The sequence below is a fragment of the Enhydra lutris genome, unplaced genomic scaffold (assembly GCF_002288905.1).
Source record: "Enhydra lutris kenyoni isolate GAN:26980312 unplaced genomic scaffold, ASM228890v2 scaffoldscaffold12, whole genome shotgun sequence".
Classification (NCBI taxonomy): domain Eukaryota; kingdom Metazoa; phylum Chordata; class Mammalia; order Carnivora; family Mustelidae; genus Enhydra; species Enhydra lutris.
In genome coordinates this window covers 24854608-24996374 of record NW_019154096.1, presented here as the reverse complement: position 1 = coordinate 24996374, position 141767 = coordinate 24854608, and the positions used below count along the sequence as shown (strand labels likewise).

At 53.1% G+C, this 141767-nt stretch overlaps 3 protein-coding genes across 3 annotated transcripts in view; 1 reads left to right on the top strand and 2 right to left on the bottom strand.

Moving 5' to 3' along the window:
• LOC111145250 (sphingosine-1-phosphate lyase 1) overlaps window positions 1–16331 on the bottom strand; it is a 54991-nt gene extending 38660 nt beyond the window's left edge. Inside the window, exon 1 of the mRNA XM_022500040.1 lies at window positions 15994–16331. Coding sequence (XP_022355748.1) covers window positions 15994–16020 — 27 coding nt within the window. The 5' untranslated portion in view covers window positions 16021–16331. The remainder of the gene's footprint in view (window positions 1–15993) is intronic.
• Window positions 16332–34633: 18302 nt separating this feature from the next.
• On the top strand, window positions 34634–46348 carry LOC111145376 (thymus, brain and testes associated). Its single transcript, XM_022500244.1, has 9 exons — window positions 34634–34680; window positions 35974–36203; window positions 38081–38236; window positions 39089–39168; window positions 40704–40877; window positions 43027–43108; window positions 43884–44028; window positions 45107–45159; window positions 46137–46348. Exons 1-9 carry the CDS (start codon window positions 34634–34636, stop codon window positions 46220–46222), a joined length of 1053 nt encoding a protein of 350 aa, XP_022355952.1. The 3' UTR covers window positions 46223–46348.
• A 15061-nt stretch (window positions 46349–61409) lies between these two features.
• LOC111145385 (ADAM metallopeptidase with thrombospondin type 1 motif 14) lies at window positions 61410–134241 on the bottom strand. Its single transcript, XM_022500254.1, has 22 exons — window positions 133994–134241; window positions 131902–132344; window positions 112295–112451; window positions 106261–106451; window positions 92485–92568; window positions 91615–91762; window positions 90924–91029; window positions 89008–89151; window positions 88432–88564; window positions 86989–87102; window positions 84576–84724; window positions 82452–82627; window positions 81131–81264; window positions 80635–80758; window positions 79589–79669; window positions 73907–74070; window positions 72361–72529; window positions 71760–71892; window positions 69822–70029; window positions 66705–66834; window positions 66474–66584; window positions 61410–64165 (listed from the first exon to the last, which is right to left on the bottom strand). Exons 1-22 carry the CDS (start codon window positions 134073–134075, stop codon window positions 63777–63779), a joined length of 3570 nt encoding a protein of 1189 aa, XP_022355962.1. The 5' UTR covers window positions 134076–134241; the 3' UTR covers window positions 61410–63776.
• Between the last annotated feature and the right edge of the window lie 7526 nt (window positions 134242–141767).

Here is a 141767-nt window from a genome sequence, read left to right as displayed (position 1 = left end):
TTTAAAATACAATATTAAAATAGAAAGATAAACCTCAGTAATATAGATTCAAAAGAGTAACTACTTTAAGGAGCTACTGTCAAAGATGAATAAACTAACTGGCCCTTCTCTTCTTAATTCTTTCCAATTTCCCATCTAATGATTAAGTTTTAGCTGATGCCTACAAGCCATCAAAATAGTACTCAATAATCCTAATCATTATCAGACAAAAGGCGGCAGCTAGGATTTATGGGAACTTAGTGGCCCTCTTAGTCCCAATCATACTGCACTCTTCCAACCCCCAAATCACTTCAAAGGAGCAAGACATTTTCATATAAAAATAACACAACAGTGAAAGTCTACAATTTCTGTAAATTTGGGACATGTGCCTTTTTATTTTTTTTATTTTTATTTTTTTGAGAGAGAAAGGAGGAGATGGGAAGGGACAGAGGGAGAGAGAGAGAGAGAGACTCTTGAGCAGGCTCCACGCCAAGCTTGGAGCCCGACGTGGGCCTCGATCCCATGATCCTGAGATCATGACTTGAGCCAAAATCAAGAGTCAGATGCTTAACCAACTGAACCACGCAGGTGCACCTGCATGTTAATTTTTAGACCACAGGATTTCATACTTTTCCTTTTTTTTTTTTAAGATTTTATTTATTTATTTGGGGGGGGGCACGAGCAGGGGAGGGGCAGAGGGAGAGCAGACTCCCTGCTGAGCAGGGAGCCTGATGTGGGGCTCCATCCTGAGCTAAAGGCAGAGGCTTAGCTGACTGAGCTGCCCAGGCACCACCAGATCCACACTTTTCCACTCCAGACCTGCAAAGTGTATTTTACAACCACCTAGCACACACAGCAACAGAATGGTAGGAAACCAAAACAAAGGTTTCCAAAATAAAACCTAACACCTGTTACTTGTGCTGCAGGTACATTTTTTTCTCTTCTTTCTTCTCTCTCTTTTTAAATGTTCAAACCACTAACTTGATTCTGCATCCCTCTGAATGGATCACAGTCTTCAGGCTTAAAAGCAGGGCCTTACTGTGAGTCTACTCCTGGCTTCTCCGAATAGAGAATACACTTGTGTAACGCAGCTGTGGGTGTTAACGTGGAGGTATGTTACACTCTCCACATTCTCAGTGGTTTTTGGACTTAAGATTTATTCTCTTCACATGTTTGTGAGTCTGGCATTATGACGTCATGAGCTAATGGTCAGTCGAAGAGATGCTGAATCCTTCCATCACAGGTTCCTCCCCTACTGGTCCCAGCCCACAGCTACTCCCAGCGACCGCTAACTCTTTCAGTCCCCACATCCCTCCAGGAGAGAAGACTCCACAGGCAAACTTCCCTCAGTGGCACTACCCACACCCTTTCCCCCAAAAAAACCCTCTTTGAGAACTAGAACTGCACTTGGCCAACTGCCAATTAGGCAGTGATATTTCTTCCCCAGCGATTTTGACCAATGCATACTAGAAGAAACACTCTAAGAATGGATAGGACTGAAAGGAAAATCCATCTGGCAGACGGCGCTTCCTTCCTCGGAACTAATACAAATAACAACAACTCTCTCCCATCGTCTTGCAGGGCGAGCCATCTGTACTCACTTCGTTCAAGAGCTTGGGCATCTCAGCTCAGGCGGCTCCCTGCGCTGCCTCCCACACTTTACGAGCAGATCTCGGGGCTACGCTGCCTGCGCTACACACATGCCTACTGCTCTCCACGGTTTCCGCCACAGGACAATTACTGCCTGAGCACCTACTATCCCCTCAGCATTATCTTATAGGAATCAGAGATCACCAGTTTGTTTTCACTTGTAACTTTCTCTTCCCTTCAAAACTCCAAGACTAGATGACCCCCTGATCACAGAGGGACTAGAATGAAGATGGGGAAGGCCCCAGGGGCCATGATAAACACGCACAGGAAAGGGTGAAGCACTTAAAAGCATTAACTCATTTGTAAAGAATACCCAGTGATATTTATATAACTTAAATTTTTAACCAGGTTTCACGTTATTTTATGTGTACTTTATAGCCTCATGAGGTTCTCAGATTAAGAATGAATGTTTCAGGGCGCCTGGGTGACTCAGTTGGTTAAGGGACTGCCTTCGGCTCAGGTCGTGATCCTGGAGTCCCAGGATCGAATCCCACATCGGGCTCCCTGCTTGGCAGGAAGTCTGCTTCTCCCTCTGACCCTCCCCCTTCTCATACTCTCTCTCTCTCTCTCTCTCTCTCTCTCTCTCAAATAAATAAAGTCTTTAAAAAAAAAAAAAAAGAGTGAATGTTTCACAGGCGCCAGGATGGCCCAGTCAGTTAGGCATCTGCCTTCGGCATGTCATGATCCCGGGGTCCTAGGATCGAGCCCCCCGTCAGGCTCCCTGCTCAGCTGGAAGTCTGCTTCTCCCTCAGCACCCCCTCAACTTGTGCGCTCTTGTACTCTCTCTCTATTAAATAAATAAATAAGAATAAATGATTTGAGGAAAAAAAAGAATGAACGGTTTCACTTCATAGATGGCAAAAAGTGAAATCAAGATAGGGTAAGTTTGCTCTATAGCAAGTAATAAGGAGCAAAGTGAGGACTAAAACACAGGACTTCACACACTTAGAGTTGAATTCCGAGACGTCCTGAACCCTCTCCCAGGGCTTCACGACACCATATGTTACTAAACATTAACTGGAGGAGGACCTGAAAGAGAACTCAAGGAAACCAAAACGCTGTGAGGCTAAGCAGAGGAACCAGCAAGTTATTCCAATGTATGTTCTCCTTCCTGATCCTCCCACATCAGAGAAAATCAGGCTAAACATCAGAGAAAAACATTCCCACTGTCAGAACGATTGACTCTACTAATAATTTCTGACAGAGACATGGATTCCTCGCCAAAAAAATGTAGCAATTTTGGTCAGTTGATTATTACCCAGCACAGAGTCTACGAAGGTTTTTTGGGTCAAAGCTAAAGTGCCCACAAACTAGTTTCCCTAGTTTTCTTCGGTTCCCGTCACAACTTGGACCCCTCCAAATGCTTGCTCGTCCAAATGAGGGCTGCTGGCCATGACGAAGACCCAGGTTCGAGTGTAAGTCTGTCACTTGCAAGAGGGAAAATTCAGAACAGTGATTCCTAGCAGTATCACTGCGGGGTCACTGTGAAACTGGGATTCTGGGAAAGCTGCTTTGCTACAAAGGCTTCACCTCCCTATCCCAGCATGGTGACTGCTCTGCATTTCCGTGTGCCTCAGCTGGGGTTATTTCTCAAGAGTCAATCAGCGCCAAGCGGCATTAGCCAATCGCACTGTGAGTTAATGCGTCCCAAAGGCAGAGCCCTCAGCCCTGGTGGGGGAGAACGACCAAGTAACTGTTTTCAGACCTGACCTCTCTTATGGCACCAAGTGCTGATAAGAATACAAACAACAGAGAAGGCATAATTTTTATATCTCCTATAACACCTTCAACATGGCAGAAACGCAAGATTTATTGGTTCAACTAAAGTGAAATAATTCTAATACTGCATCCACTAGGACTGCTCTGTACGGTCCTAGGAAAGATCCTGTCTCGCCTCTCCCACACCTCTCCTGGCGGCAGGGGTTCAAACCCGAGGAGGACAAGGGCAGGTATCTGTAACCACACACACCAGCACGGTTCAGATGAACTCACAACGCACCTCACGTCATTGGCCGCCGGAGGCAGCAGGGAGTTTCAAGACTAGCACAGGGCCCTTCTCCACCCCTCAGAGATGAACACACTGCGGCCGAAGCTCACATGACTTCCCCATCCCCTGCTGTGGTAAAAGAAAAATGACTGAGACTCAGTCTCCATACTTTGTGGCTATCCGTCTTTCAGATGACTGTTTAACATCGCCAAGTATTCCTGGAAGTGTCAGTGAGGGCCCGGCCACATCGTGCACAAGACCACACACTGCTCCTAGCTTTTATCCTTAAGCCAAATACTAATGGGAATCAAAATCTCCCACCCTGCAATGCTGCAGACAAAAAGCGACTGGTTCTCTTTTTCCTTCCACTTTCTTTATACCCGATACAACTACACACCTCACCACTCTATAGTTTTTCCCGAAGAGCCAGAAATCCGAGCTTTAAAGCAGGAATGGGCTGCTGAGGAAAAGAAGACCTGTCTTACCGAGTTCACCCACCGCCTTAATGTCTCAAAATCAGAGGGTATTTAAAGCCTGGGACTCAGGTCAAGGAGTAGAGCTAAGACACAGAAGACAACAAAGAGTTAATGTAGTCATTCTTACTACACTTCTGCCCTAAAAACACAGAAAACAAAGCAAATTAAATCTGGTTCCCTTTCACATCACATTCCACAGAACTTCAAAGTGCAAAGTAAACAGGTAAGAAAACACTATTGTTTTTGGAACCTTAAAAGACATTAAAGTTTATCAGCAAAACCAGATCACAAGCCCAAAGGAAAAACTCCCTTAGGTCATTAAAGAAGTAAGAACTGAGCAACAAAACCAGTCATCTGACTGCATTACAGAATCATCATTTCTTAGGTGGTAAAGAACCAACCATATACTTCCTCCAAAATTCCACCACGTGTGTGGAGGTCATTGCAACGAGCGTAACGGTCCATGTTTGCCCGGCCAGCCACGCCTCAAGAGTCAGAGGTACAGCTGTACTGCTCCGTAACACTTACCACGTCTAACTGCTCTGCACTTAGCACCAGAGAATTCAGACAAGCTCCTGACCATCACTGAGACATAATCCTGGCCTCAGAAAGGGGACAGACGTGCAGTGCTAGAAGTGTACTCATGGAAGATCAAAGCTTCTGAGCTCATAAACGCTGACGACAGCCCTAAGCCCTAAACGTTGTCAAACGGGTGCGTAAATTCTGCCATTTGTTTACTTGTGTTGGGGCTAAAGACACTGAGTGAAGACTGATGCAAATTCTGTCACTGAAGACTTAGAGCCCTTCTCTTCTGTGATGCATCAGGAAAGGCACCCTGCAAGCTTCAACCAGGAGAAAGCTAACATGCAGGAAACCAAGTTCAGTAAGCCAGGGCACAGGCTGAGGGATGCTGAGGTAAGAGCCTTGCTGAATACATTCTCACCCAAACGCAAGGAGGGAAGATGGTGGGGGTGGGGGGAGGTCTGTTCAAACTTGACAGCTATGAACTCCCAGAGCCTCTTACGGTAGTAGCTAAATGACTGTGCACGTACATATAAGCTACCTTTCAAAGTACAAAGGATAGGAGTTCACTATCCTCTGGCCAATTAATGGGAACTCCTTGGATTACAAAAAAGGAGCAGCAGAAATAATCCCGTATTCTTCACACATTAAGGGGAAGTCTTGACTTCCCTGCACATATCCCAGCTGGGGAAGGAGTCACATGGCCTCTCCCTTACCGTCCTTATTTACTGATAGGATTTCTACCTTTGTCACTGAGCTCAGATGCCTACCCTTTCCATGTTATAGTTCAGAAATCTCCATTTCCATCATCATGCTGCTATGAGAGATAAGAAACACTGAATCTGTGCTGGGAAGCTTAACCTAAGTTAAGCCACAAAGGCTCCTTCTCTGGAGATTCCTAACGTGCAACCTTATTCAAAAGCACAAATCAAAGACCTGTCCCTGAGTCTCTAACCAGCCATCAAGGGAATATAAACACCCACTGGAAAATCTGTTTTCAAAACCTAGTCACAAAGGAGCTACTTTTTAAAAGGGAAGAAAGGTCCAAGTTTAATAGTAACACTGGGAAAAGTTTCTGACTTTTCTGATAACCTGTTGAAAGTGCAGAAGATGTGTGCTTCCAATGGAAAATTATACATTATCTAGGACTTCCCTTAGGTTACCTGATTTTGACTGTAAGGAAGTTATTGTACAACCCTTTAAGTTGTATGTAATTACGGCAATTTAAACTATTCTTTATCTATAAACATGTAAAATCTGCCAGGTCTGGTGATGGTTCATGTGACTTCCCTCTTCACTAGGGAAGACACCAGTTTGGGTGCTGTTTACATATTCATTTTAATATCCGTGACCTATAAATGTGTCTGTTCTTTGGACCTTTCCTCTGAAACGGTTATAACGTCTGCCAGGTTTCCTCATTATAAGCAAAATAAAATTTTTAATGTGTGTTTGTTTTATATTTGTATCAGTGTCATGATTTTACCTTTTTTTGAAAATTATCTTTCAACAAAGGCTAAAACCCATAGGTCCCCAAACACCCCCCCACCAAAAAATATCTGGGAACATGAAACCTGTAAATAATTACAAAGGGTTCAGAACATCCTGAAGGCCAGTCATTGGGGTCTATATTCCCCAGGTTAATAAACCCCTCTTCAAAATGAATCACAGCAATAGCTTTAATATGACAAAGTATCCTATTATATGTAGAGTAAACCCAACTCTCCTATGTTGCCTGGAGGTGAGAACTATTATCCATTACTGAAAATTGGGAAAAGCCTTATGATTATAACAAAATGGAATGAAATTCTGATCCAAGCTACACAATATGGATAAACCTTCAAAACATCATGCTAAGTGAACAAAACTAATCACAAAAGACCAGACACTACAGGATTCCATTTATATGAAGTGTTCTGAATAAGAAAATCTACAGACAAAAAGCAGTTTGGGGGTCACCTAGGGCTGGGGGACTGGGAGGACATAAGGAAGTGACTGCAGAGACAAGGGGTCTCTTCTGAAAATGTTCTGAAATTGTGGTGATAGTTGTACAACTTTGTGAACACAGTGAAAAGCAATGAACTGGATGCTTTAAAAAAAAGAAACAAAAAAAGGCATTATGACCCAGCAGTTCCATTTACACTCACCACTGTTCTCTCAGCTAAGACCAACTACCTAAGATTCACAGGCTTTCTTTAAAAAACAAAACAAAGCAAAAAAAAAAAAGAAAAAAAAGCGCCTAAAGGCCTTTCTGAAAAAAAGTTGTGGTATGAGCCAAAAACAGCAGAAACTCTGCAGTTCCAGAAACAGAGAGCAAAGCTTTGGACTCCAAATGAAAGCAATCCTGAGTATCTGAAGATAACTCAGAAATCTGTAGAGCAATTATGTATAAACTAGACAAAGCAGGTCATTATTGCCTAAAGGGATGTATTTTTTAAGAGTCCATAAACAGAACTACTAACTGCTAAAAGGATGAAAGAAAAAAACAAACAAACAAACACTTTTATGGCAAGCTCATAAACCGGCGCTCCAGCCACTACCGAGGATATGAGGAAAGGACAGCCGGTTCTGGGTGCTGTTCCGAGCCGACACTCATCACCACTCCTGGAGATTCACTGAACGTCTGTGACTCGTGTCCTACAGACAGCTGCGGTGCCCTGGAAAGTCCGCACTGGCGAGCAGAGGCTTCTACTCTAATGTGAGCTCTGTGCGACCTCTGGCGTATGACTGAGCCTCTATGCAGCTGGATTTTGCTGACCTGCAAAAACAGACCCCATTGTTGTCCTTCAACCAAAAGTTCACAAGACAGACACCTCACATAGCTACTCACAGGGTGGCTGTGACTGTTCAGTGCAGTCAGGGGGTAAAAGACTGACTGCAGATAATGAACACTTCCTAAATATTTGATGAACCTGAATCTCTGATGATAAACGTTTTCCTTTCCTGCTCAGTGAGCAGCAAGGCAAAGTGAGCTCTGCCATGTCCCAAGCGAAGTCGCACGGGCAGAGCTGGGAGAGGCTCTAAGTGGTTTGCTTCCCCTGCCTACGTCTACTACCTTAAGTACTATCTTACAGATGCCAAGGTTTAATAAGACAGAGGTAAGTCAACTCTCAGCCTCCAACTATCTAACTCAATCAGAAGGTTGCAAGCGCCCTCTCACCTACACAACAGGATTATATTGGTTACCTACTCCTGTTTACAGATCATAAGCCTGATTTCAGGCATGGGCATAGATTGCTGTTGATTATTATTTTTATGACTCTTGGGAAAGCACTTGAAATCACAAGTTTATCAAAAAGGGCTGGGTAGCTTACTCCCAGGCCTTCATCCACCCTGGCTGCAATGCGGCTAGACAGGGAGCAGGTCCGGGGCGGCATTCTTGTTTTTGGCCTCTAGAGTCCTTCCTACTGGAGTATGAAAACAGAATTTTCTATTTGCCTCAATTGTTTCAGCACCAGTAAGACTAGAACTCACGGTGGTTTTAAAAGAGAATAAATCAGTCCTCTCTGCCAAAATGCATTTCAAAGGAATACATTTAAATGCTTTCAGAAAAGCCTCCAGGAAAAAAAAAAAGGTCTCCCCAGGACTGAGCACAAAGTGTAAATATACTACAACAGCTGCTTCTCAACAGAGAACCCAGGTTGCTCTCTTTCCATCAAATGTTTATTAATAGTTAGAGACGAGATAAATAAGAACACAGTAAGCTTTCACTCTCCGGGGAAATTACAGAAAAGGAAGGACATTTCACACTTTAAAAGTGCCTACCCTACTTCAGGACAGAGTTCTCAATGCTGTCTTCCTACATCTAATGTGCAGGTAACAGAATCTAAGACTCGCTGCCCAAAAGCTAAAAGCACAAGTTACTCATTAAGAAAACCCTGTGGGAGTATAAATTGGTACAACCACTTGGGAAACCCATCTGGCAGCAGGCCTCATGACCTGGCAATGCTATGTTTACCCAAAGACACATTCAAGAATGTAGCAGTGTCACTGAAAACAGCCAACAACTAGGAACACACATGTTCATCAACAATAGAAGGAATAAACTGCGGTATTTTTTTTTAACTGTGGTATTTTATACATGTAAAACCACACAGCTATGATTTTTAAAAAAACTATTGCTACATAAGAGCATGGCTGAATCTCACAGATTCGGCAAAAAGGACACTCGAAATAAAACATACTGTATGTTTCCATGTATATGAGGTTCAAAAATCAGCAAAACAAAGCTCACTTGAGAAGGATAACCCTGGTGGGTCCAAATGGGAGGGAAGGAAGAACTTGCTGGGAGGCTGGGCTGGACATTCTTAGTATCTGGGCAGCGAGCACAGTGTAACCACATGCAAATATTACTGAGCTGTATAATTAAGATTCCTGCCTTTACTGTACGCAAGTTCCTTCTCAAAAAAGAAAACTACCTTTTTTTTTTTTTTTTTTTGAACTCAAAAGTGATTTATCCACTGCCAGCGATAACCGGCCATATAAACAGCAGTATCCCAGAAAAACGAACCAGGATAAAGACTGTTCTGCAGTTCCTGCCTATACAACAGGCACAACACTCATTCAATTTCATCAAACATTTATAGTTTCCCCATTTCACGACAAAAAGCTCATGCAGCTGTATTATATCAAGTCAAAACACACTATTAGGTTAAAAAGTGCAACTTATTAGGTAAGCTGTGATCATTTTAAATCTGCATGCACCTAGTAACAAAATCTCAAAATACATACAACAAAATCTGCCAGAATTACAAGGAGAAATAAATAATTGAGAAAGTGTTTAAGATGGGAAGAGGCACCCCACAAAACACTCCATATACAAAGAGAAGGACACTTACCCTCAGGAGTAATCAGGGAAATGCATATGGGAATCAATTAGATTTTACCCTCCCAGAATGGAAAAAGTATAAAAAGCTTTGTAAGTACCAAGTCTGTGAAACCGCATAGAAACAAGAACTCACACACTGTTGCGAGGAGTATAAACTGCATCCACTTCTGCAGAGTTTGGTGTTATCAAGTGAAGGTACAACGCAGCCATTCTACTCCCAGGAGGAAATCCCAGAAAAACTTTGTCATATACAAGAAAGTTCGCTACGGTAATGTTCAAAAGAGCCCCAAACTGGAAACCACCTAAGTGCCCACCATCATGCACTGGATACACTGTGGTAGTCATACAGTGAGGCACTGGGCAACAATGAAAATGAATGAACTAGAAACTCCAATAACTACATGTAACAACACAGATGAGTCTCACAAATACTGAGCAACATAAGGAAATCACCAAAAAATACATATACACAGATTTACAGCAAGTTAAAAAATGAACAAAACTAAGCTTAGGGACATATATGTAAGTGGTAACCTTTTTCTTTTTTTTTTTTTTTTTTTTTTGGTAACACAGCAAGAGATTAATTCTTACAAAAATCAGGATAGTTACCCCTAGAGGGGAGGAAAGGAGATATAATCAGGGTGAGGCACATGGGACTGGGAGTAAATACTCTTATTTCTTAACCTGGGGATAGCTGTATGACTGTTTTACCTTTATTCTTTAAAATACAGATATGTGCTTTATATAGCTCTCTCTATGTATAACAAATTTCATACGAAAACATTTTTAATTAAAAAGGAGGGCAAGCCCTTCTCCTTGCCTTTGCTGTTCCTACCAAATAAAGCATGAACGGAACAGCTCAAGCTCAGGGCAGCTATCCTGGACCAGGAGGGACACACCGTGTTTGGTAGAACCTCCTCAAAGACCTAGGAACAGCCAGGGCAGCCAAGAAGGGTCTACTCTGGCTTTCTCTTACTTTAGAGAAATTCATTTCTACCTTTAAAAATCTCTATTACTTTAGTTTTTCTTTTATAGGCAGCCAAACCTAACCCTTCCCAGATATGTCAGTGATCTGGACAAAGGGAACACTTTCTACAATTAAAGCTGTCCAACAATGGCAAGAACTCCATGAGAAAGCACTCTGCACGCACCCCTGGCAGGGCACCATGGAAAGGATTTCCACACAGCAAGGGAAGCTGGGCTGCAGGATTTCTCAATGCCCTTCAGGCAATTAAGATTCTAAGGCTACTCCTGGAAAAAAGCAGCTCCCGCCTTGCCAAAGCTGTGGCAACATTTTGCCTCTGAATCTATCCTTCTCTTATCAGTGAGAACATTCCTTTTCTGTAACATTCTGTGTTCTATCCCTTCTTCAAGACTCTGCTAACAAGCTATCTTCTCGCTTGTGCCTCTCAGAATGAGCTTGACCTCAACTTAAGCATGCTGGCTATCCTCCCCTGGCTCCTCCAGATCGTCTACCCAACCTTCTCCACCGCCCTGTGCCTCACAGAACCGCCCTCTATGAATTAAACCTCCCAGGCTCCTTTGCTTATCCTCTGGTTTCCAGCTGGGTTTGGCTGAGGAAAGGCTCCACCGTGAGATTAGAGGGTGGGAAAAGGAAGGGTCTGAGGTATGTATTCCCCGATTCCCTTCCTGCTACGGTACCGGTTGGCAGTAGCAGCATTCCTACAGGTTACCCTCTCCTCCAGCTAAACTTTCAAGGTTCCAGAAGCTACTCTCTCTTTGCCCACTCAGGTCTAAGAATGATGATGACTCTTAACCCTGAGGCGTTTCACCAACCCCTATGGGTCTCCTTAACTCTGCCCGGCTTTGTAAACAGTCCTTTCCTTTCCTCTCATTCACAGTACCGGAGGGTGCCAGGAGATAGCAGATATAGCCAACCCCCTCCTCAGCCTGCATCATTCCATCTTCCCAGACGCCTGTTTCCCCTTACCCCCAGCATGGTTTTCCTCTCAGTAGTTATGTTCTATACGTTTCTACATACGGACTGAGTCACTCTAAATCAATTCCCTATGGAAAACTCTTAATCCCAAAATGATTCCCAGGTTTGCCACCAATGTGTACAAACTGTATGTTGGGGAGGAGCCTAATTAAGAAAGCAAACAGCACTAAAAATTCCTGACACACAGACTGCAAAGCCAAGCCAAATACTGGGATTTGGCATTTATCTATTATTTATCACCCTTCCTTTAGACCAATGGCTGGAGGAATTATCGAACTTGTTATTGTAGTTTTGCTTTACCAGTAAGACTGGAACAGTGCCAAACATGGTGCTCATCTTACAAGGGCCATTCAAATGGTCAACAAAATTTTAAAGGTCCTACCAGCCCTAATGAATTTTCCCTAGACAATCCTACAAACAAGACACCAGATTCAAAGTCAATCTTTTGGCTTATGGCTCAAATCCGACCTGACATTCAGAAAGAAAGCATGCCTGAGAGAGATTCAAGGCTCAAAAGATAAAAGCTCTGGGATCTGGAAAGATTCCATTTTGAACCCAAAAAACAAAACCAAGACAGGCTTACTGTTTCCAAATCAAGAGTGCTTCAGAAACGTTGTGAAGGAAAGCGTTTCTCAAGATTTTACTGTATTACAGAAGACTGTGCTGTATACAGTCCAATACAGACATTCCAAACCAGGACTTGGTCCATAGACAAAATAACCCGAAGGAGCACTTGAACAGACCCACTGAACTCTAAGAAAAGGCCCCATCTCTCACCCACATGAATGCCAGGGCTACACAGACACTATTACCTGTGTTAAGGAACCCTAGACCAGGGTTTCTCAACCCAAGCATTACCGACATTTTAGGCCGCATTGTTCTTGGTGGTGGAGTGCTGTGTGCAAAGTAGGGCCTGTAGCTGCATTCCTGACCTCTAGCACTCAGTAGGAAAAGCAAAAATGCCTCCAGACATTGCCGAATGCCGAGAACCTTGGCCCCAGATAAACTAGCACTCCACCTCCACCCAGCACTGCCCTGGCGTGAATGAGTCACCGGATGAGAAAAAAGCCACCCAAAGGAGCAGACTTACTCTTTTCTTAAAAGCTCTAAGTATTTGACAACTTACAAAGAGACACCATACCCTAGCACCAGGGAGGAGGAGAACATGGGTGAAAAGAATGTGGGCAAAGTGGAGAGAAACTGCTATTAAAAAAAAAAAAGAAAAAAAAAAATCCGGATTTGAAATCCTTCTGAAAACATCGCGAGTCTCAGATGAATACCCTCACCCCTTTCATTCTCTTCGAAACACAGGTGGAAAGTACTACAGTTCATGACATAAATGAGCAAACGGAAAAACTCGGGCAAACCATCCTTATCAAACGAGGGCAAAGTGTAGGCCAGGAAGGCACGGCAGACCGACGGCCACAGCCCTGCAGTATGGAGCAGGACCAGTCTTATCAGCTCCGGACTCTGGTTCATCATCATGCTTTCGTGCCACGGGATACTGTCCACATAAGCAGTTAGCAACACTATCAAACCTGCCGCCCTCTTGTTAGAACAAATATTTCGTATGCCCCTTTTATGGTTCTGAAACGGAATTCAAAGACTACCTGTGCGAGTGTAACTTTTAAAAATCGGCATAATGCCCTAACTGCCAAGGTAGGAGAAGATAAATCAGAAGATCTGTATCACGTAGCATGTATTTTCAGACAGGACCATACTAGAAAACAAAAGCACCCCCACATGGGTTTCCAAAGTGCCCCCCTCAGGGGACAGAGCTATGCTGCCCCCCTACCCCACACGAACCCCTGTCCCATCACTCGAAGAGCTCAGCAACCTCTGTCCCTGTGCGCAGTGTGGTCCGAGGCAGCATCACAAAGCAGAACAGGGGGTGCCTGGGTGGCTCAGTGGTTAGGTGTCTGCCTTTGGCTCAAGTCATGATCCCAGGGTCCTGGGATCAAGCCCTACATCGGGCTCCCTGCTCGGCGGGAAGCCTGCTTCTCCCTCTCCCGCTCCCCCTGCTTGTGTTCCCTCTCTTGCTGTGTCTTCTATCAAATAAATAAATAAAATCTTAAAAAAAAAAAAAAAAGCAGAACAGAAGGAAGGATTTGACGTTAGACTAGCTGGAGTTCAAATGGGGCTCCGCCAGCTCACGGCGGCAGCACCTTCCCTGAGCCTGGTTTTTCACCTACAAGAGGAGGATGCCAGCATATTTTTCAAAGGGTTTTCGTGAAAATTCAACGAACATGGAGAGTATCTGTTTCCGCACCTTATATGTAAGACATGCTCAATAAATGTTAGCTACCAGCCGTACGTTATTATTCCTGGGTCCACCTTGGATTGCGAACCAGCTTATGCCCATCTTATTCCCCCAGCAGAAAGGATGGATGACGGGCTATCCATTCATCAGAGATGCTCTAAAAAGGATTCATATACAATCTAAGTGAGAAGTCGCATCACGCGGCCTCCAAGATTGCTTCTACTTCTGCGGCTCTACAACAGGCTGCCTGGAATGGAGGATATTTTTTCATTTTATTACCTGGGGTCCTTTCTTCCCCGTTAGAGGGCCCAGAACATCTTCCACTTCACACAAAGTAGCTAAAGAATGCAGATAATGACCGTTTACTGCCCTCATCAAGAACCCGGCCCTGGCCACTGGTGCTTTACCATTTGGCCTCAAGAACACAGCACAGGCAAAGAAGGAATGACAGGGACGCCTGGGTGGCTCAGTTGGTTAAGCAGCTGCCTTCGGCTCAGGTCATGATCCCAGCGTCCTGGGATCGAGTCCCACATCGGGCTCCTCGCTCGTCAGGGAGCCTGCTTCTCCCTCTGCCTCTGCCTGCCATTCTGTCTGCCTGTGCTCGCTCTCTCTCCCTCTCTCTCTCTGACAAATAAATAAATAAAATCTTTAAAAAAAAAAAAAAAAAAAAAAAGAAGGAATGACAGCTTTCCCAGAGAAAGCACACAAGAAACATGTGCAGTATCCTCAGAGAGTTAGGATTCTCGAGAGCCAGTCACTGTCCGTGTGAATGCATTCCTTACACCAACAAGCAAATGAACACCCTCGATACTCTAGCTTATCAAATGAGGAAATGGTGGTGGCCAGAGAAAGGCTTCAAAACAAAACGGATGCCCAAGTTAACATCCTGAATAAAAAAGTCCTGACTGGCTACACCTTTCAAGAGAGCGCACGGGCCCAAGAAGTCACAAGCTCATCTCTGGCCACGAAGGTGCAGCCTACTTACACAAGGAAATCTTAATTTCCATCAACATACTGATCTGTCTGTAAGGGGAAAAAACAAACGGCCAATCGTTACAAACCATTCTGCATTAACCCTCTAAGGTGTTTATTTCTGAGTAGTGTCATCATTGGGGGGTTGCTTCCTTTTGCTTATGTAGAGCTCCCAATTTTTCTAATACATGGCTCCTGCGATAAGAATTTAAAATCGCATAATAAATAAGGATTATCTACTGACAATCCATGAAATTTAAAGCAAGAAGCTACTTTAAGCGAACTCTTTATCAGGATCTTTGAATTAGCCAAGTATTTACCTCGGTCTCTAAAACCATCCTTGGTCTCTGCCTCAAACCAGCACTCACCAGCACTTAATTTCCTTCTTTATCCCTCCCACAGACCTTATAGATTTTGCCACTATAGAAAGTCAGCACTGGGTATTTAAAAAACAAAAACAAAAACACCTCACTGCTAGGTTTTTTTTTTTTTTTTTTTTTTTTTTTTTTTTGCCCATTTCCCAGTGACAGCTCTCAGCTCTCTGGGAGAGTGATATAAAGAGAGGGAGATGAATTGTTCTGAAATCAGTGTTTTTGCACAAAGACACATCAGACTCAGAGAAGTAGCTTATTAAAAACAAAATGCTGTTTTTCGAGATAGCTATTAGAAAGCCACGGGCTCCCCACAATACCCCCAAAAAAGAGCCTATGGAATCATAAATGTCCCAAGAATAAAAGCTCATTTTGGGAAAACACTAGTTTTGCAATGCTATTCTCCCTGCTGGGGAGGGGTGGGGGTGGGGTGGGGAGAAAGAGGCACAGAAATCTCTAGAGGAAAAAACAGACTCTACCAAAGCAGGGATATTCCTCAGCCCAACAGAAAAACTTAAAATTCAAATTAGTTTAACTCGACAAGCATGTGTTAAGCACTTACTATAGACAGAGCACTATGACAGCTGTTTATTCATCTTTAAACATGTAAGACATGATTATCTGTTTTCTGAGGAATCTTAAGTCTCCTCTGAGAGACAAGCGCTTATCAACGAGTACACGGCAGACGCCGGCAAAACTGAATACAGGTTTTAAAACCGTTCTGGGAGTATGGAAAGGGAGAGATTAAAATCAACTACAAGAATTCTGTAAAAGAGTCTTCGTATTCATTAAATACAAACATATTCGTATATGTAAATCAGGCATTTATCCATCCCAACCAGCACACCCGAACTAAAAGGGGAGCAGAAATGCTCAGCTACCAAAAGCAAGCATCAAGAGCGAGATCCACACACTCAGATCCTTTCGACTAAAAATAAAACTTAAGGGACAAGTGCCTTATAACAAGGAGGATGTTTGGGAAAAGACTCACCAACATCAGAAGGTCCGTACTCGGCATCTTCCTCCCCCAGCCCTCCTCTGGGCGCCTCCCCTCTGCAAAAGGGAACCAGGTTTGTTTACTTCTCAAGCTTTAAACTGTCGCCTCGGCCCGCCTAGACTCGCAGGAGCAGTCAAGAAATGGTTCTCTCCCTCCTTTGAGAGCTCCGATTTCACTCGCAGCTAGGACACTCCACCCCCCCAGCACCCAAGCCAGCGAATCACAACCCTGCTGGCACTGTGCTTCCCTCCCACAGCTGACCGAACGAATCCAGACCCAGCCTCCCACCCAGCGAGCCCCCCAGGTAGACACCCGGGGAAACGCCCAGCCCGCCCCCGACCCGGCCCGGGGCCCGGGAGCCCAGCCCACCAGCGCAGCAGGGAGGAGGGTCGGACGCCGCCGGCAGCTCAGCTCAGCTCAGCTCAGCTCAGCTCAGCCCAGCCCAGCCCAGCCCAGCTTCCAGCCTCCCGAGCCCCACTGGCCTCGCCGCCGACTCCATCGCTCCCAGCCCGGAGCCCTTCCTCTCTAAGGATCACCAGATCCCGGCGGCCCCGGTCCGCTCCCACCTCCGCGGGACGGGGGCTCCCTCTCGCCCCCCCCAGCTCCCTCAGAACTAGGGCTCGGCACGCCCACACTCAGCCCGCACCCCTCGGTCCGCCAGGCCCTCCTTCCTCCTCTTCACGCCCCTACCCTGCCCACCCTGGAGCGGTCCGCGCCAGCCCGACCCTCCCTTTTCCGGAGCCGCAGCGGCCCCCTGCACTCTCCTGCCCCGAGTCCGCCGCCCCGTTCCTTCCCTCAGCCTCTCCCTCTCGCCGGCCCGGCTCCTCCTCACCACGCGAACGACTTGCCGGCGGTGGAGCGCGGGCTCCCCCTGCAGCCGCCGCCGCCGCCGCCGCCGCCGAGATTGGAGGGCCGACCGCCGGCGGACCCGCCCCTCCCCGCCCGGAAATGGCTCCCCAGTCCCGGCGTGCGCGACCCTGGCATCGGGCACGCGCACGTTCCGGCCTGGAGACCGGGGGTGGGGGGGCGAGGCCCGCCTCTCCTCCGGGCCTGACGGCGCGTGCACGCCGCCTGCTGGCCAGGCAGGGACCGGCATCTTGGCGGGCCCTGAGGGACGGTGGAACCTGGCGACAGACAGTCACAAGCTTCTCCTTCAGGCCGCCTTTTGTAAAAACCAACTCACTGGTCACATTTGGTCACTTGGAGCCCTTGAGAGAGTCAGCTCGCCGAGCACTGCACCAACTAACCCAAAGCAACCACTCAAAATGGGTCCCTAGAAAGACTTTTGGGATTTTAATAGGTGTCTCAGAGGTGTGCACCCTTTCTTTCCAGGAGATTTCCTTGAGGTCAATAATGCCTGAAGAAAAGCTACATGAAAACTCCCTAAAAGGGATGGGGAATTATCCTCCCCATTCTCCCCTCCCCCTACAAACATGAAGAACAGAGACCAGGTACTGGGCAAAAAACGTTACCAATATTACTTTATTTTCATGAGCAATGTCGGGAAGCGTCTAATACTGAAGTGAAAGTGCCCACCGGGACCACAAACGTCAGCCTTCATTTCCAGATGAAGTAGCTCAATCTCAAATATGTTTTTCATGACTTGCCCAGGACACTAACTCGGCAGGAGCAAAGATAGGGTAGTCTCAGGTAACTGACCAGTGATCAGCATGCTGGTCATATTTTTTTCAACAGATTTAAAAATGACACCTAGATAGACTCTTGAAATCTTAACAAAAATGACACGAATGAGGGTACCCAATTCCAACCCCTTGCAAATGTTGTCAGGACACTAACCCAGAGTGTCTTCGCTGCCCCTCGTACCCCTCAACCAGGGCTCTCGGAATGGAATCCCTTGTTAGAACGGCTGCCCTCCTCTGCACACCCCCTCAGCACTTCCCAACCTCGCCGCCAGAGTGGTGAAAACTCTGAAAGGGTCAAGGGGGTTATCTCTCAGCTTCCTCACCGTCAGCCCCACCCCATCGGAAATCCCAGACATCTCTGCCATTCAAAGCTCCTGAATCAGTCACAGACGCTCCCAAACCCTTACCCCCTTGCTGCTATCTCCCAGCAGACATCCATTCTCAGTGTGGAAGGGCCAGGAAATGTTCTGGGCCCTTCAGCCAATGCCAAATCATCAAGAGTCACTTTGAGATTCCAGGCGTGATCTCCCCATTCCCCACTTCCCACTTCCACCCCTCTTCTTTATTTCTTTTTCCATCCTAGGATCTGCTCTCCCTCACCTCCTTCTTAGCTACTACCTCCCATCCTTTCACCTAAAATCTCTATGCCAGCTGACTGAAGGACCAGGGTCCATCTCTGATCCCCCCCAACACTTCTGCAGTACAATTTCGGGGTTCCTTAAAATGCAGCAGGCCACCTGTCATTCTTCCCGGATGAACCAACCAATTCAACGTTATTGACTAATCCTTATTGTGGTGGACTAAAAGTTTGTCTCCGCCCCTTCCGGCCCCTCCCCCCCCCCACCCAGAATTCAGATGTTGAAGCCCTAACCCCCAATGTGGTGGTGGGGTCTCTGGAAAGTCATTGAGTTTTGATGAGATCATGAGGGCAGAGCTCCCATAATAGGATTATTGTCCTCACAAGAAAAGGAAGGGGCCACAGCCCTCTCTGGCTCTCTCCCTCCAGCCACGCACAAAAAGGAAGTCATGTGAGCACGCACAATGAAGTGGCCCTTTGCGAGACAGAAAGAGGATCCTCACCAAAACCCAAACCTGCCAACACCTTTATCTTAGATTTTGTTGTGACAGCCCGAGCTGACTAAGAAACTAACTTTGCCGAGAACTAAACTAGGTACCTTTACAACCAAGACTCTCTTTAGGTCCTAACTTGCCCAGATCAGCTGACTCTCATTACCTCCCAACTTGTAGATCAGGACACCAAGGCCCAGAGAAGGTGAATGATCACTCTGAAGACACACAGAAGAAGGGGATAGAGTTTTTGGATAGAAAGTTAAGGCTTTAGATTTTGGAGGGAGAACCTAAAATACGCTGGTTGATTTATTAAATTCAAAGGTTTGAGGTGGGGGAAACTTCCACTCTTGGCCAGCTCAACCCCATTGCGTATGCTTGAGGAAACCAAGGCCCAGAAAGGAACATGACTCTTGGCTGTTGCTGGCAGAGCCCAGAGGTTGTATGTGTGTGTGTGTATGTGTGTGAGAGAGAGAGAGAGAGAGACAGAGAGATTCAGAGACAGAGACAGAGAGACACTCAAGGCCCCCGGCTCCTCTGCCCCACGCTCCCTCTCCCCCTAACCACAGGATAACATCAGGGATTACACCAGAAGCGTCAAGTAGACAGTGGCCAGGGATAAAAAGAAGCATGGGGATTAAGGGAGATAATTTCAGCCTTCACGGGGGAATCACATTATACTAAAACAGAACAAAATCCCCACAGCCTCTTGGTCTTATGTGTCCTAGCTATATCGGTGGGCCCTTGGGAGAAAGCTAGAGAGAGGAGAACAAAGGAGATAGAAAAGAGAGAATTATAATGCAGTGCAGAGGGAAGAGGGATATGAAAAAGCAAGAAGCATTGGCTAAGGAGAGGACACAAGCAAATCTCCTTTCCCTCTCCCCCCACCAGACTCTCTCACAGTGGGGGCTTCAGAAGGACGGGTTGAGCTGGCTGGTGGGAGGCAGAGGTGGGGTTCCCTGGAGCTTCCGAACCCAGAATGTGGTTTCCCCAGGAGCACCACTGGCATCACTGGGACACTTGCTAGAAATGCAGGTTCTTGGAGCCCCACTCCAGATGATGAATCTGAATCTACATTTCAACAAGCCCCCCAGGTAATAGACATGCACCCTAAAGTCTGACAGGTACTTCCTGGACACCCTGCTTGCAGAGAAAGTACAGTGTTTGTTTGGGATGGTGTAGGGAGATCGATGAATATATGGGGGGCAAGGGGAACTAATGCTCCCAAGTTGGCCTTCGGTGGCATCATGGTGCCTTCCCGGATAACAAAAATACTGGGAGTCATTGGAAATACCCATGGGAACCAGTGAGGGACTGGAATTTGTGCTGATGACAGAGGGCTTGGGGTGGCAGGGGCCACAATGAGAGGAAATATAGTCTGGGATTTTTTTTTTTTCCCTACATGGCGGCGGCGTCTTTTTTATTTTTTTAATTTTTTTTTTAAAGATTTTATTTTTATTTAACAGACAGAGATCACAAGCTGGAAGAGAGGCAGAGAGAGAGAGGAGGAAGCAGGGTCCCTGCTGAGCAGACAGCCGGATGCACGGCTCCATCCCAGGACCCTGGGACCATGACCTGAGCTGAAGGCAGAGGCTTAACCCCCTGAGCCGCCCAGGTGCCCCGGCCCCGCCTACATGGCTTCTTTTGAAACAATTCATGCCAGCAAATCGGGCTCTGCTTAAAATGGCAGCTCTCCATGGCCAAGTTAGTGACACCCCTCCCCCCATCCAGGAGCACACACGCCCCACTCTAAAAAGCAGGAACATACTACCCACACCTCCATTCTTGTCCCTGACACCTCCCCACCCAACTGGGGGCCCTCTGTGGAAGCTCACCTCAAGATAGGGCTATGGGCAGATGTTCTTGCAGCTTCTGAACCCCTCCTGGAAAGGAATGGCCTGCAGGAAAGCCCCCATGCAGGACCTCTGATCATGGAGCCTGAAATGCCCTCCCCACGGAGAGGCGGGAAACCAGCCACCAGCAGCAGGTTGGAATGACACAACAAGACCGGCCTTGAGAAGGTAAGCTAAGGGCTGGCCAGACCCGGGTTGGGGGTGGGGCGGTAGGCAACTGACATGGGGAGCAGGTGCCCAGAGTGTGCCATCCTGGGATAGACAGGAAGGTCCACTGGGTCACTGAGCTCCATGTCCCAGGTGCCAGTTCAGCCAAAAGTCAGAATGGCCAAAACCCCCAAGAAACAAGTCATTTCCCAAGGAAGCCAGCTTTTCCTGAGGAAGCCACCCATTGCTGTCTGGGCTACGGGATCACTTTGAGCAAAGCCTCACACCAGGAGTGAATGCTTATCAGAAGCCAAATAAATACACCCTTCCTTGGGCAGAAGGAAACCAGCTGGGGCCTGTGGTGACAGAACTGCTTTGAAAGCAGGCACATTGGCCTCTCCCCAGAGATTGCTGCATTGGCCTCAGACAAATGGGTCTCGTGGTCTGAGCCTGGGCTTCCTTGGTTGTAGAACAAAGGTTAATAGCCTCTACCCGAGGGCGGTGGCGGCACCTCAGGAGACAGACGCATGTACCCAGCCATGGGCCAGGAACCCTCCAGAGCATTAGTCAGATCCACTCCACGCATGTCTAGGAGTTCAGGTAGGATTCCAGGCTGCGCTCTGGGACCGGCTAAACCAAGCCCCGCCCCCTGACCTTGACCAGACCTCAAGGTCTGGCTTCATTCCCCATCAGGACCTGATCGTGACAGTCGGTCAGTCTTTCTAACCTGACTTTGGCTGCAGAGGGAACCCAAGGCCTTTTCAAGGCTTGTCCAAGAGCCTCCGATCTCTCTATGGTTTTCCTACAGGTTTTGTTTATCGATCGATACATTTCAGACCAACCAGACCCAACACTCCGTTTATGTGAGTTAAAAAATCTGTTATAAACAGAGGGTGTAGCTGCCTCTATGTAGAATTCTTACAGAGCAGCACAGTGTCCTAACTTTAAAAGTGAAAGCCAGGGTAATAAAATCACACATGAAGTTGGCACATGCGTGAACTTATAATAGGTGGACTATGGTTTTTTTTGTTTGTTTGTTTGCTTTTTTAAAGATTTTATTTATTTATTTGACAGAGATCACAAGTAGGCAGAGAGGCAGGCAGAGAGAGAGAGGAGGAAGCAGGCTCCCTGCTCAGCAGAGAGCCCGATGTGGGGCCCGATCCCAGGACCCTGGGATCATGACCTGAGCTGAAGGCGGAGGCTTTAACCCACTGAGCCACCCAGGCACCCTGGGTGGACTATGTTTTTAAGAGAAAACAATAATTATTTGAGTGTGGTTGTCCCTTTGTCCTTTATAATTGACATTTGAAAAAAAGGCTCAATTTGGATCTTGCTATAGTGATGTACAGTCGTTATGAACTGGGAAGCTACAGCTGCAGACCAGTATGGAGGTATCATTTGGTGACTCATTGTCTGTGTAAGCTGCATCGTCCTAGGTGATGTGATTTTTCTGAAAGGTTGTTGGATTAAGAGCTGCCAAGTTTCAAACAAGATGAGGCAACTTACATGCAACTCTCCACATGGTAATTGCCCCCCAGGCAGTGCGTATAGTAAAACCATGTTTTTAAAGAAATGCACTTTTTGCATGAAAGTCAAATCGGGGGACGCCTGGGTGGCATGGTTGGTTAAGCATCCAACTCTTGGCTTCGGCTCAGGTCAGGATCTCAGCGTCGTGAGATCCAGCCCCACACAGCGGGCTCCATGCTCACTGTGGAGTCTGCCTCAGACTGTCTCTCCCTCTGCCCCACCCCTCCCCTCTCTCTGCTCCCCCTTCTCCCCTCTAAAATAAATAAATAAGTCTTTTTTTTTTTTTTAAGAAAGTCAAATTTTTGGCTCATGTGACTATGATCTGTTTTTTTTACCTACATGAGTATTCTGGTAAGATGTTATTAAAAAGGTGTGCGGGGGGTGCCTGGGTAGCTCAGTGGGTTAAGCCTCTGCCTTAGGCTCAGGTCATGATCCCAGGGTCCTGGGATCGAGCTCCTGCATTGGGCTCTCTGCTCAGCAGGGACCCTGCTTCCCCCTCTCTCTGCCTGCCTCCCTGCCTACTTGTGATCTCTCTCTCTTTGTCAAATAAATTAATTAACTAATTTAAAAAAAAAAAGGTGTGCAGGACTCGGGGGCAATTCTTCACTGTGAGGAGCTGTCCTCACAGTCTGCAGGGCAAGATCACCGAATGCCAGGGAACCAACCTCATCATGTGACAACCGTAATTTTTAAATTTTCAGGATGCCTCCTTGGGCTCGGAGCCGTCCCACTGAGACCTGTCACCGTGGATTGATAACAGAAATGTACTTGAGCATGAGCCTCACTTTAGTATCTGCAGCTGAGTATCTGTCAAGCTGGAAGGGACTTGAGCACCGGCCAGGCCCAGACTTCCCAGGTATCATCGCGCATCAGAATCTCCAAGAACCTTTTCAAAATCTGCATGTCAGGGCTTTCCTGCAGACCCAGTGCATGAGGGGTGGGCCCCAGACATCTGTATTTTGGGCACAGCCATGTAAAAGCTGCTATGTTCTATCCATTCTCATCAGTTTCTATGCCTTGGTCCCACACCTAGTGGAGACGAAACCAAGAATTCTTGACATTACAGCTCCAGAAGCCCAGGCTCAGGAACTGTAGTGAAATCTGTGGGTTCTTATGCCGGCTTTGGGATTCACGTGCTGTGTGGCCTTGGGTGAACCACTGACCCTCTCTGGGTCTCAATTTCCTCACCTCAAAATTGGATAGGGAGAGGAAGCAGCTCTCCAACTGTCAATCTAGAATTCTCGATACCTCACTTGGGTTAACACTTCCCCGAAACCTCTGTTTGGAAACTCCACTTCTCTGTCCCCAGGTTCCTGGGAAAGGCCCTAGATCACAAAGTTACTTGATTGGGGAAGGTGTTTGTCCCAGTCCTGTTCTGAGGGTGAGTGACATGGCCCAAATGCCCAGGGAAGCCAAGCCCCCCTTCTCCTCCCCCACCAGTGTGGACACAGATGGGATGCAATGAAGAAGCCTGCGTAATATAAGTCCTGTGTAAACAGAGGACCAAGGGGGTAATTATGAACCTTGGCCTGTGGTTACTCCTTGCCTGGTCCTGCAGAACCAGTTCCCAGGCTGACTCACTCAGGGGAGCTTTAGATGTATTCTGAGCTCAGGGGTCAGGGGAGGAGGAGAGAGCATCTGTCTGCACAAGCAACTGAAAACCTTGGTCTTTAAAAATGGAGTTAAAGTAATTTTCTCTAGTAGGTTTTATAAAAACTAAGGACAGTCATTCTCCATGGTCAGGGGAGTTGACCTGGCGGAGGGATCAAGGACAGCTTGAGCTGAGTGCAGAGGATGAACAGGAGTTAGGCAGACAGAGAGGGGCAGGCAGAATGTTCTGGCTGAGCGCGCCATATGTGCCAAGGCCTAGCGGCAGGTACAGAAAGCAGTGTAGATCAGTAGGGATAGTTGTGCAGGGCACATGCCTTCAGGAGCCCAAGCAGGTGACGTGACTTCCTCGGGCTCATTCATTCATTCATTAAATGCTAAGTGGCAGTATCCCAGGCAAGGGGTGGATCATTGACCAAAACAAAAACCCTTCCCCAGTACTACTTGTACTCTAGTGGAAAGAGTCAGACAAATAAACACAATAAGTAAACTATATGGTAGTCCGGAAAGTGCCAAGGACTATGGAAAAAAAAAAAAAAAAACTGAGTATGGGAAATAGAAAGTGTGGGGCTCAGGGCGGGGTGTCCTGGGTGCCATAATTGCAAACAGAATGATAGAGTAGGCCCAACATTTCAATTTCACAAGGAAAGTTATAAATCCAGACTTTTTGGTAAAATCTCTCGTTAACATTGCAATGTCCTAGAAGCCTGCTGATATCAGCGATTGCGCTCTTCTTTTGGCTAGGACTGCTTAAGTGCTTTGTGTCGAACAATGCCAACAGGCTCAGCACCCCAAGAGACAGAGCACACTCAAAGGGCTTGTCCCTGCCCCAAAGCAGTGACATCCAGAGACCACCAGTGATGCTTTCAGCCATGTGTGGAAAGCTTTTCCTTTTTTTCAGATGCCCAAGCTATTCTAAACTCCCTTTTTCTTAGGGCAGACACAGAGGAGCTGCCCACAGCCAGCCTCTTGCCCCAGCTCTGTTGGGCAGACAGTCCCTCCAGAGGTGAACAATGTTCTATACTGACAGGCAGACACACTCCTGATCTCCTCTGGGCACTGGGAGACAGATGGAACATACAGATCACTCTTTATTCTTAGCAACAGGAAACAGCAAGCCAGCACGAATTCTGGACAAAAAGAGCTCAAAAATGTTGTAGGACTATGTTGTTTCCTTGTCACAATTTCCATAATTCATCTTGTGACCATGATGTAACTTACTGAATCGCCCCTGTTTGTTCATTCCATCTCCTCCCCTTACCCCCAAAAGAGAGAGAGAGAGAGAAATCTATAGTTGTATGGTGATTGTCAAGAGATCGAAAAGGTCATAAAGGGGAATGTGACCAAGGAAATCCCAGAGCTTTGGGCAACTTACTCAATTGTTTTGAAGTTTTGTCTCTTAATTGAAATATACCCCATGTACAGGTAAGTCCACAAATCAAAGACTAAGGTTTGATGAATCTTCAGGGAGTGAACATCAGTGTTCATCAACCATATCAAAACACAGAGCATTTCTGGGTGCTGGGCCAGCTCAGCTGGTGGAGTATGTAACTCTTGATCTCAGGGTTGTGAGTTTGAGCCCCAAGCTGGGTGTGCAGATTACTTAAAAATAAAATCTTTTGAAAGAAGGAAGGAAGGAAAGAAGGAAAGAGAGAGATCGAGAGAGAAAGGAAGGAAGGGGAAGGAAGGAATGGGGGAAGGAAGGAAGGAAGGAAGGATTGCCAATTCTTTTTTTTTTTTTTTTTTTTTAGTTAAAGCAACTGAGACTGGCTGCAAATGTTAAGCTTCCTGTCTGAGACCACAGGGCCCTGTAGGATATAATATTTTTATCTTAATCCAAATATCAGCCAGCAGCCATTGAAGTCATTTTAATTGTACCATATTTGGGTCTTCATACACTCCCCCTGCTACTAAGGAGAGTGGCTAGATGCAGACTAGCTGCAAGGCTTTCGCACTCCTCTAGGGGAAGAGTGAAGGGCGCTGGTTCTAGGAAAGAACAATGGCATCAGTGGGGAAGACTCATACCTGGACAGATGAGGTCACTCTGGAGTAGGGTGGGCCCCTCAGCCAATATAACCGAGATCTTTCAGAAAGGGGAGATTTGCACATGGACATGCACACAGGGAGAGTGCCCTGAGAAGATAAAGACAGAAGTTGAGACGATGCTTTTCCAAGCCAAAGAACACCAAAAGATGGCCTCTAGGGGACAGGCATGGGACAGGTTCTCCCTCACGGCACTCAGAAGGAATCAGTCCCACTGACAGCTTGATCTCAGGTTTCTAGTCTCCAGAACTGTGAGATAATACATTTCTGTTGTTGAAGCCACCCAGTTTATGGCCCTTTCTTACAACAGCTCTGGTAAATTCATATGTTGAGATTCCCAAACTCATTCCAACCTTTAGTAGGTTAACGCAGGAGGAATGGGAGAGGCAGGGTGAACTGTCCATTCCGAGGAGCCTCGTGTCCACTTGAGCCAGGTGTCCGAGCAATGACTGAAGTGCGAGAGCCCCCAGTACCCTGGGGACCAGGGCTAATCCTGAAGCTAATCCTTGAGGTGACCACTACATTTAGTTTTGGACTTGCCACCTTGGAATGCTGCAGGAACCACTGCCAAAGAAACCACTCACCCAGACATAGTTCAAACGCCCTCCCTTACCATTCATTTTCATGTATTTCAAGAATTGCAAATATGTAAACTCTTTACATTGGCTTCCCATTCAAACATCTAACTCAAGGCTTCCTGGTTATTGCATCATTGTAGACCCAATTAAACTCATTTCGTTTAAAGATTCTTACAAGCCTCTCCAATACACAAATCACTCCCCTCTTTAAAGCAAGTTGTTTATAGCTAATAGGCCTACTCCCCACCCGAGCTAGCCCCCTCCAGGGAAGCCTTATAAAGTTTCTAGTTGGGAAAAGAAGGCCCTGAGGGGATTGCCCAATGTTGTCTCAGGACACAACCTCACAACCATAAAAACAAGTCAACACTGAGGTCTACTGGCAGAGAATCAGTTATAGAATATGCAAGAACAAGGGTCAGCAGAGGTAGCCTGGGCCATACCCCAGACTATGTAGAAAGCACTTATCTGGTTAACTCATCCATAAATGGCAACCCACAGCAATAATCATCTTACAGTAGATATGCTGACCTATCTGTGAATTAGATTACTTCTGGAGAAGATGACCTCCAAGGGAAGACACCATACAAAGTTCAGTTAACAGAAGGCTCTTCTTGAACTTGGCCCACAGGCCCCTTCTGATTAGCCTCTGCCTCTCTCTGCCTTCACCTCCCGCATGTCTATCTCACACCGAGGCTTTATTTCCCAGGCATAGAGCGACCATATAGTTTATCATCCAATACGAGATGCTTTTGAGACAGACCTATTCAGTTTCCCAGGACAAAGGTGTAACCAGGACTGTTTTACCCAATCTGGGACTTCTGGTCTCCTTAGCCATGTGGAGCTAAGGAGCTAACTTAGAGCTCCCATAACATGTCATGGGCTCTTGAATCCCCAGACTTTTGCTCTCCTCTTCTGGTCTACTTGGAGCACATTCTATAATCCACTCTTCTGTGGAGCCTTCCTCAAGACTCATAAGTGGGCTTGGGCTCTCCTTCCCCTGTGTCTTCACTGTCCCCAGCATATACCACATTCTGTCTCCATTTCCCTGGCTCCCCACGAGACCTGTACCCTCTTGAGGACAGGTATTGTATCTTTTCATCATTGTGTTCTCTAGTCTATTCCATGTTGTAGGTACTCAACACGTGTCTAATCAATGATTTTATAATTAGCCTGTGAGTTTGAAGAAGGTAGTTTGAAGGTAGTTTGAAGAAGCCTGAAGAGTAGAAGAGGTAGCTGTGTCCACTAGTTTCCATCGTCTAAAGGGTTGTGATCACAAAGAGGACCTAGACTTGACTTATGAGACCACAAGGGAAGAACAAGAATACTAACGGGAAGCCTCAAGGAGATATATTAAAAAGAACTTTCTAGCCAGCAGGACTACACAAAATTGGTGGACAGCTTTGAACAGTAGAGAGCTCCCTGCCACTAGGGCTGTTTTGTTGACAAATACTAACCTATAGTAGGAATTTTGAGGGAAGGATTAGGGCATGTAGTGGGTGAATGGCCTGGATACACTACCTTATACTTCGTGATTCATCCATTCATTCATTCAGTGAATATTTACTGAGCACCCGGCATTGCACCAGGAGCTCAATGAATTAGCACAGCAGGGACACACCCATGTAACCACCATGCAAAGCAAGGGCGTATGCTGGCTGATGCATGAGGCAGATTTGGCCTCCGACCTGTTGGAGCTTCTAGGTTTGCAGAAGAGATACATACAATCGTGTGAGGGGACTACTACAGGTGGGAGCCAGAGAGATATTAAACTTGAACAAGGATGAATGTAGGAAGCTTGTGGGGTTCCATGACCTTAGATCTTTCTAGAGAACTCAGGATTCTTCTCTCTTCTGTGATGCCTGCTCTTCCAGTTGGGTGACCTTCCTGAAGGCTGGCTTAGACCAGTCTCTGCCTGTCATGTCAGTTCCAGAGCTGTGAGTTCTGCTCAGCTGACAGGTAACCCAGTAACTTTGATCATTCCAGGGGAGCCACGTGTGGTCTTTAGTCATGCCATTTCTTTCCTTCCCTTGTCTCTAAAAGACCACCAGAAAGCTAGTCACACCGAGCTTGGGACAATAGAGGCACCAGCAATCCATGGTGGGTGAACCCCCAGAGCCTGGCAGACTCTCCACTTTCAGAACAGCCATCAAAGCACCAGTGGTACTGGCCACAATCCAGAACTCCGTGTCCAAAGCAGAAAAGACATAGCAGGTGAGCCAAGAGGCGTGTGATCACAGGACTTTCTCCTGCCCTGATGGGGGACAGCACTAGGATAACACACAGCTATTCATGAAATGTTTGCATGATTTGGGTAAACAATGGTAATAATAAAAGAAAAATGCCATGCCCCAAAGCCTCTGCTATGGGCCAGGCACTGTGCTGGGGTGATTATATACGCATTATCTTCCTTAAGCATCAAACAGCCCCACAGGGGCAGAATTATTATCCTTGCTTTACAGAAGAGGAAACAGAGGCCCAGAAATTGTCAAAACTTATCTGAGATCAAGTAGGTAGGGAAGGGCAGGCCCAAGGGTCTCCAGAGCCTGTGCTTCTGGCCTCCGTTCTGTTGACCTTTTGTGGGGATAAATGAAAGCCCACCAAAGCAGAATGGGTCAAAATGAGCTCTCTTGTGTGAACTCCAAAAGTAGGTGAGTAAGCCCTCAGCAGACTGGCCATTGAGCAGGAGAGGGGATCTCAAACTGAGTTCACAGCATATGCAAAGTCAAAGAAAAATAATGAACAAGAAAAAATGTCTTCTGACTCATGTTACAAAGGGATAACGACTCTAATATACATATATTCATGTAAGAAGGACAACAATCAAATAGAAAAAGTGGGTAAGAGATATGAACGGAAATAGCAAGAAATATACACAAGTAGCTCTTAAGCAAAGGAGAAAAGATGCTCAATCTGACTGAAGAAATGCAAATTAAAGTGGCATTGATCCCCTACAAACTGGAAGGCCACGTGGGATGCAGCTATGATGGCCTCAAACGTAATATTTGAAAAGAAGGAAGCAGAAAGTCAATGAGCTAAGTATCCCTATCAAGAAATTGTAAAAAGAACACAAAGTAGACCCCAAGAAAGTAGAAGAAATTAAATGAAGAGGACCGAAAACCTAAACATTGGTTCTTTGAGGGGAAAAAACTGATTAAAAAAGAAAAAAAAGAATAATCTTTGGCAGGATTTATCAAGGAAGAGAGAGGGAGAGAGAGAGATCAAATCCAGTCCAGTGTCTGGAATGAAACAACGGGTATCACTATCATTCCTGGAAACAATACAAAGATATGACCTATGCGATACAATTAAAAATGTTGATGTTCTGGAGAAATTCCTCAAAATACCCAATGATGCCAATACCAAAAGGACAGTGATGTTAGAATTATCTGAGGAAGATTTTACAGAAGCCATGATAAAAAATATATATATTCTAATGAACAATGAGAAATACACTGGAGATAAGTGATGGAAAAGAAAATAGAAAGTTTTAGCAAAGTAATAGAAGCTATAATGAACCAAATGGAAATTTTAGAAATAATTGTAATACCTGTAACTCAGGATTTCTTTGATCATTAATCTCCTCAACTCTAGGATTATGAGATAACAGGTCTAAAAGGATTAGCATAGTGCCTGGCATGTAGAAAGTGCTCCATAAAATGTAATGTTTCTCCTCTCATAACTGAGACGTCCGAGCAGGAGGACCAAGCTTCAGAGCATTTCCAGGCAGACGGACCCTCCTGCCTTGGATGCTCCATAAAGATGATGTCAGGAGGGTTTGCTTAGCAATTATGTTATCAACCTCACAAACCAGTGTTGAAGGCATTCCCTAAGGTACTCCCTTCACCCCCACAGCTCAACCTACATGCAGACTCCGCTGTTGGGTTCTGAAGAATATAATGGAAGCGTAAGAGGTACAATCAGAAAGGGAAGGTGGGCTTTAGTTTCAGCTGCTTCAGGTCATCTGGTGGGAAACCCCCCAAAGTGGGTTGGAAGCAACAGGGAGGGACTGGGCAGGAAAGCAGCTTTCTCTTCTTTCAAACACAGCACTGTTTATCGTAATAGTAGCTACAACCCCAGAAACGTGGAAGAAGGATCTTGCAGAATGGGTTCAAAGGGGTCTCCTTATTCCCCCAGAGACAGGCCCGGGAAAAGCTACACTTACATGGAGACCATGCTGACCTGTATGGATGGAGGAGCATTGGGGGCCAGGCCAAGATCAGGCACCGCCCCACAGTGGGTCACCACCATTGTTGGAATCCCCACCCTCTGCTGGGATGAGCAGAACTCCTGAAGGAGTTGGGCTTGCCTCTAGCTTTCCTTCTTCCTTTCCTTCCTTCCTAGCCGAGGACACAGCATCAAGCACGCTCCTTTAGTTCATAGAACCGGCATGCACCCCTCACAGTGCCTGATCTCATCATACCCTGTGGACAAAAGGAGACCCACTTCACTTTACAGGTGTCCCAAGTTGAGCCTCACAGCAATCAAGTGAATTACCCAAGGAAGTTCTCAGACGAAGGACTCATCCCACCTACATATGTATATATAGTAAAAAATCCTACCTCCATCCTGACACCAATACTAATGAGCATTGTTATTACCATTTTCGAGCATCTCGTGTACGCCAGGTAAAAGACTAGGCAGCTGAATTCCCTGAGCTCATTCGTCCTTCAGAAGGACACCAGGGGTAGAGGAGGCTGCCCCGTCAGGCTCAGAGAAGGCAATAATGGTAGGAGATCATACTGAGTGCCTGGCATTGTTCTAAACACTTCAATGTGCATGAAGTCACTCCGTCTTCCCAACAATCCCATGAGCATGTTCATTTCTGAGATGTGATAACTGAAGTTCAGAGACATCAGGTAATCTGTCTGAGGTCACACAGCTCGCAAGTAACAGAACTGGTTTTCAAACCAAGCCTTCTTACCACTGTTCCATGTTTCTGGCAGCACGGGTGACTTCCCCAAGGTGCCACATCTAGGAAGTGTCCGAATCAGATTGAAACCCCTGCCCAGCTAAAAACCAGAGTCTTCCCACCCCGTTATCCTGCCCAGAGGAGGGCTGGAGGGAGGCTCTGGGTCACTCGGGCAGCCTCCTTCTCTCCAGCTAAGAGACAGCTGTCTTGCCAATCAACCCCCAGAAACAGGATGTGTGGGAAGCAGAGCTCTCTAGAGTGGCATCAGGCCTGGTTGGGCTGACAAAGCTGGGACCAACCTCCACCAACCTTCTTTGCCAGTTTTTCTGTCTGCCTCTTGCTGGCTGAAACCGGCCCCCGACTCTCATTGTCACCCTCGGCCCCCACTGAAAATGCCGAGTGCCAGGTGGAGAGGGAACTTGGAGGGAACCTGGAGGGGTCAGAGGAGCTGGGGGGCGGGTGGCAAGGAGAGGGGTGCTGGGGAGTGGTTCTGGAGTTGTGGGGCAGGGGTAGCCTAGCAACCAGTGGCTTACGTGGTCACAAAGCCGACAGGCTTGCCCACAGAACCAGCGAGCCTGCCTGCCTATTGATGTGTCCTCTCACTCCTTTCCACTCAGGCAGCGGGGACTTCTCATACACGGACCGTAGCAGGCACTCGCCCCGGTGAGTCCACCACGGATGTCTCCCGGGGAGGAAATGGACACTAGAGCCAGACAGAGGGGCCAGGGGAGGGCCTCCAGAGGCCGAGATGCCGAAAGGGAAGGTCTGTCTTAGGATGGGTGTGAGCGTTTGGACTCCTTGTGTCCAGCTGGTTGGGGGCCAGGCAGAGAGGGGAGTGAGGACGGAAGCAGACACAGCAGGGCCCGGCCTGTCCCACTCTGGAAAAGACAGGCCTGCCTCAGTCCCTGTTGACCTCTACCGCAGCTGTGGGTCATGACCCATTTGTGGCTTATAAAATCAATGTAATTGGTCACGGCTAACATTTGCGAAATGAAAACAAGAAGTAGGATGAAAATAGTGCTGTGCATGCTATGTGGCAAGGGTAAGGATTGCTCTAGAATGTTCTTGCTTCAGTTTCACATACACAGATGTGTGTGCACGTGTGTGTGTAAATCAGGATCTAGGAAGGAGTTTCTTAGTATCACAGTCAAAAGCATTTGAAAGTCTTTGTTCTAACGAGTACTTTTTCCTGTAGGCAGATGGGTTTGGGCTTCCAAATGGCCTGTCCTCAAGCCTGCAGCATGTGAGTGCTCTAGACCCAGCCCCCGTCACCAAGGATGTCCAAAGCTTCCTTCCAAGGAAGTTCTGCCTACTGTTTTGCTCTTTGGAGAAAAGATCAGGAGACTTAAAGGCAGGACGCCTGAAAGTCTCCCCTTCCCCGAACTCAAGAAGTTCTTGAGAGGCTGGCCCTGAGGATCTCTGGGTCCTTTGCAGATTTTGTGACTGAGAGTTCATTTTCAGAATGCACTGGCTTCCTGTCCCAACCCCATCACTACCCTGCACTTTGGAGAGATATAGACAGATAGATCTAGAGATCTATATACTGTATGCGTGTGTAATGTACGTGTAAATGCACATGTGTATGTGCATGTGTGCTCACGTGTATTTTTGTGTGTACCTGTATATGTGTGCTATATATGTGCCTGTATATGTGTGTACATATATGTGTGTACATGTATGTGTATATGTGTTTAGGTATGTGTATACAAGTGTATATGTGTGTACATGTATGTGTGCGCTGTGTGTATATGTATATGTGCATGTGTCTATGTATGTGTATCTATGTAAATGTGTATGTGTATATGTGTGTATATGTGTACATGTATGTATATATGTGTATACTGTATGTGTGTGCACGTGTGCACATATATGCGTGTGCATATGCATGTGTATGTGTTCGTGTGTATTTGTATGTGACCTGTATATATGTGCTGTGTGTATATGTACCTGTATGTGTGCATATGTATATGTATGTGTATGCACATGTGTATGTACGTGTATGTGTGTGCTGTATTGTGTGTAGGTGTATGTGTGTATGTGTGTATATGCATGCGTGTATGTCTGTATATGTAAGCATGCGTGCACGTGTATGTGTACATGTATGTACACGTGCACATGCTATATAAATGTGTACATGTGTGTGCTTATGTACATGTGTATGTGTGAGTGTTCACGTGTGTTTGTATGTGTACATGTATATCTGTGCGTGTACCATATGTGTATATGTACGTGTATGTGTATATGTATGTGTGTGTATATATTATGCATATATGCACATATATATCTATATTCAGGTCCATAGATTTAGACCAATCACAATTCTTTTTTTTTTTTACATTTTGTCTATTTATTTAACAGAGAGAGGCACAGCGAAAGAGGAAACACAAGCAGGGGGAGTGGGAGAGGGAGAGCAGGCTCCCCGCTGAGCAGGGAGCCCGATGCGGGGCTCCATCCCAGGACCCTGAGCCAAAGGCAGAGGCTTCACCCACTGAGCCACCCAGGCACCCCCAATCATAATTCTTGACTTCAACACCTATCATCTTACATCCATGTCACCGAATTAGTTTATTTCATCTTATAAAGAGCTCCGGCAAAGGCGCCTCTCAAACCAAGAACTAGAACAGCCCCACTAACAATCTAACCCACCCCCTCCCATCCCATCCCCCCTCCCTTACTTTCCTCAGAAATAGCCACTTGCTGAATTTTGTGTGTACTGTTTTCTTGCTCCCCCCGCCCTTATTTTATCACATTTATGATACTTTTGCTTGCCTTTGAACTCTACCTCTAAAAAGGAATCTCGGGCTCTGGGGCTTCTGGGACTCGCTTTCCTTGACCTCACATTATATTTGCAAGATTCACCCATGTTGTTCTGTGTAGCTGTGGTTCATCGTCATTGCAATATGACGCTCAATCGTCCACATGCAGCACAGCTCATCTACCTGTTCCTGCCACCATCGGACATTTGGGATGTCGCCAGGTGTTGGCTAATTTGCATGATGTTAGTCTGAATATTTTTACATATAGCCCCCGTGGTACCACCGCAAGGGCCTCCCTGGGTATATGTCAGGGAGAGGAACGGCTGAGCGCTCTATGCCAGTTCAACATGCCAATGTTCAATTTTACAAGATATTGCCAATTTTTCTCCCCCAAGTGTCTGTTCCGGTTTAGACTCCCACCATCAGTGTATGAGAGTTCCTGCCATCCATCTCCAGCACTAGTATTAGGTGCACTGGCCTTTATTCTGTCAGAAAGGCTATGATGGCTACAGAAGTGAAGACCCAGTTGGCTGAACATCCACTAATGACGTAAGACCCCTTGTGTGCCCCCCGCTGCTGACCAAGGGGGTGGTGGAGGCAGGGCGGGGTGGGAGACAAAGGTGGCCAGGGGGAACCCAGCAGACTGAAGGGCCTCGACTTCCGCTGCCCTCAGCCAGGTCCCCGTGGGTTCCTGAGCCTGAGTTTAGCATAGGTCACAAACCGGGTCCCTCCCTGGAGGGAGAGGACATGGTGACGGGAGGCTGAAGCACCTAGTCCTAGAATTCCTGGGGTTTCTGAGGGGTGACTTCCTCCATCACTTGGGGTAGGGGACCACCAGGTAACTGCAAATTTCAGAGAAGGTTTGCTTTATTTCTTTAAGTCCCAGATCCGTTAGAGGCCAATCGAGGACGGCACAGAAAACTCAGGGGCCTGGTCAGCGAAATTCTCAGAGGGTCCCAGGGCAGAGCACCTTGCTTAGCATATCCAGAGTCCGTCTCTTCTCCAGAGGGCCTCCCTTCAGCCGGGGCCAGCGGGAGAAGGGAGCGCAGACATCACGCAGGCAGGTGGCCCCCCCAGGCCCCAGGCGGAGAGCACCCCACCTTTGGATCCTTGCTGGACTGACCTCAAGCTCCTCCTCCAGAGGCAGGGCCTGGCATCCTCAGCGGAGGGCAGGGGTGCAGGGCGGAGAACAGACAACCTGAGAAGCTTGTCTCCAGCAAAGCAGAGCAAGAGCTTGACGCTTCCCTGCAGCGTTGCGACTCTACCCCATCAGCTCTGCGTCTCCTGGGAGGGGCCCCCCGGGGGAAGGACATGCTGGCGCCATCTGGCCTCGGTGCTCCAGCTTTAGCCTCTGGATGCCTGGACCAAGACTGCCTGGGGGGCACGGGGGCTAGGGGGCTGCCTGTAGCTGGCTTCTCCTGGGCTGCCAAGAGTCAGCTTGGGGACAGGCCCTTGCTGTGTCTGTGTATATAAGGTCCCTTTGCTTCTACCCAGGTATTTGGATGAGTAGGTGGGTCTGTGGCTTCTTCCCTATGGCTTGAGAGAGGGTTTGTGGGAGAAAACTGAGGTTTCGAGAGATTCCATCTGAATTCTCTCAAATAGATTTGAGCTCCCTGTGAAGGCATCTTAGGAAGACAGGAAGCTCCCTGGGACTGGATTGTACCAGTTGGGAGTAGACCCTGGGAGAGGCCCCGGCTTTGGGTCCAGGGGAGTGGGAGTGAGATCCTGGAAACCCATTTCAGAGTGTCTCGGTAATAGACTCCAGATAAGCCCCGGGCTCCAAGCCGGGTGGGCACTGCTGCCCGGAGGCTCCATTAGCTTCTCCTTGATCTTCTCCTTCAGTCCAAGGGCTGAGCCTGAAAAGAAGTCAGGACACAGGCCGAGGAGTCACGGGGACAGCGGGACGCAGAAAGAACTGATGATCCCAGGGATTGTGGATTTCCAGCTGATCCAAACGGCACTGAGGACCCCCAGGCCCCAAACCCCTGGGGCCTACCACTTTGGCCGCCTCAGCCACCACTCCTTCTTCTCCCGACACCACCCGCACCCACAACGTGTGACCCACATCCAAGGTAGACCTGGGGTGGGTAGGGGCCCGGCTGGAGGTGGTGGGGCCGTCTTAAAAATGGGAAAGAGAGTTGTCAGCCCCCATTTCCAAGCTGAGACCCGGAAAGGGTGGGGATTTGGTCGGGGTCAGAGAGCTCCTTGGCCACTTGCAAGCACTTGGTCAAGCAAAGACTTGACCCGGGGGACAGGCTCCAAGGCTGAGTGTCTAGCCCTAGACCATGTTCCTCATTGCCAATCCTCCCATTTTAGGATTCAGGGAAAGGGATAAATGTTCTGCCCCAGAACCGCACTCTGTTCTGGAACTCAAGCCAATTAATCCACTTAGCCATCTATTGAGTGTGAACTACAGGTCAGGTACATTTTAGGCGCTGGGGATATGACAGTGAATAAGACAGTCCCTGACCCCACAGAGCTGACTCTGGTGAGAAACGATAGGAAACAGATGAGGTGTCAAGGTGTAGAAAGCGCCAAGGCTCTAGAGGGGAGGAAACCTCATCAATAGCATGGCCTTTGGGCAAAGAACTAAAGGGATATTGTGGATATTGGGGGAAAAAATGTCCCGGGCAGTGGGAACAGCAAGTGCAAAGGCCCTGAGGCACACATCCTGGCTCTGTTGGAGGGTCAGTAAGGAATCCAGTGTGGCTGGAGCAGAATAAGGAAGGGTAAAAAGGAGATGGGCCAGAGAGGTGATGGGGGTCCAGAGCACGTGGGCCTTGGAGGTCACCCACTTACCATTGAGCCATCTCACTGAGGCAACAGGAGCCATGGGAAGGGGCAAAAGCAAAGAAATGACAGGAGTGACATGTTGGCCACTGTCTGGAGGGTGGCATGGACCAAGGAGGTAGCAGTAGAAGACTGAGCGGCCCTGCTCTAGAGACCTACAGAGGTGAAGCCAACAGGATTTGCAGACTGGTTAGAAATGAGTGGGAAAGGCAAAGAGCGGTCAAGGATGACTCCCAGGTGCTGGGCCTGATGGCTAGAAAACCAGAGTCACATGGACTGAGGCAAAAAGAGCCCGAAGCGAGGGCCCAAGCTGAGTGGAAGGGGGGTTGGGAATTTGGTGAGGACCTGGGAGATGCAAGATGCACATGACTTTCAGGCATGGGGGTGGAAGGGCAGAGTAAGTGGCTGGGCCCAGAGTTCAGGCGAGAGACCCCGATGTGGCCATTCTAGGAGGGACACCATTGGTGAGAAGGAAGGAGCAGAGGAGGTGAGGAGTGGCCTGCGAGTTAGGAGGGACCAGGAGAATGAGGGGACCCCTGGCCAAAAAAGAGAGTGTTTCTGAAAGGACAGAGTGAGCCACCATGCTCGGTCCTACAAGGCTGGTCCTTAAAGCTTCACAGTGGACAATAATACATGGTCAGACTGTAAGGCAGCAGGGTCCTCGTGTGTAAGCGGCTCGCCATCTCCCCCAGGCTGCCTGGCACAGGCTGACAGATGGCAAGGAGTTTTCTCCAGGGGGGTCTGGCTGACTCTTACCACTCCCTGTGATTTGAGCCCAGGCCCCTCTGGTCACAGACTGTGGCTTAGCGCTGCACCCCCATGCCTTCCTCTTTAAGCTGTCTGCCTCTGTGTGTTCACACCTGCAGTTCCTTGCTCTGTCCTAGAACATCAGAAGGACCCCAGTACCAAGGTCCCAGAAAGCCTGGGTTCCTAGCTCACCTCCACCTGACTCGCTGGGTGAACCTGTCACTGTCTGTCCTAATGTCCCTGTGGGTAGGGCCTCCGCGGCCGCGGGATCTCCCAGCTCCAGCGATCTATGGGCTTTTGTGGTTCCTGGAAGAAGCGGGTTCAGTGCTCTCCCTGCCCACCGCCTCCCAGTCTCCCAGGCTTCCTAGGGTCCACCCAGGCTCTTCTCCTCACGGCCTCTCACCCTTCGCAGATCTCACCGGGAAGCCCGTCTGTGTCGTCAGAGACGAGTTCTCTCTGGCCCCCGTGCCTCAAGTCACACTTTTATCCCACTGTCTGATGGGGATGCCCGGCATCTCTGTCCCCGTTGGAGACCCACAGTCCAATCGGGAGCCTCAGCTTTCCTCTGGTGTGTACTTGGGCAGCAACCCCTCTCCAGGTGCCTGGGAAGGAAAGAGCTCTTAGGTTGGTGGGGTCCTGTAGGGTACCCTAGATTTTTCCACATTTCCTCAGGCAGCAGCATCTGCATTCTTCCCCACCCCCTCCCCAGGTCCTCAGAAATATGGCCCCTACTCAGACTTGAGGTATTTGAGGAGTAATAACCATCAGAGGAGAGGCAGAGGGGGGCCACAGTCACGTGACTGACAGCCAGAGACAGGGATGATACTGGAAATGTTGAGTAGCTTGTATGCTCCGTCACTGGGCCATCGGAGCAGACAGCCAGAGATGGAGTGGCAGCTCTCAGGCGGCCATGGCCCTGCCCAGGCCCTTGCCCTTCCCTGCGGGCCAAGGGGAAGCTCACTGGTGGGTGTGAGGAGAGGCCCCAGGGAGGAACCAGGACAGTGGTGCAGAGCAGAGAGGGTTCCGAGGCTCTCTGTCGCCAGCCTGCTCCCAGACCAGCTTCGCCAGGAACAGGTGGATGTCTGAGTGACTGGTACAGCACAGACACTGGGTCTCTGGCCTGGCCTCAGTGTCCAAAGGAGGCAAAGCTGGATTAACCCGCACACTTCCTAGCACAGGGAGCCAAGCATCTCCAGCATCCCCCAGTGAAGCCACAGGCTAGGGTATCAACGTAGTAATGACTGCACCAAGGGGGGGGGGATTCCTCCTCCCTCCCTCAAGGTCACTGCCTCCCCCTTTCCCTGTAAGACATGAGGCTGGGAAGGCTGGGGAAATGACCAGGCGCTTCCCCCCAGTGCTGGGTACCACAGAGAGGGGCGGGGAGGAGGACCCCACATATCAGCTGGCAGTGTCTTCCCAGAGACCTGGAAGAAGGAGTTGAAGGACCTGGCTTCCCGGGTGGCCGTCTTCACTAAGGAGAATGAGCTGAAGAGCAAAGAGGTGGGTGTGGATCAAAGGCGCTGTCCGGAAGAGATCCGAGGGTCCATCTCTTTGTAACAAAATCCCTCCCAAGGGGGTTCCCACCTCATGGACAGTAAAGCCCGTGTCCACAAGAGGTGGGGGGCTGTTGGTCCAGGGAGGAGGGGGCTACAGAACACCAGCCTGAAGGGGGAGGGTCGCGGCAAGGGCTCGGAGGAGAAGAGAAGGTGGCTGGGTGGAGAAATCCAGGAAGGGTTCGCAACAGAAGGGGGATGTGAAGACGTGGACAGGGGAGGCGTCCCTAGGGGAGGCCTGCAGCACAAGACCGCAGAAGCTGGGAAAGAAAGGCAAGACATCCTTAGAGACCGGGCTGACGTGCAGGGATACGTGGGCAGCCATGGAGGGGGGAAGGGGGGAAGTGTGAGGAGGGGCCGGCTTTTAATGTGGACAAAAAGAGGAGCTTGTTCTTAATTTCTGAACTTACTGGAGTGTCGGATCTCATAAGGAGGGGAGATTCACTGAAGGATTTCAAATAGGATGGGGTGACCTCATGGGTGCCATTTGCTGGTAATTCAGTAAAGACAATTGGAGGCAGCTTGGAGGTAGCTGGAAAGGGACTGAGGGCAGGTGTGGCCCTTGACACGGACTCTGGCTCTGCCCTTGTCTGAGGCAACAGAGTTCTCATGATTGCTTTGTGGCTAACTCAGTGCAATGCTCACAGCAACTCAGTTAAGCAATCTGGGTCTCACTTTTCTTATCTTGAAAATGGGGAAAAGTATAGGGGTGCCTGGGTGGCTCAGTCGGTTGAATGTCCAACTCTTGATCTCAGGGTCCTGGGATGGAGCACCACATTGGAGCTCTGTGCTCAGCAGGGAGTCTGCTTCTCTCCCTCTTCCTCTGCCCCTCCCCTGCTCACACACAGGAGCTCTCTTGATCTCTCTAAAATAAATAGACAAGTAAACAAACAAATAAAATAGGAAGTACGCCCCAATCTACTGGGTTGCAAGGGTAGGAGGTCCCAGGCCTCGTACCTATAGGCCTGGCTCAGGAGGGTTTCCCAGGGCAAAGAAAAGATGCCAAGCTCTGGGGGACAAACTTGGGAGCAGCTGACCTGGGAGTTAAGGTAGGCGATGGGGACCATGGCCCAGGATACTGCTTTCAAATCTATGATGGGCTTGGGGGAGGGGAGGGAAGGAGGGTCTCCCTAGGAGGAAGTACGAGGACTTCAGAGGACCGCCAGGGGCTCCAGCATTCAAGTTCCAGGAGGAAGAACTTTGGCTATAGAGGGGCCCCTGGCTGGGGAGAGGAGTCTAGAACAGGGTGGGCTGGCCTGGTCATCCTCCCAGTTTCCTGCAATGTGGTGATGCTGGGATTTCAGGAGGGGAGGGAATGCCCTAGAGGTATGACTGGGCCCCTTCTGCCTTCTTCCTTGAGCCCCACCCCCCCCCCCCCCCCCCCCCGCCCTCTCTCTCTCTCTCTCTCTCTCTCGATCTCTCTTGATCTCTCTCGATCTCTCTCTCACTGCCTGGAGTCTCTGGCCACTTTGCCCCCAGCAGAAGGAGGAACCTCAGCGGGAGCAGGGGGCAAAGTACTCGGCCGAGACCGGGAGGCTCATCCCCACTTCCGCCCGAGCCGTTGGTCGCCGCCACTCCCGCCAGAGCCCCCGGATTTATCCTTCTGGCAAAGATGGAGGAGTTCAGACCATTGTCCTGCGGGATCAGGAGCTGCTGGTGAGGCCCTGGGAACGAACGCTGGGAGCTACGGCCCGATGGAGGCCTGGTCTGAGGGCTGAGAACACGGGGGTTGCTGCTCCCAGGCTCCCAGCAATCCCAACTAGGAGCTTAAAAACTTCAAAGTGTGCTTTAAAGTGTGGCCTCTCGGGGCGCCTGGGTGGCTCCGTCAGTTAAGCGTCCAGCTCTTGATTTTGGCTCAGGTCATGATCTCAGGGTCGTGGCATGGACCCCCGCTTTGGGCTCCATAATGGGGTGGAGCCTGCTTGGGATTCTCTCTTTTCCTCTCCCTCTGCCCCTTCCCCCACCTCTCCCTCTTTAAAAAAAGAAAAAAGGCAGCGTGGCCTCTCCTGGGGACACATGTACCTGAGACCCTCAGTCTCAGGAACTCCCGACCTGGGAGTCCAGCCCCTGGATCCAACCCCCTGTTGCATCCAGGTTTCTGTGGGAGGCTCTCCCTCTCTTTGAAGGCCTTCCCCGCTCAGGGCTTTAGTTCCATGATCCACCCAAGCCCGGAGCATGAACGGCTTGTCAAGAAGGGCGGTTCCGGCTGTGGCGCTGGAGGAGTTCAGGAAGGGAGCCGCTGTGGCTGAAAGGCTGGAGAGGAAGGTCCTGCCTAGTGTTGTCCCCAAAGCATGCCCTGCTCTGCCTTGGGCTACAGCCCGCCAGGCCAGTCCCAGCACGGTCTTCCCACACTTGGAGGGGTTTGGTCTCTGCCACAGTGACGCACAGACTCACCCCCGACCCCCCCACCGCCTGCACAAGTTTCCCGGTCAAGGCCTGAGATGAGTCCTTGCCCCTTGCCGGTGGCTTAAAGCTATCTCGCAGTCCCTTTCCAAAAGCATCCATGTTCTCCAGAAAAGGTTACACACAGAGCCAGTCTCTTAACACCCTCCCCGTGACCAGCACTTCCAAGCCTGCAGTCCTTTGGAGAACTGCACAGTCCACTGAAATGGATAGTGCAGGCAGGGCCCAGAATCCCCATTCCACAGATGGCGAGGCTAAGACCCTGCCAGGTGACATTCTGTGGCCCAGGCCCCCAGAGAGGGAGCGGTGTAACCCGGACTAGAACAGCACTTTCTCCACCATAGGGCGGCCTCACCTTGCCTGGAATTAGGTTCTCGGGTCCTGTGGGGAGGGGGCCCAGGGCAGGTAAGTTGGACGCGGAGAACGGAGAAGGGCCCAGGGGCAGACCCAGGGTGGGAGTCACTGCAACAGGTGGGTATCTGGGACCGAGGGGGTGCCCTAGGCGGCAGAGGCCTGGGAAGATTCTCAGCCCGGTTCTCACTCTGCTGAGGATGAGGCAGACTTGCTGGGGACTGACAGGCCCCTCCAGGTCCTGGGAAGACCAACTGTCAAGCACTGAGGGGACCCCACTTTCCTAGGACTCCAAGGGTTCCACCTGCTACCGCGAGCCCCAACTCCAGCCGGCCGTAGCCACAGCCGCCATCAGCAGCTCGGCCTAGGGAGCCCCCGTAGCCCGTTTGACACAGAGCTGGCTCTCCCCCAGATGACACTTGCCTGGAGAACACAGGGGGAAGAGGGTCGGAAAGTGGCAGTGACGCCCGAGGCTGAGGAAGCGGCTGAGGAAGCGGCTGAGGGTGAAGTGCGCATGCCACTGGGCCAGACGGAGTCCCAGGCCGGGCAGTCTGTCGAACCAGACAGCCCTGAGCTGCAGCCCGCCCCCTCCGATCACCCCACCTCTACGCTAGCGTCTCCAGACCCTGGGAGCTCCAGGGAGGGGAGGCCTGTGGGGTTCCCGAAATCCCCACGCCCAGGAACCAGGGATCCGAGACTCGGTGCGTCTCTGAGCGGCCACGCGGCCCGCTCACACTCTGCCCTCCCAGTGAGGGACTCTGGCACACCAGCAGCCCACACGGGGTTCAGGGAGGAGGCGTCCACACACAGGGTTCAGAAGCTTGGTTCTGCCACACTCTCCCGGCTGGGTGTCCTCAAGACTCTTCCTCTGGGACTGGTGGGACAGAAAGTGCTCTGTAAAGTGAGAAGTCACGGGGCAGGGGCCTTGGTGGGGACCAGTGGAGCCAAGCATGTGACTCTGGGAGCCCATGTTGTGGGAGAGGGGCCTGTGCTGCCGGCTGGGATGTGCCTACTGGACACGCTGACCCGGGGCCTGTCCTCCTGCCTGCAGATCCTGGAGCTCCTTTGTCAGATCCTGCAGACGGACTCCTTGAGCGCCATCCAGTTCTGGCTCCTGTACGCTCCTCCGAAGGGTGAGGACACAGCCGGTGCCTGGGGCTTTCTCGGACTGGAGGCTGTTGAGGGCCTTGTTCTCCGGATGTCACTCGGCTCCCACCCAGATCCATCCCCCTGGGCTGCTGCTGCTTTTTGGAGACCCAAACTAGCCTTTTCCAGCAGGACGGTGCCCCTGCTCCCTGCTCCTCCTCCCTCAGCAGGATTTCCACCCCCCTGCTTCTCAGAGGGGGCTTCGGGCTGACCACCACCCTGGACACCTGGCAGGGAGAAGTCCAGAGCTGTCTTCAGCAGACACCCGCCGCTGTGGGAAACATGCACACACAGGCACAGCATATGCACAGGGACACACGAGCGGACGCACATGCACACACTGGGATGGTGGGTGGAAGGTGTATCCAAGTGGGGGGTTGAGGAGTGCTGATGGGAGCTGGAGGGAGTGGAGGAGGGGAGGCGGGGAAGGAGGCAGTTCCCCAGGGGGCTTTCCAGAGAGAGCCGGGAGGCATGGCGGCTGGGCCAGAGAGGGCCAAGAACAAGGTACGGGCATGTGATCTTGCGGTGAGAAAAAGGTGGGGAAAGGTTGGGTGTTCTCCACACACATGGGCCAGGACAGAGAAAGCCCCCCCCCGCCCCCAAAAGGGGACCTGGATGCAGAATGTCAGATGGTTAGAGAGAGCTGTCCTGGGTCAGGGTTGGGCAGAAGAGCTGGAGGCCCTGCTTCCAGCCTGTCACTTATGGGGACAGGACAGCGTGGGTCTTGCCACTGAAGACCGTGCCCCCCGGCTATGCTTGCAGAGAAAGACCTGGCCCTGGGGCTCCTGCAGACAGCGGTGGCTCAGCTCCTTCCACAGCCCCTAGTCTCTCTCCCGGTGGAAAAACTTCTCCATCAGCTCCACGAAGTCCACGAACCTTCTCAAGAGAGGCAACAACCACCCTACAGGTGAGCTCCACACCCCTCACCTGCCCCCCTGCTCCCAGAGCTGCTCCCTCACATTCATCCACCTGCCCTCCCAGGGGAGGCTGGGGCAGTCTAAAAAAGGGATCTGGGTGCTGGCTACAGCCTGGGCTCACTGAGCCTGTGCTGGAGGAGGAGAAGGCGCAGCCCCTCCCCTGGGGATCCCCAGGTCAGCCTGTGCTACAGCCCAGGCTTCCGTGGCGGGCTCTGGGGGATGCCCCAGGGGCGCCCTTCGTCAGATATAGCAAGACAAGGCCAGAGGAGCCACATGGAGCCCTCCTGCTCTCGGTCTTTGGGAAGACAAATAGAGAAGGAAAGCTAACAGGCAAGCAGAAGTCCCTTACCAGGGGTGTTACGTGCCTCCCACGGCCGGAGGACACAGGGAAAGGGTCGAGTAAGGAAGTCCTCACAAAGCAGGTGTGTAGGGCCAGATGTCAGCGACGGATCTGGCAATAATACATGCCCACCTCGCTGCCTGACCCTGGCAGATGTCTCACGTATCTGCAGCCCATGCAACCATCTGTGGAGGCAGTGGTACACCCCCATTTTACAAATTGGAAAACTCGGGCTAAGCCACCGCTACATGGAGGCCCAAAGTCACCCGGGGGGTCCACCCCAGAGCTGGGATTCAGCCTGGGGCTAGTCTCACTTCCCAGCCCAGCAGCACGCAGATTTGCAGGAGACCTTGTGAAAAATGCAGATTCTGGAACATTCTAACACAGCACGTGGGGGATGAACCAGGGGCTGTGTCATTTTGACAGCCTCCCGGAGTTTTTCCAGTAGAGCTCGGGGAACGCTGCTGGGATTGGTAGAACTGGAAGGAGCCGATGAGAGAGGGTGGGGACAGTCAGGAAGGGAAGGCAGGAATGGGCTCACTCTAGGGAATGCTGAGTTTGAGGGTGGTTGCAGCTTGGGGGCTGGGGCTTGTGCTCATTTAGGTTTGAGGGCCTGGGTTCTCAGGTGTCTCCCTGGAGCACTTCCCTCCCCGCCCCACCCACCCTGCCACTGTGCCCCAGTGGGCTCCGGCCTCACCTTCCCAGCCTTGTCTTTGTGTCCCTTACAGCCAATCCCCGAAGAAGATAAAGACACCGTCCCTACCCAAAGGCGACAAACCAGGTAAGATCCCAGGCAGCAGGTCATCCTGGGGGCTCCCCGAGGCCCACCCTGGCTGTATGCCTGGAGGGAATCCAAGGACCCTGGAGATAAGGCCCTGTCCCAGGAAGCTGCCCGTTCTGTCCATTCATCTCTCCACTCATTCAAGAGACTTCCTTAGCAGCTGTGAGCTAGGCTCTGGGGAAGAGTCCAGATGGGCTCCCCTGGCCACGGGGCTTATGAGGAGGAGGGCAGCCAACATAAACATCGGAGAGGGCCAGGTGCCATAAGGGAAAAAAAAAGGTAAAGTGAGGGACAGTAGGGAGGACTGGCAGGGTGGGGAGAGGGCTCCTTAAGCCAAACAAAAGGTAGGATCCAGCCCGATGTGGGTCTAGGGAGAGCCCAGAAATAGGGCTCTCACGTGCCGGTGTGTGGGTGAAATCACACATAGGCCAGGGTGCCTGGGGCCTTGTGGGTCAGGACAGAAGTAAGAAATGAGATGGGGTAGGTGGGCGGGACCGGTGGTCCCACGCAGAGGGCATGGGGGTGCCCTGGAGCCTTATGATCAGGGCCTGAGGGGACCCCCTGGCTGCCCGGTAAAGAATGGACTGTCGGGGGCCAGGGGGTGGGGGGAGACCAGGGAGGAGGCTGCAGCATCATCTTGGGGCCTTTGGCAAGGGCTGAAGAGGACAGCTACCCGCCATGTATAGTATTCTCTCCCACTAGACTGTAAGGGATCCTAAGGGGGCTGGCTGTCTTGCTCTCTAGGTATTTTTTGACTGGATGGAGAAAGGGAGGGGGAGGTGAAGCTCTGAGAAGGGGATTGGCTCCTTCCAGGTCCCCAGCAGAGCCCAGAGCAGAAGCTGGCCTTGACCCACATCTGCCTGGGGTCTTGTGGGGGGAGCAGGTCCACCCAGGTCTCCTGAGCAGCTCCCAGCTAGGGGCCGGGCCCCTCCCTGTCCTCTCCTGACTCTCCTGATGGATGTCTTCCCTTCTCCCAGAGTATATCGGAAGAGCACAAGTTCTTCGGATGCATTCAAGCCAGATCGCAGAAGAGAGAGCCTCACAGCCAAAGGCACAATGCTGAGTCCGAGTCCCTTTGCCCGCCTTGCTCAGGAGCTGCCCCCGGGCTTGAGGCTGTTCTCAGCCCCACCGTCTCAACAGCAATACCGACTTGTCTATCACACGGAGCCCATTAAAAGGCTGCCTTCCCTTTAGGAGGACAATTGAACTCTCCTCTCTGTAGTGGGTCTGTGCTTGGGGGCTGGGTGATTCCAGGAGCAGGGATGGGCTGCGGAATGGTCCCATTCCCTTGGAGAAAGTCTAAGCGTTAGAATACAGCACTTAGTGTGTAAGTGGTCTTCTATGTTCCTAACGCGTTCTATGTTCCTAACAGTTGAAGGGCAGCCCAAGGAAGAAGTTCTGTCCCTTCTGAGCCAAGACACACAGGGTTCCAGGGAGGCTAGAGCAGAGGTCAGGAACCCACAGGCTTCTGGAAAGTAACCATCCATACCAACACTTGAGTTCCTTGCAGTACCATATTCGATTCTCCCAAAAGTTCTGTGCAGCAGACTATGAGTAGCATCACTCCCATTTTACAGATGAATACATCGAGGCTCAAACAGTGAATAACTTGTTCAAAGCCACACAGTAAGTGGCAGAGCCAGGCCCAAAATCCAGCATGTCTGGCTGGGGAACCCCCGCTCTCCCCCACTGTGCTCTCCTGCCTTCCAAACAGCTACCGTGCCAAAGGTGGCTGCAGAATGGTGGTTGGCAAGATAAAAGAGGAAAGAGACCTTCCATAAATGGGACCCAGCTGGGGTTTTGCTATCCTTTACCATCTAGAGAAGGTGGCCTTTGATGCTCTGGGAAGTCCAGTGTTCCTTGAGATGGCTGCAGATTCTGTGGAAAGCCGGGATGGGGAGATGTGGGAAGAAGCATTGGGGTTCCACAGTGTCCTGGCCACCTGTGGCTCTGAGCTCCTACTTCCACTAAATCAGGTCCCTGGACTGTGGCTCCCTCCTGTGCTGGCAACACAGGTCCAGCTCACAGCAGCTCAGATGGATTCGGTCCCTCCGGGTTTTCTCGAAGACCCCATTTACACAAAACCTGTGTCCGCAGCCGGCTTCAGCCCAGATCAGGGGCTAGATGGGGATTCACTGTGAATCCAGCCAACAGCATCATGTCAATATTAAACCGCCGTGTATTTTTCAAGACCCCCTCCCACTGAGGATGTTCCCCGGCTGCTGCTTCTAACAGCCACGCGCCTTGTCATCTTGCTGGCTGTCCTCCCCTGTACGCACCACTGCCCCCGCTTTGCCCCCAGTTTGCCCCCCCAAAAGCCCACGTGCATTGTGTTCTTCTTCTTTCTCATTTTTTTGTATTGTGGTAAAATCCACATAACATAAAATTTACCATTTTGACCATGCTTCAAGCGTACAGTTCATTGTTGTGCAAACATCGCCACCATCTGTCCACAGAACTCTCTGCATCTTGCAAAACTTCGACTTCATGCCCATTAAATGCGAACAGCATTCCCCCTCCTCCACCGCCCCGCCCCCATCAGCACCTTTCTACTCTCCGTCCCTATGAACAGGACTGCTCCAGGCACCCCATATCAGTGGAGCCACAAAATATTCGTCCTTTTGAGACTGGCTCTGTTCATGGAGTAGGATGTCCTCAAGTCTCATCCATGTTGTAGGAATTTCCTCTCACATTTAATATTTTTTTCAGACGCACCAGCCCCTCAAGCCCCATTCCTAGAGTCTCCAGCCCCACGTTGGCCTATCCAGTCCCATCAAGGGGCTGACCTAGAAGTCTGTTCATGGAAGTCTGTTCATGTCCTTGAGCTCTGGCCCCCACCCCACCCCCACCCGCTGCGGTGGTGGCTAGAACAGTCTCTCCCTCCTCCATAAGGAATGATTTTTAATAATCCACACAGTAAAAAATCCTGGAAGATATCTGCTTCTAGAATAAACCATACTTGTTGGCACAAACAAACAAAAAAACTTGGCTCGTCTGGTCATCTTTCCACGTCCCCTTTAATTGCTCAGGAAGTATGGCCGACCCATTAACATTTACAGCTGCGGGTTCTTGTCAGTTTCTTATTCCAAAGGCTGCTGAGCCAGTCCTGCAGATAGATTGATTTCACTTTTGCAACTCCCTGCAAACTGCTTGTGTCACTGCCTGGCCTTTGCACCCATTGTCAGTGCACTTAAAGACAGGGTGTTCTGGGCCTGGCTTCTTACTCATATATTTTGAGAGGAGATGGCAAACAGATCTTTCTTCACAGCCCTGCGGTCTATCGGGAGGAAGAAAGGCAAAGGGACTGAGCTGAAGCATGCACACATAAGGACAGTGTGGAAAAGAGCTCTGTGATACACACCCATAGGACACTGCCATCGTGCAGACATGTGGACGGTCGAGCTGGGCCTGCACAGATGACCTGACCTCATTCAGCACTCACGATAACCTGTAAGGGAGGTGTCCTCACCTACATCTTAGAGGTGGGAAATCCGAGGCTTAGAGGAAAAGTAACATGTTGACGTTCACATGGCCAGTAAACAGTGGATCGAATCCAGGGCTGTTGGGCTTCTCAGTCAGTGCTCCCCTGCCACCTTACCAGCCACTCTCCCCACCCCCAGCCTGCTTGTCTCTCATTTCCAGCCACTCACCCCCCTCCCCCACCTCCTGCTTCCTCTTCCCCCGTCTCTCAGATCAGAGAGCATGTCAGGGTTTCCTCTCACTCACTCTCTGACTCTCTTCAAAGCCCCTCATCAGGCCCCCATCCTCTTCCTAGGTTTTAAGGGAATTATTGCTAAATCCCAGGGAGATAGCCAGCTGGGGGCACTTGAAGGTTCCAGACCTGTACACGGGTCAGAGTTGTCACTGGCCTTCTCAGGAAATGTGAGTGGTGTCCAGCCTGCCTTCCTCGTCACCTGCCCCAGGCCACCTGTGCCCTCAGATCCTATGTGGGTTGGAGGTCAGACTGGTTCCCCGGGCTGTGGCCCCTAAAGGCCGTGCGGTCTCTATGCTTTGCTTAGCAGCGTCCCCTGGTGGCAGTGGCTGGACACCCATTTGGCCGTCATTGCCACCTCTAGGTCACTCTTAAGTTTCTCCTGGCTCCAGACCTTGAAATTTCTCCCTACCTTCTGCCTGCCTGCCTGAAGCATGAGGACAGATTTTTCCTTCCAATCTTCTCCCAGATGGCTCTGGGTCCTTCTTGGGATCCAGTCTCCTTAGGCACTGTGGTAGCCATTGTTTGGGGTTGTCCAGGATGTCCCCCATCTTCCTTCCAGGGTGGGCCTGAACCTAGCTCCATCCAAATCACAGCACCCCATCCCTGGGCACAGTGACTGGTTCCGGGGTAGGATAAGCATGTGACCCAAGCTGAGCCAATCACAGACTCGGACTTGGCCAATCCTTGGACTTGGTCAATCGTTGGCTTGAGGTGGAGGGAGGGGAATATTGGCCTTTACGAAGATGCCATCATTGGTCATCATCATTCCAAGGGGACAAAGCATCAGTCATACCTGCAGCCCCTGACTGTCCCCCATGCCTCCTTATTATATGTGTCCCTAAAATTACTTCTTACAGTTGATTTGTATGCATTTTTAACATAACACTTGGCACCTTACCCATTGTCAAGAGTCCAGTTCCCTGCTCATACATGCACACTGTGCAAACTTCACCACATCCACCCACAGAACGCTCATGTCAGACACGAAGACGGCAGAGTTGGGCTAGAATCTGTGTCTTCTGCCTCCCAAACCAGTGTTCTGTCCCATATATCCTCCTGACCACTTAGCAAGACAATCAGCTGAGATGATACCAGAAGGTCCCTCAAATGTGCTAGGCCCCTTGGGAGCATCATTAGGAACGCCAGATTCGTGCCAAGTAGACAGCAAAGTCAAAAATTTCTGGTAGGGTCATCCATTTGGATGCTTAAGACTTTTTGAAGTGTTTTGAGAGTAGATGGTGTAAACCAAAATTTAGAATATTTGGGCTGTCATCCTATTACACCATGGAAAAGACTAAAACCTGAACAACCTTTCTGGATCAACCTATCCCAGTTGGCTTAATTGGGAAATGTACGTCAAGGGCCCTCAGAATGTGGTTTTGGTACATTTTTCACTCAGATGCACTTCTGGAAACCAGGAGTTTCCTAAGAAAAACCAGGTAAGCCGAAATAGATTTACCTTCCATCATTTTTTATGACACCAAAATTTAGAAACAATGTCAATTTACAGTACTAGAGGATATGATTAAATAGGTGATTATCTAGCTATATGATGGGGTAGATGGGGTAAATTGAGAATGAAGACACATCTCTACATATTTCAGGTTGGAAAGATGTCCTCCTCCTCCTCCTCCTCCTCTTCCTCCTCCTCCTTCTTCCTTCTTCTTTTTTAAAGATTCTATTTATTTATTTGAGAGACAGACAAGCCAGGGAGAAGCAGACTCTCCACTGAGCGGGGAGCCCGATGCGGGACTCGATCTGAAGACCCTGAGATCATGACCTAAGTTGAAGGCAGACACTTAACCACCTGAGCCACGAGGGGCCCCAAGATGACCTTCTTCTTTTGTTGCAGGGCCAGAGCGGGAGGGAAGCAAGTTTCTGATGGCATGCATTGTAACGCCCAGGTGTGTGTGTGTGTGCAAGCGTGTACATCCGTGCACAGATCTGCATGTCTAGAAGGATAACTAAACGGTTAACAGAGGCTACTGCTAAGTAGAAAAATGGATTTTCTTTTCTCGTTAGGTTTTTAGATTTGTTTTCAATAACAAGTTTGTAATTTCTTGTGTAAATTTTTTAAAGGAAAAGACTTGAAGTGTAGGCCCTGGGATTTCCTAGACCGTAGGAGCTGGGTCCCTGCCTCCCCCTTCTCTTCCCCATACCCTCAAACTGGGGCACACCTCTGCCTTCCCCCAAGCCCTCTAGCACCTGAAGTGAGGGAGGGAGCAGATACTTCTCAGAACATCCCTTGGGAGTCTCGATCAGATGATGCAGAATGCCCACCACCTGCGTGTCTCTGGCCCAGGGGCTTAGCCAAGTCCTTTCACCCCCTGGTCTGCAAGGGACAAGATCCAGATGCTCTGGGACCAGACCCATGCCTGGGTTCCTGTCCCAGCTCTGAATGCCTTCCTGGGGGCAGGTCGCTTTACTTCTCAGTCCACCAGTGTCCACACACAGAAAGTGGCCAAACATAACAATGAAATTATTTCATGAAAGCACCTTGCAAACTGGCAAACTGCCAGCGTCAGACCCATGGACAGTATTAATACATGAGGTAGAAAGCAGCATCCCAAACTCCTGATCCAGGGCCCTACCCAGCATTTAGTCCCATGTGGCTCTGTGGCCCTCTGTCCTGCTGGCATGGCACTCCAGGGCAGACATCCTTGAACTGTCCCAACTCCCATAGACTACAGATTTCTGGGGCTCCTGCAGACTGAATATCGGACCCCCTGCTTTGTCCCTCGTGTTAACCCAGATGCAGAATTTAGCTCCTACACAAATTGCAATGAGGAGTCCAATCGTAATGTGTGCAGGGGATCTCTGCGTTTTGCATTCTTATGGTGGCATTCCTACCATGGTCTCCCCATGGTTGTCTCTCCATCAGCTCTGCAGGAGCCCTTAGAGACTATCCCTTGCTCCGGAACAGAAGCTCCCAGCCTTTGGCAGTCTTAGTACTGGGGGATACTGGCCTTGCATCCATGACTCCCCAAGTGGCATTACCAAGACCTGTCCCTAAGAGGCCCCTCCCTCCATCTTATTCTCAGAGAGACAAAGCAATCCCCCTGGTTCCTTTTCCCTAGGATTTGCTGCTGGGCCAGGACCTTGACACCCCCAAAGGGTGGCCCATCAGAATCCTTACAGAGCTGAGAGCCTCTGTTACTGACCTGTACCCCCTCCACCTTCTCTATCCCCACAGTGTGACCTCATCCCAGGCCTGATGGCTCGGAGGGTCAGCCACCTCTCCGGAGCTAAGCCCCTCCTCTTGCATCACCCTGAACACAGCCAGGGGCAGAGCTGGGGGACAGCTGGGGCCACAGAGCCCTTGGAGCAGTTCCACACCTGCCATGTCACTGACCTTGTAACACCCAGTCTCGCTCTGGATCCCGGCATCTGCTGCTTTCCCTTCCGGCTCCTTCCTCTTTCCCTGGACTTCCCCCATCTACCCAGCGCTCCTTCTTCCTTGGTGGCTTTCCTCCACTCAGCACATGGCTCCTTCATAGACATTCATCAGTGTGTCACAGTTGGAATGGCACAGAGAGGCCATGTGATTTGCCCAAGGTCACACTGTGGGCTCCGTGTCAGTTTTCTGGACAGTTGGCATGTGACTTTTTTTGTTTTTTTCTGAATTCCTTGGCCAGTTTGTTACTTTTCTAGGGCTGCCATAACTCAAGTCGCACAAGCTGGGTGAGTACAACAACAGGAATTTATTGTCTCCCCGTTCTAGAGCCCAGAAGTCTGAGAACGAGGTGTCAGTGGGTGGGTTCCTGCCGAGGGCTGCGTGAGACAGCCTCTTCCAGATGCTCCCCTCGCTTTTGGTGGTTCGATGGCAATCTCTGGCATTCCTTGGCTTAAAGATGCCTCATCTGATCTTTGCCTTCATGTTCACATGGCCTTTCTCTATATGTGTGTCTCTGTATCCAAATTTCCTCTTTTTATAAGGACCCCAGTCATGAGGATTAGAGGCCCCCCCTACTCTGGTACGATCTCCTGTTACCTAATTACCATCTACAACAAGGCTATTTCCAAATAAAGACACCTTCTGGGCTACTGGGGTTAGGTGTTCAACGTATGAATGGGGGGACACAATTCAACCCACAACACACGTGTGAGGTCTTCTAGGCCCAGCTCGTCCTCGCTCTCAGTTCACGACCCTCAGTGTCCTGCACTGGGCCAACACACATGACTTAGGTGCCTGAATTTTTAACTATCAGAGCCCCACTGGTTTCCTGCCTGGGCCATCTGCTCCCCCCCAACGGCTCTCTCCCTGGTGGCCATCCTTCCAGCTTCCTCATAAGACACTCCAATAAACTGAGGGCCCTCACACCTGCCTGCCAGCCCTGTCCTCTGCCCTGAGCTGCTGCTTTCCAATGTCTCCACTTCAGGGATCCCAGTACCTCACACCTTGTATGTCCACCGGGTAGTGCTCTTCCAGCATGGCCCCTCACTCACCCAAAGGCTCAGCAACCTGGGGGCTCCCCTTGACCCCACAGCCAATCCATCTCCACCATCTGACTCGCACCTCCACCATCTGACTCTCGGACCCACTTCCGCTGCAGGTGACCTGGTCCAGGCCAGCAGCATTTCTGGGCTGATGGCAGCATCCTTGCTCCCGTCTTCCTCCCTGTTCCCTGCAAAGCCAACTTGAAAATCAAACCAGATCCCATCGTTTCTGCCCCAGCCATAGGCCCAGCTGTGGCCATCATCCCATTTCTTTGTGAGGGCCTCCTCTGGTTCTCTCCCCAATGACGCACATGTCTCCTGGATGGTCGGGGAGCCATGGTCCCGTTCCCACCGCAGAGCACCCGCACATGCCATTCCCACTGCCAGCAGTGATGCTCTTCTGGCGCTTGCCTGCTGCTCCTTCTTCTTTTTTTTCTTTTTTTTTTCAAAATTTTATTTATTTATTTGACAGAGAGAGAGAGAGATCACAAGTAGGCAGAGACACATGCAGAGAGAGGGGGGCACGCAGGCTCCCCGCCGAGCAGAGAGCCCGATGCGGGGCTTAATCCCAGGACCCTAAGATCATGACCTGAGCTGAAAGCAGAGGCTTTAACCCACTGAGCCACCCAGGGGCCCCACCTACTGCTGCTTCTTATGCTTGGGTCTCAGCATAGTCACCGCTCCCTCCAAGAGACCCCGCTCATCCTCCTCAAGGACAGATGACCCGTTTCTTCCTCCTAGAACTTCAACAACCTGTAAGGACCTTCCCAACTTCATTCTTAATGTGTTTGCCATCTGCCTTCCCCATCAAACTATAAGCTCTAGGCAGGGAAGGACCCCATCTGTCTTGCCCACCTCTGCATGGCCCTGTTGCACACAGTAGGTACTCAATAAATGCTGATTGAATGAAGACCAGGCCCCTGCCCTCAAGGACCCCCAGCCCAGGAGGGGACATGAGTCATGAGACAGTGAGGGATGTGAAGGCAGGGTCCGTAGAGACAGCTCAGTCTGCACATGGGAGGAGGGCATCGCGAACTCGCCTGGCTTCCCAGGGGAGGCGACATTGGGGCCCAGTCCTGAAAGAAGAGTAAGGGAAAGGTGGGGGAACTGCATGAGCCCGGGCCTGTGGAGGGGGGGGACCACCTGAGGCCCCCCACCCCCACAACTGTAGTGAGTGCTGCAGGGCCATGATGAACGTACAATCACCTTCACCAGATGTGTCAAGTCCACGTGAGCCTCTGGGCACAGAAACTGAAAACCAAAACCCAGGCAAGTCTGGTGCCCGAGGTTGGGGATGGAGGTTCTGAGCCCCCACAGGAATGGGTTCTCCTCAAGCCTGTCCCCACATGGGTGGTGAGGTTCCTGGATTTCTTCCGGCTTCCTCTCAGCAAATGCTTGGCCGAGGCACAGGGTGAGGCCCTGATGATCTGGATAATCATTCCATGTGAGCGAGCAGGAGCCCCAAAATGAGAGAGGTCCCCCTTTGGGGCTGCCCCCAAAACGTATTTCCTGTTCTCTGTGGCTGCCTTTCACAGGGGTGCTGAGTTGACAGCCCAGCTGGACGTGGTCACCCATGGCCTTGGACATGGCCTTGGCAGCGTCGGCCAGCGCCGTGCACCAGACACCAGGGTTTGCCGCTGTGGGGGGCGGGGGGGAGAAATCCTTCAGGGAAGAGGGGGAACCCCAGGATGCTTTGGTCCACACCAGGGTCTGATGGAAATTCTCCCAGAGTGGCCCACTATGTGCTTCACACATCCGCTCACCATTCCACAAGCGTTTACTATGTGCTTGCTGAGTGCCGGGCTCGGAGCTGCCAGCCAGGTTCTCGGGGCTTCTTGGGTTAGTGCTGGAGACCGATGCATCACACCCAAGACAGATGCCCTTGGTGCTGTAGGAGCACATAGAAGGGACAGCTGAGGCAGCTGTGATGGGGGCTGGAAGAGTTAATAAAAGACCAGGCTTCGAGCAAGAGTAGCCTTTCTGCCCTCACTTTGGCCCACAATACCTTCTATCTTCTTTCCCAGGAAACTCCGGGATGGAAAGAAACACATCTAGCAGAACTTGTTGCCCTCTTCTAACGTTGGGCTCGTGCTGGGCTCAGAAAGAAAAGTACAGGCTCCGGGGGAGAGAGAGAAAAGCACACAGGGCAGGTTGGCCTCCTGGGCGCTCAGGAGGGGCCTCGAGGGCTTCATAGAGGAAGAAGCCTGGGAAATGCTAACTGTTCCCAGTCCTGCAAAGCCTGAGCTCATTCAGAGCCCCTCTCAGCTCTACAAGGGGGAGACTGAGGCTCAGAGAAGGGGCTCCAGCAACTAGATCGTGGGCTGGGATCTGGCCCCTGCGGTGGCTCCAACGACCACACTCTACCTGCCACTAGCACGGCTCCCTAAAGGTATGGCACTGCAGGGGGCGGGATTGGGGTGGGCAGAGGCTGGCCAGCTCTCCCAGGCTCCTCTTGGCAGCAGCCTGGGACAGACCAGGGGCAGGAAGGAAGGACAGGCCAAATCAGAATATCAGAATCTTTTCTGATGAGATAATCAGGTGTGTGTTGGTGGGGGGAGCGTGCTGGAGGCCAACACTGCCGAGGAAATCAGTAGACCTCGTGAGAGGCTGGTGGACCAAGACTGGGAGGGAGGCAGAGGTCTTGGGGAAGTGGGGCCTCCCTTGGAGAGCTCAGGGGGCCACTTCCTGAAGCCTGGCTTCTCTCTGCCCACAGGGGCAGGACGTGGACCCTCCTGCAGGCTGGACCATCTTCTCCCTCACTCTCCTTCACAGGGAGGACTCCACCCGTCCCCGACATCATCCTGGCAGTGCTCCACCGTGTGTCTACAAGGCCACAAGGTGCTCCACCGGTCCTGTCTACAAGGCCGTCAGCTCCTCCCCCAGCACCAGGGCACACCATGCAGTCTGAGGCCCTCCCTCCCACAAGCCCTGTGACACGGAGTTCCCAGAGTCACAGAAACATCTATGAACTGGAGACGGATCCCTGAATTCCCGCCTGGACCTTGCCACCACGAGATTTGGGTTAGGAAGAATCTTTTGTTTTCTCTGGGCCTCAGTTTCCCTTCTTGCACAAGGAGATCGGACCTGTCCGCACGTTCTCCTGCAGCTAATCTTGTATGAACAGAAGGCGTCAAGTGCCCTCTTACAGATCCAGCCAGCGACAGGCTCCTCCAAGGAAGACACTGTCTCCTGGACTGAAACCAGCTCCAAGACCCAGTGGGCGGCCCGCCTCCCCTGGCTTCCAGCTGCCTCTGGGTTTCCAGAGCCTGGCCCCCAGGGAGGGCCTAGTGAGGGGACGAGAGCCCTGTGGGGCCTTGAAGGGAGGCAGAGAACCCGCCATCTCTGGGCACTGCTGTTTATCTACCCTGTAAATAGTGCATTCACGAGACAAGAGCCACCCTGAAGGGGTGTGTGGCCCGGAGGACAGACAGGCTTCTTCAGTGACCGGACATCACCTCACGAGCGCACCGAGTACTCGGAAGCCAAGGCTGGAGGAAGGTGGCCTAAGGAAGGCCAGCAGGGCCTCTTCTCCCCAAAGGGGACTGAAGCTGCCGAATGGCTTTCGGCCAGGCCCCCACGAGGCAGAACTGAATGAGCCCCAAGCCAGTCTCCCCAGCTTTGTCTTGGCATCATTCTTTGGCTTTATTCTTCATCGTCACATTTTTAGGAACAGTAATAACCCTCACCCGCTAAGCATAGTCATAGACGCCATTTCCTTTGCTCCAAATCAGTCCTGTGAACAGCTCCACACCCCCGTTTCGCAAATGAGGGAGCGGAGGCCGGCAGGGCCGTGAGCGTGGTGGGGCAGGCTGCACGGGGACCCCGAGCCAAGGGCAGAATGGCCACCCCCTGCCTCTTCACACTCGTCCTGGGACTCGGAGCTTTGGGAGCCAGTGACTCCTGCCTCTGTCTCTCTGGGGAAGATGAGGCATGGCCAGCCCTGGGCGGTCACCCTGTCCGTGGCAGCAGGAACAGGCCCTTCTCCTGGGAGTCAAAGGCTCAGTCTGAGCATCTCAGGCTGTCCTTGCAAGTTCCTCCTGCACGGTGCCAGCCAGGGCCACAGAAGCAGGGAGTCCCAGGGTCCTTGTTGCTGCCTTTGTGGGGTCAAGGGGCAGGGAGGGAAAAAAAATAGAAATACAAGAAGAACTTCCCAGCTGGCTGCTGACAGCTTTGGTAGGCTGAGTCAAATATGTTAAAAATGATAAGGAATAATTATTACTTATAATGTAATAATTCTGTGCCAGACACAGCACTCAGCACCTTCCATAATGATCATCAATCCAATAGGTAAGAATTGTGCCCATTTTACAGAGGAGAGGGTGTATGACAAATGACTTTTCCCAATCCATCCAGGTCGCAAATGGGAGGCTGGGAATCAAACGAATCCATGTCCCATGAGGGGCGGGGAGACGTTTTCCACCAGGGACACAGGGCAGCGTGATCTCAGCGATCCGGGGTGGACAGAGTGTCTCCCGTTGCCTTGGTTATATGACTTAAACGTTTTTTAAAGATTTTATGTATTTATTTTGAGAGAGTGAGAAAGAAAGAGAGAGTGTGTGCAAACAGAGGGAGGCACAGAGGAGGAAGGAGAGGGAGGGGGAAGGAATCTCAAGCAGACTCCAAAACCAAGAGTCAGATGCTTAATGGACTGAGCCACCCAGGTGCCACGATTTCAATTTTTTTTTCTTTTTTTTTTTAAGATTTATTTATTTATTTGACAGACAGAGATCACAAATAGGCAGAGAGGCAGGCAGAGAGAGAGAGAGCCCGATGCGGGGCTCGATCCCAGGACCCTGGGATCATGACCTGAGCCGAAGGCAGAGGCTTTAACCCACTGAGCCACCCAGGTGCCCCTCAATTTTTTTTTTCTAACTGCGATTTGATTTGCACACAATAAAGTCCATTTTAAAGTGTGTGACAGTCATGTGCAGCACCAACACCATCAAGAGTGAGAGCATCTCCCTCACTCCAGGAAGTTCCCTTGTACCCTCTCCCAGCCAACCCTCTCTCCCACCCCCAGCCTGGCTATGAGGGATCTGCTTTCTGTCCTAACAGTTTCTCAGAATATCCTATGACTGGAACTGCCCAATGTGTAGTCTTTGAGGCCTGGCTTTTTTTCATGAAGCACGATCCAGCCAGGTCAACGTATGCATGTATATATGAGTGGCTTATGCCTTTTTATCGTTGAGTACAACTCTGTTGTATGGATATGGCACAATTCATCTCTCCATTCGCTGTTTGGTAGACGTGGTACATCTGGGTTGTTTCCAGGTGGAGGAGACGTGAAATAAAGTTGCCGTGGACATTTGCACACAGGTCCTTTTGTGGGCAGACGTTTCCCTTTCCCTCGTGTAGATACAACATAGGGGAGGCATTGCTAGGTTGAGGATAAGTGTGTTTAACCTCATAAAAATTTGTCAAACTATTTTCTGAAGTGGTTGTACCATTTTGTGTCCCCACCCCCAAGTAAAGAGTTCCAGTTGACTAATGACGTCCCGACCCTGGATGTGATCCTTCTTTTCCATTTTAACGCTTCCTGTAGGTGTGAGATACTATCCCTCTGTGGTTTGAACTTGCATTTCACTAATGACTCATGATGGGGAGCGCCCTCTTCATGGGCTTAACTAGTCATTGTACATCTCTGGAAAAATGTCCGAGCCCTTTGCCTATTTTTTATCGGATTGTGGGAGAGTTCATTACGTATTTCGGTTGCGGGTCCAATTCCAGATATACATGTAGAAAGACTTTCTGGTGTTTTGTCTTCCTTGCCACTGCTTTTTGAGGAACTGAAGCTCTTAGTTTTGACCCGTCCAATGTGTCCATTCTTTCTTTTGTGGCGAATACCTTCCTTATCATTTCTGTCTCACCCGAAGTCACAAAGGTATTTTTTTAATGTTTCCTTCTGGAAGTGTTACTGCTTTGGTTCATACCTTTAAGTGGATTGCCCATTTGGACCGAGTCAATCTCTGTATAGGATACGAGGGTTGAGGTTTATTTTTGTTCATCTGGAGTCTCCAATTTCTTGGATCATTTATCGAAAAGACTCACCTATCCTAATTGAATTATCTCAGCACCATGGTTGTGTGGTTGTGATTTCACGGTTGTGAAATCGGGTAGTTTAAGTTGGACCACTCAGTTGCTTTTTCAGAATTGTTTTGGCTATTCTATTCTAGATGCTCTTTATTTCCATAAAAACATAATGACTTTTTCCAATTCTCAAAGAAACAGAGAACAGTCTGCTGAAATTTTGATTGAAATACCATTAAATTCATAGATCACTATGGGACTGTAATTGCCAGTCGCCAGTAATCGACATCTTACCAACACTGAGTCTTGTGATTCATGAACAATCTATTGTTAGATATTCTTACGGTTTTCTGTGGAGAGGTATTTTGATGTGTATTGACTGCCTCCTCCATTTGCATTCTCCAGCTTGGCTGGAGCCCTAGATCTTTCTCCCATACATCCAGCAGAGGCCTATGGACAAGAGCTGATGAGGACGTAGAGAGCTACACTCCCCAACCCTTGCCTTGTGCACGGAGCACCCAATGATTCTAAATTGTCACACTGACATTTACAAATCTGTTAAACTTCACTTGTATTTTCTTACCTGCCCCTCTGTGGACCACTTTTCCCTACACCCTCTCGGCTGATCAGGGCTTGTCACTCTGGAATTTAGTTCATCTGCTTGCCACGCAAGCTCAACCCTCTGAGAAGCTAAGAAGGTACCACTTTGAAGGGGCACCTGGGGGGCTCAGTCGGTTAAGCATCCAAGTCTTGGTTCCAGCTCAGGTCGTGATCTCAGGGTCTTGAGATTGAGCCTCCTGCTGAGCCAGGCACTCAGAACGGAGTCTGTTAGAGTTTCTCTCTCCCTCTCCCTATGCTCTTCCCCCCTCTAAAATAAATAAAATCTTAAAAAGAAAAAAAAAGTGTGGCTTAGGCTCTCCAGGCCCTGGCCAACACTTTCATGGGCAGAAGGGCTATAGGGAGACTAGAGAAGGAGTAAGACTCCTCAGGTGGACATCTGGGGCTTTTTCAGGAACCTGGACTCTGACTCTGGCCCACTCCTATGGCACAGCCAACAGGTCATCTGATCCCCCAGGAGGAGCGGGTCCCCTAAGCTCCATTGCAGGAACTCGCCAGGGTCAATGCCATCCCTGGGAGACACTCTCCCCATCGTCCCTTGCATTTCCTGGTCAGGTTGTTTCTGCTGTTTTCACTGGTAGACAGGGCAAATGCTTTCACTGCCATTTTTGAGATGAGCAGAGGGGTCATGTCCCCCAGAATCTTAGGGCCCAAATGCTCTCTAGAGCGATCTCACCCTGCACTAGGCTCTGTGGGGGCCCTAAAGACCAGTGGAGTTTCCTCAGGGCTGGCTTCTGGGTCGCTCTGCCCGGACTGGAGCTCTGCAGACCTGCTTTGAGATATGGCACTTCTGCCTGAGATGGCTGAATACGGGTTCCCGACGGTGTTCAAATTACTGCTCCTTGTCCTGATGATGGCAACTTTAGGAAGGATTCCTACAGCAGCTCAGGCTCAGTGCGGCCACTGCTTGGCAGTGTCTGCCGTGGCACACAAATGGGGCACCTCTGCACACATGCCCAGGTGTAATACCTGCCCACTACCAGAGCTGGGGTGCTGGGGCTCTTGGGGGGCCCCCTCTGCCCCCAAGCCAAAGACACAGGCCCACCCAGGCCCCGGGATCCTGCTCTTTCAAACGACACTCTGGGTGCCTCGGCCCACAAAATCCCTGTCTGAGCAGTCATGAGAGCAACTGTAGGGCCTGAGCCGGCCTCTCCCTAGGCCCCCCTAAGGAGTGACAGCTCACTGTGTGTGCACCCCTAGGCTCCAGCAGTATGTTTAGAACAGGTGGTTCTCAGGGGGAGGCTGTCTGCAGATGGATATAAAGGGAGTTCGGACTTGCAGGCTAGACTGTCTGCACACAGGCAGGTGAGGCCTGGAGGGGGTCTCTGTGCCCAATTCCGAGCTCCACAACTGGCAGGGAAGGGCCTGGGGTATATTCATTAAAAGACCATGGTCGGGCGGACGGGGGGCACGGCGCCTGGGTGGCTCCGTCGGTTAAGCGTCCAACTCTTAATTTCAGCTCAGGTCATGATCTCAGGGTCATAAGATCGAGCCCCGCTTTGGGTTCCACACTGGCTGTGGAGCCGGCTTAAGATTCTCTCTCTCCCTCTGCCCCTCCCCACACCTCTCTCGCTCTTAAAAAATACAAAGTGTGGTGGTGGATTAGCGATGTGTGACCCAGCAAGGTATGAGGCACGGAGGGACGGCTTTAAGCTCTACGAGCTCCATCAGCTCTCCCTGCTCACCCAGGCGGGTCACGTTCCTTCTCCCTCCTGTCTGGCACTCTCTTTCTGCCTGGACTTTTCTGGGGAGAGTCCTCAGCACCCCCCTGCACCGTCTACAGAAGACACCTTTTGCATGTCTGAACAGCTCCGCTAATTAGAACATTCTTCCCTAAGCACACCCCGAAACCACCTCCCAGGCATGTCTATCCTTTGGATCAGATTCTGGATGGTGACCTACCCAAGGCCACAGAACTACTGAATGGAAGAATCCCCAGCCCGTGGCGCTGTTCTTGCGTCTCCACACTGAGCTAGTGCTCAGAGGAACCCCAGAACGAGTGAGGCCAAGGCAGGGGGCTGAGGGTCTACGGCCCTGACTGACCCCCAGTCCATTCCCTCCCCCTACTTATCTTGCCCAGCAGAGCACGTAAAAAAGTTGCTTCACAGACCTTTTCCTCTAGAACAGAGAGAACAAGAAAAACACAACACGACACTTTGGGGTCCAAAACAAAACACCAAGGACAGTGTTAATAAATACATAAAAATGTAGATATCTGGATCTCAGAGGCACAAGAATGTGTGTCCTAAAGCGGGCAGTTTGGGGCTCACAGGAATGACTCAGCATGCGTCCCAGCATCCCAGGGAGGGGCAGCAGTGGATGGAGAGGGCACAAGGGGGCCCCCTCCAGGGCCGCTATTCTCCAGAGGTTGCAAACAGGGACCCACTGCTCCTAGTCCTCCAGCCTGCTCAGAACAGCCCCCCACCCCTGTCCCTGGGAAGGAAGCCTGGCAAGTGCCTCTAGCACCCGTTGCGGAGTCCGGGAGACCCTTGCATGACTGGGAGTAAGAACCCTTGGGAGAATTCCTGGGAACCCAGGAGGTTTCCTGAGAGGTCTAGAGAAGTCACCTGTCTTTGGAGGTAACACGGAGGGTGGCTGAGGTCCCACAGCACTGTGGGTCACATCTCCACTCCCCACTCCAACATGGAGCAAGGCTTACATCCTGCCGGGGGCCACTGGGCCTGTTGGAGGGGGACTCTGGTCCTCAGCCTGGGGACATGACCACACCCCCTTGCCCTAGCACCACTAACCTCTGGCCCAGCTCGAGCCATGCGGGAGAAGACCCCTGACTCCAGGAGGAGCGGTCTTTGGCGGAGACCAAGGCTTGATGGGGCACGACCTGAGAACTCCTGTTTCTGTGTCCCACAAAGTGACCTTCCACGTCTGCCTCCCTTCATGCCCCAGCATGATGGCCAAGGTTGACACTCTGGCTTCAGCGGGCAGGCTAGCACCAGCTGGCCCTGGATGAGGGGGACACACATTCCAGAGAGTCCAGAGCCCCCTTCTCTGGGCTGGGCTGGGCTGAGTGAAGTTGGGAAGCACCAGAAGGAACAGGAAATGCCCTCGGCAAGGGCAGACGTGGCCAACTCTGCCTTCCAGCCGGCAGAGATGAGCTGGACTCTGCTCTTGGCCTTGGCGGGAGGAGCTGTGTGGAGCTCTTGCTAAGAAGAGCTGGGCCTGAGATGAACTTGCCTCCCCACCGACCACCCCCCCCAGCCCTGGAGCCAGAGCCTCGTGACCACACGCACCCGCGCCCCTTTCCCCATGGACTGCCCTGAGAACGCTCCTCCTCACCTTCCCTGCCCCACTTGGCCTCTCTGGGCAGGGCACCCGGACAGAATGAGCCTCCATGGTGGTCCCCACATGTGCTGGCAAAGGCAGGCAGCTGGAGGGATCCAGCATGGGGCCCAAGGTGTGGCCGTGAGGAAGAGGGGCCAGACGACCCTCAGTCCCGCCAGGAGACGGACAGGAGCCCCTGAGAAATTCGGCTGTGTCGCCCCCGGGTCTCCGGTTAGGGGCTTTCCCTGATCTTTTTCGTCCTCGCACACCCACATCATGGGGTGAAGTGCCATAGCCCTAAACTAGAACAACAAGAAGGCAAATAATTTATAAGGCAGTCTGTGTTTGCCCTGTCCCGCTGTGTGTCCTCCGAGCCCGGTCCTCTCTGAGGCAGCACACACTGTAAACTTGACTGGTGGGAGAGGCAAGAGGAGGTTCATGTGACCAGGGATGTAGTGGGGAGGCTGGTGCCTGGGGGCTTCGGGGCTTCCCTGAGCTGTCCTTTATCCTTGGAGACGGGCACAGGTGCCCTGGTCCAGCCTCAGGGCAGTCCCCGGGGGGCGCTGGGGGAAGTGCCCCAGGATGCCCGAGGACTCAGATTCTGGGGAGGAGAGTGGTGCTGGGTCACTGGGGAGCTGGTGCCCAGAGGCCTCGGGAGCTGTGTGGGCCGGCCATGCTGATGGTCATCTGCTCCTGTCGGCCCCACGGTGGGCTCCACAGCATCTGGAGGGGCCTCGGGTCCTGGCAGAGGACTCCCGGGGGTGGAGAAGGGTGGTGCTGAGGTCAGGCTTGGGTCCAGGCTGGTGTCGGGGCCCACGGCCCTCTTGGTACAGGACTCACAGCAGAGCCGGTGGTAGCCAGGGATGGAGCAGTAGCGATCGAGAACTTCCATCCGGCAGAAGATGGACCGGTCCCCCGTGCACGGCTCTGCTGCACACACAGCACAAGGACCGATGCCGGGAGGAGGCCTCCCCCCACCCCACTCCGCCCAGCAACAGCAGGCCCTCCAGCTCCTGCCCTCGCTGGACCCGCTCTAAAGCTCTTTGCCGGAGCGTGCCACAGTGCTGCCTGAGGGAGACACTGGCCAGAGTAAGAGCCTTTATTCTATGGAAGAGGAATTAAAACTCCCTAGAGCAGCAGTTCTCCAAGGAGGGTCCCCACACACGAACCATCAACATCACCTGGAAGCTTGCTGGAAATGCTGATTCTCAGGCCCCATCCAGCTGGACCGAATCAGAAATTCGGGGGGTGGAGCCCAGCTCCGGATTTTAACAAAACCTTTGAGGTGATTCCAAGGCAACGAGAAACCTGAGCATCACAAGCCCTACATCACCAGTCATCAGACTTGGCTGAGAAGTGGAACCCCCCGCAGTGGGGGTGGGGGCTTGACAAAGAGCCATGCCCAGGGAGACTGGACGGTCAGTGTGGCCTGGGCACTGGGGGGGTTGTGACCTGCAGCAAAGCTTGGGAACTCTGCTCTTGAAGAAGTGGGAACCCTCGGCCCCTCTCCATCAACCCAAAGGAATTGATCCCCTCGGGCCAGGCCCAGGCAGATGCCCGGCAAACCCACATGTGGGACAAGCAGATGAAACGTCCTGGTACCCATCAACAGGCATCTGAAGACCTCCACCAATAAATCCAGAATAAAGCAGATCTGGGATCCAACTGAGGCTCTGCTGCTTAAAAAGCACGAGCCCTTGGGCAAGGCATTTAAACTCTCCAACCCTGTTTTTTCTCCTATAAAATGGAATAACGCTATACATCTGCTGGTGAATAATAACTTTATGAAGACAAATACCCTTTATGAAGTTCCTGGCACACAGGGCTGCCCTCTACACTAGTTTCACTTGCTTCAGTTCAAATAGCATCTAAAAATGTTTTTGTGTTTCTGTGATAATTCCAGGTAGGTCTCTCCAGACCATGTGAAGGCAGGAGCTCCGCTTTCTACTAGTTTTTGCCCCAGGGCATGGAGGGGAGGCTGCAGGGGTGGGATGGGGAAGAGGCTGGGGGCTGGTTTGGGGGAACACGATAGATTGGGGGAAAAATGGAAAGCCAGTGGCCTCTAGATGGCGCCAGAATTCCAGGACCAGAATCCGGAGCCCAATCTGTAGGGGGGGGGGGCACTTGAGCAGCCTGGAAGGGGGTGCAGAACAGCAGTAAGGAGGGAGCTAGAAGATACTCTGAGCACATCTAGTGAGTCCCCACTTTTCTTTTCTTTTCTTTCTTTCTTTCTTTCTTTCTTTCTTTCTTTCTTTCTTTCTTTTTTTTTTTTTTTTTTTTACAAATGAGACCATTGAGTTCAAAGAGGTTTAGGGATTTGCATAGGGTCACACCGTCAGCTGGTCCTCCACTAGAAATTAAGGTCTATTTTTCTGCTACTTGTCTTATCAGACTCTGGTCCTTGAGAAGGTGAGGAACTAAAAGTGAAGGAAAAAATTCTAGGAAGGAAGCTTAGAACACAGGCCCTGGTTCTTGGCAGGTGTCCAGTCAATATTAATTGATGGATTGGTGGATGGATCGATGGGTGGATGGATGATGGATGGATGATGGATGGATGGGTAGATGGGCAGATGTGTGGGTGGATGGATGATGGATGGATGGATAGGTGGGTGGATGGATGGACGGAAGGATGGAGAGGTGGGTGGATGGGTGGATGGATGGAAAAATGGGAGGGTGGACTAATGAGCTCCTGATCATGAGGCAGAGAGAAAGCACTATTATTACTATTTTTGATGTTAGCTGACAGCTAGGCAGGAGTGCATGACTGTCTCATTTAATTCTCTCAATAGCCCTATGAAGACAGTCCAGATCTATAATTGCTTATCCAAAATCTTGAAACCAGTTGGATTCATAATTCAGAACTTCTGAAGTTTGAGAAGTATTCTTCATGTTACAGAACAATCCCGAGTGGGGAGTGGGACATCCCCTTGTAACTACAGCAATGTTTCTATAGCAAAAGAATAGTGATCTCTTGCATCTGGCCAGATTCTGGCCTGGTGAGTTTGCACCAAATTTAGGGAAACACTTGCAGCTCTCAACATTTTGGCAGTGCAGGTAAGGGTCTGTGGACCAGCATGGGCAAGACCCGCAGCTCACAGCTGAGGAATCAGAGGCTCCAGGAGGCTAAGGTCACGTGGACTGGAAGCTGGGGCTGTCCACCCCCACCCACAGCCCGTGCTCGTGACATTACAACCACAGGAAGGTCTGGGGAGGAAGTGAAGTCCCAAGAAACACTTACTTGATGATATCTTGTTAATGGGATGTAGGGGCCCAGACTGTGGCACCCACTCTTCTTCTGGGGTCACAGGTTCCTGAATGTCAGTATTCACTGTAGAGTTCTGGAGATTTCCTGGGAGCAGGGAGAAGCAGCTCTAGGGTTTGGGATTTCGAGGGGGCCAGGATGCCAGCCGGACTGGGTTTCAGGCCTCGGCCAGGGGAGCAGGGCCTGCCCCCACCCTATCCAGCTCACCTGCACAGGCTGGCAGGCTGCAGACCTGAACGGTGTCCGGCTTGTCCCCCTCACACTGCCCGAGACTGTTGGCGTTGGTCCGACACACCACTTGTCGCTGCTGGATGCCTTCTCCACAGGTGGCAGAGCACTGGGCCGGGAAGGTGGGCCAGGCCCCAGCAGCCGGGGCAGGGGGACAGGTGGAGAGACAAGAGGGAGGGGGTGGTGAGCTCCAGAGTCCAGCCAATGCCCAGGATAGAAAGGTGCAAAGGCACTGAGTTTTTATGTGACCCGAGGGACATGGGAGGACAGCAGTGAAGAGCCTCCCCAGGACAGAACGCTCACGTCAGTACTCTTCCGCTCGGAGCTCCCGGACCCTTTGTGTCACCTAAGCAGCTCAGCAGGGGACCTCGGGGATCCCATTCCAGCCCTTCTGCCTGGTCCCACCATGTCTAGTCTGTGTTCCCGGGGCCTGAAATACTTTGGGTATCATTCTGGCCAACCCCCTTGTTGCAATCCACCAGCCTGAGGCACCTGGGGCAGGTCCACTCGCTCGATGGTATCTTAGTAACAGGATGGAGGGACCCGGATTGCGACACTTGCTTGGCTGAGTGAGCTGGGTGACACGGGCACCCCGGACCCCTCTAGCTCTGACATTCAAAGACTCTGTGACTCCGTGTACTGAAACTCAGCCGGCAGAGGCGGGCTCGGAAGTGTCTTCTTCCCGGAGAAGGCAAGGCACAGGAGCACAGTCTCCAAGGGCCACTGTGCACCTCAGTTCCCGGGCCTCATCTCCTCTGAGAGATGGAGACTGGTGGCAGCAGCTCCCAAAGAGCAAGGCCACCTGGCGTGACCGGGTCACATGGCTTGGTCAGCACTGCTCCCCGCCTCTCCTAGTGGGATGGGGAAGACCTTACAGACGCGTACTTCTCCTGTTGGGGCCTGAGGGAAACACGGGCACGGAGGGCCACACAGACTGTGGGATGACATATCTCATTCCCACCCCCCAGGTTGCAGAATGACAGTAGCCCTTGAGGGGTCAATCTTACCAGGGCAATGAACTTCCACTCTCCCTGACCCCTCCCCAACCCGCCATTCCCCTGCTGTCAGTTTTCTCGAAAGCGTCTTCTGTTAGACCAGCTGTCTGTTTTATATTAAAACAAATAAAGCTATTGGGGCGCCTGGGTGGCTCAGTGGGTTAAACCCTCTGCCTTCGACTCGGGTCATGATCTCGGGGTCCTGGGATCGAGCCCCACGTCGGGCTCTCTGCTCAGCAGGGAGCCTGCTTCCCCCCCTCTCTCTGCCTGCCTCTCTGTCTACCTGTGATCTCTGTCTGTCAAATAAATAAATAAAATCTTTAAAAAAAAAAAAAAAACAAAAACAAATAAAGCTATATGTTAGGGAGAAGAAACTAAAGTCTGCATAAGTCGTGTAGGGATTTGGGATTATTTAAAAATACCCTTTATTATGTAATGTTTCCAGCGTACGTTAAAGTATTGGAAAGTCTGTCACGAGAGCCTGTTCAAATACCAACACCAGCTTTCATAAATCAGCATTTGGGCACGTTTTCAAATACTGTGTGGCGCCTTCTTAAACTTTAGATGCACTCCGTTCCATTGGAAGTGATCGTTCTCCGTACTCCTGCACTTTCCTCTCACGCCTGTTCTGAGGTTTACCTATCTTGCTTAAGTACAGTTCAAGCTTATTTATTTTTCTCTGTCTGGGCTATTTTACTGTAGATCAGACCCTGATTGAGGGTCCAATCCCCTGCAGATGGGCAGTTAGAGTATCGCCTGAAATTCCGCTATTACAATAAGTACTGTTGTGCTTATCCTTGTGACCAAATGAGGTCTTAAAAATGATGGCAAGACATAGATACCATAACATTTACTATTTTAACCCTTTGTAAGTGTCCAGTTCAGTGGCGACAAGGGCATTCTCATTGTGGTATGACCATCTCTATCACCACGCCCAGAACTTTCTCCTTCCTCCTAAACTGAGACCCTGTCCCCTCTAAACACAAACTCCCCCGCCCCCTCCCCTATCCCCGGGCACCCACCCTCCTATTCAGCTTCTCTATGAACGTGGGTAAGTGGAATCGCACAGCATTTGTCACTTCATGTCCGGCTGGTTTCCCTTAGCATAACACGTTCAAGGTTTGCATCAGATGAACTTTTAAGAGAAAACTAAAGGCAGAAAATTTCCCCGTGGCCACTTCGAGGGCTTAGCCAGGAGAACTTGGACTGAATACTCCTTATGGTCTCTCCTTTCCTACCCTGGCCTTCCAACAGCAAACATTCTTCAGAGCTGCTAGGTGATCTTTTACACCTGGAACCAGAGCTTGGAACGCCCATATGAAAACCCCTCAAGAGTTTCTCACTGCTCTTAGGATCCATTCTAACTCCTCACAAAGACCCCATAGCACTGACCCCTGCCTGCCTCTCCATCATCCTGTAGGCCCCGTCCCTTCCATTCAGCTCCAGTCCCACTGTCTTTTTGGTTTCTGGAACATAGCAAAGTTGTTCCTGCCACAGGGTCCTTCTGGGGCTTATCCATCATGTCTCAGCTCAAATGTCACCTCCACAAGGAAGCCCTCCCAGATACATCACCCCCATTCGCTTCCGCATAGCTCCAGCTGCAACCTGTTAATGCTTTTGTTATTGGTTTACTTATCTCTTCCTTCTCTCTTACCGGACTAGATGCTACACGAGGCCAAGAATCACATCTAGTCAACGATGGATTCCAGACATTCCTAGTACAGTATGCCTGGCATGTAGTTGGCACTCAGTAAATACTTCTTGAGTGCAAGAAAGTGCTTCCGTTTGCCCACCTGTGTCACAAGGATATTAGCCCATGCCTCCTAATTCTGACCCAGATCTAGGTCAAAGTGGAGAGTGAATGAATAGAAAGGCCTAGCCTAGAAACCTGGCCCAGCAGACGTGGGAGCTGTTGGACTTAGTTTTGAGAAAGATCAGATGGGATCAGATCAGATGGGGGAAAGAAATGCAGTCAGAGACTCTCTGCCTGCAGGGAGCATCATACCTTTTAGCAATGCCTCACCCAGAGCCACCTTTTCTAGGACTCCCCAGAGAAGGTGCCCGCTGGTCCAGCCCCTCCTGCCCTCTGGGAACAACTCACCTGGGACCAGGCTCCCATGCGCCACTGGGCTGGACAGGGCACACGGAAGCAGGGCCGCCGGGCCTCGGGCCGGTCCCCAGGGCAGGCCTTGGCCGGCATGGCCTTGTGGGTACCGTTGGAGAGGGGCAACAGGCACTGCACCCCTCGGGTCTGCACCCCCAGCTTCCCACAGCTCCGGCTGCAGGCACCCCACTCTTCCGTCACCCACCTGGAGACAGACAAGGCAAAAGGTGGAGGAGAGGAGGGACTAGGGGGACACTTCCCTGCAGGGTCACTCCCACCCCTTGAATCACTGCAGGCAGGAGCTGGAGAGTGGGTTTTTAGTTTCAGAATGCTTGGGAGCCAAGACAGCCACCTGCCTGGGTCTGCAGCTGCCAGGCTGTGTGCCCTCATGGAGGTCACTTACTCTCTCCTCTGTTTCCTCATCTGAAAAATGGGTATAATTCATCCTGAAATCTGGCACCCTGCATGTTTGCAGGCAAGCTATTAACGCCTCTGAACTCAGCTGCCTCATCTTCACATCAGGATTCCTTCAACACCTGGTAACTAGCAGAGTGTCTCCCGTGGGCAGGTACTGTCCTAGGTGCTGAGCTATGGCGGGACACAAAACAGAGTGGCAGCTTGTAGAACTGAAGCCTCTCCCCTGAGCCTCCTGGGACAATTAAAAGGACTTGTAAACTTAGAGCACTTGGCAGAGTGTGTGCACACAGAAGGCACATAATATATGCAGATACTATTATATTATCACCATCAGCACCTGCGGAGTTTTGGTGCTGATCGGCTAAGCTGGTGGTCTCCAATGTCTTCCAGCCCAGAGCAGCCCCCAAGAACACGAGAAGTAGACGACGCTGCTGGCTGAGTTAGACAAAGACCAAACGGGGGTTGGGAGGGTTAGCGGGGTGGGAGGCAGCCCCCAACCCCTACTCCCGTGTTTCTTGAGACATCTTTTAGTGAATAAGGGCTCTTTCGGCCAACCCCTTCCTTTAAAAGACAAAAAACAAAAAGGCCCCAAACTTCACTTGGCAGTTTACAGATGAGAAGCCAGGTGGGGTGACCCGCCCATGACCACAGTGGAGTGAGCACCACGTGCTCTGTGGCCATGGACGTTGGCGGGAAAACGGTCTGCATATGGCGTGAAAGGGACGTGCAGAGGGCTGGGGAGCAGAGTAGCCCGGCCCAAGCCTGGCACAGGGAGGCCACTGTGGGCTCCGTGCCAGTCACCAGCTCCCCCTCCCCCGGCCCTGAGGCTCCCTCAGCCTGAGGGAGCAGAGCTGCTGTGAGTCAGCAAGGCCAAGTTAGACTGCTCGGACCCCCAAGGATTCCTGAGGAGGCTGGAGAAAGGCCTCAGCTCTCTGCCTGGGGGCCGAGGAGGTGCTGGGGCCACCTCTGTGACAGGCTCAAGGCCAGACATTGAATCCCTGACAAGTCATAGCTCTTCCTCTCCACAAAGCCCCCTCCAAAGAGCCCCAAGAATACGACCTTGTGCTCAAATGAACCCGTCTCCTCAGGCCAGGGAACCCAGTGGGGGCTAGACCACGGCTGCGGCTACGGCCTATGGCCCAGAGCCTACAAGCACTGAAATCCACCTCACCTCACAGACCCCTCAGATCGTTGAGGGAAAGCGATGTCCCCAAAGTGGGCCTTGGTTTCCCCATCTGTTAAAGAATGCTGGAAGGGGCAGAACAAAGGGAGCACCATCCTTCTTCCGGGAGTGGAAATTAACCCAGAAGCCCCACAGGGGACAGGTGGGCAAGGAGGGCAGCGTGGGCCTCGGGCAGAGTCTGCCCAGTGGTCTGCTCTGCCCGGGGAGCTGGAGACAAAGGGCGGTATGCCTCCACACTCTGGGACCAGAGGAAGTGGGCCCGGCAGCTCCCCCTCCTGGCCAAGGGAGGGTCAGCAACACCCCTGGAAATGCAGTCGCTCCTCGGGGACACTCACGCGGGCTGGGCACATGGGTGCTGGTTGCAGCGCCGGCGGATGGGCTTGGGCCTCTTCCTGTGGTCGCACAGGTGCCGCTGGACCATGTGGTGGTCACGGCGGCGCCGGCAGCCATATTTGGTAAACTGGATCCCTGTGGGGAGGGCAGACTGACTTGGGCTTGGTCCTGCCAGGCCCCCACTGCTCTGCTGGGCCTAGGGGATGCCAAACTGTGGAGAGCCTGGAGGGCGAAGCCTCCCTCCCTCTGTGCCTTTGCACCCCTCCTGCCCCAGTCGCTTTCTGAAGAAGTCCTGATCCTCCCATCTCCCATGTCCCTGGGTGAGGGAGGAGAGGACCTGGCTGGAGGGCTGCCTCTCTGCCAAGCTGGGGAGCCCTCAAAGGGTGCAGGCCCAGCCTCACCACTGCTCCAGCATCCCAGCCCCATCCCCACGGCCCTGCCCAGACAGGATGTCACACCTGAGACATCTTTGAGGAGACAGTGAGGCACAAGCTAGGGACAGATCAAGTGGAGACAATACTGGCCCCCAGACACTCCTGCCCCTCCCCTGAAAAGCCCTGGGCTGCCCTGACGAGGCCACCAGACGGCCGGACGGGCTGGTACCTCCTCCACAGGACTTGGTGCACGGGGCCCAGCTCTTGAGCGCCCACTCGTAGGTGTCCGTCTCCTCCAGAAGCACGTTGTTGCTCCCGATAAGAGGCAGCAGGTCCTCATGGATGACGTATTTGTAGGCCAGGCTGCTGCGGGGGCCCCCCTCGGCTGGGGGGAGCACCTGAGGACAGACAGAAGAGGTGGCACAGGACTGGAGAGCAGAGAAGCAAGACCAGCACAGAGTAGGGGGGCCAGAGAGGAGGAGTCAAAGGGAAGGATGTGGGCTCAGCACCCAACCTGGCCTGGGAGGCCATTCACACCAGCAGCTGTGCGGCAGACTCGGGCTACACACCTGCCTCCCACAGACATCAGTTCTAATGAGGGCAGGAACCATGTCTGTCAACTGGTCCTCCTCACTAGGGCAGCCATGCACTACCTGATTCCAGAAGATGGTCTATAAGGTAGACTCTTATCGGACATAGGATGGCCAATGGTTTCTCCCATACTGTTCAGCTTGTCTTCTCACGGCTGTCCTCGTGTCTTCTGATACACAAAAGTTCTCAGTTTCCACGAAGACCAATTAACCTATTTTCCTTCTGTTGCTCATGCTTTGGGTATCACAACTATGATCCAAGGTCATGGGATTGAGCCCTCTGTTTTCTCTAAGGGTTCTAGGTTTTTAGCTCTTGTACTTGGGTATTTGATCTATTTGGAGCTCCTTTGTGTATATGGTGTGAGGTAGGGATTCAACTTCATTCTTTTACATGTGAATAATCCAGCTGTCCCAGCACCGTTTTAGTTGAAGAGATTATTCTTTGTCCACTGAATGGTCTTGGTACCCTCGCTGAAAAGCACTGGCCATAGGTGTATGGGGAGTCAGCAAATTAGGGTGAAGAGAAATACACATAGATTGAATTAATATGCCGACCCCAACAGGCTTCAGACCCTTCCCTCTTGGATCTTCTGACTAGTGAGGGCAACACCAGGAACAAAACCTGTCCCCAGTATCCCTGCCACCAGCCAGTGCCTAGGGCCTGCAGACAAAGCCCCTCCTGGTCTGATGTCCTGCATTAACAGTCCCTGCTCTATAAGTCCCGGTCTATGGTCTAGGAAGAGGTGGTGTGGGCAGAGGTGGCCCCAGCAAGGACAGTGACCTCATCCCCTTTACAGGAAGCTGGCAGCATGAGACGGCACCCCCCCCCGGTCACTTGTTGGCAAGGCCATAATGCCAGCAGATACCAGATGATGCCAGGACAACATGGGGAACCAACCCAGGGGCCTCCTGCTCATTCCTAGGCCCTATTTCTGACACTGCATTAAGGAGACTCCCTCTGACAGGAAGACAACCACTTCTTTCTCCTTCATCATTTGCCATCCTTCCTGCCTTTAAGCACAGAGAGTACCTTGGCCTTGACCTTGCCCAGGCTGCTGAAGACACTGCAACAGGAGGACTTCAACAGGTCGGTGCTGGCTCAATAGTGAAGACAGTGAGCTAGGGGAGGCTGGGCTGGGGCACCAAGGGAGTGGACAGGGGCTACCATGCAGGGTGGGGGCTCACCAGGACAGCAATGGCTTCAGGCAGGGGCCCACTGCTCTTGAGGCTCTCCTTGGCGTCCTCCACCACGTACTCCCACTCCAGGCCCATTGCAGTAAAGGTCCGGCTCATTGCTTCCTTGCCCTTGGGGTTGAGGATGAAGCTGCCTGTGACCTGGTTCTTCACCGCTGGCCATGGGGAGAGGGTCACACAGATTTCTATTCCCCTTCACAGGAGCACTAGCCAGACCTCCTCTGGGGCACCAAGACTTTCCTAGTGAACCCCTTGGGGCTCCCTGTGACCCGTTACTCCTTTCCACCAGAGGGTCCACAATCAGATGAGTCACCACACTGACGGCAGACAGCTTCCCTGCTTCTGGACCCTGGTGCACCCCACCCTGTCCTCCCTTCCCTTCCTCCTGCCTGACTAATCTGCACTCATATGGAAGGCTCAGCATAATTCTCCCCTCCTCCAGGAAGCCTTCTTTGATTGCTCCATCCTCAAGAAATTGCCCCCCTCCCCGCCCCCTAAGACTTTTATCGGAGAATCCTAAGCCTAAAAATACAGGCTCTGGAGTCAGACAGATCTGGGGAAGTTACTTAGGTTCCCTGTGTTGTCTCGGTTTCACCATCCATAAAATGAGAATCCTAACTATACCTTGCTCATAGGCCTGCTGCCCCATGAGGATAACTGCGGTACCCCACCCCCACCTATGCTCAACGGGGCTCCTGCAACAATTAAAAGAGTTCATATGCATAAAGTACTAGGCGGCATGCGTGGTATGCTGCTGGCACTCAATAAATGGTAAGCGTTATTATTACCATCAGTACAGGGCCTGATACTTGGCACTGTTGTCCTTACAGATGTCCCATCCCCCCCACAGCCTGTCACCTTCATCTTGGTGTTCTTGGGGCCTGGCCTAGAGGGAGAGTTTTAAAAACATCTGTATATTTCTACCTTCTAACGTCCCATCAGTGGGTAACTTGCAATTTGGTCCTGAAAGTGCCTGGCAGGTGGGCGAGAGGTATGCAGGTGCAGACCCCCCGGCGAAAGGCCCCGGTGTCACAGGCTTGGCCACCCTGGAAGCAGCAGGTCGGGGTAGGGTTGCAGCCAGGGACTCAAGCCTCCCAGGCAGGTAGGACAGCAAAGGCTCCAGAGCCTGGGCGTGTCCCCGCTTGGTGAGGAAGAAAACCATTCTGCGTAATTATGCAACCCGAGAGCCAACGATCAGAGCATTAACCACACACCGGTCACTCTGCTACCTGCCCCTGTGGACTCCTCATACATGTCCCAAGGCTGGTGCTACCATGAGCCCCTATGGAGACTCAGAGGACCCCGAGGGGCAAGGGCTTGTCCCAGACGCACAGAGAGCTGGTGGCCCAGCTCCCCAGGGCACCAGCCTCCCTAGCAAGCAGGAGGAGGAGAGATACCCCTCATTTCTCATTGCCCAATCTCTCTTAGCCCCCAGAAATCACCAGACCTGGGGCTGGAGCCAGGCAGCTCCTCGGGCCAGGCCCAGCCCCAAATCTTCCCACCACCCTGTCTGCTCCAACACCTCTCGGCAGTCGCCGCTCCCCTCCTCAGGCTATACACCCCTCATTCCAGGGGCGGTGGGCTGGGCTTCTTGGGGACATTACCACCCACGCTCGCCTGTGAGTCCTGGCCCGACTGCTGACCCACGCTGTACCCTGAGCGACCACAGGCATCCCTCGTTTGACTGACCTTCACTTCATTGTGCTTTTCAGATACTGCATTTTCCACAAACTGAACATCTGTGGCAACCAGGCCTCAAGCAAGTCTGTCGGTGACATTTTTCCAACAGCAGTTGCTCACTTCACATCTGTGTCCCATTTTGATAATTCTTGCAGTATTTCAGACATTTTCAGTATGATACTTGTTCTGGTGATCTGTGGTCATTGGTACCTGGTATTCCTACTGGAATTGTTTTGGGGCACTAAGCACCGAGCCCACATAGTGCAGGGAACTTCACGGATCAATGTCATGCATGTCCTGACTGCTCCATGGACGGGTCTGTCCCCTGTCTCTGTCCCTGTCCTCAAGCCTGCTTATGCCCTGAGACAATAGTAAATCAGGTCAACAAATAACCTTTCAATGGTCACTAAGTGTTCCAGTGAAGGGAGCAGTCACTGTCTCTCACTTTACATCAAAAGCTGGAAATGGGGCGCCTGGGTGGCTCAGTGGGTTAAAGCCTCTGCCTTCGGCTCGGGTCATGATCTCAGGGTCCTGGGATCGAGCCTCACATCGAGCTCTCTGCTCAGCAGGGAGCCTGATTCCCCCTTTCTCTCTGCCTGCCTCTCTGCCTACTTGTGATCTCTGTCTGTCAAATAAAATTTTTAAAAAATCTTAAAAAAAAAAAAAAAAGCTGGAAATGATGAAGCTTGGTGCAGAATGCAAGTCCAAAGCCGAGACGGGCCAAAAGCCAGGCATGTTGTACTAGACAGTCAGCCTTGTTGTGAAGGCAAAGGAAAGGTTCTTGAAGGAACGTGTTTTCTCCAGTGAACACACGAATGGTAAGAAAGTGAAACAGCCTTATTGCCAATATGGGGAAAGCGGTCTGAATGCAAGATCAAACCAGCCACGACATTCCCTTAAGCCAGAGCCTACCCCAGAGCAAGGCCCTAATGCTCTTCAATTCTGTGAAGGCTGAGAGAGGGGAAGAAGCTGTAGAAGAAAAGCTGGAAGCTAGGAGAGGTTGGTTCTTGAGGTTTAAGAAGCCAGACCCCATAACAAAGAAGTACAAGGTAAGGCAGCAAGTACTGATCTTCTATCCAGAAGATCCGACTGATATCATTCAAGAAGGTGGCTAAGCCCAACAAGAGATTTTTCAGTGTAGATGAAGACAGTCTCCTCCTGAAAGATGCCATCGAGGCCTTTCATGGCTAGAGAGGAGCCTCCATGATCATCACGAGGCTGATGGGCAGTGCCAGAGGAAAAGTCCCAGCTCGAGGCAAGCACAGGGGAGACAGTAACTGCAGGCTTCTCCTCCCCCCGTTTCCTTTCAAAGAGTCCACGTCCCCAGATTCTTGGAGACTCCAACGAGTTTGGGCAGGACCTTGGCCTTCACTGCCAACACTGCCACCTGTCCTGGACTTCTCCAGAGAGCGCGTGCCCCGACAGGCAGGCACACACGCACACACTCACTCACTCATGCATACACACCTTGCACATTTTCACTGGGGGCACGCTGTGGACCTCACCTGTGTGTAATCACACGATGTGCGTGGCAACGTCAGGTCTCAGTTCCACTCCCCTCCCTGCCCAGCTCCTGTGGAGCTCTAGACCTCCAGGGAACTCACCCAGTAAACACACTGGGTGTGTTTTCTGCCCAAGCTGAACCTGCCCTGGGTTCTAGAAGCTTCTGTCTGGACCCCTACAGGAGTCTGTGTGCAGCCTCCCTCATAGAGCACTCCTCACCTCTGGAGGAGGGAGGAGTATACTTCTGCAGGCGGGGGTGGGGGCCGGGGCAGCAGTGGGGGGTGGGGGGTGGCCGGGCAGAAGGGGCAGGCCAAGGAGGCCCAAGGGGCTGCTGGTATTATGGACTCATCTGAGGGGTGGGATAGGAGGACTGTCTGCAAGGTCCACCTTCTTCTTGGAGTAAATGACCCTTCCCTCCTTGCCCCCTTCCCCCCTCCTGGCCCCTGTTCCCGCAAAATACCCCAGAGTTGGACAGGCAGGTGGGCAGGGAGTTGGCCAAGCCAAGCCAAGCCCTCCAGACTCTCACTCCCAGTGCAGAGTGGCGTGGTAGGCAAGGGCACTGGGCTAGCAGACAGCCCAGACTGGCTCACTGTGTGGGTGAGTCGGGGAACACAGAGGGCCCATGAGCCACTGTGGGCCTCGGTTTCCCCTTGTGCCTCTTGCCTATTTGCACTGCGCCCTCTCAGTTGCCTTCCAGAGCAGCCTGGCTCTATTACAGCTGTGTGAACGCAGGTGTATTCCCTGAGGGGTGCAATTTCCTCAGGATGCTTTAAAACATTTTCTATTATTTTAGTGATAACCTAAAAATAGGAGTATCAGCATTTCTGTAACAGATGAGCCTGCCCAGAGACGTTATGTTTTGCTTTCATGTTTAGGAAGAGCTAGTGACAAGAAGTGTGACCAGGTGGGCATAAGAAGTAAGAGGGGCCTCTGGGATATGCTGAAGCCCAGTGACATCATGGCTCGCACGCCCTCTGTGAGGGGTCTGAACACAGACAAGTGTGGGAGAGCCCAGCCACTACCCAGTGTTGGGGTGGCAGGCTTCTCTGCTTGCTCATTGAGACCCTGCTCCAAACCATGCTTGTGCCGTTTAAATTGACATTAATTCACCAACACACACTTGGCCTTTTAAAGTGTGGAATTCAGTGACTATTTGACCACTATCCGATTCCTGAAGACAGTCATCACCCCCATCCGCAGACCCTCCTGTGCCCCCCACCACTGGCCCCTGGGTATCACGAGTCTGCCCTCCTGTCTCTCTGGATTTGCCTGTTCTGGACACATTCATTTGTTTGGCCACCAACTTGGTTTCAGCACAAACGGAACACAGCAAACAAATGAACACAAAAATCTCTCCCGTTACATTAATGTTCTCAATTTGAACTTTGTCGATTTATTTTGGGGCCCTAATTTTTTATCTCTCTTGGTTTTGTAGTTGTATAACTACTAGAAGGAGTGGTTTAGTGATTGTGTTTAAGTGTCATTATAATAAGAATAATCGGGGCGCCCGGGTGGCTCAGTGGGTTAAAGCCTCTGCCTTCGGCTCAGGTCATGGTCCCCGGGTCCTGGGATCGAGCCCCACATCGGGCTCTCTGCTCTGCAGGGAGCCTGCTTCCTCCTCTCTCTCTGCCTGCCTCTCTGCCTACTTGTGATCTCTGTCAAATAAATAAATAAAATATTTTTTTAAAAAAGAATAATTTAAGGGTCCATGTGGCAGACTGCAAAAACGGCTACAAATTCCTCCTGTGCCAGCGTGCACACCTCCTTGCACTATGACTCTACCATACTTCCCACCAAGAGATTGTCTGTTGCTACCCCCTGAGTCTGGGGTAGTCTTGGCCATGAGACTGCTTGGGCCAACAGGATATTACCAAGCATGACACAAGCAGAGACCTGGCAAGCACTTGCCTGCTCTTGCCCCCACTGAGGACCATGTGAATAATCCCAGGCTAACCAGCTGGGGACATGGCCCTGTCACCCCCTCACACTGGTTAACTGCCAATACCAACCAGTATCTAATGGACTGACCTGATGCTGCCTTTGCATGGGGGAGTCCAGGCAGAGAAGCAGAAGCAACATGAGAGGAGCCCAGCTCAGACTGATGGCCCACAGAACCATAAGCTAATATAAACACTTGTTTGAAACCACAAAGTCTGGGGATGGTATGTTACACAGTAAAAGGGGACTGATACATTGTACAAAAATGGTTTTCCTTCAAAAGAGATGTACAATTAACAGTGGCTGCCCCCTGGGGAAACAAACTGCTCTGGGAGGGCACGGGATGCCTTCTCACACCTTCCAAAATCTGAACCATGGAACAGGTTGTCTATTCAACATAAGTTAAAAAAAAAATTAAGGGTTCCCTGCCATCATTCAAATTTGTGAAATCTCCCATGCTTTAGAATGCTTTCCTCTGCCCTCCCAGCTTCTCCACAGCTCAGCGCAGACCCCAGGGCCTGGTGGCCCCTCTCCCAGCTCCCCGGCACTCACCAATGTGGTGGGGGACCTTCTCCAGTTCCTCAATCTGGATGTGCCGGGCACCTGCTGGGATCTGTACCAGTTTGAGAGCTCCTGCCACAGAGAAGGATCCGTGGGCATCTCGAACTGGTGGCCTCTCTGCCCAGCGGTCTGCCCCCCGCCCCTAGCACGTACCCAAGAACCTGTTTCCTCATCTGTAAAAGAGCAACGGGCCCTTGTCCACAGGTGCTGAGAGGGTCAAATGAGATCCTATTGCTTAAATGCTTTATCAAGTCCAAGGGCGGCGTGTGAGGGGTTGGTGTGTGGGTAAGCACGCATGCATGTTAGGTATTATTATTCCTCACTTTCCTGAGCCTCCTTTTCTCTCCCGATGTCCCTCTCGCTTTCTTCTCACACCTTAAGGGATTTAAATGAAGACCCAGCACGGCTTCTCTGCTCCCAATCCCAGCCCTGGAAACAAACCTCTCGCGAAGCTGTCAACCTTGCCCCCACAAGGAGAGGCGAGGCAAAGCTGTGACACTCTCAAAGAGGAGATGGAACTAATTCATCCTCAAGTGTAAAGGACTAATACCTGGTCCTTTTCATCAGCCAGGTGTGGCCAGACTGAAGATGGGGAGGGAAGTCAAGGAACTCAAGGTACCAGGAGTTCAAAGCAGGAAGTGCCACAAGTTTACCAAAAAAGGGAGGGAGGAAGAGAAAAAGCAATCCAGTCCAGTCTGGGCTACCTCTTCAGACCTGTCTGAGCTCTCACTCCCCCCAGCAGTCCTGGGGTCAAAGAGATGGCTGAGCTCCTATCATCCCACACTAGATGGCAGAAAAATGCTTCTGAGCTCCCAGGCCCAAATGCAGGCAGCACACCCTGGAAGAGGGGGCGGCCAGCTGTAGCTCTGAACTCAGCAGCCCGGGGCAGCCTGGGAAGCCCGAGGCAGGCTCCAGGTGCCTCCCCCACTCCACCCCACCCGAGCCTGAACTGTGGCCCAGCAGAGGAAGGAGGGCCCACATGGCCAGGCCAGAACCCCAGCCACTCCTGGTCATCTCCCCAGCCCCAGGCTGCTCACCTGCCTGCTTGGAGGCCTTGCCCAGTGTCCCCTTCACAGTCCTGCAGTGAGAGTTGTCGCCGCCACAGACCCCACACTTGTCATCTGCCTTCATGGATCCCACCTCCTTGTCACAGCCGACGGGCTGAGGCCAGAGGTGGGGTCAGCAGGGGAAGGCTTCCATTCCCCCTGCTACCATCCCCATGCTAGCAGCCCCTGACTCCCTCCGCAGTCCCAAGTCCCCACAAGTTGACCAGGGACCAAGAGGCACTCCTGGACAGACAGGTCTCTGCCACCAACTCGCCATGTGACACGCACAGATCTTATTCCCTTGAATGGGGCTGGGGACATAATCCCTTTTCAGCATCCAGGATTATGCTGAGGACCAAGTGTGTCATGGGTGGGGCAGGTGAGGAGAGGCTGGTCTCCCCAGGGAGCAGGAAGAGGGGCAGGTAGTGCAGCCCTCCAGTCTCCCCAGGGAAGCCAGAAGGTGGGGGGCCCAGAGCAGGACACCTACCACACACTCGCCGCGGGCACAGACGCTATATGGGTCCCGGTAACTGCAGCGCGTGCCGTCGTGGACCACCTGGTTCATGAAGACCACATCCCCTGTGTCTTCCGACCGGCAGATCAGCTCACACTTCTGGGCATCTGTAGACAGAGACCATGCTGAATTCCCAGTCTCGATCAGAGAAAGTAGGCTGGCCCAGGAGGACGCCAGCACCTGTCCCAAGCAGGAAGCTCCCTGGCCAGCTCTGGGGCGCTGGGGGGGATCCCTGGGGGTGGAGCTGGGACTTAAAATCCCTGCGTAGTGACCCTGGGCAAATTATCAGACATCTCTGAGCCTCAGTTCCTTATCCCTGTTCAGTAAAATGCCACACAGGATGTTAAAGAAAATCAAGTGATAAAATAATAGTAATAATAATAAACCAACACTTAGTGAATGCTTACTATGTGCCAGATGCTTCCAAAACCTTCACACACTATTTTCTTTTCTTTTCTTTTTTTCTTTGTAAGTAGGCTCCATGCCCAAGGTGGGGATTGAACTAGTCACGTGCTCTACTGACCAAGCTAGCCAGGTGCTCCTACACACTCTGGATATAAAACTTCAAATGTCTTTTGTGAATGAACTCATTTAAGTTCTGCAATACCCCAAGGAAGAAAATTCTAGCACTACAGAGGAGGAAACCAAGGACAAGAGAGGCTAAGAAATTTGCTCAAGCCCACACAGCCACATGCTAAGTAGAAGAGCCAGGATTCTAACCTAAGCAGTCTGGCTTGAGTCCCAAACTGACCGCTCCCTATACTTCCCCAGCCACATGTATGATAGTGTATCTTAACATGTTTGTCAACATGTTTGCCTGCCTTTCAAATCCTCTTTGTTAACTGCTCGAACAGTAGCACGGTCAGTAGAACCTAGAAACACAGTAGGTACTAGGGCAGAGCCTCTAGGGACGGTGGTCACGCAAAGCCAGGGCACCTGCACCCGTAGAGTGCCTTCTTGTACACATACGGACCCATGTCAGGGGCACCAACCCAACGGCCAACGCTGCCACCGGCCTCAATGGCACCTCGGGGTGAAGGGTCCATGGTTCGGGGGGTTTTCCCTGCCAGAGAACAGTCAGCATAAATGCACCAATCAGGGATGGCTTTAATGAGGACTGCTGGCCCCAAGGCACACAGCACAAGGGCCTGTCTATTGCATGTCCCTTATGGTGCCCCGACTGTCCCTCCACCTCCACTGGCAACCCCAGGCATGGGAGGCCTCCGCCCCCAGGAAGACAGGGACCCAGCAGACACCCAAGGACACGAGGGGGTTGGGGGAGAGGCTCACTCACCGTCCTCAGGCTCATAGGGGAGCCAGCTGTGCTTGGCATTCTGGTGGATGTAGTAGGAGTTGCGCTTGGCACACTGCTGGGCCCGGAAGTCCTCATAGGGCCCAGGGCACTCCTCGCTGTTGCATATCTGGTACTGGAACTCAGGCCCTGAACACAGGCGGCCTCCGTAGGCTGGGCTGCAGTGGGCACAGAAGGACCAGGTGACCTTGCTGGAAGGCTGGGGAGGGCCAGGCTTCCCACATGGCCACCGCTGGCAGCTCAGGCTTTGAGAGGAACACTGGTAACTTAGCAACTAGAGAGGAACCCCCACAGCGGGGGCTGCTGGGCTCAGAGCCCTCCCAGATTCCTCTTGCCTCACCCCTTGGGCACGTGCATCCCTGTTCCACTGTTGGGGGGCAGGGACAGGGACGACTGACTCGCTGACCGGCTGGGAAACAAACCAGTCAGTCTTACTCATCTTTGTACTCATCTTTCAACCATTGCACAGGGCCTGGTACACAGTCGGCACTCAAAGCATGCCTCCACAATTCCAGCTCACACCCGCTTCCGCTTCACCTCATGATAAACTAAGGAGCGGTAGAGAGAGACATGGGTCTGGAACCAGAAGGCTGCGGCTAGATCGAACCCCCAGTCCCACTCATGCAAATCTTGGCCGAGTCACCCAGCCTTGCTGCACCACGATTTCCTCTTTTTTTCTTTTTATTTATTTTTTATTACGTTCGGTTAGCCACTGTATAAGTACATCGTTGGTTTTTGGTGTCACGTTCAATGATTCATTAATGACATACGACACCCAGTGCTCATCACAACACGTGCCCTCCTTAATACCCTCTTTAAAGGTGGGACTGGAGTACAGCTTCTCTTGCCCACCTCCTGGTGTGTCTGTGAAGAATAAATAAGAAAAGGTGTTTAAAGCGATCTGTATTCTCTTCTCTGTTACGTGAAGAAGATTGGGTAGGATTAATCGATGCAAAGCCTCCAAGCATAGGCTCCTGGTACAGTGCTCACAGAGCCGGGGGCATCACACGGGTGTGTGCTCAGCATCCCAGCTGCCGTTCGTTAGTGCTTAATCTGGGCTGGGCACAGTGCTGAGAGCACCCATGTTCTGTCACTTAAGCCTCAGACAATAGAAAGAATTACGATTACAGAGGAGTTCGCTAGATGGCAGCTTTGACCCAGGGGATAACCGTCCGTCTTCACTGGAAGGTGGTTTACTCAGAATGGGCCCCACTGGGTCCTGCTCTGACAACCCGGGCTTTCACACCCCCAACAGGTGGAAGTTACAGGGCCATTTGTTTGGGCTCATATTTGTAAAAGGAGAGCGCAGCCAGCAGACACAGGAATAGGCTACTCCAGGCAACAGGGAGCCTCCCATCCCTGGAGGTAAAGAGCAGAGTACGAAGGACCCCTCCTGAGGATGCGAGGGAAGATGGCCACTACCCAGCCACAGCAGCCAAGGGCACTGCTGTTCTGCGGAAGCTGGATACCCCTGGTTCCTGGAGCCCGCTGACCCACATGCCGCCCCCCAGCCGGCCCCCATCTAGGCCATTCTGACCCGGTGGCTTCAGCCTGGGACAGGGAAGCCAGAGCCAGCTAGCACTCAAAAGCTCCAAAAACAATGAGAGGGATCCCTGACAGAGAGAATAAAAGGGGGAGACACATGACTGTTCCCCCAGACTCCTGGAACTTGGGGTAGTGCAAGGCAGGATTTGATGACAGAAAAAGGTAAGCTAAGAAAAAATCATGGAAGTTCTGCTTCATGGGGCAAGAAAGCAAACAAGGCTCCTGAGCATTTAGATCAGTGTCTTCTCAAAGCTTAGCCAGAGGATCAAGAGTCCTGACCCGACTCAGAATCTTCCGCACACCGGAGTTTGAGAATCACTGGTTCGGATCAATTCTCAGACGCCACACCTGATGGGAGATGCCAGGCCCGGGTGGAAGAGATCCAGCCCCACCCCCACCAACATTTTTGGGTTCCCACCAACAGAATACAAACCACCTGCAGGGGTCCTTCTCTCTAGTGTCCTGCCCCCATCCCTCCCCGTGTGCCTTCTTCTCCCAGCCCCTCAGCCCTGGGGGGAGAGGGTGTCCCCTGCCCTGCCCACCTCAGCCAAGAGCACTCACGGGGGATTGTTACAGCTCCGGCTGCGGGATCGAACCCCGCCCCCACATGACCTCGAACATGACCCGAACTTGGTCCAGGAGCTCCAGCCTCCATCCTGGCCGTAAGTCTGCTCCAGCGACTTCCAGATGCAGTGACCTTTAAAGCACCACTGGGAGGGAACAGAAGGAATGAGGTTACCCTGGGGCCACAGCTGCCCAGCCCATGACGGAGAGTGCCCGACGGCGCACGTGGCACAGCTGGGAGGCACCCAGGTGAGACCAGAGAAAGGGACATTGAGAGCACGAGCCTCAGGACTGCACAGAATCCCACCTCTACCATCAGGCGAGTGACCTTCAGCAAAGGGCTCCCCTTTCTGAGCCTATCCCTCCACTGTACAGCGTGGGTAACAGCGCCCACCCACAGGGCTGCGGGGAGCCTTCAAGGAGACCATGCCTGGCACACACGGCCCTCCAAAAATGGCAAGCAGTATTCTCAAGGAAGATAACCACTCCTGGAGGAAAAAAAGAGCTCATCAGGGATAGAAGACACAATCTTTCCATGCCATCTAGAGTTGATCTTGACTCTGTATCTTGAAATCCCCTTGCAAGGACTGCAGGCAGGTGTGCTTGTGGGAGGCAAGCCAGCCCCACGGGGGAGGTCTACAAATGCACAAATGGAGGGAGTATATGAATCGAGTCCAAGGGGCCTAGGTTTGAATCCCAGCTCAGCCATTACTAGCTGTGTGGGGCTTTGGCATAACTTCCCCCTTGCTGAGCCTCAGTGTGCTCACCTGCTAAATGGGACTGTTCTAACCACTGAAAGCAAGAACACCTACAAAGGCCCTAGCTCAGGGCCAGGCACGAAGGTGTACTCAACCGAAGTGACTCCCTTCCCTTCTCCCACAGGACATGTGAGAAAACAGCAAATCTCCCTGGATCTTTTTCAAGAGATAACAGAGTGGTTCTCAGCCTCAGAGTTACCTGGGCAACTTCTAAAACTCCATCCCAGACCAACTGATAAGGATCTCTAGGGGTAGGGATTTTTTTAAAGATTTTATTTATTTATTGGACAGAGAGAGACACAGCAAGAGAGGGAACACAAGCAGGGGGAGTGGGAGAGGGGAGAAGAAGGCTCCCCACTGAGCAGTGGGCCCGATGCAGGGCTCGATCCCAGGACCCTGAGATCACGACCTGAGCTGAAGGCAGACACTTAACGACTGAACCACCAGGCGCTCCAAGGGGTCGGGATTTTTTAAAAGACGCAGCAGATATCTCATGTGTCATAAAAATCGCTCAGGTCAAGGGTACATACAAGTCAGTAAGTTTTCATAACTTACAGCCTTGTACAACTGTCACCACATCCAATTCTAGAACATTTCCATCACCCAGAGAGCTCTCTCGTGCCCATCTGCAGTCTCTACCTATCCTGGGGGATGGGGACTTGGAAAGCTCCCTAGATGGTTCCAATATGCAGCACGAACTGAGAGCCATGGATTAACCGTCATGTGAAATGGTGACAGAAAGACTTGGAACTCTGGAAACCCCTGGAGCAGGTCCACCAAGTTTCCAAGATAAAAGCCCAAAGACATGGAGCCTGCTGGGCCCGTGCAAGGCCATAGGAAGCCCCATCCATCTGTGAAGGGCAGACCCCAACCACGACCTGTGCTGGGTGGGTAGAGCCTGGCGAGGGCACAGGGCAGAGGGCAGAGGGCTGGCTAGGGGGCAGGTCTGTGGCTCGGCTCCCAGCTGATGCTGAATAAGCCTGGAGCCTCTCTCAGCGCCCTGCTTTTGCCCTTGGCTCTCATGCTGACCTCAGAACTACCTGAGGCATGGGAAGGCCACTTGATTGGGGTCAGCAGGACCCAGAGAAGTGCCACAAATGGCCCACGGGCAGCACAGAGATCTGGCTCAGAGCCAGCGAGAGAGCTGAGGTGGGTTTCAAACCCCAGGTCAAGGCCCTCAGACCCGGCCACAAGGCCCTCCGGGACAAATGAAGCCTTGACATGCACACATGCTCAAGGGGGGGAAACACACACTAACATGTATGTGAAAGGGGGGGTTCTGGGGCAGGGGAGGCAAAACGTGTGTGGGAGAAACAGTGTGGGGGGCTGGGGAGGGCAGGCAGGACACCTGGAATCTTCCCTCACTCAATCACTCAACTTTGACTTCCCAAGTTCCTTTGCCTGCCCGCCCGTTCCTCATTCTTCTCAACCGTAAAATGGGAGTAAGCCTTCCTGCCGGAAGAGCAGGAAGAGAATGCCAAGCTCTGCACACAGAGGAAGCAGGCGACTGGTATGGGAGGGAGAGTGTGAACATAGGAGTTTACAGGCCAGGGGAGGGGGGCTTCATGCATACCTCCTGAGCACACATGCTGGGGTGGGTAGGGGCTCCCAGGGACCCGAACAGTCCTGCCACAGCCCCGGGCCCCACGTACCTGGCCAGGCGCACACTCGGTCCCGTCCAGGGGGGGCCCTTTCTTTGTCTTGCAGAAGTATGGGTTGTTGGGGCGGCTGCACCATAGCTGCTTACAGGGCTCGAAGGTCTGGAACTGCGTGGAAGGGGAGAGCGGCCACCCGCCACACCGGCACTTAGGCTCCAAGCTGTCCGGCAGGCGGCCAAGGGGAGTAACAGAGAGAGGGGAGGGCTGTGGTGGACGCTGGGGCCAAAATATGGTCAGGGAGGCAGGAGGGTCCACGTCCCCGAACTGGACCCCACTCCCATGGCCTCCAGAGACCCCTCCTCTCTCCGCCGGGGTGCTGAAATGGGGCAGGCCACAGCCCATAATTCCCTTGTTGCCTCCCCAGGCCTCCCTCCCTGCCTTTGCAGAAGCCGCCATGCCACTGGGCAGGGACCAGGGTTTGAGGCTCTGGAACGCTTGGGCCTGCCGAGCCCCGTGAACCCAGTGCACATCGGGGTTTCAAGGGGCTTCCGGTCTAGCCCAGAGCCCTAGGCACCCAGGCATGGTCATGACTCCCACCCACCCCGGTCTGGTCTCACCAGGCTGTGCCAGATGTTGGTGATCTCCTGTTTCATGCTGTCCAGGAGACCCCCTGGGTCTCTGGCCAGCCAGAGCAGTGTCCTACAGATACAGCCCTTCCAAGCCCTGAAATCTCACATCCCAGGCTTTCTCCCCACCCAGCTCAGAGACCCTGTGTCCCCATGTGGCCTGAGCAATAGGAAGGTGACCATACTCCATGACTCCTGGTCCTGCAGGATGTGAGCCTCTGCCCGGGCTCTGGCCAGTGGCTGTTCGATTCTCCCCAGGGGGCTCCCCAGGGACAGGCTCCCCCTGCCCTGTCCTGCAGGTTAAGGAAAGGCTATGCTCCCTTGTTTCAATCTCCTAAACATGAGGTGGGGAGGGGGAACATGCAACTGACCCCCTGGAGAGAGATTATGTGGGGACACAGGAGATTTGCACTAGGGTGACAAACTGGCCCAAAACATCCTATCAAATCCCTAGAAGGTAAGACGGAGGCAGCTAGTCCTCCAGCAGGCCAGAGCCCAGCGCCTGATCTGACAGAGGGACTGTCCTACAGATGTGCTCCCCTGGAACCCGCACAGCCAGGACCCCATCAGCCACCTGCTCTCTCTGTTCTACTCTGTTCCATCTTTCCCAGGACTAAAGCATCCTCTAGCCACAGCACACACCCGCCTCCAAAGGTAGGACTGGGTGGGGCAGGTACGTGGCAGAAGGAGGCAGGGCCGGGCCCTGATCCCCCTGCACCCCCCCCCCACTGTGGCAGGTAGCACCAAGCCTGCGGGCCCATCACTAGGCCACCCGGCCAGCTGGAAGGAAGGTGCCCTGTGGAGGCCCAGTCAGGGTCACTGGAGGACATGGCCTGGGCCCTCCAGCAGGCAGAGGCCGGCAGGAACTCACCGCAGAGCAGGTGTGGTATCCAGAGCCAAAGTCAAAGCGGCATTGCTCGTCCATTGAGTAGTCGACACCTGGCAGCTCCTGGGGCCGGGGCCAGGTGGGCACAAACGGGTCATCGAGGAGGCAGTCGTAGGAGCTGCCAGTGGAGACAAGGAGGTGAAGGCTTTAAGGAGCAAACACGGCCTGCAGGAACCGGCCCCGGCTGCCCTGTGCTAGATGCTGTGTCTTCCTGGGAGGAAGGGCCGGTTCCTGGGCAATCAGAGGGCTCACTGCATGGAGGGAAGGAAAGGGAAGGAAAGGCAGCCCGCCCCACATTACTCAGGACCCTGGCCAGCTGCCGCATGAGGTTAGAGACAGCAGCTCGACCCACACCTGCCCCGCCCGGCCTGGAGCTCCTGTATCTAAAGCTTGGCCTTGGCCTCAACGTCCCTGGAGGCCCAGGAGCTGAGCAGCAAGGCTGGGAATCCAGCACACGTGTCAGGGTCAGGGTGGTAAGGAGACAGATGCTGGGGGCAGGGGGAGGTGAGGCGGCAGGCTGCAAGCTCCCCTGTCCCCAGCCGGGAGGTGGCGGCGACCTACGGGAGGTAGCGGCTGAGTTCCACTTTGCTGCAGCGGGACCAGTGGAAGCGGTGGAAGGCAGCCTGCACCAGGGGTGCCATGACGCTGCCCAGGCTGGTCTCGTCGGCGCAGCCGTTCCCCTGACCGTCATGCTCCATGCCGAGCCTGGAGGGCGGGGGTGGGGTACAGAAAGGAGCCCCGAGTCACACACCAGGGCACTTCACACCTGTGAAGACAGGCAGGCGGGCCAGCAATAGGACAGCACCCCCTGGCCAGGCTTCAGACTGTTCCTCCTGGCCTCAGTTTCCCCACCGTGCAGGGGCGAGGACCACCCCTCTGGATGGAAGTTGAAGCCCCAGCCTGCTCCCCAATGGGGCTGGGCTCATTCTGCCCTCCTGCATTCTCCTCAGACTCCAGCCACATCCTCATGGGTTCCGAGGTCAGCTCAAGCCCCACTCCTACTGGGGACGCGCTCCCTGGCCACCCTGCCCGAGGGTCGACCTCCCACAGCAGAAGCCAGCTGTCCTGCCACTAGCAACCTGCATGCCCTCCACGTCTCCCCACCCGACCCAAGACCTGCAAGGTGCAAAGACCAGGTCTCAAGCATTTGGTTCAGTTCAACTTCATTTCCTGAGTGTCTCCACACCATCTCTTAAGCTTCTCCAAGACCCCAGAGTACAGAGCACAGAGCTTTATACATGGTACGCACCTACCATAGTGATAGTTTAAATTGTAAAGTCTGGCTTTTTATCATTACTAATGGATGCCAAAGCCCAGAGGCTCTAAATTCTCAAATACTCCCAGGTGGCGACGTCTGGCCTTGACCACCAGACAGACACGTGGACTACTAAGGCTGTCCTCATCTCTCCACAGGGAGAGGCTCTGCTCCACAAAGAGTGGACCACCCCCCACACCTCCCACGCACAGGAGGACAAACTCCCAGCTCTAAAATATGTGGACCCATGGGCTTCCAGGGCACAAGGGGACCCTGAGGATTCCTGTGTGTCAGCCTCCACACGGGAGAGGAGGAAGCTGGGGCCTCAGTGAGGGGCGGAGCTGGCATGGAGTCCCCACGGGCCTCCCGGGCTGACAGGGTTGGCATGGAGAGGGGTGTGGGAGACAGCAGGGGCAGACCCTCTCCGGGATGGCCCAGCACCCCACTCCTGCCCAGGTCCTTCCCCCGGCAGGAAGGAGCCCTCACTCCACACGCGTGCGCTACAGAAGGGCCGGGGGTGCGTCCCTCAGTTCTGCCCAGCAGGCAGACAAGGCCAGAAGGCATGACTACGCAGGTGCAAGTTACCACAGGAAAACCTGGATGACGGTGGCGGATTTGCTTTCTCCCAGAATGGAGCTTCTCCATCCTATTCTCCGCGGCAATCCAGTCCTATCACAGGGCTTGGCACACAGAGCGTGCTCGAGAAATACTGGTCGAAGGCATGAATGGCTATGCTCTAAACAAAAGCCAGGTCCAGAGACCAAGAGAGCCGGCTGCCAGCCTGGCCCGGGGCCTGAGGCTCTGAGTGCCTGTTTATGATGGGCTCAGGCGAGCCCTGCAGTGTTCGCTGAGCAGCAGTGTGGGCCGGGACAGCCGTCAGAAGGGCCTCAAGTTATGGATGGGATGAGTGATAGAGACCATCTAGAGAACAGACCATTGCCTAGGATGGGACACGGCGTTGACCTGCCCAAAGGCGGGGGCCACATCTGGTTTTCCATGGCCCTGGGATTTGAGGGCCAGTCCCAAGGCAGGCCCAGAATCGCCATCGGGGCCCCCAGGTCCCCGGCCATCACGGCTGGGCCTCAACACATGGGCATCTTCCCTGGCCTCTCCCAGGACCCTGGGATGGGAGCCCCATCTGAGATCAAGCCACCCACCCCCACAGAACTCCTCGGTGCTCACGGCGCAGCCCGCCTTCCCAGTGCCGCTTACGCACACTTACACGTGGCCTGTCTCATGGGCCACCACGAAGGCTGAGGAGAAGCCGTCCTCGTGGTTGAGGGTACAGCTTCTCAGGGGGTGGCACATGCCGGTGACAGGCGCATACCCTGCCGGGGAGAGGGAGAGGGGGCAGAGGGAAGTCACAGGAAAGCGAGGCAGGACTCAGCGAGGTCTGGGCCCAGCCAGCCACTATAGGGACATGTGACGTGGTCGCTGCCAAAGAGTGCCTAGAGGACGAAAGATCTTTGCAAAGTCCATCCCCTCCCCCTCAACATCATAATGCTCCCACATCATGAAGCTCTACAGCCCCCCTGCAGCTTCCAGGCCTCTGTCATCCCCTCCTCTGATCGAGGCAATGAGATTTCCAGATGCCCCAAGCCTGCACACACCCGACTTCCACGTGAGCCAGTCAGTTGGTCAGTCAACAAACACATGCGGCTGAGCCACCAGCAGGCTCAGCCAAGACCGCAGGGACCAGAATGGGGACCCATTCACTTCCCTGATCTCCAGGAAACCCCTTCAAGCTTACCCACCTGTCCGGTCAGGTCCTATCTCCAGAGTCCCAGGACTCTCTCTGTCGACAGGGAGCCTGGCCCCTCGAACCACCTTGGAGTGGCTCCAGAGCGCCTGGCCCCAGGCCTCGGCCCTACGGCTGCGCACACCCGGCCGCAGCTAATACCGCACCTACGTACCTGAGGGCCCGAAGTCCTGCCGGGTGAGGAAGACCACATGGTCATGGTGCTCCGAGTGGCTGGGGTCCTGGCGCTGCTGAGAGTGCGCCCAGCGACACACCTGCTCCAGGCTGCGAGACGGGTTCCCACGCTCAATCAGGCTCAGAGACTGCAGGGGCCAAGAGCGTCAGCAGAGGGGCGATCGCCATAGCCCCCAGAACGCAGGGAGCACCCGTCGCTCCCCTCCCACCAGTAGAGGACACTGAGGCCCATAGGACCGCAGAGCGGGTTCCGGGTCACCAGGAGCCCCAACTCCAGCCGCTGGCGCATAGCCCTCCCACTTCAGGCCCTGTGCTGGGCCACCTGTCCGCCAAGAACTCAACACACATGCTCTCTCATCCCTCAACCGGCTCGCAAGGCAGGTGCTGGGCTGAGCACTTCTTCCAGACTTTACGTTCACGGTCTCATTTTATCCTGACCACAGCCCCTGGAGGAAAGTTCTGTTGCTACCCCCTGTTTGGGGGAGAATGAGAGAGTCTAAGACTGCAGAGCCCAGGGCCCCAGTGATCAACCAGAGCAGGCCCTGTCTCGGTCACTGCCCCGCTCTGAGCCCATCTCCACATCGATTCCTTGGGGAGCGGGCTCTCCAGCTGTGAGGCTGTAGGACTGTCCATTTAGGAGTTTGGAGGGAATCCCTCAATCCCTGTGTAACACCCCCAAATGCCCCTGCTTCCGAAGCCTCAGTTCTAATGGTCTCAGGGTTCTGATTCTGGAAACAAAATGCTTCCTAGACGCTGACCAACGCTGCCCCACCCCAGAGCCACCAGGCCGATGCACCGACCCCACACCCCTTCTCCCCCAAGACCCTGACTGTTGGTGGGGGGGGCTTACCTGTCGGTAGCCAACCATGATCAAGCGGACCAGCGCAATGTTTATGTGGGCTCCCAGGGACTCGTCGTGGTAAATCTCATCCACCTGCCAGGAGAAGCGAGCGGGTAATCTGAGGGGATCAAGCGTGGGTTAAGAGCCGACCACAGAGCGGGTCCTGAGCCGGGTACCTGACCCACGCCATCCCAACCCATCCTTACCACGGCCTTCGAGGCAGCATTCTTAGCCCTACTGTACCGATGGAGAAACTGAGGCCGAGAGAGGCAAAACGGCCTTCCCCAGGACACACAGCTAAGGAACAGCAGCTGGGATTCAGATCCCGGCCCTCCTGGTTCCACCTGAGCACTCTCTCCGTGAAGCCAAGTGCGAGGGGGCCCCCGGTCTCACTCAGCCCTCTGAAAAACACTCATCTTTCCACGGCTGGGAAGGATCCTTCCACAAATGTCACCTGGGCCAGGATGCTCATCCTCACAGGCCGTGTACCCCTCTAGTCGCCACTGGAATCGTCTGTTCTGCAGGGCCCGGGGAACTTTTCCAGAGCAGATCCAAGGGAAACTCTTGGAAATGCAGAGTCTCAAGCCTGCCTCCCAAGTCAGAGCCTGCGATACAACCACAATCCCCAGGGATTCTCTGCCACGTTCAAGTCGAGGAGCACGGCATCCGGAAACTCCCTTCTCCCACAGCCCCAAGGAGCCATGGGGCTGTGCCAGGCACCGTCCACCAGAGTGCCATCCCTCCCACTCCCCTAACCAGGACACCCCCAGTACAGTGTCCACGACAGATGGACAAGCCTCAGCCTGTCCACCCCCAAGGACAGGAAGCCCCCTCTCTCCTGAAGGTCCATCTCCTGAGGATGCCCCTTGAACAATTCCAGCTGTTTTGTTTTAACTTTTTTTTCTGAAGACACTTTGCCCTATGAACTTTGAAAAGTACAAAAATGGTGAAAGAAAATCAACCATCGGCCAGATAGATTGAGGATAACCACAGTTATCGCGCTTCTCGCCATGTGCACACGTGTGTGTGTGTGTATGTGTGCACGTGTGTACCTGCGCACGCGTGGGCTCATTTTACAAAATCGTAATCATCCTGAATATACTGCTTATATGTCGCTTCTTTCATGAAACATTATTCCACATATCTAAAAGCATCATCCCCGATGTCTGTGTGTGATGGGACACGACTTACGGAACTGATCGCCTCGTTAGACACAACCCCAGGGGGAGGAGTGACTTGCTCACAAAGTCAGTGTTGGCACACAGCACTGGTAAAGCAATGCCACTACTGGGGCCAGAGTCCTGGGTTCAAATCCTACCTCTGCCCTGGACGCTGGGAGGCTCAGGGCATATCAGGCAACTTCTTAGGACTTGTTTCTGTTTCTGTAGAGTGGGGATCCTAATGGCCGTCCTAGGGCTGGCACATGAACCTCTCATGCCAACAACACATCTGGTAACAATGAGTGGGCCACACACAGAGAGAGGCAGAAGTGGGTCCCAGCCTTCGACTCCTGCCAGGACGTCTTCCCAGGAGCTGGAGGACGTTTCGTACGTGGCCCTGTTCTCCCCACTTCCGTCCATGAGCAAGGGAACCAGCCTACAACCCACAAAGGGACTACAGTCTGCCCAATGGAGAGGAACAGCGCTGCCAAACTGTATGTGAGAGTCCCGCAGGGAGGGGAAAGCCAGGAGGCAATGGGAGGCCTGTTCCAGGGTCAGCCAAAGACAGAGCAGGTCTCTGGCAGCCGAAGCCGGGTGTGCCACACACTGCTCCCCCAGAACGGGAAGCTGCCCCAACTCGGGAGCATGGGGACTTCAGAGCAGGCTGTGTCCGGCTTCCTTCCACTGGGCCTAGCTGGCACCCATGTCTGGACCCAACTGAGAACAAACACCAGTGCCTGCCGTGGAACACAGCCCCCACCCACCCCGACACCCCAGCATAGGGAATGCCGGAAAATCCACTGGGCAGCGGCGTTCCCTTCCACCCTCCTCCGCTCCCCAGCACACATCTCAGGGGCAGAGTGTCCAAATGCAGAGACAACGTCCTTCTCAACCATGTGCCCCTGACTTATCCTAGGAGAACTGTGTGGTGGAGGGGGGTTCCATGGGGGGAGGGGCCATCGGCCACACGTACATTTTCTCCCTAACAGAATTCCAACCTAAGAATTCTTTGCTCTTCTGCTGAAATCATCCTCAACCTGCCACAGGATAACTCTTACCCAAACCTTCACATCTCAGCCCCTCCAACTCGGAACGTGGCTTTTCTCCTACATGGGGTGCAGTCAGCGTCTCAGACCCCCTGACATGCCCTGTAAGCACGCACACCAAAGACGCATCTGCGCCCCACTTGGACACGTGTAAACCCACGGTTGACCCGGGGCCGGAAAAGAGAGCAGTCCCTGGAATGCTTGGGTGGAGGCATCTGTAAGGCCTCTGGGCATTTGGAAATTCTCAGGGCCATTGTCTTCCTGCTCCGTCTCGCTCCAAAGCGGGCCAGGCAGATCCCTGCCAGGATCTGGCCATATCCTTCACGGCTGTCCCCACACTTGGCAGGATAAAACCCACCCATCAAAGCCTCCAGTGACTTCTGCTCCTGTGACTGGCATCTCCAGCCCAGGACACTGTGAGGTCCTCACGTGCAAAGGGGGAGGAGGCTGCCACCTCTCTGAAAGGGAGGTAGAATCAGAGCCCGAGTGTCCAACACTGGCGGAGACTGAGTGGGGCCTCGTGATGCCACCTCCCACTCAGGGGTAACTGGCCTAAATGCAATACTTGAGCGAGCAGAAAGAGACAGAGACAAGGTCTCTCCATCCAGAAAGACCTTGCTCGGCACAGCACAGCGCTCTGAAATAATCTAGCGACCAAATGTTTCAGGTGACGGGTCGACCCAGATCCCGGGAGTTGGGAGAAAAGGAGATGGGGTATACATGGGCTGGAGGGGGCGGGGAGGGCTTGCTGGAGAACCCAGAAAGAGCCTCACCCAAGAAGGCTGTGGCCCTTTGGAGAAGATGGGCCAAGGTTTGGTGCAGGAGAGAGAAAAGCAGGAATCCTATGGAGCCAGCAAGAGAGCCCTGAGGCCAGTGGTGATCGAGAAAGCTGAGGCCAGCCCCAGCCGGGATGGAGAATTTCTTCCCAGCTCATGCTGGCACACTTTCGGCAATGCATGTGCTAGCCCTTTGGAAAATTCTGGGTGCCATGGGCCCCATTCAGCCTCCCCCACTGGCCTCAAGTCTCTCTCTGGAAGTCCCACTGACCATACCCGCTCTCTTCCTGGGGCGAGACGGTGGCCATGGTCTCTGGGGGCCAACCCCCCGTGCTCATGTCAGTCACAGACAAAACCTTCCGGGAGCCAAGAAGAGAGAGGACGGGCCACTTGCCAAGGAAGGGCCATCTGGTTAGGAGTAGGTTTTCAACAACGACAAGGGGAGACGCTGAAGTAATACCGTCAAAGCACCAAAATAAAAGAACCCGCCCGCCCATGGTCCTGGGAGCCGGAAACCAGCTTTTAAGAACCATGATGAAAGAAGACATTATCAAGGAAACAGAAGCTGAGACAGTTACACAGACCCCATTGAGGGGTCTGCAGCAAAGGAAGATGGAAAGCGATCTCCAAAAGGTGGCCTGAGGCACAAGAATGGACAAATAGCTCTGAAGGGGGTAAAGAAGCACGATTCAGCCATGAACGATAGTCTAGTCTTTCCTCACACTACATAAGGGTGCTGAAAATAAAGTCATTCTATTTAAAAAAAAAAAAAAAAAAAAGGTGGGGTTAGCCCTGCCATTCCACATCCCCTGGTCTGGTCCGTCTCTGGGGCCCGGCACGCTCATTTGCACACACCCTGATCAGCCCCAGCCCTTGAGCAGGACCTTAGGGCTTGGAGTCAGCTGAAGCTGTCCTGACCGCTTGCACAGGCCGAGGAGGCGGCCGGACGGAGCTGCCATGTCCACCCAGAACCACAGAAGCCGCCTGGCGCGAGGGTCCCAGCCACAGCCGTGAGCCAGTGGATGCTGGGACCACAGCCAGGAGAGGCACAGCTACCTGAGAGGCCCAGGACCGCTGGCTCACACCCACAGGCAGCTCCCTGACAGGCTCTGGTCCGGCTGGGCGATCAAGAACTGGCTCTGTCAGCCTCTGCCCTCCATGGACGGCTGCCTCCCAAATGGCAGCAGTCAGGCCAGCGTGCCAGCTCCGGAGAGACCAGGAACCGCTTCCCCTGGTGGTGGGCCCCCATGCGACAGCAGCCAGACACACCCACAGGGCAGAAAAGAACCCTGTGTCTGATCTCCTTGCTTCCCCACCTCAGCCAAGTTCAACGTGCCAAGACCCCCCGGTTAGGGTTCCACTTCATGTATTGGCTTAGGACAGCGCCTGGGTATATATTAGAAAAACAGGCAAAGGTCAGGACTCTCTGTGGCCAAGGGGAGACAAAAGAGAAGAAGGGAGAAGCTATGCGATAACACAGCAGAAGCCAGAAACCACCAGGCTTACAGGAAGAGCTGCTGTTCATTGAACACCTACTATGTGTCAGGAGCCATGCTGAGGGCTTGCATACAACCTCATACCAACCTCATGGAGAGAGGAATTGTTCCCTTTTCACAGGTGATAAAGCTGGGGCTCAGAGAGGCTGAGTAACTCGCCCATGGCTCCACCCAGAAACTCCAGAGTAACTGAGTAACTCCAGTAACTCCAGTACTCCAGTAACCCAGTAACTCCAACTGAGTAACTCCACCCAGCTGGGAAGGCTCAGATTTACGCTCAGATCTTTGTGACTCTTGCCACTAAAACCCAGCTGCTTTCCAGAACCAGTCCCTGTGGAGGCCGGCTGGAGTGGGCTTTCTCTGGCCTGGGAGAGGAGATGGGAGAGTGGGTTTCCACACCCAGTAAACAGCAACACAGTTAGGCAGGGAGTGGCAGCAAGAGCCCCTTCCCTGTTCTCCTGTAAGCATGGGCAGGCCTCCCGGAGTTGGGGGGTGGGGAGGAGCTTTGTGGTCAAGCCCAGGGAGAAAGAAGAAGCAAAAGAGGGTCTAATTGGGGTGGGAGCGCTGCATCTGTTTTCCTGTCCAAAGGGAGGGACAGACTCTGGGTGGCTCCAGCAGAAATGCCTGGGCCTCTGTCTAGGGCTGGAAGGGAGAGCTAGGCCCCCGGGGAGCCCACGGGAGGGCAGCTGGCAGCCTTCCCTTCTGGACCAGGCCAAGATGGGCTTCTCCTTGTCTGTGCAGAGACGGGGTCTAGGGCAGAATGGTCCCTGGCCAGCCCCGAGTACCCACATTGCTAGGGAATGCGGCTCCCAAGGAGCTCTGGGGAGGCGTGTCTACCTGCTGGTCGGCCAGGTGCAGCAGGTCCCAGACGGGAGTGGCCATGCTGGGACAGCGCAACCCCGAGGTCTCAAGCCCACCCCCTGCTCAGACAGGAGAGGACATGAACTGCCACGGAAGGGCTGATGCCACCACAACCCCTGACCACCTCACGGGTTCCTCCCAGCCACCTTCTCCGAAGGAAGCACTATCCCTTCTTTTCTTTCTAATTAGCATACTTTTGATTTTAGAATAGCTTTAGATTTCCAGAAAAGCTGCCAGCAGAGTCCAGAGAGCTTCCGAGGGCCCCAGGCCCTGATTCCCCTGTGATTAACGTCAGCCATGACCACAGGACCTTTGCCACAACGACTGAACCGACAGGACACGTTATTGGTAACGAAGCCCATGTTTGTTTCAGATTTCCCTGGTTTCCCCCTAATGTCCTTTGTTTCTGCTCCGAGACCACATCTAGGACCCCAGGTTACATTTTGTCACCACACCCCAGTGGGCTGCTCCAGACTGTTCCTCCTGATCGTTCCTCAGACTTCCCTGGGTTTTGATGACCCCAACGGCTTCGAGGAATTCCGGTGAGGCGTTGAGCAGACGGTCCGTCAACGTGGGCACATCTGATGTCTGTCTCACAGTTAGATGGGTGGCACGGGCCGAGGAGAGGAAGACCACAGAGCTGAAGTGCCCCCTTCCCCACGTGATGTCAGGGCCCCTGGTGCCTGGCAAGGCTGACCTCCACCGCCTGCTGGGACAGCGGCCACCCCCATGCTGTGCTCTTCAGGACAAAGTCACTGTGCATGGCCCTTGCTGCAGGAGTGGGAGTTCAAATCCACCTTCCTGGGGACACAGTATCTCCATCAATCTTTGGAATTCTTCTCCTCCCATCTATTTATTCTGTCCTTTATTTATCAGTATGAACCCACGAATATGGATTTCACACTGTGGGTTATAATTCAGTGCTACATTATTGATTTTGTTGCACCAATTATCCCAGCTTTGGCCCCCGGGAGCTCTCTCAGTTGGCTCCTGTGTCCCTTTAACACACCCCCGCTGTCAGTTCTGGGGTGTTTGGGTGGTGTTTGCTGAGCACTTCCTTTCTGGGACTACGGGGTGCTCATCTTGGACACTCTCTGCTCCGGTTCTAAGGGTCAGCCATTCCTCGCAGGAGCTCCAAGGAGCGTGGCCCGTTACCCTGCTCTGACCAGAGAATAGCAGGCCTGTAGCGATGGCGGAGCCCGCCCGAGCACAGCTGCTGCTGTCGGAGTTCATGTCCAGCCTCTGCTCACGTGCCTTCCCGGGTCACTTATGGCTGTGAACCTGAACAGAGTGGGCGCAGCCCTGCTGGGAAGAGAGGCCGGCCACAGTCATCTGTCCCGCCCTTTCCTCAGCCTCAGGCCCCAGGACCGGCCCTCCATCCCCCAGTCCCGACCCTTCCAACAAGAGAGGATGCAGCAACTCTGTCCACCGCACGTGTCTCAGACGCTCTTCTTCCCCCATTCCTCATCAAGGCGGGTCGGAGGCACTTAGATCGTCTTGGCACTGCCCCCATGAGCAAGAAACTCATGTCGCTCCCGGGGATTTCCCTGGACACCGTGACCCCTTGCCGTTGCCGGCAGTGGACCATTTAGGGGCAATCTGAAGAAGGAATGGGGGTCCTGGTTGACTGAAAACCTCCACTGCCACCTTCTAGTAAAATCAAGAAGGCATCCCCGTTTCAAACAGGGGTTTAGAACAGGTTCCAGCTTGGAGGAAATCCCAAAGATAAGTGTGGGGCGCGCCTGCAGCCTCACTGACACTCCAGATGGCACCAGGAGATGCTGTGCGGGGAAGCACACACTTGGATGGCTCCGTGCGGAAAGGGACTTGGACAAGGAATGCTCCGAACAGAGCAAGCGAAGGGAACACCTTACTCTCCCACGTGTCACGTCTATGTGTGTACACAAGTAATACGTGATAAACACCTAAGTCTCGATCAAGTTAAAAGGGCTCTTCCAAAATGTGCAAATAAACATTCTAAGTGATAAGGAAACATCTTTATCAGAGTTTAATAGGTAGTACTTTTTTTAAAATTTATTTATTTATTTTAGAGAGAGAGGGAGGGAGCGCATGTGAGCAGGGGGAGGGGTAGAGGGAGAGACAATCCGGAAGCAGACGCCCTGCCAAGCACAGAGTCTGACACAGGACTCAATCCCAGGACCCCGAGTTCATGACCTGAGCCGAAGACAGATGCTTAAGCAACCGAGCCACCCAGGTGCCCCACTTCTTCTGTTTCTTAACTACATAGAATAACAAGAGCATCTGACAATCGATGTGTTCAATTTTGATGAAATATGGCAAGTACGTGCCCCACACATGATGTGTGGACTCCTCTGTGTGTGCTCACGTGATCTGGTACACGTATCTACATACACATACACATCCGTGTTAAACACACAGGTGACCAGATGTGGGCGCTTGCACACACGCATGCATGGAAACAAGCCTTCTCTCTGCGGGGTGTGCACCATGTGGGGCTGTGCATCAGTAATCCTCCGAGGCCTGCAGCCCAGGATCCCTGCTACCCAGCGCCCCCAGCATAGGGCTGACCCAGGCGGTGGCCAGAGTGGGCCCCGGTTTCCCCCGGGACTGGGATGCTGAGTCCCGGCCAGTGCACTGCGCTCACTCCCATACCCCGTGGGCAGGCCCTGCCTCGGAGGTCCCCAGTGAGATCTTGGAGGCTGAGGCTCCCAGGGTCTGCAGGCTGGCCTGAGCCACTCGGCCACTCAGCCCACCTCACAGGCTGGCTGCCCGGGCAGGAGGGCTCCAGGGCGCATGGGGATGGACCACCCAGCCCCGCAAAGCCCCTTTCATGGGTCCTCAGTGCTCAGCATGTACCCCCAACGAGCTGTCTCCAAAACACAGCAGCCTCTCTGTCCCAGGTCAGCCTCCTGGAAAGTGAAGAGAGGCACCGTGGAGACCTGGAAAGACCCAAAGTGCCCATGACCTCACCCCGCCGAGCCCAACTCTCTCACCCGAGTGTAGACAAACCAACCTTGCAGAGAAGCCCGGGAGAACAGACGGTGAGGCCAACGTCAAGTGTCTGGGACAGCGCCTAGAACCTGGTCAATCAGTGGCATCTTTCGGTCGGTTTAGAACCTCCGCTTCCCGCTTTGGGAGGTGAGGACAGGTCCATCAGGCAAGCCCGGGAAGGGGATTTCAGGCGTGTGACCTCCCCTCCAGCAGCTGAGATGCCAGGCTGTTGACAACAAAGCTCTCCCCACTGTGAGGGATGCTCATGGTAATTAGGGCTCAGAACCCCAGCATTGGTGCTTCTGTGCGAAGGTTCTCTGCCCCCCGGGGGGGGGGCTACTCTGGAAAAGCGAATGCCAGCAAGTGGGAACTGGCACTAACACCTCTGGGCTGGCCCCCTGGGCCCCAGGGCCACTCAGGTTGGGGGTGTCCCATGCATGTTAGGACATTAAACAGCCAGCACACGGGCTCCTCGGGGATGTTAGACGCCTCCCATCCCCTCCGGCTGGGATAACCAAAAAATATCTCCAAACCCTCCCAAGCATCCCCTGGGAGGCAACACTGCCCCCACGGAGAACCATGACCTTAAAGTAAGAAGATTTTTGCTTTCTGTTTTGGGGGGTCTCCGAGTGCCCTGAAGGAGCAGTGGAAAGCTTTTTGGAGAGAGAGACGAGAGAAGAGAAAGAATCCACAAGAGAGGGAGGGGAAGGATTCGCGTCCTTCCAGTGAGCAGGAAGGACGACTGCTCCGGAGGCTGGCGTATCCCCAAATGGAGGAGGGCTGGCGAAACAACGCTCTCTCGGCACAAAAACGGTGTTTCCGTGGTGTTCCAAACCGGACTTTATAATGAATATTTAACACAGTGATGTGCCAAGAGAATGCCACCCTCCCGGTCTGAGGCTACCAAGGCCCTGGTCTGACAGCCATCTGGACCCCACTTTCCCAGCAGGGCATCTGGGAGGCCTCAGGAAGGGGCCCCAAAGCAGGTCAGAGCGGGGGGACCCACTCAGAGACACCAGGCAATGTCTCTCCAGCAACCACATCCAACACCTTTGTGGTGGCAGCATGGCCCGCAGGGTGGAGAGCAAGGTAGGCAACGAGCCTGCCACCCCACGTGGGCTGTTGAGAAGGGTCCCGCTGTAGTCCAGCTCGGTGAGGACCAACAGAAGGGCTTCTGTATCTCCTCGCCCTCCCTCTGCTCTGCCCTCGGAGGAACCCCTTGTCCAAGGAAGTCCTTGCCCCAGAGGTTGGGTGTGTCGCCCCAAGCAAGGAGAGGGCCCCTGACAGTGCCTGCCTCTCTCCACGGCCCTGGCCGGCGCATCTGGCCACGGCTAGGAGCCAAGAGGAGGAAGCCAGCCCAGGGGTGAAGCCTCAGAATCCTGACTCGGATACAGAGATCCATCTGGGGGGACAGGCAGCACCGTCCCTACCTCCCAGGCCGGGGGGCTGGGATCCTCCCCCACCTCCTCCTCAGAGCTGCTCCCTACCATGTTCTACCACAGCAGCAGTGGGGGGAAAGCACGAACTTCGGGATCAGACAGATCTGGGTTTGAATCCTAACTCAGCCACTTATTAGTCTGAGCCAAGTCACTTGGTTTCTGGGAGCCACAGCTGTCAAAGGAATGCCGCTGGCCTGAGGCCACAGTAAGGATTCACGGCGCCTGTCTCTGAGATTCTCAGCCCTGTGCCTGACATGTGGTAGGTACTGGAATGACACTGTGGTATTTGAGAAAGTGCAGAGTCCCTGTCCTCGGAGTCTTCCTGTGGGCCCGTCACAGCCTCAGCTGGCTCTGGGGCCCATCCTCTCCTCCTTCAAATCTATGCTGGTGCCCCTGTCAGGCGCTGTTTACCACTCCTGTCTGTGCCAGGGCCCAGCTACTGCCTCGGGGACCTCTGCCAGCCTGGCTGTCCCCTCATTCCTGCATTCGCAACCCCGCTGTGCATGGTAGCATGCTCACCGGGCCCGCATGCTCCATATCACCAAACCCCCCCACCCCCAGCCTGAGGCAGCCTCAGCTCCAAACCACTCCAGAAATCCTCTCCCCCCAAGTCCACAGGGAGGGCTGCCTCCTCTAAGCAACTTCAGCACCGCCCCCAAATCATTCCATGGGCCGAGGCTTATCTTTGCAGTCAGACCGAAGCTTCTAGAATGTGAGCCTGTCATCCTAGGCATACACCAGACACTCACTACCTGCTGAACACAACTGCTCCTTCTGTTTCAAAGCTCTCAAAATGGTTCCCCAGTCCTGAGATTTGAAGATGCTTTAAGGAAAGTGGCCTGGTTCGGATGGGTAAACCGAGGCACAGGCAAATGAAGTCCATCAGGGGCCCACGCAGCATGTCAGGAAGAGAGAGGAGGGAGTCAGGCCACCAGCTGCAGCTTCGTGAATACGTACAGCACATCCCCAGGGTAATGCAAGAGGAAAGTGAGAGGCAGGATGCCCTGAGCTCAGCCTGAGAGCCGGGCCTGATCAGATGGTTTGGAGCGTTTCACTGATGGCTTTGGCCCCTCCTCCAGGGTTAGCACAAAGGGTCCATACATCCTGGGAACAGGATCCCTCCCTGATCTCACCAGGACAGGCCTGGCCCCGCAAATCAAGATCAGAAATGGTCACAGGCAGGCAGGCAGGCGCTCCAAGGGGACAGCACAGGGACACCCTTCTTACTGGCTTCATGAAATCCCACAGGAAATTAGTGTTTCCAGCATCCCAGCCAGATAAACTCCCCACACAATGCACGGGCTGAGCTGTGGGTCCTCTGGGAGGAAAGGTGGCCAGAACCCTGCAGCTAGGAAGTCAGGATCCCACCGCTCACAGACCCCCTGAGGCAGCTGTAGGTCCACACACAACATCTCCTCAGCATGGCGAGCCTCCCTTCCCCAGAGGAACAGGCCCCTCGCGGGGTGGAGAAGCTCTGCCTCAACTTCCCCTTCTGTTTCCACATCCCATAGGGCAAGCCAGCAGTAAGCAGAAGAATCAGATTTAAGCAGCCTTTCGGGAACCTCTGGAAGACATTTACTCTCCCCACCCACTTTCCAGTAGGCTATAAGGAGAAGGAACGCGGAACCAAGCCTCTAGAAATAATAGTCTCCAAGGCAAGCCCCGGGGGCACAGTGTTTGGTGAGGGCGAAGCAGAAGTGCTCCCTGTCCAAGGCTGAGTCATGGGTCTGAGGTCAAGAGAGCCTGAGCAGGACACAGGCTTACTTTTCTCCAATAAAGGTCCCCAGTAAAGTTCAGAGGACATGGAGAGGGACGCCAGGGAAGAAGGACTACTAGGCGACTGGCCTCCACGTCGGGAACACCAAGACCTTGGTGGCACTTCCCATGCACTGGCCTCCACCCTCCACACAGCTTCAGATCCCAGAGATTTAACAAGACCCTTCTGAAGGAATCCCATCTCCATCTGGGCAAGCCTTTAGAAAACAGTTCCAAAAGTATACTTTGCTCTATAGAAGACAGTATTTCCTTATACGGTTCATCAAAGACCTCGACCACTCAGTCGCTTGGATGGTCACACAGCCAGCACCCGGGGTTGTGTCCTGAGCGAGACTGCTACCCTCCCAACTCCAGGGACAGAGACACAGCCGGTACATCAGATGGGCCACCAGACTCCCTGACATCCCCGGGACAGGCTCTCTACCGGAGACCCTGATCAAGCCTCAAACTGCGAGAATAATTTTAACAGGCGCTTTGATGGAAACGGCCTTGTCCACAGCACACCTTTCAGCCTCATCTGAACCCGATTCCACGGAAGCTGCTTTACGACTGAGAGCTCTTGACGCTTGACAACAACGCACAGTTCTTGTCCACGGGTGCACAAATTCGGTCTTGTCCTCCGCCCTGGGAGACAGCCAATTCTGCTCTCTGTTTGCACCTTTGTTTCAAAATGCCTGATTATAAATGTTTCCATTCTTGGAGTTCTCTTTTGAAAGCATTATCACATTTGCCTGGTCCTCTCATTGATTAGTGAGTGAAACAAAACCTGTAACACTTAGCTGCTTTTATTTCTGTACGAAAGCCCTGATTTTACCTTTTCCTGAAAATTGTCCTTTAACAAACTGAAGGACTCTGGGACTGAATAGGGCCTGGCTCACAGGGTCACCCTCCTGGGGTCTGCAGCCCTCGGTGTGGACCCAGGACCCAGGCTCCCAGCATCTGAGGGCCTCCTGTCCCCGCCCCACCACTCCCATTCTCCACCTGCCTGCGGGCTCCGGCTAACCCTGCTCTTGCACTGATGGGATTAGTACTGGGCTGTGTGCCTGAGGTTAGGCTAGCAATCTCTAGAGCCGGGGTGGGTGGTCCATATTCATAGTTATCCCCCCTCCCTCATGAACAGCCCCAATTGTTATCCTTTGCTCCTTGAGTCCCAAACCGCAGGTTCCTTAAGGGATGGAAGAACTAATATCCAAACAAAGAGGCAGGGATGGGGGAGATACTTTCGGGCACCCCTCCTCTCCCCTGAGGCTCCTTGTAATTGGATCGGATTTCTAGCCCCACTTTTCCTTACACCTGCCTTGCAGACACAAATCTGCTGCCTTCCTGCTCCCTCTCAGCGGATGCTGGCCCCCTGCCTTTCCCATAGACGCTGCTTGCTTCCAGATCACCTAGCGGGGGTTGGATACTGTGCGCCGTGCACTTGGGGCATCAAAAAAAGTATAAGACAAAGCCCCCACCTCAGGACCCCAGCTTCAGGGGCTTAGACAAGGGAGTACTTATATACGCACACAGACAACAGAGCTGTAAGAACAAGGAAGGATGGAAAGTTTTGTCACCCCCAAAAGATGCCTCTTTGGCATACTGATTGTTTTAAGCTGGTTATTTTTAAGAAATTCCGGACATATGAGAAGCCCTGCCAACCCCAGTGGAAGCTACCCTTTTGTAGGAGACATTGACAGGTGTAAGGGAACTGTATTTGTAAGGGTGTCTCCCCAGCAGTACCAGAAGGGGATGCTTCAAGCTCTGGAAACTCTTACCAATGGAGCCGAAGACCTAAATCTGCAGAAGAGTGTTTTTGTTCTCAGGGAACATCAAAGGCCCACCTTCCAGGCCTGGGATTCGACCCCATCCCCACCCCAGGGCCGACTCACAACTAGCTGGCCAGCCTTTCCTCCTGGGATCGGGCATTTTCTGCAGATGGGCGTCTCAGCGAAGAAGTCTACAACTCCAAGCCTCGTGAGCTGCTCCCACCACCACCACCACCGCTGCCTGGGGCTCTGAATGTGTCCCCACCCTAAAGCCACTGTCCCCGGGATGCCAGCTTGCCAGGGGCTGGCGCTGATGGCCGGGGACCCCTTGGCACAGGCGTGCACAGTGGAGACCAGCCTTGGCCTGGAGTGGACAACAGGTCTGCTCAGGCCTGTCCCACTGCTGGGAAAACTCCACCGGGAAACACCGGGCCAGAGAGAAATGGGCTGCTAGGACCAAGACCGGTGGCGCCCCCCCACCCCGACACCCCGGGATGCGGGGACACTCACAATGTTCATGAGGGTGAGGACGTAGTTCTGCACGTGCTCCTTGCCATGGAAACGCACCACCGAGTCATCGACCACCAGCAGCACCTCGATGCTGTAACTCCCCGCCTTCGCGTGCCGCCGCTTCCGCTCCCCGTCGCCCAGCGGCTGCCCCACCAGACCCAGCAGGTTGGGGAGGTCACCCAGGCCGAAGGCTGCCAACCAGGACGGGAAGACGGACAGAGGTCAGACCCATGGGAGCGGCTGTGGCTCGGATGCCGCCCACCGGCCCACCCAGCCCCATCACGTGGGCCCTCTTCCTGCCTCTGGAAGCCAGCTTAGCATGACGGTTCCTTCCACACGGCGGAATTCGGGGGCACAAGCCCTTTGCCGAGCACCATGCTATGGCTCCATCTTTGAGGCGATGAACTGCAGAGAAGGGGGATCTGGCTGGGAATCCTGAGCCTAGGTCCCCAGTTCTCATGCAGCGCTATCTCCCTGTGTGCCCTAGCCTGGCCCACTCACCCATCCAAGCCCCCCTTTCCCCTCCTGGGACGTGGGGATGAACCATCCTTGATCTCTTACCCAGGACCTGGCTATAAAAATCAAAGGGGGCAGTGGATAGAAACATCTCGATAAAGAGAAAAAATCGTGGTGCAAGCCTATGCAGGAACCCCTGGAGTACGTCTCCCCACCCCCCCAGATCCTTCCCTCCAGGTCACTGCTAGCAACCCAAAATGTCATCACCACCACTTTGCCTTTTTGGCAAAAAGCAAAAATATTTATTTAACTAGGATCATGAACTTGTATGATGTAATCTAGGAGTTGTCAAACATTTTCTGTAGAGGACCATATAGTAAGTATTTTTGGCTTTGTGAGTCATACCGTCTCTGTCTCAGCGATTCAATCTGGCATACAAGTGCCCATAGACAATATATAAGCAGGCAAGTATGTCTGTCCCAATAAAACTTAAATTCCAGAAATACGTGGTGGGTCTTAGTTTACAAACCCCCAGCCTAACTGAGTCCAATCCAATCCTTACAACTCTCAGGTCACTGCTCCAATATGGTCACTGCTCTAACAGGTCAACATACTGAGGTCCAGAGAAGCTTGTCCTGGTCTGTCCCAATCAAGAGAGTGGGCTTGGAAAGTCACCATGGGGTCTACTACCGAGAAGGTAGCACCCAAAGCAGATATCAGTCATCTACATCCTAATCTGAATAGACCAGAGCAACATTGCTTGGGGCAGTCAAGTTAAGGGTTCCTGAGGACGCTGTGGGAAAAACTAATGAAGGGGGTCACCATTTGCCGCCCCAAAATATGTCTCTGTGGCATGAGGGTTATTTTAGACGGATTATTTTTAAGAAACAGCAGACACAGGGAAATTTCTGGAAATTGTGTAGAAGTGAGCCTTTTCTCAAGAGACGTTTTCATGTAGAAGGAAAATCCCCATTTGTAAGGGTGTCTCCCTGTCTCTACCAGGAAAAGGAGGATGACTTTAAATCTCGGGAAACTCTTATCAATAAAGAAGGAAATGACCTAGATCCACATAACCTTCCCCTTGTTTACTGAACTTTCCTTGGTAACGTCCCATAACCCGCTCCTCCTCTCCACCCACCAACATCTTCTTATTGTCTTTAGCTGGAGATGTTAAGGTGGTGGCTTCTACCATTTGGGGGGTTACTCAGGCTCCCTGGGGCTCTCCCATGTATACAGGAGGTATGCATGTAGTTAAACCTCTGTTTGCTTTATTCTTGCTTATCTTTTATTACAGGGTGCCTCAGCCAAGAACCTAGAAGGATAAAGGGAAATTTATTTCTCCTCCCCCACACTAAGGAAGCAAGATAGGAACCTGGGGTCTCTTGAGAAGGCTCCAAAGCCTTAACATTTCATGATTTCCCCACCATCCTACCCTGAAGTTCTGATCCTTGTACCACTGATTTCTGTGAATATCCAGTTATGTGAGAATCTCCCAAAGAGTGGGACAGAGGCTAAGGATAGAAAAATGCCACCAGTGCACATCCAGCATGTATCAAGGTGTGTGGCTACAGGAGGGACCCAAACTTAGGAGGTGGGTGGACGCTGGGTAGGTGATGAAGGCAGGGTCCCCTCCTCTCGAGCCCCAATGCCTGCCCCAGGTGACAGAGAAGGAACCAGAAGGTAGTATTACGATAACTTCAAGGCCTACAGGAGGACAGACTAGGGAAGGCTGCCACACCAGAGACCCAAGCCAGAACTGGGGAACTGACAGAAGCTTCTAGAGGAGAGGACATCGAAACTGGGCCAGACCGGGAATAGGAGAAACCTGCTGGAGTTTAGGGAACGGAGGATCCCGAGCAGAGGGAAGGACACTGGCAAAATCCACTGTGAGCAAGTATGGGGTGATGCCGGCCACAGTGTGGGTAACCCTTGTGGAGCGTTCCACCGGTGCCTCGGCAGAGACACAAGTCCTGCCTCTCAGCTTCTATGGACACGGGCAATTGAGGACCTGAAATCTGAGGACAGGACAACAGGGGGAACCATGGGACTCTGCTGTTTCTCTTTCTCTTCCCTCCGGTTAGCGGCCCGCAAGCGCAAAGGAAGGAAAGCACTGGACTAAAGCGTTGGAAAAACGTGCCCACTGGCCCATGGGGAAAGCAGAAGCATGCGGCCAGCCCACTGAGTGACGCACAGGCTGGAGAGCGGGGCTCCAGCTGCTGTCGCCCTCACTCGACCTGGCACCTGAGCCCAGGGGTGAGTATAGCAGCCCAGAGATAAATGTCTAGGAGAGAGGAGGGGAGGAGAGGGGGCAGGCATTCTCCCCCTGGAGTGGGGACATTAAACGACAGTCACTCCCAACACAACATGTTAGCAGGGCCCGTAGATTTACCAACTGCGAGTGAAATGTGCAGCTGGAACCTTGACAGTTCTCCCAGTCAGGTCTGTCAAAGGGAGGCTCAGAGAGGCTGCCGGATGCCTCCCGGGTCACACAGCAGGTTAACGGCCAAAGCCCAGAACAAAAGCAAACCCAGGGCTCTGGCTCCTCTGTGGTCACACCCTCTCAGGGCCCACCCGGACTTCCCTCACAGCAAAGATAGCAAGGGGCTGTGGGGAGGACCTGCTGACGTCACCACAGGCCCTGGGGAGGTGCCACCCACACCCTCTTCCGTCTCTCATTCTTTGGGCCAGACCTAGGTAACCTTCCAAGTGGGAAGGGTGGGGGGAGCAGGGCTCCTGGGAAGCTTTCCAGGAGCCCACCCAAGAAGCCCCCCTGAGAGTGTGACATGGTGCGGCTGCTCTGAAAAACAGCCTGGCAGTTGCCCCAGAAGTTAAATACAGTGTTACCATAGGATGCAGCGATTCCGCTCCAAGCTCTACGCCCAAAAGAAATGAAAACATACGTCCACACAAAAACTTGTACATGAACGCTCGTAGCGGTGTTATGGTCATACCCAAAAAATGGAAACAACCCAAATGTCCATCCACAGATGGCGAGATAAAGAAAACGTGGTCTGTTCATGCAATTGGAGTATCACCGGCCACACGCAGGGAAGGGCTGTCACATGCTACAAGGATGGAACGCACAGGCTGAGTGACAGAAGCCAGTCACAGAAGGCCACATGTTGCCTGATTCCTTTTACATAAGACGCCCAGAACAGGCATATCCATGGAGAGAGGAGGTAGATGGGTGGCTGCCCGGGGGCTGGGGAGGGGGCGAAGGAGGACTGGTCGTTGATTCATGAGAGCGGGGCTGTGGGGTGAGGAGGGAAAGCGCAGCCTTAGGAGCATGGCTGTGTCTGGGACACAGGCCCTGAGGCCAAGCAGGGTCCACAGGGCAGTCTCTGTGGTGGTCTGGCCAGGGGAATTTCTACCTCCAGACTCCGAATGCAGTGTGTTACGTATGAGTGGATGAGTGTGTGAGGTGTGTGAGTGTGTGCTCTGTATGAGTGGGTGAGTCTGTGGGGACACGCATGCTCTTCCAGAAGCAGCTGTCAAGACCACACCCTGAGTGCCAAGAAGAGTCCCCTCTGTCCCCAAGTTCATCAGTGCATGTCAGATACTCCTACAGTGGCACCCAGTGGGCTGAGGCCCCTTCACAGGCCACAGCTCAGCTAGAAAATCAATCTGATCGGTCTTCTGATGCCTCCTCTCCTTCCTCGAGGAAAGCCAGACCCTGTGGGGTGGTAGAGGCCATGTAAGGAAGAAAGATCATGAAGATGTAGTATCTGTTCTCCAGGAACCCCCCAGCCTATCTGGGACAAGAAGACGGTCCCCGGTGAAATCCAGAGGGCTCAGTGATCCAGGAAAGGGGACCCTTGAGCTGGGCTGACACTTGGGCAGCATGGGCCATGGGGGCAGACAGAGATGGAGAAAGGAGCTCAGGCTGAGGCAGATTTCTCAAAAGCCCATTTATTGGCAACTAAGCAAACTCTAGCCTAGGCCTCTGAGGCATTTCTCTGAGGGCTAAGAGGTATACCCACAGAGGTGAGGTGAAACCTTTTGACTTAATCAAGAATGATAAGCAGGGACAGGCACACCCAGAAATGCTAATCTGGGCTCTCTGGGCCCAGACCCACCAGTGGTCTTAAAGTAACAGTGAATGTCGACAGGTTTCCAAGAAAGCCCTCCACCACCGCTTGTCTTTCTAAGGAGAGACACAGGTGGGCCCAGAGCATGGCATCCCCCACAGGCCCAGGGCTCCCCCCATGACGGGGAGCCCCACCAGCCTTCCCCAGCCCGAGTGCCAACTCTGTGAGCTCAGTGGCTTCCTAGCCACTGACTGTGACAGCAAGCAATGTGGTTGGTTCCAGGCTCACAGCCGGGGAGCAGAACTTCCCCAGGGTCTACCCAAAAAGGGATATTGATGGTCTTTTGTTCAGAACTGGCCTCAGATAAAATGGAGCCCAGGGAAACACGTTCTTCTTCCCAGCCACAGTGGAAGGCATGGTGCTGTCCTAGGCTAGCCCTGAAATCCACCCCAGCTCCCCCCAACACCCCCCGAAGCTCCACGAGTCCCTGACCCCCCCCATCCCAAGCCTGCAGAGCCCTCCACCACCCAGCTCGGCCTCTCCTATGAGCAACACTGGGACAGCCGCTGGAGCCTCAAAGGAGGCCTCGTGTGTGGGGACAACTGGTTTCCAAGCATTCCCTCTCACTCTGCCCCACCCCACCAGGGCCCTGGCAGGAGGGTGTGGTCCATTCAAGGCCAGATTCCACCCAAGGCCTCCTCGTGTCCTCTTGGCCCAAGGGGCTTCATGGCAAAGCTAAGCTGGACAGTGTGTCTGGCCATGGGCCTGAGACCAGCACACGCTGCCTCCCCCCTTCACTCCGAGCATGGGTCCTAAAGGCTGCTGGTATGAGGGCTCCTGTGCCCATCCCCAGGCTGTAAAGCTGCCCCTGCTCCCTGGGGGCTCTCGCCTAACTGCTCAGTACTTACCCTAATAACAATACTGGAGTAAGAGCAAATCATTTATCAAACACCTGCTATGTGCCACGCTGGGAGTTTTATATGGACTATCACTAATACACGCGGCCAGAGACAGCCACAGTTGCCCCCACCTTACAGATTAGAAAACGAGGTTCAGAGATGTTAAGTAACTTGGTTAGGGTCTCACAGCTGACAGTGTTGGGCATAGGATTTAAAAATGGTCTGTTGGACCCAAAGTGGACCCCGATGCCCTGATACCTGGCAGTTCCCCCTATGAGTGCCCTAAGACCTTCCTTCCTCTGATTCCCAAGGGCTGAGCTGATTTTTAAGGGGGGAAAGAGCTAACTGGAACCATTGCACCTTCTGCTAGGCCGGGAAATCTCCTTCCGAAGCAATGTAGGGCTGCGCAGAGACTTCTGGAGTCCCCAGGGCCTCAGTTCAGGGGACCCAAGTCACTCGCCTGGCCCCCAACTCCAGCCAGCTGTAGTAGCCTCTAAAACCCCCTGGGTTTCTCTGCTGGTATACGTGCTCCAGTCCCACTTTACAGATGAGAAGACTGAGGCCAAGGCTCCAGAGGTTAAGGTCTAAAGTGACCTAGAAATACTGCAGGTCCAGGCCGAGGTGGAGCTCAGGGACCTGCCCATTGCCTACCTTCATTGTGAAGGTCCCCGCTGGGCTCGGCCCACTCCTGCCGGCGGACCTCCCGGCGGTACACCACATGCGTCCTCCCGCGGGCCTCCTGCTCTTGCTGCCCCCACTCCAGGGGCTCTATGAAGTAGTCACTGCTGTCCGTGCGGATGAGGCCCGCCTGAACCAGGCCCGCGGCCAGCCGGAGGAGCAAAGGGGGAGAGAGAAAGAGTGTGAATACACCGCACACAACAGGCGAGCATTTGGGAACACACATGTGTGTGACTCCCCGCGTGCAGACCCCTCCTTGAGGGCGGGGAGGGGCGAGTGGGTGGGGGGACGCCAAGGAAAGGGTGGGGGGGCATGCCCATTTCGAGCAGAGCGGACCCACTTTTCCTGTGCTGTGGAACCCCATGAGTGTGCAGAATTCCACCCCCAAAGCGCCATCCCGAAGATCTGCCTTTACCTACATGGCAGACCGGGGGGGGGGGGGGGGTGCCTACTGGTAAAGGTTAATTATGCCTCACATGGGTGCTTGCTCCCCCACTCCCATACAAAGGGCTATTATTTCAGATTTAAAGCATGTGTGCCTCTACACCCGGGACAGCCGCTAATGTTCGCCGACAATGAAAGAGCCAGGGTAGGGCACAGGAATGCGTGCCCTGTTTTTAATCTAATTTTTTGCCTGCATCAAGATATGCCTGTAAAAATAATCAGGTATTGGCCTTGGAAATGACAACATTAAAAATATAACCTTGGCCAAGGCCGGCAAGCGTGTTATTAGCCCCCAGTGAAGGCAATAATCATGGGGGCCAACGAGACTTGTAATGCGATGTGTGTGAAGACATGGGTTGGGTTGCACAAGCTCCTGCCCTCCCCCCACCACCCCTCACCTCCCCCACCCCCCCACCCTCCTTCATCTCCCCCATCCTCCCACCCTCGCCAGCTCTAGAAAGTAGTCAGACAAGCCCACCCACCACAGTGCCTGAAAAACATTAGGCAGTTCTAAAGGAATATACATTTGTCGAATTCCTTCACTCATTCAACAGCTACCTATTAAGTGCCTGCTGTACACCAGCACTGCTCCAGACACTGGGAATGCAGCTGTGAACACCAGGCAGCGTGTGAAGAAACCATTCTTACCGAACCCATCAGACCTTCTCCACTTGAATCGAAGAGGCTCTTTTTAAAGCAGCTGTGACTTTACGCACCCAAATGCCACCAATATCCCCACCGTAGCCTGTTCTGAGAGACGTCCTCTAAGACCTCCTGAGCACTTGCGTCGGCCGCCATCAGTCCTCTTCCAGCCACAGCTACTGCAGCTCCTCAAATTCTGGCATCCCCTGCCCCACGTGGCCACCAGATCTCAGGGCCTCCCATGAGGGACGCAGGCTCTGGAATGATCCGCACGGCAGCAGGCTGGGCTGCAAGGCACTGCCGTCCGGCTCACCCCTTCTGCCCACAATCATGGACCTTTCAAGATCGCCATGTGTGCCCCAGTCTGAAGCTTCAATCTATCCGTCAACCACCTCCCTACTCAGGGGAGTTCTTCACTTTTGTTTGGATGCCTCCAGCAACACAGAGCTCCCTCCTTCAAGATGTAACCTGTTCTGTGCAGGGACACTGGTAAGGTTTTACTGAGCTGCAACACACTTCCCTATACTCCACCCTTTGTAAACAGTCTTCTTATCACAGATGGTAACAACACCATCTGCCACTTTGTTTACATATCTCATTTCACCTTTACAACAGCCTTAGAAGACAGAAGCAAATATTAGACCCATTTCACAGATCAGGAAGCAGGCTCCATTGGGATGGTTAAGAAACCTGCCCAGTCACCCAGTAAGTAAGTGACAGCACAGGCCTCTCCCCAGGGAAGAGTTAGTGAACCCCTATTTCCCCTATCCCGGTTAACTGGGGAGGGCAAAGACCCAAGCCCTGTAATACACAATCTGGGAAAGAAGTTTCAAACCTCTCTGTGACTATCGATCCCACCAAACCCCTGGGGTCAAGGACAGAACTTGCCAGCAATGTTCCTGGTCCATTTTGGGCATTGCGTCTGGCCTTGACAGACCTCAACCTCTGAGACTCTCCTCCTAGAGAGGGCATGGGTGGGCAGGCTCGGCCACGATCAGGGGGTAGACTGGGCAGGTCCCTCCCCCATGGCCTTCGGTTTCCCCATCTGCATCGTGAGAGGTTTGGCGGACCATCTCCTGCTCTGCCCTGGCCAGGAAACCAGGCACCACTTGGGGCAGACAGACTGGCAACGGGAACATTCTGGCTCTCTGCCTCCCTGCCAAATTACTCCCGTCTCTCAATTTATGAGATGTTTATATTTCTGAAAAGTGGTGGCTAATTTTAAAGGACTCAGATCAAATCAAATTTCTGTATAAGACATCCAGAAAAGGGGGAACTTAAGTTTCTGGAAAATAAAGGTCGGCCCTATCTGTTTTCACCGGTACCTTCTTCTCGTGGAAATAGTAACTCCATGGAAACATGCATGAGAAAGGGTCTTCATGCAGCACAGACAGCAACAACACACAGCTGCTTAGAGCCTGCTGAGCCACATACTAGGCAGGCCCTCAGGCCATTTCTCCAAATAGAAACTCTCCAAGGCACAGGCCTGGCCACCAGCAGCCAGGCTCTGGACCCCTTTCCTATGGCTGCTACTGAGAGGCCTTTCTTGGGAGGTGAGTGGCCAAAGGGGACCTGTCTGACATCTCCAATATGGCATCATGACATCATGTCAGTTGCAAAGGTTATGCCTTCTGCTGTGTCTTCAGCCAGAGGCCTCAGCCCAGCCTCCCTGCAGGGGAAGCCCCCAGGTCCAGAGGGCAAGTCTGGGGCACCTGAAAGAGACGGGGTCATGTGGCGTTGGAGGACACAGGCACTGGCTTATCCTTGTCTCCTGCCACAGGTCATAATTGAGCAAGTTCAGCTGGTCATTGGTAGCTGTCTACCATCAGGACGAGGTCCCACATATTTCAGCAGGTAACTGAAGCCATGTTATTTTAGAATTAGACATCTGTATACATGTGTATATATAAATGTGTTTATTCTGACATTGCACGTATTTGCACATAAACTGTGAGGCAAGGGTACGATAAGGCAACACTTCTCCTAGAAGAGACCCTATGAAGACCCTAGAAGAGACATATGTCAGTGTCCCTGCAGGTGCTGAAGACTGGGCTGAGACAGGAAAGCGCTGCGTCTGTGCAAGGTCAAGTGCAGAGACAGTGAGCAAGGACTTGGCCTGGGATCCAGGCACTGGTAAGTGGCGGAACTCTGAGAGGACAGCCATACACCCTCTCTCTAGCAAAGTGTAATCCAGAGCCCCCTTGCTGTGCCCTCAGATTCACTAACCTTTGCAGAATGCCCAGGAGGACCTATTTCAAGATGACAGCCCCAATGAAGCCAGGTGAGGGGTAAGCCAGGTCCCCTCCTGCTTCTTCTTCCAAGGTGAGCCCATGCAGGGCCTCCCCAGAGGATAAAGGAGCAGAGCAGGCCTCCAACCCATCCAACCACCCCACCACCTCCCAAAGAGAGCACATTCTTGGGCCCAAACGTGTTCTGCAAATTCCATTACCAAGGTTTTACTGCCGGCTGTGCTGCCTCAGGTTCCAGGCTTCCAGCAAACCCATCTTAAAACTCTTCCACTGTAGGAAACGAAAGGAAGCCTAGCAAGGGGAAGCCGGTGGGGGTGGGGGGAGATGCACATAGCTGGGAGCAGTAAGAGAACCTGAAATGGCTTCCCTCCGGTCCCCCCACTCCCCGCCCCAACCCAGCAACCTGCTTCTATCCCCGGCCTAGACCACATCACCAGCCAGAACTCAAAAGCCCCCACTGCAGGTATCCACTTCCCTCCCACCACCGTCCTACTCACCCAACCCCTGCACTCTGGCTCCACCTATCACCAAGCATCACCAAGACCTCCAGCGCATGACGTGACCTCACTGCTCCATCACTGTCCATACCTCCACCATCACCACCCGCCCCTGCCACGTCCTCGCGTCCCTTCCTCCCACCTTGGACTTCTCAGTCTAGATGCATAATACTTCTGTGAACACCCATAACTCTCTCTCCCTGCCTTTCCTTCCTTCCCACTGCCCTGGTTCGACCCACCTGACCACCCTCTCCAGGTCTGCATACCGAGAGAGAAACACACGCAGTGCCCACTGATCTCACTTGGAATCAGCGGCTGCATTTCCCTGCTACATCTGCATCCCAGCTCTCCCGATGGCTGAGACACCTACCACTGTCCCCAGCTCTTGTCCTATTTTCAAAGAGAAACAGGCACCATCAGGCAGGCTCTTCCCTACCCTGCCACCCACCACCCTATGAACTTCCTCCAGCTGTGCCCATCCTCATCTCCGGCTCCCCTCCCTCTCTCCCTCTCCTTAAAATTAGCACCCCTCTTTCCGGCATCACCATGCTCAGGCTCTCTTGGAACATTCTTGCTGGCATGCGCATGCCCTCAGGGATGCCCCACCTGGGAAACTCCCTCCCCTTACTAGCCCTGGCTGGCTACTGCCAGAGTCTCTGCTCCTCTCCACACCGGACACAGCTGGTGATACGGCCACTCTGGACAGCACTCTAGCAGCCCCACAAAATACGAAACGGTGACCACAGGACCCCACAATTCCACTCCAACAGATGAATGGATGAACAGAAAAACAAAAGCAAAAACACATGATGCATGCCGAAACACAGATGAATCTCGAACACGTCCTGCTGAGTCAAAGAAGCCAGGCACGACAGGCCACACAGTATACGATTCCATCCATAGGAAACATCCAGAATGGAGAAAAGTCTATAGACAGATACAGACAGAGAAAGATGAGCAGTTGCCAAGGGCTGGGGTCATGGATTGGGGGGCGGAGGGAGGTAAAGGGTGACCGCAAAAGGGCACAAGGCTTCTTTCTGGGATAGTAAAAACGGTCTCAAACTGAATGTGGCAATAATTACCCAAATCCACGCACATCATAAAAATTCACTGCACTGTACACTTTACACTTTACAGTACGGGACCTGTATCTCAATAAACCTATTAAACAGGCATTTACGGAAATGAGAGACCACACACAGGCATACCACAGGGCCACGCACGCACCGCGAGGCCACTCAAGGGATGGCGCCTGCCGCGTGCCGGCGCACACACACGCACGCACGCACGCCGAGGACACTCGCACACGAGCCTCGCGGGGCCACAGAAGTGTGAGTCAGCGCAGCTGGGACCAAGGCCCGAGGAGGCTGCGATCCTGGGTAATTCAAACCTGCTGTCAGAGCTCCAGGCCGCAGGAGCTCTGCTGCCAGGGCCTGGACCCCGGCCAAGGCGAGTCTGAAAGCTGATTCTTCCCGAGCTGCCACTCTGGGGACAGGAGGGAGGAAGGAGCCCTCAGAGGCCGGAGCGAGAGCTGAAGGGCTCGTCCTCAGCCGGTGTGCCCGGCTCTGCCTGCCCCACATGTGCAGCCGGAGAACTCCCAGAACAGGCCAGAGTCTCAGAAGAAACACCAGGGAGCCGACCGCCTCCACCAGCTGGAGGTGTTCAGCTGAACTCAGGACCTCTGCAGGCCCCACACCCTGGGAGGCGCTAGGGGACAGGCTTCCCAGGCCATCTGCAGCCGGGATCCTTCTCGGGGGAGAAGGGCTGTGGTAGGTGTGGTGGGTCAATGCAGGGAGCCACCCAGCATCCCTGGGCGCTGCCACTCTCACGCCCTGTGGTCTTGGACAAGTTGCTCCCACATCCCATATAATCTCCAGATTATACCAGCACCGATCCTGGGGTCTTGCGCTGAGGAACGTGCACAGAGCGGCTAGTAGGGTCCAGGCGCACGGCGAGGGCTATGCCCGTGTTCCCACTGGCTGCCAGGATTATCATCCACCTCATTCACCATGTGCCTGGGAGTCCCCGTGGCTCAGGAAGGGAGCAGATGGCTCCAGGAGCTGCATTCTGGAACCATGGGATGGTTAGCCTCGAACTCTGGGTCCCACTGTGACCTGGCTTTGCCCCACTCAGATCCCTGTCCACACAAGGGAAGAAATCCCGGAGGAAAAAGATACCATGGGTTGAGCATCCTTGAGGGGAAACTTCCTTCCCAAGAAGTGGCTGCACCGGTGCAGGGTAATTTCGAAGATGACAAAGGATGCACCAGGTTGGTGGAACACACCCAGCTGCGAGAGACCTGTCTCTGGGTGGCGAAATTGCGGCAACATCCTTCTCTTTAAACTCTGAGGTGTTTTCTGACTTTTCTACAATTGCCCATCTGAAAAGGGATGTCGGTTCTGCACGGAATGTCGGTCCGCTGCAACGAGTGAGGCATCATTATATGAGAAGCATTTAAAACACAGTTTAAAAAAAGGAAACCAACCCCATGAAGCCCTCCATTTCTGTCCCCCAACTTCCCTGCCAGTGGTGTAGAGGCTGCAGCTGGGAATCAGACCCTCCCCAAGTCTCAGAGTCCCCATGTAGAACCAAAGGGTTACTGGCAGGATGGGCTGAAGCCACGACGTGCCAAGGTCCTTCTGAGGCGTGGCCCACGGCAGGGGGGCAGCCTCTTCCGTTCTGTCCTTCTCTCGGCTGGCCCTCCTGAAACCCCCGACCTGACCCCGACTTTTCCACCAAACACACAGTAGACTTTTCCAGAAGCACATAGCAGTGGGCGGCCCCGCCAAATGCCCATTTGAATCCCCAGGGGCATTTGCAGAATTTCCAGCGCTGAGACCACACCCCAGGCCAACAGATCAAATCTCAGTGGGTACAGCCCAGGCATCAGGAGGTTCTCTGAGCTGCCCAGGTGACTGTCCTGTGCCGCCAGGGCTGGCAACCATTGATCTGGACTCCAGAAGCTTCCAGACAATGGAATGTTTAAGGGATCATGGGAGTTTCACAGAGTATTATCAACTGTAGTCGTCCGACCAGAATCCATTTGCCGTAATGCAGGAAATGGGCAAGACAGAGAGGGAAGGGGAGGACAATGAGAACGGGCTGTGAATGAGAGGGGGGCTGGGCAGGGGGTGTGGGCTGCCGCATTACTGCACGCCTCGGGTCGTGAGCCTGTCCCTGGGCTAAGCCTGACCAAGGACGGTCCACATGGTATCTATCTGGTCTAAGAACCTAACCAGCTCCTTCCCTCCAGGGGTGACTCCACTGGGAGTGAAGGATAATTCACTAAGTTTGCCCTGAGCTGGGAGGAGGGGGGGCGAGGGGCGGGGGGGGGGGGGATGTGATCTGCTGGGTGGCCAGTGGCAAGCCAATGATGTCACGGCCACCCAAGCTAGGAAGTACACAGTGAGGAGGGTGAGAAAATTAGTAGCAGGGCCTCTGTGATGATGACGAAGGTGATGATTGATTCTGTCCTCTGGCACCATGGACAGCAGTTGCTTAGGCCTTCAAAAGCTTGGTAAATATTCTTAAAGGAACAGTGTCACTTTTTACGACACTGCCCCCACCCCCAGCAGTAGAGGTCCTGACGCAGGGACAGGACAGGGCCTCACAGGTGCAGGTGCTCAGAGTCCCCGTCTGCAGCAAACCCCCACCCTGGAGCCCAGCCAGAGTTCAAGGCAGCTCTTGCCAGGCTGGTAGCCACCCCCACTTCCCATTCCTTGTGCCCAGAAGCCATGTGGCTCCGAAGTGTCCCCCCATCACCACCAGAGCACACCAAGCTCGGGCTGGGAGCTCTACCTGGCCGCCCCTTGCTTGGCCCTGAGTCCTGGCGGTGGCAGCAGCTTCAGGACGAGGAGACAGGAAGCAGTGGGAGAGCTGTCAGGAGGGAGTGCGGCTGCCAGGCCCTGAGCCGAGGAGGGCCTCCCTGCACTGAGGGCCCTGCAGTTGGAGCCCCACAGCTCAGAAGCAAGGCAGATGACTGCAGGGTGGCTCCCAGAAGAGGTGAGCCAGTCCACCCCCCTGCCAAGAGCTGAGGGCCAGCCCCCCTCAGCTCACTTGTCCCAGCCAGACCTCCCCTCTGGTCCATCCGACAATCAGAGGGACGCTGACCTGGTTTTCAGCCATGCTCCCCACAATGAGGTCATGCATGTAAAATGTTTACCAGTGAGACCGATACACAGCAGGACCGCAGCGGGTGATAAATGAGGGATGCGGCGGTGGCAGGGAAGGTTCCCTACGCAAGGCGGGTAGGCATGGCAGGATGGAAGTAGGAGTTGGCTTCGTCATGGGGATTCCCGTGCAGGGCCAAGCTCCAGCCACGAGCTGCCCCTGACCACACATGCCCTCACTGCCTTCCGTGGAGAGGAAGCCCGATTAGCTGGGGTACGTTACTGCCCTTGCTCCTGACCTATGCCTGGCACCATGAACATGTTCTCTAGAATTCTCAGAACTCTGACAGGTCACCAAAACTTGTCTGTGCAAAACCCTGTCAGTTACTAGCAACGCAAGTGCTCACACCCCAGCCGTGTGGGCCACTCGCCAGGCACCCGAGTCCTGTACGTCTCTGCATTTGCCCTTTTCCTAAACCTCTGTCTGGTACGGTTTCCCTGTCATTCCTGAGCTGCGTACTGAGCAGGCCCCATTCTAGATGCTGGGGTCACAGCCCCAAACCCCTTCCTCACCTCAAGCTCACATTCTACGCGGTGAGACAGGCAATCAGTAAAACCATGGCATACCAGATGAAAGGAGCCGGGGCGGGGGTGGGGAGGTACTTAAGCAGAGGAGAGAAATGGGATGAGGAATGGAGTCAGGAAAGAGGTTATGCAGAAGATGACATTTGAGCAAACACCTGAGGGAGATGAGGGGAGAAGGAGGGCTCCAGACAAGGGCAGTCAGGGGAGCACTACGGGAGGAGGGGTCCCAGGAGGACGAGGAGAGGGGACCACAGCCCCACCCTACTTGGGTCCCCCCACAGGAGCGTCACGGGAGTGCTGGGCTTGAGCAAGCCTGCTCTGGCTGCTGGTGGTGATGGAAGACAGGGGCAGGGATAGAGACAAGGAGATCGGTTAGGGAGGCCACAACTGTCGCCCCAGAGAGGGGTGGCATCTGGACCTCCCCCACAACTTGTTTTTCCTGTCAAGCCGTTTGTTTCCCTTTGGGAATTATTGGCAACAAAAATCTCCCCTCCCATGGCAGCCACACAGGCCCTGTTCCACACCTGGAACCACACACGCTCACACGTGGCCCTCCATACCTTCGTGGCTGCTGTGAGCTCTGCCAGGACTGCCCCTCCAGCCCAGCTCAGATGTCACCCCGTCATCATTCCTTCCTCCGTGTCCCCGGAGGGGGACATGGCTCGTGGCCATGCTCTGTCCCCACCAAGGGGATATTCCTCTCTATCGCTCTTCGAAATGTGAGCTTCAGGAGGACAAATACTGAGACATACCAGAGGCCCAACTTTGGGACCAAACCTCCTTCAATAAGCATCCTTCGGGCCAAGCCCCCTTAACGAACTCCCTCGGGCATATGGGCCTTCATGAGGGACCCGCTCCCCATACAATGTCAACACGGCTGAGGGAACAACATATTTTACCTAGAGTCTCCACACTAGGGGCGATGAATTATGAGGTGACAAAGCACCAAGCTTTCAACGCACCCAGGCCAGTGGCCTGTCAGGCTACAGAACACAAGGCCTCTTTGGGCTAGAGTTGCTCATTCAGAGTTCGAGCTCCTGCTAGCCTCCTGGAGCAGAATGAACCTCTACTGTGGGATGGGGTAGGGGGAGTGGGGGGAGGGGTTGGGGGGTATGGTCATTTTCTGGACAGATCCAAGTTATAAATATTTGGTCAGCTTAAAAGCAAAGGCTGATAAAAGGCTTCAGACAACCTGCTGGGAACAGGGTTTGCATTCAGACCAACTGTGTCCCCACAAACACTTCCACCTTCAAATCAAACATTTTTCTGAAAGGAGCCTGTTCTACCCACCCCTCAGCCGTGTTAGGGAAAGCAGAAGAAAAGGAGCCTGCAGGCTGTCTGATATTCTCTGACAAGTGAAGTGTGCGAACTAGCAGCCCCACTGCCCTCCTGTATTTCGAAAATGGCTAAAACAGTGGCAATGCCGACTTAGGGCCAAGAAACACCACAAGGTTCTGTTCGACCTTCAGATCCTGCTAACCGGGCAGCTGACACTGTGTTTCTTAGTTGGCTTCCCAGTTTTCGGGGAAACAAGGACATGCAGAAGTTCAGCGTCCTGACCTCGCGGTGGGACCCAGGCGGGAGGACTGCCGGGACACACCCCAGAGGGCAACAGCGGGACCCATCGCTTTAGCATTTGGGCTCTGAAGCCGTGGCCATGGCTGGTGCATCTCTGGCCCACACAGGGCTGACGACCTGAATCACTGTCAACATTTACTCAGTCCTTGCCCACTGACTCAGGAGAGGCCAAGAGTGGGATTGTGGGGAAGCACTGGACAGGGAGCCAAGGGTCCTGACAGTTGCTGTGTGACCCTGGGTGAGTCTTTTCCCCTTCCTGAGCCTCAGCTTCCTCGTCTAGAAAACTAAGAGGGGACCAAGAGGCCCTGAAAGCCTCCTCTGGCCACAGCTGTCTGCACTTGGGCCAAAGTCAAGGTCATCTGGGCAAATGATGCTGAGCTGAACTCATCACCGGAGGTTTTCATAACACAAAGATTATTTGCGCTAACAGGGAACTCGGCTGCCAGAGCTGAGGCAGCCTGCAAGGATTACTGTTACTGTTGTGGTCCGGGTCATTGCTGTTGTTTAGCAGGCTCTAAAGGCAGGGCAAGGCCCACCTGCTGAAAACAGAGTGCCAGGCCTGGCAGATGGCTTGGAAACGTCCCGTGGCACAAATGCCCTGGGTCCCCTCCAAAAGCCCACTCTCTGGCCTCTAAGCCACTGAGCATGGGAGGCAGAGGGAAGGCAAGCACAGCCCCCACCACACTCGGCGGCCCCGAGGCTGCGCTCCCACCAGCCAGCCTGAGGATGCCGGGGAAGGCAAATAAAACCAGCCCCCAGTCCAGCCCTCACTGGCTCTGCGCAGGAGAAGCAGCAGTGAGGTGATGTCTGGCTTTTAGTCCATATCATAAATAAGTTATTAATCCAGGGCAGACAGCCCAGCCCAGCCATGGGGGAGACTAGGGAGGTGAAATTCTGCAAGACCAGACCACCTTCCAGACAAGAAAACTACACAGGACCCAGACCCTGCACATCTGCTCGGACAGACAGAGGCCCTGATGGGACAGGGCCTTCTGGGAAGCAGGAAGAGCACTGGAACGGGTGACCAGAGGTCGAGAAACAAACCTGCTGTGGATCCTGCCTCAGTCTCCATATTTATCCCAGGAGATCGATGATCATGATAAAGCTACCATTTATGATTCTGACACTATGGCGGCATGCTGGATTTCTAATGAATAAAACTACAAGGTAGACACCCACTTTACAGATGTGGAAACTGAGGCTCAGAGGGGTCAGGTGACTTGCCCACAGTATGGGAGAACGCCTGCGAAGATGGCTGCCGTCCTCCTGGCCCTGTTCACACGCCTGTTTGCAGTGAGACTCTGCTACCCCTGCCCTCCAGAGGCAGCGTCCATTCCCCCCCATCGGAAAATCTAGTCTGGCCTGGTGGCTCACTTTGACCCACAGAACACACCAAAGCCACGTCAGGCAACTTGGCAGACTAGGCCCTGAGAGGCCCTGCAGCTTGTGACCGCGTTGTCCCGGAGTGTCCCCTAACACAGCGTGCAGGAGGCCTGTCGTGCCCACCGGGTAGAGGGAGCAGCGCTGCCCGGCCAGTGCTGACGCTGGATGTGGGAATGAGGTCCGCTCGGGCCTTCCAGGCCAGCCCACCCTCCAGCTGCGAGCAGCCACAGGGCAGCCCGGAGTAAGCAGCAGCGAAGAGCCCGGCCACCTGGAGCGGTGAGAAAGAACGTGCGGTCACTGTGAGTACGTCCATTCTAGGCCAGCTTGTCACACAGTCATGGGCAACTGGTCCAGCCCCTCGGTTTCCCCAGCAACACCTGGGCTGCCTGCCTCCCGGGATGCGGCTGAGGTCCAGGCAGGGCCACTTCCCAGCTGGCGATCAACGGTCGGCCTGGTGAGGGGCGTCATGAGGAGAGCCCTCTCCCACCCAAGAGACCGTGTCCTGCTTTTATTCTGCAGACCTCAGTTCTGAGGAGCAGACCCAGGGTTCTCCCCAGAAGAGCAGGCACAGTAAAGCAGGTGGTACCCCTGGGAGGGGCATGAGCTCTGGAGACAAAAGAGGAGGGGGCCGCGGAGAGCAGGGGTCAGACAGGTCTCAGCTCACACACCCACTCAGGCCCCCACCCTGGGCGTGGCTGTGAGGCCCACACGCTGGGGACACGGGCTTGGGGGACAGGGTGCCCCAGGAGACCGGTATGTCGGCCAGGGGTGCAGGAGGACAAATGATGGGGCATGTACCACATCTGTCACCGCCCGCCTGGGACAGATGGACAGTCAGCCACAGAGAGAGTGACAGACACGCTGTCCCTCCTCATCTCATGGGCTGAGGAGATGCAAACATAAGCTTTATGCCCCCTTGGAGCGAATCCACCACCTTCTCTCCTGGGGTCAGCTCAGCCGGCGGCCACCAAGAACCCACCTCGAGGCAGGCTGGGCGCCAGCGTCCTAAGGACACACCAGTAACTAAGCTCAGACCCCACCCTTTGCAAACCCAGTGGGACTGTTCCGGTGAGAAGGCAAACCGGGCCAGGAGCGGGGTGCGGCCTGAGAAAAACTAACAGGCCTGGTGGGGTCAGGAAGGGGATGGGCTCTGGCTGCCCAGCTGAAAGCCCAGAGACCTCTGGGCCAGGGCAAGTGAGTCTGTCAAGCAGACTAATGAGATGCTCTTGACTTCTCTTCTTTCCCACCACCCAGCCCCTCCAACCCAGCAGCCTCACCTCGTAAGCTCACACCCTTCCACAGCAACAGCGAACGGGTACCAAGCTCATAACCCCCTTGCATGCAGGACAACTCGGCTAAGTGACTTTTATCATAATCCCCACTTCACGGACGAGCCCACCGAGGCACAGAGAGGCTCAGGAATTGTCTAAGGCCACACAGCACGTAAAAGCCGGAGCTGGGATGTCAACCCAGGTGATCCGGTTGCAGGGGCCATGCTCCTGTCACCTCACGAGCTGCCCCGCTGGCGATCCGAGGCCTCTAGCTAATTGCCCTGCTGTGCTGGGCCCACACACCGTCTTACCAAATAGAACACCTTGCTTAAAAACCGTTATTGCTCATTTCTCCTTCAAATACTCAAAGGTCTCGAAAAGCCAGACCGCGCTCCCTTTAAACAGGGCCCAGTCCCACCTCCCCTACTATACCTGGCCCTCTCTCTTTCTCCTGTGCCCCCCTGCTCCACGGCCTCCTGGGTTGCGTGAGCCCAGCCTATGTTCCGTGCTGAGATAAGTGAAGGTGTAAGCCAGTCTCCGGTTCCTAAAAACCGGGTGACTGAGACGGAGGTATCAGGTGGAGGCAAGGGAAAGGCACTGTGGGAGGTAGGAACGGCATGAGCAAAGGTGGGGGGCTGCAGAGCAAGGTGTGAACACATCAGCTCAGCTGGGGTGGGGGTGGGGGTCTGCAGGGCAGAAGCCACTCTCCAGGCTGGGAGCAAGGAGATGAGGCCATCTCCCCCAGGGTTGTCAGCACATTAGGGTGAGGGCAGGTGGCCCACAGACCATGATGTACAGAGACAGGCCAGCTGGGTGGCAGGACGAGGGTCCCTCTGGAACTCTAGGCCTCACATTCCTCATCCCCAGGGCAGGGGTGGATGGCAGGGCAGAGAAGGGGGCTTCACAAGGAGCTGCTAGGTCAACCCACTCCCCAGCCAGCAAGGAGCAGTCCCCGGGGCAAGAACAGATGCTGACAGGAGCACCAGTGAACCACAGGCAAAGCTCCAGCGTTGCATCAGCATCTTACCCCAGCACGAACGTAACTCTAGCTTACAAACCTTCAGTGGCTCCCTATGGCCAGAGGGACAAGTCTAAGCTCCAAGGGGAGGCAAAGATTTTCCAGCCCACATTTTCACTGCTCTCCCTCTCCCATGGAGAGCTGGGATGGCTCACCATTTCCTGAATCCTGGGAAGACACAAGATTTCCTTCCCTGCAGAATGCCTACAGTTTCTACCTCTCAGCTTTGAGAACTCCTACCGTGGCTTTACAATGTGGCCCAAATGTCCTCTTCCCTAGGAAGCCCTCCTTGAGCACCTCTCCTTGGCAACGTTCACCTCCAGGCCACCCACCGAGGGCATTCTGCTTTCTTGCATTCCCACAAGGTCAGGTTCAGGACGGTCTCCCTTGTTTCACAGTGTCCACGGCACACATCTGCCTTCTCTTTCAGCTGTGGGCTTCTGGGAGGAGAGCCGAGGTTGAGTTTCATCCCTGCACCCGCAGGACCTAGTCAAGGGCTGGGTTCTGGCCAGGGGCCCGAGGACTGTCAGCACAGTGCTCCTCTGAGCCTCTCAGTATCCCTTTCCTGGAGGGCATGTGGGGTTATCGCAGATGGGCCGGGAGGCTCGCACTTCCACGCCTCGAGCAAGCGCCAGTCGGCTGATCGGACAGAGAAGACTGCCAAAGCAGAGGGAAGGCAGGGCTTGGCCCGCCCCGGGGGACTAGAGATAGCCTCAGACCCACTCCCAGAGAACCCCGCTAATCTATATATTGTTGCAATACAACGGACTCTAACCATATTTACAGTGTTTTCCGCTATTCCTAATAACTGTAATGACGGTAGCAATTACTATAGAGAAGTAAGAAGAATGACTACCAAGAATCACTGAAATAAGCTCCCCTTTTAAGACCCCAGCCTATACCAGAGAAGGCACTTTTTTTTTTACATTATCTTATTTAATCCTCTGAACAATCCTACAGGTGGTTGCTCCCCGCCCCACCCCACCCCCACCCCCACTCCTTAAAGATGAGGAGTCTAAGCACAGAGGAATTTAGAAACTCACCCAAGGTCACACAGCTAGTCTGGGCCTGAGCAAAGAGACCCCACACTTTCCGCCACCCTAGACTGTCTCCCCATAATTATGGACACCGCCTCTCTCAGGCCTTACTGCTGGCCAGCCACATTTTCTAACTGCTTTATTGAACTGTAATTCATCTACCAAACAGTTCCCCCATTTAAAGTGTAGAATTTAATGGTATTTAGTGTACGCACCGAGTCATGCGATCACCACCGTGGTCTGTTTTGGAACATTTCATCATTACCGCCTAATGAAACCCCAAAACCCCGGACCTTGTCACCATCCATCCCCACCCACCCCCTCCCCCACTGTAATCCCATTCTACAGACGAAGGACTGAGGCTCTGAAGCTGCTGGGTTTTGTACAGCAGGCCTGGGGAAGAAGCAGGGCTGGGACTCACCCTCCCTGCACTCCTCCTCCCACCGCCTGCCAGGGGTCTGCTCTGTAATCCATTGAATATGCATGAGCTGCAGAGGGTGGTAAATGGAACCAGATGGTGACAAAGCTTACACGTGCCTTGCTTCCACACCAGGCCGGTGACTCACAGAGTCCTGGAGGCAAAGGGGGTATGAACAGCACAACCAAGTCCCTGTGGCCCCAACTCAGGGGCAGCGAGGCCCAGGACCAGAGAGGCAGAGATGACATGGTGGTGGTGGGGGGGGGCTTTTGGTCTGAGTACTAGATGATATGTAGGGTCCCCCACTCTGCTGACCCTATTCCTATACCCCACAATCCCTTCTGGACCCACCAAGAACTGGTTCTGAACCCAGGCCTCCATGTTCCTCCCAGGAATTCAGAGCCATAATCGCTAATAGGGGGTCTGTTCTGCACTTGGCCTCCAGCTGGAGGGGTCCTAAGGTGACACAGGCCCTCCCAGCCCAGAGGCCCTCAGAGGCTAGGGGTCACAGGAATGTCAGGAGAACCATTGCACTGACTGGCTGGGTTCCCCAAAAAAGGCCCTGGACGGTGGACCATCAGGTTGCAGCTGCTGCCTGGGTACATTCCCGGGCAGGGACCCGAGGATCTGACAGCTGCCCCGGGCCCCAGAGGAAACTCTCTGCAGATAGAACGTGGCCTCCCCATATCCCTTCTTCCCTTCTGCCAAACATTCTCAAGCTTGCCCTGGGTCAGTCATTCTCTCTGCTGGCCACAGGCCCAGCACTGTCTCTCATCTTTACAATGTTCAATCAGTCTTGAGCCAACGCCACCTCTTTCAGGGAGCCTTCCTAGATTCCCTAACCAAAAATCAGTCCTTCCGCTGCTGCATCACACAAGACTGTCATTTGTCTGCTTTTATGTCTGGGTCCCCGTTACCCTGCAAACTCATCCAGGGTAGAGGTCCTGGCTTCCTCATTCCTAGGTCCTTCCTGACCCCTCTGCACTACTGTGCCACACCAAACCCTCCAGAAGAGCAGGTGGGAAGTGAGGGGAAGCACTCATTCCTCAGTTTTAGCAGGAATTAACCACAGTGCAGGGAACGCTCCCAGTTTCCATCCCATGGCACTCTATGGGATGGCGGGAGACGGAAAGGCAGTGATGCCCACTGGCCCCCACTACAGGGCCCAGTTGGAAATGAGGGTCAGGCCACCAGTTTACACATGGTGCCTCTCACCAGAGCAGCTAAGATCCAAATGGCTGCAGTCTGTCCACACAAAGGGGTCTTTGTTCAAGACCTTCTCACAATTGGAAGTTTTGCTTGGCCATGAGGGTCAAGCTCAGGGCTAGAGTCTTTCCTCCCTATACCTCCAAAGCAGCCCCATCCGGCACAAAACAGATCCTAGGACCAGCTAGGGAGGGAGGCGTTAACTACAGGTTTAGAGAGGTCTGGCTTCAAACTCCTTCAGCAAGGCCTGCTCCATGTCACAAAGTGCCAATGTTGAAGCTGGAAGGGACTCTGAGCCCTCCCATTCTAGCCTCGGAGATGTACCTAAGAGGCAAGTGGAGCCCAGAGAAGGAAGGCAGCTTGCTCAGGGACACACAGCCTGTGTCTCCAATTCCCAGATACTAGGCTGCCCCATCCCCACTGCAGGCCCTCTCTCCTATCCTGCCTTCCTTCAAGGTCAGGCCAAAGCCCACCTTCCCACTGTGTCTCCTGGCAACCCCTCCCCAGATCCATCCAGTGCCGTCACTCACTCTTCCCTCTGCCCAGAATGCCCTCCCAACCCTCCTTTGGCCCCAGCAAACTTCTACTCATCCTTCAAGGCCCAGTTCCGATATCATCTTCTCCAGCACCAAAGACAACAGTCACTCCCACCGACTGAGTATTGTCCCCTCGGGGCTCTGGAAAACCAACAAAAGAATGCTGAAACCACTAGAGAGGTTTCTCCTGCTTGGCACCCAAGTTCCTTGAGGGCAGGGATGGGACTCTCTGCAAAGCAGGGTGGGTGATGACAACATCCCATACACACCACACACACACACACACACACACACACACACGACTGAAGGGCTCTATCAACTCTTCCGTCCTGTGTGAACAGAAGCTGTCTGCATGATCGTCAGCTCTCCCCGCTAAGGCTGTTTCCTCGGCTACACAATGAGCGAGGTTAACAAACGCGGGCATCCGGTCGGGGCTGCAGGAAGGACTCCCGGCTGCTACTATTCTGTGTGTCTCTATGTGTGCATAGAGACATTCTATGTGTGCATCATTTTTTGGAAGGAATGACTTCGGGACGTGCAATGCCAAGGAGGATGGAATTAAGAGCCAAAGACCACATACAGCTGCAGAGTTAAATCTTATCAGAGATGCCACCCTGTGGCCTTGGCGTCCAAAGGTGGCTCAGCTAGGTCACTGCAAAGAGCCCCTTGCTCTCAGGGGACTCAGGGTAGCTTTCTGGAATGGGCTGGAAACACGGAAATCTCTGCCCTGGGGAGGACTCTGTGCTGGGCTGTGGCCGGGGACTGGCTACAGCCAACAGCAGAAGCGGTGCCCCAGTGGCAAGCAAAGACCATGGACAGTTACTCAGGGACAGTGTTAATCACCCACTGACACCTCTGTCAGGCCCAGGGTACTTTAACAGGGGTAGCGAAAGAAGTGGGAGACACAGCCCAGTCCCAAGACGGCCAGCAGCCTCCGCAGCCGAGGGCTGTAGGGGTCATGCAATGCAGTCAAACCACCGGTCTGCTCTAGCATGTTCCGTCTCTCCGTTTGCAAAGACACTGCGTCCCTGGGCGACCGCAAGCATCCCTTCGGATTTTCAAGCCAAACTGTGGCCACTGCACAGCTCTGGCCAACGGGCTTCTGCTGCATAAACCTGCTGGTCCAGGGTGGGTGGCAGCCAAGGCTTGCCCAGGACAAGGCCTCAGCCTTCTGCAGCGTGCTCACAACCTGGGCTTCTCAAAGTCGGCCTCACAGAACCCTTATATGCAAGGTGATTCCAGCATACGCTCAACCGTGAGAGCCAACCACTGCCCAGACCATGCCTCTCCGGTGGGGGGGCGGGGAGGGCGCCATCACCTCCAATGTGGACAAAAACTCATTCTTTGGAAGGCAGAAAATGTATTCTTTATATATATATATATATATATATATATATATATATATATATATATGACGCACAGATACACATACAATTTACAAACAGATGTGCAGTCCATCTGTGGTCTTAAAATTTCAAGAGGGGATCTGGAGGAAAAAATGGCTAAAAAGACACTTGAAGGGGGCTGATAATGAAAAAGAAAGATCGAGACGCACCAGCCCAAACACAGGTCATGTGACAATCAGCAGGATGACGCTTCGCAAGGGAAGGAGTGTGAGGGGTGCTCTCAGCCCTGCTAGGGAAGAAACACCCCCTTTCCCATCCCCCCAAATCTGACTCATCCCTCACTTCAAGTGAAAGGGCTAAGCAAGGGGGTCCTTTCCTGGGACACATCAGCTCCTACCTGACAACGCAGAGGCCACAGAAAGAACCTCCACCAGGGCCCTGGGCCTGCGGATGGACTTGAACCTCAACACGAGTCAAGCCTCAGACAGGAGCCACCTGTGGCTTTCTGGTTTGCCATAGTGAGCCAACTAGCAGGGCCTTCCAAGCCTGGGAGGAGGGAATAGGTCCTGAGAAAGGGAGCTCCCAGAGCAGGGCCCTGGGAAAGAGCAGACAGACTTTAGGACCAAAGACATCAGGGGATGAGTGAGGACCTAACAGTAAGAATCCTAACAGCCGCTAATGTTGCCAGAGCCTTGACCCCATGCCAGGTGGGTGCTGACCCCCAACCATGCTGCCAGGTAAGGGAGATCCCATCATCATTGCTACCACGTCCGCTCTGTGAGGGTAAGGACCACATGTGCCCCAGGCCCTGACGTACCCCCCGGAGCCTGAACGGTGCTGGGCACAAGGGACACACACGGTAAATATGTGCATTATGAATAAACCCTCACTTCACGTATAAGGGAAAGTAGCGCAGAGAAGGTGAGTGGCCCAGCCAGGACTCAATCCCAGCCAAGCCTGCCTTCCTCACCCCTGCACATGTCTGGGCTAGGCAAGCTGGCATCCCGTGTATCCACGGACCATGAGGGAATGAACAAGACACCATCCACACCAGGCCTTGCACACCCACTAGAGCGGCAACCTGGCGGCCAGCGGGGCAAATGCAGAGTTCTCTGAAGGCAGGGAAGCCCGGGACATGGCCCAAACCATACACTGTGCCCATAGGAGTCCCAAACACAGAGGAGCCAAGGAGGAAACAGTGTCAGGCTCAGATGGCCTGGGTCAGGGGCAAAAAGTGGCTTGATGAAAGGCTTGTCCTTACCAATCCATCGCAGTTGCTGATGGCAACAGCAGCCCCAGGCATGCCCATGACATCCCCAGTGTAGACACACTCCCGCCGCAGGGGCTGTCGGAAGAGCTCCCGAAAATCCTCCTGCCACTCCACCGAGGCTCCGGGCACCACCAGCCGTTGGTTGGGCTGCAGGCGCAGATGCAGTTCCTCCCCAAAAACCGTGACATTGAAGTAGAGGGAGGGGCGCCCCACCCGGCCAGGCTGCAGAGTGGCTCCTTCTGGGCGTGGGAGGCTGCGGGCCACCCGGAGGGGACCAGAGTGTGACTGTGGTGCAGGGGGCCCCTCCGCTACGGTGCTCCCGGCGGAGGCTGCTGCTGGCCCAGACAGCACGTGGGAGAGGAAGCGTCCCCGAAAATCTGTGCTGCATGGCACTGTCACACCATAGTCACGGAGCTTTCCAGAGAGACGCATTTCTGCTGGAACAAACAGAGTTATATAAACGTATTCTGTGCAAAGGTAAAGGGAGACCGGCAATCCCACTGCAACCCTGAGCGTCACTTGGAGGGACCCCTTAGTCCAAGTTCATCCAAGACTCATCCAGGGCTTCCTGAGCCTCTGGATCTCTGCACTTGGACTGCGCAGCGTTCAAGTACTCTGTGGACTTAACTTGCTCCTGTAGTCCCCAAGGCCCTGTTAAACTTAACAGAAGAAAAGAATGATGCCAGAGTCCTGTCTGTCACTCTAGCAACGAGCCTTCCAATTTGGGGCACTGCCGAGGAATGGGCTGAGATTCCCCGAAAGCCGCCAGGGCAAAGTGAGGGATGGCAGGATCTGCCCCAACTCCCCCCACCCCCTGCACTGAAGTCACCGGCCCAGCCTGGGGTAGGCCCCTCCTCCTCGCCAAGCTCTCTGAACACAGCTGGCAAAACAAACACACCTAGAAACCCAGGGGATCCTGGGCACGTGTCAGGGGGAAAGGAGGAGCTGGAGAGGGAAGGGAGGGAATACAGGTTCTATATTTTTCCAAGTTTAGAAAGAAAACTTTTTAAAGTCAACAGAGGCTGCTGAGATTTCTACATGGCCCAGCACCAAGCCCGGTAAATATAGATCTTCAAAAATAAAAGGAGACGCATGGGGTGACCTGCCCACTCGGACTGAATTAAGTGTGAGGTCATGGCCCCACGCTCTAGGCTGCATGCCAGCAGCGAGGTCCTCGCACAGCTCTCCCCGAGCCCAGCCAGGCCCAGCAGGAATGACAGCTCGCTGGCTTCCAGGCTTGGTGATTCAGGACTGGAGTCTGGAGGGATTTTCATTTCCACATGGCTCTCTATCTCTTGCCTCCCTGGGCCCCTTCACACTACTGATGAAGCCTAGAAAACGAGGTCTCCTGAAACCTCCCATGCCTAAGGCACTTCCAGTGGGGGAAGTCTCTTCTGGTTTTACCCATTAAGACCCCCAAGATTTCTGCTAGAGAGAACCCGCTTCAGTTCACAGACAAGCAGGGAGCCTGTCTGGAAATGACCAGAGCCCCTTCCCCACGCTCAGAGCCACAGCAGGTGAGGGTGCAGGATGTTTGGTCTGTGTGTGAGAAGGAGGGTGTCTGCACAGAGCCCGAGAATGCTGAAGGAGAGGGCTGGGCGTGTGTTTCCAAGCAGGAGTGTGAGTGCCAGGTGCTCCCTGGCGGGTGGGGCGACCACCTGCCAGCCTAATTCCATAAGGATGAGACAGACACATGCACACAAGTTGGAGAGGGAGAAGACACTGAAGTGAAAGACACACAGGACAGACACAGACCAATTGTGTGTGTGGGTGGGGGGATGAAAACTAGAGAAATACACTGTAAAATACAGAGACAAAGACCAATATACACCCCCGAAGAAGAGACTCCAAATTCCTAAAACCTCTCCCAGGGTCTCTCTCTGCCTCTTGTGCCAGAAAAGAAGAGCAATCGCGGGTCAGCGCTGGGGACCTAGGGGAAGAAATGAGCTCAAGCCCCGGGCGCGCACCGCCTCCCACTCCCACTCGCTCGAATGCTGCCCGGGCTCCTCCGGTCCCCAGGCACCAGCCCGACTCTCGGGCACCCGGGACCCCTCGCGCCCCCGCGCGCCCGACCTGCACGCACCTGGGGTCCGGCTGCCCGCGGAGGCGCAGAGCGCATAGTGCAGGGGCAGCAGGCAGGTCAGCAGCGCGCGGAGCCGAGCCATGTGGCCGCGCGGACGCGGGCCGGAGGGGGCCCGAGCCCCCAGCTCCCGACTGCCGGCGAGGCTGGAGCGCGCCCCGGACTGCCCAGCGCGGGCCAGCCGGCCTCTGCCTGCTCCGCCGCCGCCGCCGGCCCGCTCCCGGCCCCCCGCGGCACTGCCTGGACCGCTGGCTCCACGCGCCCGAGGCTGCCGGCGGGGGAGCGGAGCGGCCGACGCGCCAGCACCCGCCGTGCCAAACTGCAGCGAGCAGCTCTGTCCGCCCGCGCCGTGACGCTCCCGGACGCGGCAGGAGCGGGCCAAGGGGGCGGCGGGACGGGCCGGGCCGGGGGTGGGCACGCTGGCGGGGCGGGGCGGGGCCGGGCGCGGGTCGAACTGGGGGCGCCGCGCGGCCGGGGCGGAGCGCGGGGCCGGGGAGAGCAGCGGCATGCGGCCCAGCAGATCGGAAGTGCCACGCGGAGCCAGGCGCCTGGGCTACCCCCAGAGTAGCCGCTTTCCTTCTCCCCTCGGCTCCCCTAACTTGACCACAGGGCCCACTCTCCAGAGCCACAGGGTCGAAGGGGATGTCCAACTACGTTTGGGTGGGGAGACAGTGAGCACTCTCCTCCCTAAGAGAGGGTGTCTCCTTCTTTCTCTCTTCATTACCTTGACGCCAACACTAACCTTTGACCCCTTGGATCTACCCATTTCGCAGACTACAGCTCTCTGTGCCCACAGTTGCAGTGCGCAACTTGTGTCCTAGTCAAGAAACGGTGCTGAAAAAGGGGAAGAGAGAGAGCCCGGGCTTTATGCTCAGACGGCCCTGATAGAAGTCCCAGCACTGAGCCTCCCTTGGAGTGTGAACAGTAGCACATAGTAGGTGTTCAATAAAATATCCTCCACTTCCTGCACCAATAACCCCCTCCACAGGCCAAGGTGGGCAAAACCAAGAGTCAGGGATGAGAGTGGATTGCTGGTTTTGCAGTGTCAGGGCAAATAGCCCAGAGGCTGCTTGACTGTATAAAGGTGTTCCTAACAGTTTACGAATGAACTGTATTTCAAGCAAGCCAGAGGTGGGAATTGGAGAAAGGAGTTGTGTGTGTGTGTGTGTGTGTGTGTGTGTGTGTGTGTGTGTTTAAGGAACTGTGGAATAAAGAATCTTTGTATAAAGAGTATAAAGACCCCTAATCTTTCCACTTTTGAGGCCAGACATTTTGTTGTGGGGCCTTCTTAAAAGGAGACCAGCTTGTGGGTGGAAATTCCCTAACCAGACTTCTCTTGGGAAACTCTAGATCCCCTGAGAGAGAGGCCTTGGCTCCCTGCACTCTTCCGCCTATGACAATGTGAGGCCTTCCGGTCTGCACCCTTGCTAGGTTCCAAATAGTCTCCTGTCCTGTGGGCAGAGAGCTGGATTCCTCCTCCCCGTGGCCCCAGGCCTTGGCCCAGGGCCTCCTGAGAGGAAGTGCTTCTAGAGTGAGGAGGCTTTGGAGGGGCAGCGCATTCATGAAGGCAGGTTCAGAGAGCTGAAGCAGTGTCCCGGGTCACACAGCGTGTCTGCCGCAGAGCTGGGATCAGAATCCAGAGTCTGGTACTGAGCTGGAAAAAGAGACAAGACCGGGGTTCAGTAGACTAACCTAGGCTGAGCTTTGCCAAGTATAGTCTGTGTGACCAAGGGCACGTCTCTTTCTTTTTGGGCTGCAGTACCTCATCTGTCAAAGGGAAGAAACCAGGAGGCTCACAGGGCTCGCAGGTGACCTCTGAGGTCCTGTGAAAATGCAGAGTGTATTCTGTTCCAAGTAACACCAAGACCATCCAGTTATTTGAAAATGGCACCACCAAACTGATCTATATGAAGTTCAGGCAAAAGAGAGTTCCTTTTTCTCCTCTTTCTGGTTCTTTAAGAGCTGTGAAGTCAAGAGCCAGACTGTGGTTTTGTGTGTGAGGGCAGATGGAGCAAGAATGTGAGGGGTTTGAGTGTGTGTGTGTGTGTGTGTGTGTGTGTGTGTGTGTGTCAGTGGGAACTTGGAGGAGAGGCTGTGAGATGATCAGGCTGGAACTGTCTCCATCTGGCCCTCCACAAATCCACTAAATGACCTCAGGATAAAATGACCTCCCTTCTCAGGGTCTCAGTTTTCCCAGCTGAAGAGTGGGGGCCTTGTGGAGACGGAAAAGTGATCGCTGATTTTCCCCCTTGCCATCCCAAAAGCTCGCCTAGCCCCCTCCCTGAACCCCACCCCATTCTTCATGCCTTAAACTTGGGAAGTCAAGAGGGACCCCAGCAGCCTGACTCATGAGCAATGGGCTGGGGCCTTCCCCGGAGTCCGTCCTGGCAAACAGAGAGCAAAACCTCACCCTGGTTCTCTACCCCCACCCCCTTCCCTGGGGCTACAACGGTTGCTTTTGTTGGCAAGTATTGTATGTCCAAGCTCTTTTCTACTGAGGAAGCCTTTGTTAGGAAGAGAGGACAGGAGAGCATAATTCAGAGTCTGGGCGGAAGGTAGAGGAAATGGCTGAGGGGCAGGCCCCATTTCTAGAGGTCCACAGGGCCAAAGCAAAAAAATCTATAGGCATCAGCTGGGGACGTTCCTAGGAAGGCAAGTTCTGGGTTCCCTGTCTCTTACCTTGGGATCCTTGCCCAGTAGAGTACGGCTTGGATGTTTCTCCTGCTGATAGCCCTCCAGCTTTTATCCAACGCTCCTTCTGTCTAAGACCCCGGCAGAGGAGGGGGAAATGCAAACAGCTGGCACGGCGTGCAGTCAGCAGCCAACTGGAAGACACGACAGGTGAATGAGAACGCCTGAAAACCAAGTAAGATGGGAAAGAGATAGTAGGTGTTCAATAAAATATCCTCCACTTCCGGCACCAGAAACCCCTCCACAGGCCAAGGTGGGCAAAACCCACCTTGGAGCAGAGTCACCAGTGAGGGCTACAGTGATTCCAGAAAGGAAGGGGTTCCTGACAAGTTTAGTAGAAGACCTGGGTCCAAGCCAAAGCCCACAGGCTTCCCTGAGAGGTCACGTGGGTCAGCTTGTCTTCCTTTTTTCTTTTTAAAACTCTTTCTGTTGTGAAAACTAGGAGGCACACAGAAGAGTGCTCTCTGCTCGTTTTCTACACAGGGTAAACTGAGGCCCAGAAAACAGAGGCGACTTCCCCAAGGCCACACAGTGGGCTGGTTCATGGGCAGGATAACAGCCCAAGACTCCCAGCTCCTGGTCAGATGATCCTAGAGCATCACCCTGTTTGTCCCTCCCGCCCAGGACCTCGGCCCTTTGGCTACTCATCATTGGTTTTAATCTCATTCCTAAGGGAAGAAGAAAGGTTTGGAGCTCTTCTTCCTGATATCTGAGACCCACAGTCCCACTAAGAAGTTCCAGGTCAGTAGTTTTTAATCAGGGTCCCGTGGACCAGCAGAAGCAGTATCACTTAGGTATTTGCTATCAATTTGAATTCTCAGGCCCCTCCCCAGACCTGTTCAACAAGAATCTCAGGGGGGCGGGGCCCAGCAACCAGGCTTTAGCAAACCTTCCGAGGATTCTAACCATGCTCAAATGTAAGAATCACTATTCTAAGCAAAGACTTGCAAACGAGGGCCAAATTAGGATGAGAACAAGCTCACTGAGGATCTGTGACCCGCTTCTCATTCAGGGTTACCACGCTCACCTCCTAGGCCAGTCCCTCAAGCCTGGCCTTGAGCTATATCTGAAGTCTGGGTCTGGACAGAGTTCCAGATGCATCTAGAACAACCAGAAACGATGCCTCGTAGTCCTTCTCCACATCACCCTTCTCCAACCCCCACCCCTCCCCCCAGCATTCCCTTTGCACATTTCTTGGCAATTGTCTAGTGACTGTATCTAGGAGACCCGGACGGGTTAAGTTAACCACAGTGATTTGTCATACGTTATGGAACAGCTGACACCCCCGAGACCGGCTGAACCATGAGATCAGTTAGAAACAATGCTGTTTGTGCCCTGTATATAGACACTATATGGTTGTGGTTACTGCATGTTGAGGGGTTCAGGGAGAGGAGGTCTCCATATCCTTGTAAGGAGGGATGCCAGAAAGGCCAGCTGTCCTTCAGGAATTCGTGTCTGCCATTTCCTTTCCAGAAACTGTAAGTTTATAATTGCAAACCAAAATCCAGTGCAGGTCCTGGCATTGGCCCCCTGGGGCTCAAGAGAGGCAGGCAGAAAGCAGAGACCCTCTCCTATTTCCGGGAGTCCCTTGGTTGTGAATAGAAAGTCTCAGAGAGATTTGGCAAGGACTCACTGCTCACAAGCCTTTCTTCAAATCATGGTGACATCCTGCAGCAAAGATGGGCCAGGCCTCCATTCTGGTCCTTTCTCCAGTGAGGTGTGTTACACGTAACCAAATAAATAAATAAATATGACTTAATTTATTACTCCACATAATATGGAATACTGAAACACGCCTCTGCCTGCCTGGTTAATTTGGAAGCCCAGCAGAATTATCCGGCAACCCATATCTTTCCTCCTTCCACTCTGCCATGTTTGTGGTTAGTCTAGTCCTCAGGCTTGTCCCCCTCTTAGTCACAAAATGGCTGCATTAGTGCCAGCCTAAAGCACATGTTCACTAAACGCAATGGTGACCAAGGCAATGGAAAAGAGAGTTCTTCCTTGTCCCCTCTTTTTAAGAATTCTATTACACAAATTTTCAAACATACACAAAAGAAGACAGAGTAGTATGAAGCCACTACCCACCCACCCAACACCTTCTGCATTTTCCCACAACCCAGCTTCTATCATTATTAGCCCAAGATGGGTCTTACTTCATCGTTGCCCCTCCCCTCAATACATCCTGGGTTATTTTAAAGCAAATCTCAGACATCATCTCCCATTTCGTATCAGTAGCTGATAGATAAAGACTCTCTCTTCTTCAAAGAAAAAAAAGAAAACAACGTCAACAACCAAAAGACATTTCTTTGTCACATCTAACAAAATTATTCACAATTCCTTAAAATCTTCTTATATCCGCTCATAATTTGAATTTCTAGGTCACAGAAATTTATTTTCTTTAGTTTTGTTTTGAAGATTTGGTTTGTTCAAATCGGAGTCCAAACAACATCCACGCAATGCGTTTGGCTGGTATGTCTCAGAAGACTCCTTTAATCTAGACCACGCATGGGCGGACACGTGGGGCCAAACCCAGCCCACGGCCTGCTTCTGTACACAGGACCTACCACCTTTACACTTTCTCGGCTTCATCTCATGCTGCAAAGCAGAGTGGGAGTCATTTCCACAGTGCCAGGATGAGCCATCAAGACTGAAATATTTATTACTTGGCCTTTACAGAAAAGGTTTAATGACCCTGAATCTAAACAATTTCCCTTGTCTTTCTTTTTCTCCTCTCCATTTTTTAGGTTGAAGAAAGGAGGACTTTTCTCCCACAGAATTCCGCATTTTCTGGTGTCCCCTTTGAGGAGCCAGGTAGAAGCTTCCAGAGCCTGCCTACAGCACTGTAGCCTCTCAAGTCCCCATACCCAGAATTCCCCACAGCCAGTCCCTGATGAGGGCTGAGGCCCTCCTAAGAAGCACATGGCTGCTCACGGAATGAAAGAAATTGGGTTTCTAATCAGGAAGGAGGGAGGGGAGTGAATGGTTAGGACGGAAACCAAGGATGATGAGCCCAACCTTCCAAAATGGGCCAACTCGGCAAAATGCCGGAGTGGTGTGAGTTTCCCTCAGCTGGCTTTAACCAGTCAGGGTGCCCCTACGCCCCCAGGACACAGATTCTCCTTGCTCCGTCTACCAACTCCCAGTCAGCATCTCACAAACCCTTGGCACGGCCCCTCTCCTTGTTCCGTGCCTGACACCAGTGATCCAGAGGGGGCTATGGCACACCCCCTGAGCTCAGCAGGGGTGTGCCTGGGAAGGGAGGAGGCACAGGTGCTGTGAGAGCCCGGAGAAGGGATGCCAGACCCACGTTTGCGCAGTCGGGGTAGGTGCCCAAGAGCCAGTGGGGCGAGTGGGGCAGGATCCTACCTCTCAGGGGCTGAAAAGCCCTGTTAAGGGATCTTGTCCATCCAGAACGCTCTCAGCAACCCCTGGAAGCTTCTTTGAGGGGCTGGGATCAGCGTTAGGCTTGAGAAAGAAAATGCTACCAGATTCCCCACTCACACTGAGGCATGAATCAATCATGGCTGTTCACTGGGGTGATTAGAGCCCAGGGAGTGAAGGCGTTAGGATACAGCATAAGGGGTGCTTATAATAGTATTTTGTCTTTTCAAAACATGTCAAATATATATATTTTTTAATAGAAATATCTTTGTATTTTGTATTATATAATCTCTATTTTAATGTACAATTTATGAACAAACAGGGTTTCTGGAGCAGAGGGGTGGTGGGATGGGGTAACTCAGTGACGGCATTAAGGAGGGCACGGGATGTAATGGGCACTGGGTGTTATATATGACTGATGAATCACTGAACTCTACCTCTGAGCCTAATAATCCACTGTATGTTAATTAGCATTTAAATAAAAAATTAAAAGTAAAAAATAATGTACAATGTACACATTATATATTACATACTATAAAGTATATACTTATATCATGATGTATAAACTACATAATTTATTACATATTTAATAAAAAAATTATATATTATAGAGTTATTAAATTATATATCAATGTAAAATATAAAGATATCTATCTGGATATACATCTGACAGATTTCAGGGAGACGGAATACTCCTGTATGTCTGTATTCTCAGCGTCATGGGTGAGCTCGGCGTCACAGCAGGGTGGCATTCTAATCATGAAACTGAGCTTCTGGAATGACACCACAGGGTAGCACCTTTTTCCTCTTCACCCAAAGCCACCTTTGCTCCAATAGATGGCTCTGGTCTATGGCTCGTCTTGGAGCTGGCTTTTAAATCTGGAAAAGGAGACTAGAAATACCTGTCTCCCATCAAGGATGGAGAAGCCCAGCCATATATCTGGAAGTCCATTAAGAGCTGGGGCAGAGGAGCCAAAATATTATTGGCAATTTGCTTCCTCCTTAGCCCTTAAAACTGAATGCTCTGAGCATTCAGACTGAAAGGCATCGCCGTCTGCCACTCAAAGATTGGAGGTGAAGGTACATTTGCTCATTTCCAGGATGACCCACCCTCTTTCAAACGGGGACAGGGTGGAGGGGGCACACGGGCACCCACACTTTGCCTACGGAATTCCCACCTTCCATTGGCACAGAGCTTTCACAAGCCCTAGCTTCAAAATCGTCATGAGTCAATAGTTGTCCTCTGTGTCCCCCCAAAGAGGAAGAGGCCTTTATTGAGCACCAACTGTGTACTGGTTACTGTGGAAAGCACTGCCCAGGTCCCAGAAAACGTCCCCTCCTCCAGCTCTGCTCTCTGTGTATAAATTTTGAACTCAGTTCAGGTGACCTGGAGGTATGCCTGCTTTTGATTCCAGGGCCGAAAGTGATCTTCTGGACGATGACTAGTATTTGCTGGCAAGAGGAAAACCTCAGATGGGAAGTCGGGAGGTTGGGGTCTGGTCACGACTCTGCTGTTAATGGGCTGGGGAGCTCTGGGCAGTGCCTTCTAGCCCTGCACTGTAAACACATGGATGAGCCTCTGAGCTCCCCCAACCCTCCCGCCATGACTCAGCCCCCAGGGCTTTGCACACAGGCTCTTTCCTGAGCTGGGATGCCTTTTCCCCCACCTCCTCCTGGCAAGCTATGACTCCTCCTCCAGATCCTT

What these genes read in the sequence shown, in the direction of transcription:
- LOC111145376 (XM_022500244.1), top strand. Translation starts at nt 34,634, where the DNA reads ATGGCTACAGAAGTGAAGACCCAGTTGGCTGAACATCCACTAATGAC. An exon ending in GCTGAACATCCACTAATGAC is followed by an intron (nt 34,681 to 35,973) that starts GTAAGACCCCTT and finishes CTTCTCCTTCAG; the next exon opens with TCCAAGGGCTGAGCCTGAAA. An exon ending in ACGTGTGACCCACATCCAAG is followed by an intron (nt 36,204 to 38,080) that starts GTAGACCTGGGG and finishes CACCCTTCGCAG; the next exon opens with ATCTCACCGGGAAGCCCGTC.
- LOC111145385 (XM_022500254.1), bottom strand. Translation starts at nt 134,075, where the DNA reads ATGGCTCGGCTCCGCGCGCTGCTGACCTGCCTGCTGCCCCTGCACTAT. An exon ending in TCATGGTTGGCTACCGACAG is followed by an intron (nt 91,763 to 92,484) that starts GTAAGCCCCCCC and finishes TGGCCCCTGCAG; the next exon opens with TCTCTGAGCCTGATTGAGCG. An exon ending in GCATGGGAGCCTGGTCCCAG is followed by an intron (nt 66,835 to 69,821) that starts GTGAGTTGTTCC and finishes TTCCCGGCCCAG; the next exon opens with TGCTCTGCCACCTGTGGAGA.